Source organism: Cyprinodon tularosa, unplaced genomic scaffold (assembly GCF_016077235.1).
Source record: "Cyprinodon tularosa strain WSP-4 unplaced genomic scaffold, ASM1607723v1 ctg120, whole genome shotgun sequence".
NCBI lineage: Eukaryota > Metazoa > Chordata > Actinopteri > Cyprinodontiformes > Cyprinodontidae > Cyprinodon > Cyprinodon tularosa.
The window spans coordinates 1,416,213-1,560,391 of NW_024038004.1; the positions used below are offsets into that span (position 1 = coordinate 1,416,213).

A 144,179-nucleotide genomic window follows, 5' to 3' on the forward strand; every position below is an offset into this window, starting at 1 on the left:
ATATATGGAGATCAAGGGATAAAAAGTAGATAAAGTTGAGGGGTGCCCACTGAAGGCTTAGTTACCATATGCACCGCCCACCACTGATTAATTATAATCAGAACTATTTAAAGCTACAGTGTGTAATAATTACAGGGATATACAGTCAGAAATGTAATATATTATACATAACTATGTTATTTATCATCATCTACGAGCTCAGCCTCCTAACCTAAATATTTGCGTTGTCTTAGAATTCGTTATTTATAATTACATAGGAGCGGGTCTTGCAGCCATGGAGGCAGACATCTTTGCGCTACGGCAGCGCAGAGCCAACAAACTAGCGATTGCGAGATCGCCAAAACGTCACAACGATGTAGAAAAAATAAGGGGTATATTTATTATCTTAAGTCTACATGAAATCTATACCCTACACAGACTAATGAAATACTATCTGTAAAATTATCTATGTAAACAAACCTCATCACTTGAGAAGGTAGGTGATGCGGACGTCGTGGAAGACATTTTGTCCGGTAATGCTCGCCGTACTGTTGGGGGGGAGAAGCGGTGGGGGGGGGGGGGGGGGGGAGATGTTCATGTTGCTGCAGTCTGCAGTGTGACCGCTAGATGTCACTAAAAGTTACACACTGTCACTTTAAACCGTTTGGTTAATCCTCCAACTTCTACACACAAAAATAACTTCTCTTTAACAGAAATCATAGTAATTTGTTGGGTAGTATGCTTGTTAAAAGTGTTTGTCGTACCGTTAACAATTTTAAAGAGGATCTTTGGAAATATATATAATATGTATATTTGTAATCCAGTTTAATGCCCCTTTCTTCTACCATTGGCTCCTATTAAGAAATGTATTTCGATACTTTTTACACAACATCCTTTTTATTGCGAAACTAAATGTTATAAAAGGAAGACATTGGCAAACAATAGATATATACAAAATGCTGATTCATTAAAACTAAACTCCTCAAAATATACATGAAAAGAACTAAGTGTCTGATTAAATTAGCATCAAACCATCTGTTTTTCAATTATATGGTTTGTAACCCTCAGTATGTTTTTTTTTTTTTTCTTACACGACAGTTAAAGGAAGTGTGTAATTACTGAGCCTCATAAAACAAACCCTACCTGTTTAGAACAGTAAATAACAAATAACTATTTTTCCAAACCTGGATTTTTATTTACTTTTATTTACACTGGTTTTCTCATCGAGATCCAATATCTCATTTATAAAAGAGACCTGTTTTGACAAAAAATAACAAAATATCATATAGACAGTAATATAATAGCATATATAATATAGAATAGTGATATAAAGTCACTCTTTGTTATAAACATGCTGTTCAAATGTAAATAAGCTTTTTATTTGATAGAGCTGCTGCATGTGCTCCTTTAGAGCCACCCTGGCTGTTTGGTCCCAAACTGCTGCTGCTTAGGATGCAAGATCCCAAATTTCAAATGCAATCACATCGTGAAGTCTGTAGACGACACCACGGTGGTGGGCCTCATCAGAGATAACAACGACCAGGACTACAGAGAGGAGGTGGAGCAGCTGGTGGACTGGTGCAGCGGTAACAGCTTCATCCTGAATGTGGAGAAAATGAAGATCAACGTTGACTTCAGGAAGAACCGGCCTAACCATGCTCCACTGCTCATTAACATCTCAGCAGTAGAGATGGTCAGCAGCACCATATTCCTGGGGGGGCACATCAAGACAACCTCACCTGGACTGTAAACACCACCTCGCTGATCAAAAAGGGCACAAAAGTGCATATACTTCTTGTGGAGCATGAGCAGCACCCACCTGCCCCCACCCATCCACACCACCTTCTACAGAAGCACCATAGAGTGCATTCTGACCAGCTGTCTCACTGTGTGGAGGCTGCACCGCCTCAGACTGGAAGAAGGTTGAAAGATTAGTAAGAACAGCAGAGAAGATCATGGGGGCTCCTCTTCCCTCGATAAAAGACATTTCATCCCAGGGCTGCATGTCCCCTCACACCCCCACCATGGACTGTTCTCCCTGCTGCCCTCTGGGAAGAGGCTTCGAAGTATCCGATGCAGGTCCAGCAGATTCTGAAACAAATTCTTCCCCACAGCCATCAGACAGCTGAACTGTTGACAAAACTCTAAATCAAGTCACAGACTCTGTATCACACTGACAACACCAAACCAAAACACTGCATGATTGCACTATAAATACCATATAAATGCATTTTTTGCACCATTTTTTTTTCTCCCGCACTGTTTACATATGATGGAAATGTCATGAGAGCTGTACAAAACGAAAATTTCATTTTGTTTACACTCTGTGCATGCAAAATGACAATAAAAGTTGTCTAAGTCTAATATTTTGCCGTTTTTTTACACTGATCCATTTACTTTCTATCATAATCCTCTGTGTACGCTGGGCAATGATAATAATAATAATAATAATAATGGGTTCTGTAAGACCCAGTATGTAGATCAAAGCAGTTAGTGAGATATTCTGGAATCTATCACTTTGCCATCAAGTTGATTTATCTCAGGAAAACATGTCTAAAAATTATGTCACCCTAAAGAGTTGGTGAAAAAATATGGAAAAAAAAATAAATAAATCCTGAAAACTAATTTATTTGGAGAAGGTCAAATAGGTCAGGGGAGAAATTTGAACTTCATCAAGGAAATTTCCGCAATGACTTTAGAAGCCAATTCATCAGCACATCCTCTGTGGCGGCTGACATTATCCACAGCTCTCTGTTCACCGCCGGGGAATGCCAGAACCACTTTCCTAGACAGGGCGCTCTGTGACATTAAAAGTGACGTTAATCTGCTGTGAACCATAGGATGGCAAAGCAGTCCTCAATTGTAACTAGACCGTGGACATTAGGCTCCCTTTGGAAGCTGCTGTTTTAATGGCAACAGGTGCAGCTACACTATTGTGGAACTTTAGTGTCTTTTACTTCCTGAGGTACACAGGAACTGTCCACCCCTCAAATTCCTTATTTCTTGTCCCACATCAAAGTCAAAACCCACCCAGCATCCTCCCCCGGGTTCCCAGGAACTCATGACAATGGATGAAGTCATTAGTGAGATGTCTTTAGCTCTCATTAAAACTAGGAGTACAATAGGCCAAACCCCTCTGGGAACTGGACTACATACAGGAAGCGTTTAGGATTTAGGAAAAGGCAGAAAGACAGAGCAGTTTTATTATGAAATGCTTTAAAATTAACTATTTTGATTCTGTGTCCATTTTATTTAAAAAAATTATACAATTCCAAATCATAGAAGAATAAATGGATTAATGTTTTAATTTACAGTTTCATATATAAGGACAGGATTTTTTCTGGAAAAGAAAGATCCTTTATTAAAAGGTTTATTCTTACACCATTTGAAGCTTTTTCGAATAATTTAAGAAATCTTTGCAATGGAATTAATTAAAGGTTGTGTGATGGTTGTTATATATTTATCACCGTCAAAAACAAAATGAACACAGTCATATGTTGAGTGATATCATTATGCATAAACTGCCAAACTGTGGCATTATGCACAAAACAACGGCCGGCCAAAAGTGAATTACTGGCACAATGTCTACTGCTAAAATTAGTTTTTAAAGGAAAAATTCATGAGATATTTTATCAAGAGGAATAAAACTTCAGGAGAGATATTATTCCCGAGCTGTGGTTTGAACACATAACTAGCACCTGGTTGAGGATTTTAAAAGTATTGTTTTTGCACGGCCAGTCTGCATGTCATGAGCCACCGATGGGGTTAGTGATTGCTCTGATTGGGCTCAGCATTACCTTATGTTTAAATGTATGCGTCAGTATGATGTTCCCAACATTTGTCGCCAGAATAGCCTATATTCCCAAGCCAGGGAGTCTGTTTTTTCTTTATTTGTTTTATTTGTAACTTGTAATGATTTAACATGCCACAAAACTAAAACTATTTGAATATATCGGTTTAGTTTCCCCCACAGATTTATGTTGGTTGCTTCTAAAAAAAGTTACATCTAACTAATCAAACACAGAATGGAGGGGAATTAAAATACTGATAAACTGTCAGATAAACACTTTAAATCATTCAGCTCACAAATCGGGGGAGAAAAACGAGTCAGAACTGGATCTAATTAACATGACTGAACATCAATGAGGAGAGCATGAAGAGAAGTTATTGATTTAATTAATCTGTTGACATCAGTAGATGTTTTGCTCTGAGAGAAGAAATATCTTTATTCTATATCTGCTTAATCCTTGGGGGGATACATGTCCTTATTAATCACAAAAAGAAAAAAAAACTATGGTTTAAAAAAAAGCATTTCACCTGAAAACTTTTATTCTTGCAAACAAGAACCATATTTTCCTTGTGGTTTGTTTGCTTGCTTAGATCTGTCTGTCTTGGATTTACCATAAATTTTGTTGCATCCTCATCACCTCAATGTTTGGGTTATTTCCTCCCTTAAAACCATATTTTCAATTGTTTTATGGACCTGTGGCAGACAAAGTTTAATCTGAGGGACTGTTTTTAGTGGATGAGGAGGAAGTACGCCTTTTTAGCCTCTTAATTCAACAGAGGTCTCTATTTGATTAAAAAGTGCTAACTCATCTTCTTTCCTGTTTGCAGCAAAAACTCTAGTCAACATATTGCTGTTCAAAAGGTCTCCATTTACATAAAGACATTAGTCAGTTTCTCATGTGTTTAAAACAGTGTCTGGACACTGAGGACCCAGCCATGACTCTGACCATATTTGGCATTTTCTTCAACCATCTCAAAGTGCTTTTTTATACAGGAATTGACTTAAAAAAAAACATAATAAAAAAAAAAAAAAAAAAAAAACAATGGGAAGACAAAATAAGATTTTTTTCTTTAAATACCTTTACTGGCTCTAAAATAAGATTTAGTCTTTAATTTTGTGAACCTTGAAAAGTTTTCATTAGTGTTGCATTTAAATGATTGCAATAAAATCCATTATTGTTGCTTATATTAAATCAACCTTATCCACTTTAGCAGATTTTCTGTATTTTACAGTTAAATGTTGCATTCACTGGCAGATCATTTGGTCTTTAGCTGGTTTTATGAGGTCCTTATTCACAATCTGCTCCAAAGTTAAGCTGCCCCATTAGTGATAGACGACTTTACTCTGTTTTGGTGGATGAAAGGGGTGGTGGGGTGGAGTCCTTTGAAGCAGTTGAGGCTGATGGTGAAGAGGTGTAGAGTTTAGTGAAGAAAAGCAGACAATCAAGATAAAGATAAGATCAAGATGAAGATAAGAAAACATGCAACATCGTAGTCATGTCTGGGGAGGGGTGAATGTCTGATCAAACCCGTTAACCAGGTTCAGATCATGACAGTTACACCGGAAATCTCCTACAGACTGTTTTCAGGCTTATCTAAACCCCACCAAGGTTTTCTGCTGCAGGTGTTGGGTTTTTTTTGTAAATGTTTTCTCCTCCCTTTTCTGAACTAAAATCCATTTTCTTCTCCTCCAGGAGAGCCTTTACTTTAGGGTTGGCCTAGAGTAGGAGATCAGTGTTTTCCAAACACAAAATAAAGTAGAATGTGATCCAGATGATGCTAAAAGTTGATGGAATGCTACCATCTAGTGGAAAGTTAATACTGGTGCAAACAAGGACAGAAAATGACTTCCTATAAATTATCCTAAAGCAAAGAAAATGAAAACATGTGGTCCCCAATGTATAGAATGAAAATCTGGAGTAGATCATAATTGAAAACAAAATCTCAAAGCAGCATACTACATGAAGTGACAAAGCAAAAAACTTTACCCAACATCCGGTGCTCATTTTCTCTCCCCTCCAACCCCAGGACTCTGCTCTACCAGCCTAATCATCAGTCCACAGGCGAACTGTTCACAGAGAAAAAGCCAACTTATGATGAGCCATCATTCTCTACACATCCAGCTGATGACCTAAGAAAAATAACATTTTGGTACATTTAAAGGCTTAACTCTGAATATAATAAAAGTCATAGCAGATTTGAAGACTTTGCAGGACTTTAGCAGGAATATTTTTTTCCATTTGTCTTTTAGTTCTTCACATGATTCACACATTTTTATAACGTTCCATGATCCAAACCTTTTTTTTCAAAACCTGCTGGTACATTTGGGGCCTTGAAAAAAAGTGGATAAATAACACAAGCAACTAATTTTTCCATGGTTCTGTTGCTTCAAAACAGGCATAAATCTTCACCCAAACCTTTCCACATTAAGCAATTGGTATTAGTGTGTTTGTGCCAAAATGCAGATAGTTGTATATGCTCCTTCTATGGGCAGTTACAATGTATATGGCTCTATAGCCAAAACTCCCTTCAGGCTTTCGTCGTGGCCATGAATTAATGCACAACTGTGCACTACTGTAGCTACCTTAGAGCATTTTGTTAGCAGAGACTGGCTGACACCTTCCAATATGATTCTATAACAGGTAGGGTTTGGTAAGTGTGGTTTCTTCCATGACTGAATGCAGCATTTTATTTTCATCTTTCAGTTTTTTTTTTTTGGTTCTTTTTTACAGTCCAATAGTTCAGCCCATTACTGTAAGGTGTGACGCCAGGAAATGAGATCTAAGAAATGTTGTCCGTTCAAAAAATAGAGCCAAATAAAGAATTTAAATAAAAATTACTTTATAATTTTTTTTTTAAATAAATGCATGTTTTTTTACAGTCAGAAAACAGAACAGCAGGACATGCACAGCTGCTCTGGACACTGGAGGCAAACAAAACAAATAAAAAAACTCAAGAAAAGAAGCATTATATATGCTTGGTTCTTTCTCACCTCTTTAATATTACTTTTATGTGAAACGGTCACAAACTTCAAGGTCATTTCACCATATTATATGGTGCAGTTCAGTTGTGACAACAACAAAAAAAAGTTGTCTAAAAATTGTGAACAAGCTAGAATATAAGGCAGAAATGCTTCTAAATAATTGCTGTCAGTTGAAACAAATAAATATGGCTATAACTGGACTTTTTTTTGCAAATAGGACAAGACACAAAAATAAATGACCAAAATAAAGAAGAACAAAGACACTTATAAGGTTTGGATGCACATAAGAAAAAAAAAAGGCTAGACCAAACCTGAAGTTTCTGAGTAGGGTTATCTTCATCTGAATTTATATGCATCTTCATGTGAAAACTCGATATACCCAGACACTCTTCTGAAGGCTACACACGTCGACTGATGGCTTCTGAATGGAAAACAATAAAACAAAAACCTCCAAAATCCCAAAGCAAAAAAAGAAAAACACTGTACAATTCTATAAAACGTTTGTGTTTTTACATTAGTTACAAAAAATAACAATAATACTTCATTTATCAATCCTTCATACTGAGAAGAGAACAAAAATTGCATATATTCATTCTTTAAATTCTGTGATGTTTTGCTGGTGTGTATTGCTAAGGATATAATACTATACGGCGAGAAACTAGACTTCATTGACGTAGGACGTGCTTCCAGGGATTGTGATAGTGTTCCTCCTGTTGCGTAGTATCTGCATGCACTTTAACTGTAACTTCAAGTTTCCAGTTGGTTCAAACTTGTAAAGCAGCTACAGACGGCCATATCTTTTTCTATTACAGCTAAAAAATTATAGGCAAAGTGGTGTTTTAGCGCATACTGGAACTGAAAAAGACATGTTGACCTAACCTGGAACATCCAGGAGGGTGAAACCCACAGGATGCTTATCACAGTGCACTGAACTGTATTGTTTTTGGAAATGCTTCCTATTAGCAGTATTTTAAATGCAAAGGAAGGCTCACAAGGTGTTTCTGTGTCAGGTTAATACATAACCAACAGGGTGGCTCAGCAAGAGAGACAGATTTCGTGAAATATGAAGCAGAATATAACAGCTTATCAATAAAGATCAATGTATAGAGGAGAAGAGCTTAGATCCGGTTGTTAAAAGATATTTATAGAAAAAAAAAAGTGAACACAAAAAGCAAAGAGAAGCTGGTGCTGCTGATCAGATTTAATGGACTCCTTCCTTTATTATAAATAAATACACATTAGTTTATATGGAAAGGTTTTAGCTTCTACCATCTGACCACTATTCTACTTTTTTGGGCAAGGAAATCTTTTAAATTACAGTTCATTACTGATTTAACCAAATCCAACAATTTTTTTCATTTTGATAGTTTGGCATTAAAACTTAACTAAATTAAATCATAAGGCTTTAATGGTTAGATATGCTCTGATTCCTTTTTTTATATTTTTGGTAATTAAAGAAATAAGTGTGTGAAAACCTTTCCCTCCAAAATTTTCCACACTTTAATATCAGTAATAACTCTTATTTAAGTTATTCTTTGGGATTAAATCTAAACAAAACTGTGGCCGTAATTCTGAGAGAAGGAGAGATGAGAGCAAAAGCAGAAGAAGGTTCTCAGACTAAGACTCCGCCTTCATCTGGATGGTACCAGCCAGAACATTAATAAGGCAAGAAATGACTGTGAGCATTAATGCAAATATATATATAAAAACAAATTAGAACAATAATTGTGTCAGTCTTGGCAAAAATATGTGCTAATTCAGCACAGTTTTTAACAGTTGAAAAGACAAAAAAAAAAAAATAATAAAATAAAATAACCTCATAAGCCTGCTCGACTTCCTACCCTCACCCATTTCCCCCGATCTAAAATCATCGACCCCCTTTGAACTGGGACACCTCAGACCCAGCCGCTGGTCAGTTTATAGAACATTTCCTCATCTAGCGACTCATTCTGGTCCTTGGCGCGTGTCGACAGAAAGATGTAGCCACCGATGAACTCGTGAACCACCTTGCAGTCCACTTCTGCACAGATGAAGGACAGGCTGGGTTCATCTGCAAACTCAACGGTCACCTGAATGAACAGGACAGGACACAACAATCATAGTAAATTCATTTGGTATAGGACTGAGCATCTGTTTGGGAAACTGGAATGTGTTAACATGAGTAAATTATCCCAGAACCTGTTCTATGTGGGGTCTCTCAAGGAAAACAGGCTCTGGGTGACAGGTTAGACAAAGAAGGTTTTAAAAAAGCCCTTATGATAAAAATAGAAAAAAAAAAAATAAGAGTCAAGTGATGTCACCAGGTACAGTGAAGTCCACACTTCATGTGGAGCTAGGACTGGGGTTTGGCAGCGAGGCACCAGGTAGTTGGTGTTTTGAGGATCAGGAGTATAGAGTCAGGGGTCCTTCACTAGGAGCCATACGAGCAGCATACAAGCAGAGCTGGAGTGTGGTCCGCATAGTGAGCATCAACTCTGACCTGTTACCAGGTAAGGTCCCAGGACTTTTAGGCGTAGTCAAGGGGAGGGGGGTGGTTTGGGGACCAGTGAAGAAGGCCCAGGGGACGTCTTTGGACATGCTGCAGGGACTAGGACTGGCCCAGAGCAGCTGGAGGAGGTTTCTGGGGAGAAGGAAGTTTGGGAGTCTGCTGCCCTAGCAACCCAGTCCCAGATAAGCATAACAGGATAAGTACCTCCAGTGTGAAAGTAAGCTGGTACGGTCCAATACAACGTACCAATAAAATATTCTGTCCTGGTAATCAGTACCAGGAAGAGGGGGGCAGCTGTCTGCTATGCAGCCGTCCTTTAGAACCAGTCACGGCTGCACTTTGAGTCTGAATAGCACCGCTCAAAAACACCATTTGTGACCACAAATTTCACCAACGCTGGGCTACAAGTGTACGCATTCCACAACACAGTGGTTGCTGGGACGGATGGTTGCGTGGATCAGGGTGTGATCAATTCAATAGACTGGAAGATTTTACACAGGTGGTGCACAGATATAGAAAATGCCTGCTTGTATCAGCACAGGAAGAATATTAAATCACAGATTTTATATATGTGGTCTTCCTACCATCTTGATCTCCCAGTTAACATTCCACTGCTTCATGTTGCTAAAGCGCCAGGTCTTGATGGCATCTCCAGTGTGGGCATCCATCCGGATCAGACGATTATAGGTGATTCCAATCAGCTCTTCTTTCTTTCCTCCCTGAAACCTGCAGAGCAGAAACAGACTAAGACCTTTACCTCGTCTCAACTGACCTAATGATATACCACAAAGGATTCAAACATGGGATATGGTGACTGATTTATGTACTTTGCAAGGAAGTGAGTGATTCCAAACTCTGGCAAGGATTGCCATGCCTGAATGAAGCGCATCTTGGCCTCGATTAGACTCATCTGGGCAACGTTCTGGTGGGCTTCAAGAATCCGGGCTGAAATCTGCCAAAGAAAAAAAACACAAATGTAAAACAAGAGTCCTTGTCATGGTTCTTCCGGTTAGACCATTGGGGACAAAATTATAATATCTTCAAATACCAGACCATTTACTAAGATCAACACTCGATTCATGTTAAAACAATTTCTAAATAGGTCTAAAACACCTCCAGAACACAATGTGTTGGTAAATAAGCAGAAGCAGTGAAAACATAACCCTGTACGAAGCATCTGTCTGAAGTTAGAGAAGCTAAACTTTCAAAGTGATTTTGTAAAGAAGTCATCTAGATGCAAGTCTGTGCTTCAGTTGTGACCTTATACCTCCCTTACTGTCCTGCTCACTGAACGTGTTGGCAAAATAAACGTGGGGCCTCATTTAAGTCACCAGCCACAGAAGAAAAGTGTGTCTGTTTATATTAATTCCACAGAGAAAAAAAAAAAGTCATGAATGACTAATTTAAAGTTTCTACAAACACTCTTTAAATTAACTTTCTCTTCAGGCCATTGAATATCTTATCTTTTTATCTATATTATTTTATGAGCTAAATTCCAATGACCAGTAATTTTTTTTTATTCATTCAAATGTGAATATAACAAAAAACAAAAGGTTAATTACTCGAACATGTAAAATTTTTACTAGAAGCCAATTTGATGGTGGTATACAAGAGTTCCAGTGCAGCTGAACTGCAGGGATATTAGACAATACATTCCATACAGGTTAATAAACAGAGGAACAAAACATATTTAATCAGGTCAGTCACTTATCGCTGGGATACCATTATCTAGGCATTTAAGACATACAACCTAAAACAGTAAAGCTAAAACCAAAATACACTGAGGCATTGTTTTTTTTATTATGAGTGTTAAATGGATGACAACATGCAGCGGACCTCCATTTTTATCCATTAAGTTTTCTAAATATGTTAAGACCACTGGTTTAACACAAAGCAAGGAGCCATATGAATCCTTTATTAATTCTTAAAAACATTGAAGACAAACTACCAACAGAAAGCATTAGGAATGATGCCATCTACACTCTATAGTTAGAGGACCACCCAGACAAAACATAAGGTTTCCACAAACATGCAGACTAACTAAAAGGTACCCAGTGGACACTTCACTTACCAAATCCCTGATATACCCTGGCTGAAGGGAGGAGGTGGGTAGGGGAAGATGCAGGAGTTTGACAGTGATGTGGAAAAAGGGGAACAGAAAAAAAATGTTTTGGACAAAGAACAGGCAAATAAGATTAGAGTCAGGAAGAAAGATATAAAAAAATAATAATAATAATGCTGGAAACTATGGCCTAACTGCAAAGAAAGAGCATGAAAGTGTTGAACTGAGATGTCATGCAGGACTGAGCAACAAAAGAGGGAAAGTAGACCGAAGAAAAAATGCTTCCATTAGTGATCTAAAAAAAGGAAAGCCTAAAAAAAGTTAAGTAAAACATCAAATAGAAACTGGGTGTGCATATTCAGGCTGACTGTGTCTTTTGCTGCGTCACAGCTTCCATTAATGCAAAAATCAGAGTTCCTTATTCCTTTCTTCCACAAGATGGCACCATGTTCCAGCTCCAGTGGAGCTGATTATTAGTCTTCAAGCTTTAGGAGCTCCTTCCAATGCTTCCTCTGTTTTCTTTCTGCTTAAACATATCCAATCAGGCCAGACACTGCTAAAATCCACGTAATCCAAAAATCCCTGCGAGTGCATCCGCTTGGAGCAACAGCACGGAAGTCAGCCTGGACAAATCTTACAACAGGATGGGGAGGGGCTGCACCCTGTTTACAGCTTCTTCCCCAGACAGTTTTCCCAAGAAGCATTCCCAAGTAAGGCTCATTTCCTGATCCCCCACGCCCACTACAAGAGGTTACACATGTATATGTGCGTGAGCATCATGGCACAGACACACTGTACATAGGGTACAGAAAAACCTCTGACAGACTAGGATGGAGTCAGGCTAATGATGCATCAAATAAATTAACCACAGTGACAACATGAATAACATTGCTAATACCACTTCCTGTCGGACATAGGTCTACCCCCTGACTCATCATTTTCTGGTTACTAATAGGGACCAGAGTTTTCCTTGCATCTCCATCTGATTAAGACGCCATTAAACACGATTCCCAGGGCCTTTGGAGAGAAGCAGGCGTTACAGAGAAACCATCAAACCAAACTGGAGGTTTCTAATGAAAATTCCCCTGAGAGTTTAGTTAACTCCACTTTATTTTTCTATGGTGGGATCAAAAGTGTTACCTTAAATTTAGAAAAATAATATGTGATCCCAAAATGGAGTTTGCAGGAGTTTAGGAAAGTTACTCTAACGCTCTTATAATCCTCCTTACTGTATGCAATATTAGTCCTTGTCCATATTTGCGGTCAGTGGCTAATAAGAATTTACATCTTCGTTGCATCTTATTTATATCGATGGGAAACAAAGTCACAAGTGGAAATAAATGAGAAGTCTCCAACAACCCTGATATGAAAGCATGGGGTAGAAATATAACAAAATGGAGACAGACTTTTCACTTTTGCTTGAAGACGTGAAAAAATGTCATCATTCAAAAAATGTAATCATAAACTAAAATGCTTTTTTTTCCTTGTCTGAGCTTCCTGTAGAGAACCGGGATATTAGGAACAAGCAAAATGCCAGCTTGTACTTGCAGCTTTCATCTACCAATACCAACCCTAAAGATAAAATCAGACCAAACTAATTATATTGTGTTGTGAACATCTCCTTGTCTTAAAATTTTCATCTCATTTCTTTCCAGATAACCATGATATTCTCAGCTGTGGTTCAGACCAATTCTGTATCATAATTTACTGTACCGGCCACCTCCTGACATCATCTCAGCCCACTGGCTCCAGGCCACATTCTTACCTCCTGCTCAGATCCAGACAGAGTGACTGAGGTACAGTGTGTGTGGGAGTGTGTGTGTGTGGGGGGGGTGTTGCCCTCCTCATCCTTCCTCTGCTAGCAGTGCCATGGCAGCCGTGTATTCAGCTGCTGCAGTGTATACACAGCAGCCTATTTGTTTGCATGCAAATCTGCTGAGCAAAGTTTAGAATCTTCTCAATGTTTGAAAGAGAATTAGAAGACTGGTAGAGATTAAACGTTTAAACCCTTTCACTGCCACCGACTCAAAGAGAACAAAAGATTAACCTTTTTAAATTAACTTCAATAAAATAAAATGGAACAAAGTTAGCTTTGAAAAATGTGTTAAAAATACTGATGTATTTTTGTGCAACAGATTTGGATCAAAGTGCTGTATGTGAGAAAAAACAAATTACAGTAGCATAGATGGAACGTGAATAATTACTAATAAATAAAATAAGTTTACTATATTAAAAGTCAAGTAAAATGATTGATAAAAAATGAAAGGAAAGTTGGATTCAAAACCTAACCAGTCATATCTAGATAGTTCAGGCAAAGGTCACTCTAAACAATGATATCTTAATTTGGATTTTGTTAAACAAGTAGAAGTTTTTTTAGGTCGATTTTCTGAAAGACTAGGAGGAGTTTGACTTCAGAACTGGGATGATGTGCTCCACTTTCTTGGTTTAGTGAGGACGCTGGCAGCAGCATAAGGCTTAGACCTGTGAAAAAACCATTTCAGTGAAGTATTCTACCAGATTAATTTATTGATTATTTTTTAAAGCTCCTGCTGAGATATTATTCCTTTAGTTTTTTAGCAGTTCTTCAGGTGATAGTCCATCACTAAACCCAGATTAAGAGCCTGATTGGTGGTTTCTAGCTGGATTTACTGAAGCTATGAGCTGACTTTTAAATACTCTTACTTTGGTGCAAAAATGAATATATATCTGCTTTGTTTTCATTCAGCTGAGGAAAGGTTTTGTCCCATCCATGGTTTGATTTCTTCTATGCATTTACCTAGAACCTGAACGGGTTCATAGTCACCTGGTGACATAATGTAGAGATGTGTGTCGCCTGCATATTTAAAGCTACAGTGTGTAACTTTTAGCGACATCTAGCGGTCAGACTGCAGACTGCAGCAACATGAACATCTCCACCCCACCGCTTCTCCTACCCAACAGTACGGCGAGCGTTACGGGACAAAATGTCTTCCACGTCGTCCGCATCACCTACCTTCTCAAGTGATGAGGTTTGTTTACATAGATAATTTTACAGATAGTATTTCATTAGTCTGAGTAGGGTATAGATTTCATGTAGACTTAAGATAATAAATAAACCCGTTATTTTTTCTACATCGTTGTGATGTTTTGGCGATCTCGCAATCGCTAGTTTGTTGGCTCTGCGCTGCCGTAGCGCAAAGATGTCTGCCTCCATGGCTGCGAGACCCGCTCCTATGTAACTATAAATAACGAATTCTAAGGCAACACAAATATTAAGGTTAATAGGCTGAGCTCGTAGATGATGATAAATAACATAGTTATGTATAATATATTACATTTCTGACTGTATATCCCTGTAATTATTACACACTGTAGCTTTAAGGTAACCGATGTTTCTTGAGATAGAGAATTGGGGGAGCATGTACATTTTGATTAGTAGGGGCCCAAAGATGGACCCTTGGGAAACACCACATGTTTTTTATATAAAGTTATCTATTGACATATAAGGTCTCTGTCCTTCAAAAGGGATAGAAACCAGTCCAGTGCTAGAAAGGTAAATCCAGTTTTCTAGGTGCTTTAATAAAATAGCGATCAATAGTGCTGAATGCTGTGCTAAGGTCCAGTAATTCCAGCACTGTGGTTCTTTTACAGTCTGCATTAACATGAATGTCACTGAACATCTTGACAAGGACAGTCTGTACTGTGGTGAGCGTGGAAGCCAGGGTAGAAGACGTAAAAGCAGCTGGTCAATGTTAGGAAAGTGCTTAGCGGTTGAATCACAGCTCTTTAAATAATCTTAATGATTAAGTGGAGGTTTGAGATGGGGCTATAGTTAAACAGTAGCAGAAGTTTAAAGCTTTAACAGTACTTATCCAGACTGTATTCAGCCTTCTTGTTATCTGCTGATGTAAAGAATTTCAGATAGTAGTTTTATTATTGTTTGTGCTTTCTATGCCATCAATTTAAACCCTTCCCTGACATTAGAAATATCAGATCAACATGTTACCTACTACAGCTTAGTATGCTGCATTCACTGATTAAAAAAAAAAAGACATGAGAAAAAAAAAAATCTGTTATTTACCCGTAATAGTTGAGAGCTGAGAATTAGCACATTAGCTAATTTATTGGTACATTTAAAAATGAATTCATTAAATCCATTATTTCAGCTTTTTTATTTCCATACAGAATAATTGGTAGAAAGGATGGAAATAAGCAGTAAGGTGTTGCAAGAACCACATTACAGCAGGTTTAAGTAGATGGAGGAAAGCAGGAAACAAAGGGAAAAGGGAGTAAAACTGTTTGGAGGGAAACACAGGTTTTTACCAAACACTGACTAAACAGTTTAACAAATAATAATTAAAAATATTCTAATTGTTTTTTGAAAAAATAGGTTAAAGCTGTCAGTAGATCCTTGGCAGCTTACCTGCTTGTTCTTGTATTTCTTAAGGTAACGCGGGGATACCAGACACTCTGGGTTAATATCGGTGGTGATCGGTTCAATGAACTGGGGGTCAGGGTTCATGTGCTGCATCTTGAGGAAGGAGAGAATATTTTGGACCTCTAAGTTGTATGAACTGTCAGCCATGGTCTTTCCTTTGGAGGCCAAGCGACAAGCAGCCATCCAGTGAGCGTACTGTTTCTCCTGGATACAAAACACCAATTAGGGGATTAAAAAACAGCAGCAGGGAGAGAAGAAATCCTGGAAAACCACTGCTCTGACTCCAGCCTTACCGTGTCACACCGAAGCCAGATCTCATTCATCCCATCCGCCACAGGGATTAATAATTTGATGTTGAATTTCTGACCAGAAATGTTCACATCTGGCGTTACCTCACAACCTGAGCAATCAAACGAAGACAGGAAAAGAGGGCCAAAGGTTGCAGTCATTCTTTAACAACCTTATATTATTTCATAGCTTGAAGCAGACAAATAAACTTCTACATTCCAAAGTTAGAATCATGCAACACATTTTGGTCTATCTGTATTTCTGCACCTCTTAGATTCATTTGATGAGCAGGCGTCCCATGTGCTTCCTCTTTGCTCTTGTAGCAGGAAATGGTGATGTCCTTGAACGTGCACCAGTACTGCTTATAGCCCTTCAGCGTCAGCTTCTTGGGTCTAGAAAATGAGAGTAGACAGGGACACTTTAGGGTTCAGCTGGAAAAATGCTCAGTCTTTAATGTCTGTTAACAGGAGGAATGGGGGAGGGGAGATTATAAGGGAGTACAAAGAGGGTAGAAAAAGAAAGCTTCTGGGGGAGTAAACTCAGCAAGGTGAGGAGTAAGGGAGACAGTGTGGTGGAAAGCCATTACAGAGGAAACACCCTTTGATATCACACCAATCCTATCAACTTCATACTGCATGTTTTATGAGACAAGCTCCCCAGGAGGTAACTGCCTTTCAGCAAAAAACAGTAGGATAAAAATATGCTTCCACCAACTGATCTCCCTGAAGAGAAACTAAAAGCTCCCTCCCCACTAAATGGTCTTTGGCACTGGAACACCATCAACCTCTTACAATGCTGGAAAGTGAGCAAGGGTACTGTCAAAAAAAAGAAAAGAAAAGAAAAACAATGTAGCCTAAACGCTTAGAGATGTTTCTGTACTTAAAGGTATGGTGGAGGATTTTGTGAATTTTTCAAAAGACCCGCCCTCTCCACTTTAAGAAAATGCACATGAACGACCCTGTACAAGCTCCAGAGAGGGAACCCCTATTAAAAGCGCTCGAAAGCATGCATTAGCCCATTTCTCCTTGTGCACACTCTGTTGAAAAGTTGCTCTTCTCATAGCTTATACAAGCTAACTGTGCCTGGACATCTGACCTAACCCCTAAATGCCTATAAAGAGCGGGGACTACATAGAGGACTTTATGATGAACTCAGTTAACTGACCGTTCGGACCGACGATCACTGCATTTTGCTAACCGTTATTAGTTTGTTATTAGTCCACGCTGTCGGTATGCAACAGTGGGCCGCTGTGACAGCAAATCCCATAATGCTTTGTGAAGAGAGCTCTCTGCGCAAAGCATTCCGGGATGTAGATCTGCCTCTTCTGAGGCCTTTCTTTTCTTCTCATACACTTTGTTGACACTATTTCTCTTATGACCCTCGGCTATTTTCAAACAACCGCGGTGAGAAAGGTGAGCTTCAATGATTTTCTGAAACCGTAGCTCACCACACATATACGCCTGAAAGTGCGGATGCGAAGACAAGGAGAAAAAATTAGGCCGGGCTTACGTAAACGTATTACCAAAATGATTTAAAATTAGGATGGCCACTTATTTATATGATACACCTGGAAATTAAAATAGTCCTCTATACCTTTAATAGAGGTATTCCAAAAAAAGAAAATCAAAAACAATCCACTGGACTTTGTTTCCAAGTTTAAAGACGTTTCACTTCCCATCCAAGAAGCTTTTTCAATTCAATTTAATAAAAGTTTTTACATCGTGTATGCAAGTAACGAAAACATGTTTTAGGTTGGACTCATGTCGTCATTAACATAGACTTACTTGAAAACTTTGACATAGTCTGCTAGCTCTGGAATAGATGTGATGTCGCCCTGAGAGAAAAGGGAAAAATGTTCCATTAGCATTTTTATCTAATAATATTTTAACCAAGGCATTAGGGTAAGGCCATCAAATGCTGTAAATATCTTTCAAATGTAACTGAAATGTAAGGGTTTGACCTCAAATTTCTCACCCCTTTAAATTAGTATCACTTCTAAAGCAAACAAAAAGACATATTTTTTTATCATTTATTTTTCTGTCTTATATCCAGACTTGGTGATTTTAATTCCATGCCAAAATCACAAGAACAAAACAAAACAACCTATACAGAAAGAAAAGCTGAAAGAAAAGCTGAAAAACAAATCCGACAAATAAGTCTCTGCGTCACTGAAGGTAATGTGCGCTAAAATGCCATCTAATCAAGAGATTTAAAAGTGCTTCGTGGCAAACTCTTCCTTCTCTTAACCCTATAATGCCAAATGTATCGTATTTGATACATACGGTTTCTGAAATGTTTTGCATCCGACACCTTTTGCATAATTTAATGGTAAAAACTTTGCTCAAAATCCTATTTTACACAATCAGATATACCTGATAACAGCCAGTAGAAGACTACATAAAAAAATACTCTTGACTTATTGCATAGTTATAAATTATTAATTTCAAAAATGTATTTTTTTTTTCTTTTTACATATTTTGTTAAAAGGGCAAATAAGGAGTTCAAACCAAAAAAAAAGTAATTTTCTGTTTTGTTTTATTCTTGGATCAGGCTTTAAAGGGTTAGTGATTCAATCAAAATAGAAAATGTCCCTTGTAAAAGAAATCTTAGAGGTTGGCAGCGATCAGGCAGATGCCATCTCTGCTCCAGTTTTTAGCATTCTTCTCTAATGCGCATGTTTCAACATTTCTCATTTTTCCATTGTAATTATGACAAAATGTTTATATTAGAAGATGTAAGTATGAAGGCTGTAGAGAGCAGTCTCAGTTTTGTATGTGTTGTTATCTATTGTTGCCATTTAACTGTTAATCTGAGAGTACTGCACCTTTAAACTATCAGTTTGTTTACAAGTTTTGCATCCATATTGACGGAAATTAATTATAAAACAGTAATATACAATTCAAATTACACCATTTCCCATGTATTTGGGGAGATATGTCCATTTCGGACATCGGTGATTCTGACTGAAAGGTTCAAACTGGATTATACCAATATCTGTGGAAATTAAAAAAAGAACTCTGATGTGCATCACTACAGCCAGCAACTTGACAATTTATGAAGACTAAATAAGGTAATGCTTACTGTATCCTGCACACTCTGCATCAGAGTGAAAGTTACTACACAACAGCAACCATTAGTGCATGATTCCAAATGCATCTTTTCTGTTTGTTTCCCTTTTTATGTTTTCTCCAACTTTATTAGACCCATGTTCAGTTTTGTTCAAATAAGGCTTGAAAAAAGGGTACAAAACTTTGAACAAAAAACATGATCCAAAGTCTCAGAATGAGAGGAAAAAAAATCTCTTATTGTTTTAGTTCATAAACACAACAGAAATAAAAAGAAAGCAGCCATGTTTTTCTCATACCAGAGTATTGGAGGTTTTCCCCCCTTCCAGAGTAATCTCCAAATCCGACAGCGCTGCATCCACCTCATCCACCTCCTTCTCGCTGTTATTCATGTGGTTGTCTGAAGACATGATTGACAGCTTGTTGATGTGGTACTGTGAAAAAAAAAAGAAAAAACTCCACTTCAGATGACTTTTAGAACTCATTTATCCCTTTATATAAATCTATCCAGGAATAAAGAAACATCTATGTGAAATTAAAGAAGCTGAAAAACAAATGGTTAAGACCAGAGGGCACAAAAAGATGAAAAATATTTTGTGTAAACCATATTTTGTATCTGCATTTGCTGCTATTGATGAAAAAATGCTCCAAAACAAGGGCCGGACTGAACAACTGATGCAATGGATAATAAGCAATGCGGTCAGGGAAATCAAACTGAATCATGCTCACTGTGGTATATATGTGGGAGAGGAGGAAACACGCCCGTAACAATGGAAATAGCCGTTCACTAGGATAGCCTCGTTACAGAGAACCCTGCAGTGAGTCACAGAAACTAAAAACAGCTTGTTGACAAATGGTATTTTTCCATGTCAACTCATCACCAACCCCCCCACACCGATACGTGAATGAACAGCTGCCCAGAGAGTGAAAGCCACTGAGCTGTTTGGGAGAAATATGTCAGGCAGAAGCTGGCAGGACAGGGAGAAAGAGTTCAATATTTTCTTTGTCAACTAGGTCAGTTTAAATTTCTGTGCAATATCAATATGTAATCCTGGATTAGGATGATCACTGGTTCTTATTTATATCCATCAACTGCGATATCTCAACCAAAACCATTGAGCTCATAATGCGCAAATGAAACCGCAGACCTGAATGGGAACGTAGGTGACAGAGCTTCCACCAGTCTCAACACAAAACTGATGGTAAAGCAACAAGACGCCATTCAGGTGCCATTCGTTACCCATCTGCTAAAACACATGTTCACACCTTAGACAGTTAGAGCTTCAAGAGGAATGCTCAGCAGGTCTATGGAAACGTATCTTGTTGGAGTGGGTGGTCTGGGCCAAGGCGTGGAGTACTGTGGCCCAAAACGCACTATAATTACCCTCAGAGTGAGGACAGAGTGGCGTCCTCAGGTCTTGGCACCCGGTTTATGATGGTCAGAAATAGCTGAGGGCACCATGTGGCAACATGAGGAAGCAAAGGGGGTTAACATCTGTATATCGTTTCCACTGCTCCCCTTTCAACGCTGACCGGTCTAGGGAGAACCCCATTACTTGGCCAGCAGCATTTTTAAAAAGCCTAAACTCACCAACTGTAATACAAAACTAAAAAAGAATAACTGATTGATGTTCAAACTTACTGAGAGGCTGCAGAAAAACGATGGCAAGCAAGCACAAAGAAACGTATTCTCAGAATAAAAAATTTAAACAGCCACATTTAAGTAGATTGTTTTGCAAAAGTCTCCATCTGCTTTTTTTTTTTCCCACAAATCAAAGACTGGATTTTATTTAGATTTTATGAGACAAACTTACAAAAAATGGAGAGGTTAATTTCTGCACATAAAATCTTAAAGTGTGGTGTGCATATGCTTTCCTCCACTTTTCATGCAATAAATAATCCAAGCCAATAATTTTTTTAAAAGAAGCTAATTAGTAAACTGAGAGCAGCTGTCTGTAAATTCAGCTTCTCTCTGAAGGCCTCAAAGGTTTGGTTAATGAACAAATTGCCACATAGAGACCAAGGAAAACAGGAGAGTGAACACACTCTCCTTAGACAGACACTGCAGGCATTATCCCTATGGCAGGATTGTAGTCCAGTCTAATGATTAGTCATCAGGTGAAAAACACCAAAAACTAAACAAAAGCACTGCAAAACCCTGCACATTTAAGTCCTTTACACCATAATAAAAAAAAAAAAAACAAACAAAAAAACAAAACAAGAAGAGGCTCTTCCACAAACTCGTACTGTTTTTACCTGCAGGGCAGCAAACATCATCATTTCCTCCTCTGTGCACTCAATTTCCTCCAGCAGGATGGCCCACTTGGCCTGTTCATAGAGCTGGTTGACTCGGATGGCATCATACTGTGGAGCAGTACAAACACATGCTGAACTGAAAATCCACTCAGACACCTGTTAGAACGTTGCATGCAAAGATTTGATGTAATAATCAAAGTATTTGATCATTCAACGGGATTAGATTTTAAACTCAATTAAAATCCAAAAGGAAACCGCAACCATTTTAATCATTATGATTTAATTTCCCTAAAAGATTGCATGGTGCTTTAGTAGAGCTTTTTAATTGTTATTCCTTGACTGTGGGACAAACCTTTGGGTTGAGGTCAAAGAAGCTGTGATATTTAAACCTCAGCAGGAGCACATCGTTCTCCTTTACATCCTGCTCCATGAGAGACCGGGATGAATCCAACCACCTGTGAAAAAAAGATTTTCATAGAGTAAAAATATGATTAAAAGCTCCACAGCTCTAAAAAGTGTTTACTCAGCAAAGCACCATTTTATAAAATCAGACTTTTAGATTCCTTAAACCAGTAAGTCATCGTCTCACCCTTGATTGATCTTCGCTTTGTCCAGCAGAGACTGGGGTTTGTAGAGTTTGACCAGGATGTCGGGTGAGGATATTGGCTGGCTGACAGCAAGGATGCTGGGGTTACCCTCCGACAGGGGGCTGTCCCCAAACCACGCCGAGGTTGGCGACAGGGGGCTGCCATCCCTGGAGTCGTAGGTTGGGGTCATGGTCTTGCTGTACAAGCCTGGACTAGAGTAGATGCTTCCTGCAAAACAACAAAAAGTCACAAGTTAGTGTGCAGTTATCAAACCATAAAGAAAACCAAAAGCCTATGAAGAGATACAATTATATTTCTTTTTAGTGGAATTTTATGTATGAGACAAAACAAGATGTAATGCATAATGGAAAATCAGAGGGAAAGTGGGTCATGGTTTCTAAACTTTATTTACAAGCACTAATCTAAGATGTGGCAAACATTTGTCTTCAGTCCCGCTGACCCTTTCACTCTTTAGAATTAGCCTTTGCTCAAAACTAAAAAGGTAAGGTTTGTTTTGACCAGCTGTACAAATTTTAAGACAGTTTTTTTGGCCATCTTATTTCACAGGACAAAAAGATACATACTGTACAAGTGGTGATCATCCATGAAGATCAAGACAATATGTTCACAAAGCTGCGACGGGTATAGTCTGTTGTTGGACTGAGTCAACCTACAAATGGGTTTCAAGTATTTTGGAGCTTCTAACAGGATTTATTCCTTGATTGTTCTGCATTAAGCCCAACCATCTTCCAGGTTGGATAAGCTTCACTTATCCTGCCACATCTGTGCCTCAATCCGCTCAGTTGATATATTTCCAATATATCCAGAGTATTAAACCTTTTACGACTTGAGAAGCTTCTTCTACCTTAAGGTGTTCCATCCAATTATTTGTGGCAAACAAAAATGAGACTTTTAATCAATTCTTAAAAGCAAAATATATATTTCCTCTTCACTCTGCCATTAATGCCAGATTTGTGGAGTGCTGACTAACCGTTTTCATGTTAACAGATTCTCCCATCTGAGCTGTGGATATCTGAGTGGGAAAAGTAGATTCATAATCCAACTTATTTTATCCCTGGCCCATCTACTCTGTCCATCAGTCTCAAATATATTTTATTTTTACAAACTACTATTCTCTGATAAACATCTGAGGTCTGCACAGAACAGCTGGATTAGATGACACACAGCTGAACTCTTTGCGAACTACAGGATACCTGAAGGGGATTGGGTATTTAATTGGCTGATTTGCAGGCGATTTTATTCAGTGGAGTCAGAGAGGTGACTGAATACAAAAGCCCTTTTCTTCTACTTCACAATCATGTGCCAATCATGTACTACTTTAAATGTATCAAAGTATTTAAAAAGGGGGGAAAAAATAAAAACAGATCTATTCTGTTCTCAGCAGGACCAGCTTGCATGTTTGTATTAAATATCATTATTCAGCTACCACCCTATTGTGTTTGAATGAGGCCCGTTCATTATCCCCTCCTGTTGATCATGGTAAAAGTAGAAGGCGTTGATCAGCATACAGGTGCTCCATTAGTAAAAGCACGATCACTGAAGTACAGCAAAGCCTCCACAGAGTTACACTGCACACAGCAAACTATGGCACAGGCAAGGGTGAGAATTTAGGTGCTACATCAACATTAAGAGATAAAGACAGACTAACAGAATGTTTCTAAATGGTCCTAACATTTATTTCTGTGTAAAGTTTTTTTCTTTCATGTTTTTAATTTTGGAATTTGAGACCAGGCATGAGTCTCTGGGGAAAAGCTGTTTGCATTTCCTGTTAGCTTGCCTTTTGGGAGTATTTTTGGTCAGCTTGCCCCCTTCGTTCCCTCTCTTCCACCTCAAGCCCTGGGTCAAGAAGTAACTGACTAAACCACTAAATCTCCTCTGAAACAAGGAAGTGGGCTTGGTTAGAGTTTGTGACTGTATGTTTGTGTTGGTAAGCCGGGGTCATGAGAAAGGGGTGTAGGCTTTGACCACCCACTCCATGTGGGGGAGGGTGTTTTCTAATGGTTTCTCCAAGGACTTCCTCCTTAATGCCGAGTTCACCAGGGCAGGGAGAGTACTCCCATCTCCCATAGGGTCTCAGGAGGAATGTCAACTATCTAGTGCAAGTATGTAAAGAGCTAAAGCTGATGGTTTATTGAGAAACAGAACTTCCTCCATCCTGTTTACAGTTTAGCTCTTGCAAAACAGAATTCCCTAAATTTCCCACACTTGGGGTTTCATGCATAGCTGAGAAGGACTTCCAAGCAAACAAATCAATATATACACACAAGTGTTTAGTGGATTTATTTTCTGTTCAGGGCTGTTATGTTATATGAGCCATGAAGACATAATTATAATGTATGCTTAACATGTTTTCTGAGGCTCAAACCCTTTTAAAAGTAGCAGCATTAAACTGCTTAAAAGGAAACCAAGCTTTGACCTAATAGGATGCATAAGCATTTATCATGAGACTACCAACGTCAGGTGACTTTCTCTTGAAGACTGGTCATGTGACTCTGCCGCCAGCTCTCAGACTATACAGATAGTGTATGAACTTAGTGGCCCAACAGTGAAGAAGGAGAAGGAAGCAGTGCAGAAGGAGCAGGACAGAGGAAGCAGGAAGCTTACCTTTAACAGGTCCGATGTAAATTATCTCAGAGGCTGAGGTGAAAACGAAAGAGTAGGAAAGAGAGAGACAGAAAAAAAAGGTGAAGGAAAAGGAGTGGAATAGTAAACAAAATTATTAAAGTAGATTCAGGTTGTCTCAAACTGTCAAAGGAAAGAGGAAAACAGAAAAACAGGAGAAATGACAAAAGGTGAAGATATATAAAATGAGACTATGTGGCATTTCCACAGACGGAGCCAGGGCCAATGACTCAGCCTGTTACTTAGTGAAGGAGATGGGATGGCAATTACTCACTTTCAACTTTCAACAAGCGAGAGTAACTATAGAGGCAAGTAAGGTACTAGTCAGAATAATCATGTGACACAGCCATCAGATCTATGGTCCAATTTTAATATCCATGTTCAGAATGACTTTCTCCAACTATTGCAGCTCGACGGAACTTTTACACCATTGACTGTAGATGCCTTGGGTCAATTCTCTTCATCCAAAAAGATGAAGTGACTTCCTGTGGGACGTGTTTATACTAGGGGTCCAAATACAACTTTTACTTTTCCGAAACGATATCAACACGAATCATAAATACTTCTATTACTTATTTTATACTGCAGAATGTAAAAAAAAAAAAAAAAAAAGCTTGATCAAGAGATAATATTAAAACAGAGAACAATAGTCAACAACAACTGCTATGAGAACAACTGACCCATGTTATACTAACCAACAGGTTACAGAAGCTTTAAAGCTACAGTGTGTAATTTTCAGCGACATCTAGCGGTCAGACTGCAGACCGCAGCAACATGAACATCTCCCCCCCCCCCACCGCTTCTCCCCCCCAACAGTACGGCGAGCGTTACGGGACAAAATGTCTTCCACAATGTCCGCATCACCTACCTTCTCAAGTGATGAGGTTTGTTTACATAGATAATTTTACAGATAGTATTTCATTAGTCTGTGTGTTCAGTACCGTCTCAGTTCATTTCTCTCAACTTGCCGTAGTTACTTTCGAGCGTAATAACCGATCTCGCAATCGCTAGTTTGTTGGCTCTGCACTGCCGTAGCGCAAAGATGTCTGCCTCCATGGCTGCGAGACCCGCTCCTATGTAGTTATAAATAAAGAATTCTAAGGCAACGCAAATATTAAGGTTAAGAGGCTGAGCTCGTAGATGATGATAAATAACATAGTTATGTATAATATATTACATTTCTGACTGTATATCCCTGTATTTATTACACACTGTAGCTTTAAATAGAAGCAGAGTGTTTATATAAGAAAGACAATATCAGAGATTTTAAATGCAGGCCAATATAATTTTTTTGGCCGATATCGGACTGACATTAATATCGGATCGGGATATGTTTAGTTCGTACTGCAGGTCAAACAGAAAATCAGCCAGTTACAGTTTACCCTCTTAACATCCAAATCATTTTGGGAAATTCTCGCCTATTTTGCATAACTAAATGGAAAAGCAAATAACTTAGGAACTGTAAGCCCAAATTACATGTTCGGTACATTGAATATATACATGAAATACATGAAAATTGGGTGAGTAAAACACAGCCCAGGCTGCATCAGTTCAAACATGACTCAAAGTAGTTTTTTTATTCTAAAAAATGATATTGGTAATAATGGTATTTTTGAACAGCAGTAATAAAGACATGCTTGCTTGTTATGGCTGCTTTGTCATGTTTACATTTTGACATGCTGTAATATCTGTTAATTGTTCCTTGGTGTTCGCTGTGTCCATAAAATGTACTTGGTGGTGGAATTCTGGAGAATCTAAGCTTTCCAACGATGTCTAACATGTCTATATTGGTAAACATTTTACCGGTGTAATTTTCATGCATTCTGAGTTATTAGTTGTAAACGCATTATTGCTGGCGACCCGGTGGGTTTTGAGAGGTTAAATTTCTCTGTACCCGTTTGGCACAATGCTAGCTGTTAGAGATTTATATAAAAAAAAATAAAATAAAATAAAAAAATCAAACATCTGAGACCTCGGTTGGAACAATTAGTAAAACAATATTCTGAAATGGTAACTATAGTGTTTTTAATGCCGTTAAGAGGTTCTGCTATTAAGAATTCAAATTTTGACATTTTCTCCACATGACTCCATTTACATTTCATTTTAGAAATCTGTTGACAAATTCAGTCTAGCATGCCAACTCTCATTTCAATTAAACTTTTGCTTTGAAAAAAAAACAAAAAAACAAACCATTTTGTGTTTAGTGACTAATGAACAGCCCCGATGCATGTGACGAGTCACACTGATAGAGGGGTGTGGAAAGGAAGCGGCAGCATCCTGATCGCATCTCTGCCTTTCTGCAAAGCCCTTCGATTTTTATCAGGAGTCCCGAGCTAATAGGCCAAACTCTACTCCACTAAGATAAGAACATCCTAGCATTAGAGCACAGATTGCCCCTTATAATACTGCTTGCAATCTAAAAGGATGCACACATGCACTGGAACAAATGAGGAAAAAAAATGACAGGGAGGTGCTTTTTGTTTTTTGCACGTGTTTGTTAAAATTACTGTTTGCTTCATAGTGTGATCACAGTTACGCACTGGGAAATAAATGTGTGTTGAAAGTTACACACCCATGTTATGTAATGGTGAAATTCTGGGTGTGATCCTCTTTAGTTTTTTTGAAGTGGGTGCTTTTTTATTTTTAATTTGAAATGCATTAAAGTTTTTTTCTCTACACGAATAAAAGGCAAACAGAACAAAAGAAGCACAAGCAAAGTGGAATCATCATATAAGAGTCCCATTTAGTCTGTCTCATAAATCAGAGAAAGCGGCCCAGTTGGTTTTGTTCTGGCCCTCCTTTCTCTCATTTGGTTGCAACTCTCCATCACTCAGTGCCGAGGAGGAGGAGGGCCATAATAAATGCACTCGTCTTCCCGGGTTTGGGCTTAAAATGGCAGCGTGACCAGCTATGTGTGGAATCTAAACCATTCTTAGTCCTCCCTGCTGAAGAATTGGGAGCCATGGCTGTCAATCCCATGCAGGCCTCCAGCTCACACATTCCCATTTGGTCACTAGAAACAGCAGGCTGGAGTTATCTTGGCGGTTTCCCGACCACAGGTGTAAACAAACACAAACCAAACGGATAGAAGATCCTCCATGTGGACCAGCAGAACCTGCTGCTCCACCTGCTGGTTCTGTACAGTGTTGGTATAACTTTTGACACCAATGTGAATACTTTTAAAACTAAGATTACTTTAAAGTAGAGAGAAATCTTATCATCTGCAGCTCACCTGTTCCAGTAGTCAACAGGGGACCCTCCAGCTCCAGGTCGTCCTCTTCTGCCTCCTCCAACTTTTTCTTTTTCTTCTTGGGATCACGAGGTTTGCGCAGTAGAGACAGCTCCTCTGGGTGGCGGATATCTGAGAGTGGAGATGTATGAATGGAAAGAATAGGTTATTTGAGCCATATAAACACAAAAGAGCCCAAGAACTCTTGTCTCCCAGGAAGATAAGCCAACATTAACCTGACCTGGCTGCTGTGAGATTTTGACAGTATGACAACATAGACTAAAAATTTAAAATCAATTTAATCCCATCTGCTGTTTAGTGAGTCAGGCTGCCTAATCAGGCCAGCCTGAACTCTGCATCTTAACAGACAACTGAGAGAGTCCATCAACTACTGTGTCCACATGAAAGCTATTCTTTTAGAAACATGCATACCAATTACTATAATTTACACATTTTTTATTTGTCCATTTCCTTTTTTACTTTAAAATCTAAATAAACAATCATGGTCCAGTTTAGGTTTCACTTCTGCACCCCTTCATATCGTTTAACCTGATACTTTTACATCTTGTCTGTAATAAGGAGCCAATAGATCACATTAAGGGCTGGAGCTATCAATTATTAATTATTATATACTTGTAGTAAATCAAAATTTATCAGAAGTGTTTTCAAATTTACAAAAAACACAAAAGAACATTTAATACTCATACAAGATGAATTGTAAAAGGCAAAAACAGTTAAAAGATATTTTATAACTCTTTATCGTCCCTTTCATGTATCTAAATAGGTACACATGATTATTGTGGCCAATTGATTAGTCTGTTGACCAATTTATGATTATCTGCCGATCGGAAACCTAAAGAATTCTACAGGGTGAAGCAAGAACTGTTCCAACAGAGGAGTTCTAGACTGTGTGTATATATACAGACAAAGAAGGTTTTACACAGAAATCCAAACAATTTATAATTTTTATAGTTCTGGCTTAATTACTGCGATGAGCAGGGTATTCTTCTACTAAATGGCATGTTTTTGAGTCTGTATACTCCAGTTTATTATTCAATTAACAACACAGATAATTAGTTCAACAACCAAATAATAAGATTAGCCATTAAAATGTAAGTTTTGTGGAGGAAACCTGGTGAAGGAATGCTGGAATATTTTTATCATACGCATTCAAACCGAGCTGGATGATTCCCTCTGCTCTGAAAAGCTTTTGTGTATTTTAGTGCAACACTAAAGCTTGAAATATTTGATAAAATTTAACTGCAGTTTGTATTGACCAGTTACTGGAAGCAGGTTTTTAGTCCTTTCTCACCTATAGGCATTAAATTAACCACTGGTTTCTCCCAGTGACCTGAAACAATAAAAGAAACCACACAAGACAGAAAAACAGGGGTGCAAAGTCAACATAAAGTGTCAAAGATGGAAAGAAGGCAGAAAAAGAGGAGGTAGAAGGGGAGAACTGCAAACAGCTGTACACACATGGGGTGGAAAATTGAAAATCCTTTCTCTCAGCGCCCCCGAATATCTCGCTTTAGTGTAATCTCCAACTGAGCCATTGGAGCCACAGTCTCACTCCTCCTCACCTTACACACATCAAAGCTGAATTCAGTTGCTGTTGGTAGATTGAGGAAGTGACATCCTTTATGAAACCTTATTCCTTTCAATTGAAAGCATCTCTAAAAGTGCAACAGGCCGTCATAACGTAGTATGTAGACCAAAGCAGTGGCCTAGTCCCTGGCTTCCCCCTTCTTGGGCCAGATGGGCCATCCTTCAGCAGTAACCTCGATAGGACGGTTCTGATGAAGGAGGATCCAGAAAGTGTCAGAATTAAAACATAATGCAGAAGCAGCACATCTGGACTCTGCTGCGTTTGGTTTTTCCTCACACATTCCTTATAAATCAAAGAGAACGCCAATATTTGAAAGACACTTTTATTTATTTTAATTTCTCCTCACAAACAGCTGGTAATTTTCTCCTTCCCACAGACGTTAAATCAAATCATTCTGAAATCTCTACCGATGACAGATTTAACTGTGGCGGGCCGATTGAGGAGGTTGCTGGAGGTGTTGGGGAGAGCGCAGATAGGAGGCTCGGGGAGAAGCTGTTTGGCTTGTGTAACTAAAGCAAAAGCATTCCATGAGTTTTAAGAACTACCAGATGGGAGTTTGTCCTCTCTCGTCATCTCCCTCCTCCCTCATTCCCGTTCTGTTGCAGCACTGGAGCACAGTCCCTTTGCCCTTATACAGCCATGCGAGCTCCCAGCCTGCTGCTGAGCTTTAACCCGATTGAACTATGCAAGGAGGGCCAACACACAAACACACACCGAATACTTGGACAGGACGTATGTCTAGCTGAGGCATAGCAGAGGCGTGTGGCATTTTACTACACCGTCATTTTAATCATTTAGTCCCAGCGCACAAGCTGGAACATTTTCTGACTCACGCAAGCTACCAGGTTAGAGATTACATATCTGATGAAACCTAAAACGTTGACTTGGTTTAACATGGATTATTTTACACACTTGTTTGGCAAGCAGAGTCAAAAACAGAATCCTATATCCACCAGTCATGATCAAATAAAACGTGTTTTATATAAATCAGCTCAAAACATACAAATTCAAAACTTACAAATTCAAATTCATACAAATTTATTAAAGTAGGGAGTTACTTTTGAATAGAGACAAGTACTAGAAATGAACGATTTCCAAAGGGCAACATGGTGGTTGAACATAGGGCTGAAGAATAATTCAATATAAATATATATCAAGATGTCATTTTATTCAATAATGGTAAACACATTTCTGGTTTGATTAAAGCTGCAGTGTGCTTACAGTGGTTGTTACTGACTGACTTTTTATGCAGAAAGAGCCCTGACACATTGGTTACAAAATGAATACCCATGATGGCATGACCAAAAGTCCCCCTTTAATTCTAGAAAGCATGATGTCCTTAAAGAAACAGCTGATATTGCAGATTAAAGTTAAAGTCAGAGGAGAAACGTTGAGTGCAGCCTTCAGACAACAGGTGAATGCAGATCGACAGGAAGCCGTACAGTGACATTATAGGATGTGTGAATTGATTCACTTTGTTTTAACTGAGCTGATGTCAATGTTTGCTGTGTTCAGGTAATAAAAGAATTAGGGCCGGGATCAGTTTTTATTTTTTATAAAGATGAGCACTTTAAAATATATCAACATTTTATTAAACAAAAAAAAAATAATAATTGGAAGCCCATAGGTCAAGGCTAGAGCCGATCAGTATATTTGAGAGAGAGGAATAAAATCTTAGCAGGATTATTTCTGAGAATTAATTGGGGACAGTCAGTCTGTATTTTCAACGCTATTTATTAGTTGCCATGGAGTGAACAATATGAGCAGGGAGAGATGATCACAAGGTTAAAAGTGCATTTCATCTGTTGAGCCAAAAAAAAAAAAAAAAAAAAAGATTTTTATTTTTTCCTGTTTTAAACCACAATTTCTTGAATGTTATATTGGAGGAGTTATCATCAATGAACACACCAAAGTGCTATTAGTTTGGAGCTGTTACTGTGGGTAAATTTAGCTATTTTCGTTGTCAGGTTGGTGTTTCACATATGTTAGAAAAAGCATGAAAGCTATAAGAATATTAAAAAATATTTGTATTGTGGCATGTTGGTTCATTATGGACACTCCAAAATGGCAGATAGACTTGAAGGCCGTTTGATTTTTTGGACATTTTCAACTGCTCTCATTTTCCATTCCATTCAGGGCTTTACATCATACCAAATCAGACAAAAGTGCGCATTCAGCTCGGCAAAGAACTCATGCTCTTCCTCAACACTGAAGTCCTCAGACATTTTTCTTCCGTTGTTTCTTTCTTTGCACAGGTAAACAGCACATTTCTTCCTCTACGCTTGCATTATCGGCAGAGCAGACACTGAATGCGCACTTTATTCTGGTTTGGTCTGCCGCGGTTTCCGTAGACTCGTGAACGCGCTTTTAGGAAATCCTATACACTACTGTTTATGCTCTAAAAACATTCTAAATGACTTCGTTTCGAGTAAATTATGGACGCTACCCACTCAGGACACTTGGAATACATTGGACGAGCAGTATGGAGGAATATTGACACGTTTTTTGTGGACTTTTATGGACCTTTCTGTCTCGGGCACCATAGACCTCCATTATTTGAATGTCAGCAGACAGCAAGAAGCCTCCCAGATCTCCAGATGCATTTGAGATATCAAAAAAGTACTCCAGAGTGTTGTTCAGCATGGGGGTGAGTAGAAAATGAAGGCTAATCATGTTTTGGGTGTACTATTCCTTTAAAGCGAATTCAGTGCAGATAACAGAAAGGTTGAATGTATTGCATTAACATTGCTTGTGTGTTTTTCTCTTTATTATTTAGTGAAAGCATACAATCTCTTCCTCTGATGGAACTTTCTAAATTGTGTAATGAAAAAAAAAATTCTAATAAGATATTGACTTGTAAATCAAAAACATGCTTGTGGTCGGATTTGAAGGCAATCTTACAGAAACTGCTCTCCCATGTGTGGCGTTTCCTGTGTTTCTAATATACATAATGAGCGCTCGTGGCATCAGGTCTCCACAAAATCCAAAGATCATTTTAGTCGGTAGTAACTATATATAGAGTTGCATATTAAAATAATATTTTTTTTATTCACGTTTTTTTTTCTTTTCCACAGTACATCAGATCTTATGTTTTTAACCTATAAGCATCTTATTCTACAGGGATGCAGAGCTTTAGTGATTCCTCATAAATCTCAGTAATAAATCTGACAGACATACTTTCCAACAGTTTATCATCTGCTCCACCACAGAAAAAGGACCTTTTGAATCATTTCCAAGCAAACATTCGAGATGCATAAAGCTCGTGTTCGGATCCACCACGGTAAAAAGACAGGGGGCCTTTTGTGTTGCGAAATGGTTCTCTAAATTAAAATTTATTCCTTATTTGTTTTAGTTTCTTTTTTTATGATACAATTGAATTCTCCCTTTAAGACCATGCAAACTCAACTCAAGTCATTTCAATTAAAAAGGTGCACATAGAAACTCCATCATCTAATCAGATGATTAAACATAACGTAGTTTATGTGTCACATTTTCTAAATCCTAATGTTATAAAACAAGTATTACCATAAACTTTAGCAGGAACTGGTAAAAATTACAATATTCTTTTACTTAAAGTGACATACAAAATGCAGTGCTGGGATAGCTAAATTAGCTTTGGAGGATAAATCACTACTAATATTTTTAAAATCAGAAAACATGCAAGTGGATTTTCCTGACAAAGTTGTGGTAATTTAAGGCTGACCCCAATGTTAGGGAGTCTGCTATCTCCACTCAGGAGACACTTTGGGAGGGTCTTATGAGGAGATACAACTGATTAGGTTTCTTACAAAGGCTTAGCAGTCTTCTAACAGCAGAAATGAAGCCGGAACAATGAGACCCCTACAGTATCTTCTGACAGAAACCAGGCCTAAGGTCAGAGGAGCGAAGCTATGTGGGAGTCAAAAAGATCTGCTCTTTGGAACAGATGATTTAATGCAGTGAGTAATACCCACCACAAAGAATCACAAACATAGTCACAGTCTAATTTTAAAACCCCAAAATTTGCAATAGGAACAGATGGAAGCCTTACATGGATATCCGAGAGGAGAAAAAAGAAAGTTATACGACATTATGTCATTTGTTTCCTTGATTTTGTACACTTCTGAATAAAGTGTACGAACAAAAAGAAAAATTATTTATCCATCAGAAAACACAAAGTATATTAAATAAGGACCCCTTTTAATTCAAAATTCAGAGTCAAGTCTAACCACAGTTGTTTTATGTTACATCACTGGCCAGTAAACTGGAGCTCGGTTAAACGGCCCACAGCTTGTGATGCCATAAAACTCCTGAAATAATAGGAACACCCCCAACACAGTCCTGATCCTGATACAGAAAAGCTCCTGAATTGGATAAGCCATCCAGAAGGCATCGTGATCAGATCTCATATCATGTTAGCTCTCTCCTTTTAATGCAAATAATCAGCTGCTTATCCACATGGTTTATCCCCATGTTTTTCAATCTTTAGATCATAATGGATATCTCATGATCAAAGGTACTGTTTGGTATAGACCCATTCAGATTAATCCATCCTTAAATCACCTATGAACAAGACACAACGATACCTGAGCTTTAGGCAGGAGATCAGTCTACAGAGCAGGGCTGCTTTTTCTGGTTGACAACTCAATGTAATCTACTGTAAAAGGGTCATAAAAATATTGCTGCGTCTCTGCTTACTGTAATGAATGACTACAAGGACAAAATTAAGAGAAGAAACCCGACCCTCGCTTCCTTTAAGTAGAGCTCAGCTGAAGGAGCTTCATTTCTATACCACAGAGTCTACAGCCAAGGGCTGGTGAGATGCTGGAAAGTCGATGGATAAAAATAAATCCAGAGAGTGGTTGAAGGCAAACAAGCTGCTGACTTCAGCGGTTTGAAACGAAACTGAAAATGTTTGGAAATAATCATTAGCACAAAAGGCTTTCGTTTTTTAGAAACAGCTAAGCAGGAAATTGGTGAGCAATACTTTTTTTGGTGCAATTCCCATGAAGGCAAAGCCGAATTCATGGGATTCTATATTACTGTTGACTAATACAAAAACAGAAAACATCTTAGAGCTTAAAGCATCCTTTAATCGCCAACTTAGCAGTGAGGAGCAGGATGTGAGAGCTGCCAAATAGCACTAGAGGTCAAACATAGGGGTGGTTTCCAGTTATTTTCGTCTCAGCGTATTACAGTGTATCAACCTTTTCCTACATTTTTTTTCAAGCAGTCAGCCCAGATGGGCCATGTCTGTATCAAAATTGGCCAAATAAAATGTTCTTACGGACATTCTTGTTTTTAAACAAACTTGATTTGTTGTTTTACACTCTGCTTCTAAATTAAAATAGATCTATTACTAAATCATTGCATAACAAAGATAAAACGCCTGATTTCTTTCACAGACTTTACCTAAGCTTTATAGGATATGAGAAACATATGTTGACGGCTAAAAACAGGAGTTTGGAAAAGATGAAAGCTTCTTACATCGGAGCAGATTTCTTAAAATGAAAAACAAATAAATCAAGGAAACAAATCAGCGTTAGTGCTGTAACAACTGATAAACCTGTTCACTAGAAAACCACATCGCTGATCTCTCTAAACAACCGGGTCCCTCCCTCTCTGCTTTCTGGGACAAAGACAGGTTGTGCAGACCTCGTCTCTTCCTGTTCCTCCTGATGTTCAATGCTTCGCAGCTCAGCACATATTATTTCAGGAAACTGTCAAGCTAGGAGTTCCCTCTTTAAAAAAAAAGACCCTCCAGATCAGCTGCTGTAAATTAAGCCTAGCCAGCCATCATAAAAACTAAAGCACAAAATTGTCTCTTACTAATGAGCAATAAAAAAGTGATGCTAAAAGAATCATTTTGAGTCAGCAAACAACATCCTGACACGAAACAAGTCAGCTAAAAACAATAGGCCCTTGAAGCTAAAAAACGTATTTAAAGCCTGTGACTAAAACACCAGGTTTCTAAAATCCCCTTTAATTTAAACATCATAAAAACTCTAGATTTCGGTTTGTAAATCAACAAGCTGTCAAAATGTTTGAGAAGATTAGTATAAATAGATCAAAGCACTATCTGAACAGAATCTAAAGCCAGAAAACATGAATGAGATTGGTGCAAAACACAGATTGATAATCCTTGTATAGTAAACATTAATCTGAGGTAGATGCAGCCCTGGGTTCAAGGACATGACATCACAGAGTGGCGTGCAGAGCTGAGAGAGTGTTTGATAAACATAAGGAATGATTAAATAAAAAACAGAGCAAGAGGAAGGGCGTGATTTTCAAAGCTAAATGTAGAATATTTCCGAAAAAACCACCAAAGGAAGTACTGAGTTCAGAAGGGTGTGCTTTTAGTATATCCCCATATCCCAACAATCTAAAGTCTTAAAACTGCTCCACTCACTGAAAGTCTTGCAGATGTCCGACACCGCCTTGAAGACCCGGTCTGAGAAGTTCACCTTGACCTTCATGTGCTTCATGTTGGGCAGCTGGAGGCGCAGCAGTTTGTGCTGTGGTGTGAAGAGCAACCTGGCGTCGGCCTGGATGCCGTACTTGTCCAACGTCCAGTGGGTTTTTAGCAGCCATGTCTTCTTCTTTTCCCACCACAAGGCGTGGTCCGACCAGTCCTTCTTCACATCTAGGAAGCAAAGAGGGGAAAAGATTTAGAAAATTCACAGCACAAAAAATGCTAATCACAACTAAAATAAAGGATAAAAAGAGGAGAAAATGTGAACATTTGCTCCTTAGTTACCGGTACCTAAAATATGTTCCTTCCAGTAAAAAGATCCTTTTTAGAAAGAACATTGCCAGGGGGTTGCTCAAATAGCTTGTAAAGGGGGCGGCAAAGTCACGGTGTGAAGAGGGAACGGACCGTGTGAAAGCCATTGCTGTTTGAGTGACACTGTGGGAATATCAGGTTCTCACCCCTTTTATTCCAAAGTCACAAGGTCATCCCTTTTAAAACAAACGCAAGGCACCCGAACCCCACGTAGCTTCTAGGCTTTTGCTCAGTAGGAGCTCAGCAAAAAGGCAACAGGCCTGCGCTCTCTTAGTCTACGTGTCTGACTTCAAGGTGGAGGTGAAAGCCGCAGGGATTTGAAGGGAACGCGCAGCATCTGTTTTCAGGCTCACCTGGTTTCTATTTAAGCAGTGCGGCCATAAGCTGAGGTTCTGCTGGAATTCCACTGTCATTACAAAGCAAAGTATAAATAAAAAGTAATCTACCATTTTTATTAAATAAATACAAATTTCACCTTTTTTTGGAAATATTCACAAATATAGCTCCTACTTTTTGAATAAAAATTAATAACAAACATACTCCTACACTTAAACTTTTGAATTAATAGTTAAATTTGAAAGGTCAGGACTTTAATGACATTTTTACCTTCTTATCGTATACATATGAAGAGAGCTCCATATATTCCTCCAACTAAACTGGATGAGCACAGGCCTTAAACTCAAAAGCTCACTGTTGGAAAACAACAGCACAGAGGTAATTGCCCTGAGCCCTGAGCCTAAATATCAACTAGTTATTTAGAAATGACAACAGAAAGTTTTCTTTTATACTATAACAAATGGAAATGTGCTTTATGAAATCGTAATCACTCGTTTGATCAGATGAGACTTAGATCAGAGCTTTTGCAACAAACACTATGGATGTTTCTAGCTGGAAACAAAGGATTATATCTTGTCCATTGGTGCGGTGGAGAATGTGTCCTGCTGTTGCTCCTCTAAAAGCCCTGGGAACCTTATACTCTATATCACCACTAACTTAGAACTACCAGCAGCTCTTAAATGATAGGTGTCCTCAAACAGTAATCTAAGAATAAGTTTAAGTCTTTTAACAGGATAGATGCAAACTAACGTCTAGATAAACAGAAATCATTTTATAGATATGCTAAAGACATTTTTCTCTGGCCATCTCATTCCTCAGAGCTGTACAGTACTAATAGAGAACTAATGGTGACAGTATGGATTTGTTGAAACAATTTTTTTCAACCTAAATAAATGTTTGCCATATGAGTAATTTCTTTAAATACTTTAAACATATATTTTTAACAGCTATGCCAAAGATGGTCTTCAGACGTTGTTAAGACAAAAAGCCATCATGTAATGTGAGGCATTTAAAGGTTTCCTCCTTGGTCTGGACCTTTGGTACAGGTAAAAACAAAGTAATCCCCATCAGGAACAAACTTGGCTGGAATCATCTTTTTGAGGGTATTTTTAGGCCCCGTCCACACGAAGACGAACCCTGGCCTAAACGCACAAATTTTTCACCAAAACAGCCTCTCATCCACACGAAGCCGGCGTTTCGGGGGTCTGTAAACTATCTTTTTTTTATTCAGCCTTCAGAGTGGGAAGATTTCGAAATGCCGTTTTCGCGTTTCCATCTTTACGCTCTAACCGCATATTTTTTTTTTACACACATGCGTCATAGCGTCGCCTCTAAACACGCATGCGCGACACATCACAACAACAATGGCGCCGTTGCTGCTAATGCTACTCACCCTGCTGTCGGGCTTACAACAGAATCTTCTTCTTCTGGAATATCTCCAGGAAGAACAGAGCTATATCGACGACATAGTTCAGCACCTGAATTTGACTTAACCACGAAAATGGACCCGCAGGGCAACCATGTATAAATATTAGTGCCATGCCCAACATTTCGTCGCTTATTTTTGCTTTGGCACCACAGCGCCACTTACAGGCCTTGCATACATTTTGCAGCGTTTTCATGCATTCGTGTGGACGCTCACATTTATTTTACGTCTCCGTCCTTACGGCAAACGTTTTGGAAAATATCAGCGTTTCGTGTTCGTTTTGCCTTAGTCTGTTCCCAAACAGACTTCAGGGCCGTTGAATTCTGGTATGAATACAAATTAAAAACACCCTTTTAGACATATTTAGCCACCATAGCAGGGTCTGTAATGATAGTTTTTTTTTTTTTTATGTGGTTGCAGGCAGTGTTCCAAAATTAGAAAAACAGCATGCTAAAACTACATTAAAGGATACTCAAAATGATTTTTAAGCTGTAATAAGATCACAAATATACGAACAGTAATGCCCCACTCAGGACTTTGATGACCTAGTAATAAGAGCAGAAAGTACCAGGTTCAAACCCCATAGACTGCCACTCTATATCCCCAAAAGGCCAGTAGCCCTGGGTACAGCCCAATACTGGGCAAACACAGTACGGCGTAGCTGTGGGTTTGAGGCTGAGCAGCATTGTAGAAAATTCTGCAAGATCTTGATTTTTGCCGGCCGCTGACTTGGCTTGTGTAAACAAAACGGCGAAGAAGAAACTTGAAAAAAACAGAGTGGCTATTGGAGGTTGAAAAAGGATCATAATGCAAATGGAAAACAAGTTTAGCCCTAGAACTCCAGGAAAGGGCATGAACCAATGTTAACATTTCTCTTCAGTGGTGATTCTGCAACAGGATTCTTGGCTGGTGAAGCTGAGTGTGAGCAGCTTTTCGCTGAACACCAGAACCATAGCCACATCGTAGTCAGTGTGAGCCGGACGTGTGAGTGATGGATTAAATTCATAGTTCTCCATTTTTTGTCAATTACTCTGTCCAGCCCAACAATGTCAGGTGTGGCTTTGTTATAGCTCACTTCCAAAAACCTCACCAGCATAAGCTACAACAACGCAGAAACACCTTAAACACTTCTCCTTTATAATTATATAAAACAAACCCAGACATATAAACACAAAGTCGGACATTACTTGCTCCTGATCCCCATCCACCCGTCAGTTAAACAGCTTGTTGCAATGACATCTGAAACTTTAAGTGGGCTTGTCATTTCTAAATGCTGCTGTTGTTTTCCCTGACCTTTACTTTACATGGTGGCAAATATATGCATTACCAACCCGCCTCCTGATCTCGTCTGAGAGTTGAATCAATGGGATTAGTGGGTGTCTGAGAGAAACAGCAGAAAGTCTGTTTAGAACAAGGAAGGAAAACTGCTTTGTTGTGGGCAAGGCAAAATGAGCAGAGGAAGTGATTATGGTTAAAATGGGGAGCATGAGTAGAGGAGGGAACAATGAGCATCTTCAAGCTTAGAGAAGTCCCTTGAAGGCAGGGGGTGTTGGTTTCTTAGCTGTTTGTTAAGCTGCTGGGTTTTATAAGGTTTAGTCCAACAGACAAATACTGTGAAGCAGAGTGAAAACATTCCTCACTTTCTGACTCCCAGGGCTAGTTGCTCTATCAGCATGGGGTCAGACTGTCACCACTTCATTCTGACACCTCAGCTGTGCAGAACACAACTTCATTGGTATCATCAACATAACTTCCAAAAAGTTTGTTGGATGCGTCAAAATACAAAACTAGTTAGGAAGTATGGAGAGAAAGAAAATGAAAATTATCCTCCATGTATTTCCACAAGTCTGCTCGGTTTTTCCCCCTCAGACAACCGTGTAATTTCTGGTGTCTGGAATCAGCCAACCATTTGGCATCAAGGTTTGCGCCACACACATCCTACAGAAATGCACTTAAGAGTCATCATGCATTCCTGAATGCATCGACTTGGCCAATCTTAGACATCAAACTCCCAATAGAGACTGCTTCTCTGTTTCTTTATTACTGCCTGCTGCTGAACCCTCAATGAGCACTGCCTTCTCCCTTATCCTTACTAGTGCCGTTATGTAGTGGTTTGATGTGTTTGGATTGGACAAAAGCAGCTTGGGCAGGTCTCTATTGGTCACCTTCACCAATAACACAGTAACTCAATCCACACAGTGTGAGAGAAGGCCACTGGAGTCGAACCGCTAAAAATATATAGCCTGCCAAGCCTGACGTAATGCAGCAGCTAGAGGAATGGGGGGCCTAAGTAATTGGATGCATTAAATGTTGAACCACAGCTCCTGATACTTGCGCATTGACTAAAGGGAAGGGGGAAAGAGAAAACCATGTTTATGACCTCCACAAGACGTGACACATTATATAGTGAATGCATGTTTTGGGTGTGTGTGTGTCCCTTTTATTCATCCATTAACTATATTAGCTCTCAGTGTGTTGTGCATAAGTGTCTCTGGGCTTTAATGGGCTTAATTAATTCACAAATTCTAACTAAAGAAGTACTCTTCATTCACCACCATGACTTCTTAATCTGATTTAAGCGAAAGATGTCGCAAGAAAAAATGGCAACCCATCTAAGAAGGAAAGCAACACGCTCTAGAGCAGGTACTTTTGTAGTATAAAGGGTTTACGCTCTCTCTGTTGCAGCACTTCTACTCCCTCTGTTTCTTGTCTTCTGCACTGAATATCCTTTTTGGTTTACATTAAGAGGCTGTTTTGTTTATGAAAACCTGTCTGTACCATGAAAATGATAAACGAGTTGACAGAGAGTGGCCTCAGCAGCATGAGAGAGAAGGCGGTAAAGCAGAGGACATTTAGGATTATGGCCAGTAACAGCTTCAACATTTAGCTTTAAATAGGATAGAATAATTGATATCAACCCAAGGAGAATTAAATGTAAAATTATAGGGAATAGAGAGATAAATTGCTTTATGATATTAGCTGATACTTGCTAATACTGGAGAACGCAGATGTAGTTTGGCTATAGTCATCAGCTAGCTCCATCTGACCTACAGTCTAAAACCAACATAGTGCAAAAAAGCTTCAGGGTCAAATTAGCAACGTTTTCCACCTTATTCTTATATTGATGCAGCATTGACTTTTTGGTGCAGCTTGGTGTGCATTTTTTCATTTTAAAGACTACCAATTAGTCTCTGCACATATTGAGTATTGTTCATCCATTTGATAGATACAGACAAATTTTGCAATTTCAACATGTTTAACAGCTAACTGAATATTATATAAATGTGATATAATCCCTTAAACATGTTTCGGTTGGGCTTGGGCCACCAGATGAGAATCCTAACAAACAAAACACAATAGTATAATCCCAAAAAAGTAAAAAAAAAAAAACAACAACAAAAATAACAATCCACTGTACTTTGTTTCTAAGTTTTAAGACATTTTGCTTCCCATCCAATAGGCTTTTTCAATTCAAAATGTCACAAATAGCGTTGAGTTCGAAGCTTTATACAGTAGCCCAGCAAAGCCTTGTTTTTGCTTAGAGAACATGCAAATTGAAATTAAAGAATGAGATGATAGCAGGAAAGGGATTAAATCAATTGCTGCATTGTAGGTTTTTGACAGCAGAAATCTGAGTCCACCCCCTCTGTTTAAGGTTGTTTTTTTCTTTCTCAAGATAGATGGCTTCCTTCACGCCCCTCTCAAACCACCTGCCTTCATTGTCCAAAATGTGAACATTCTGGTCCTCAAAAGAATTTCCTTTTTCAGAAAGGTGTAGGTGGACAGCCAAGAATTGTCCCGACGAGGTCGCTCATCTGTGTTGGGCCATGAGTCTGTGGAGAGGTTGTTTGGTTTCTCCAATATAACAATCAGAGCATTCACCAACTGCATACACCACTCTGCTCATATTTTGTCTGGGAGGTTTGTGAGCGGAGTGGTATATGCAGTTCAATGCAAATTGGGGCATTGCAGGCAAACAAAGAAGTTGAACGACCCCCATTCCAAAGGGGCAGACCTGTTTGTCCGTTTCAATTTGCATGCTGCTTTGCTGGGCTACTGTATAAAGCCTGAAACTCAACTCTAATACCCCGTTTACACGACCCTTAAAAAACTGAGCCGAGACCGGTCCGAGCTCAGTAACTGAGATAACTTGTCGTGTGTGAACGGAAACAACCTGAACTGAACCGAGATAGACATAACCGGACCGCGCTAACTGCAGACCAGTTCCCGAGGTGGGTTCGGCTCGGTTTTTTCCTGGCTCGGTTCTCTGATAACAAGAGCGCATGAGCAGAACGCGTCATCGCCGACTGGCTGAACATGCCGATTCACACTCCATTCAAGTACATCCGCGCAAGGTTGCCGTCTTCGCCTGACCCACCGCAAACACGGAAGTACAGCAATAATAATCAAGCATAACTTTCTGAATGTGACGGGCGCCGCCATTTTGATTTGCTTGATTCCCTCCTCCTTCGTCTTCTTCTTCTTGGGTTTTACGGCGGTTGACAAACAGCGTTTGGTGCATTACCGCCACCAGCTGCTTGAGTCCCTCCTTCAATCCTAGCAGTAATACCGCACATCGTCACTAGGAGGCGAGGAGTCGAGGCGTCGAGATAACCGAGATAAGTGTGACGTGTAAACGGTCGTCAAAACTGAGCTTGGCCTGGTTACCGATCCAAGCTCGGACCGGTCTCGGCCTGGATCGGTTTTTCAAGGGTAGTGTAAATGGGGCTTATTCCTGACATTTTAGCCCCATTTACACTACCCTTGAAAAACCGATCCAGGCCCAGACACGACAAGTTATCTCAGTTACTGAGCTCGGACCGGTCTCGGCTCAGTTTTTTAAGGGTAGTGTAAACGGGGTATTTGAATTGAAAAAGCTTCCTTGATGCGAAGCAAAACATCTTCAAACTTTGAAACAAAGTCCAGAGGATTGTTTAACTTTTTTGGAATGACTATGACCTGGATGACTTACAAGCTTTACCAGCATATTACACAATATTAGAACCAAAGCCTGGATGTTGCACCTATCCATTTCATAGTACAAGTTGATGATTCCACATGATTTAAGCCACATTTACTCTGTAACAGATGTTTTTTTTCCAAAGTGAACATCTGGAAATAAAACTCAAATTCACACAAATCTTGTACTTGACCTATAGAAACAATATCGGTGAAAGTTTTCAGATTATCTACATCATTAATTAGCTTGAACTTGCACCGTGCATGATAAAGAAATGACGGGAAACCATCCAGAAGCTGCAAATGTTTGTTAGGGAGATGTAAAAGATGTTAAGCACAGAAGAAGCTGCATGTAGCCTTAAAGTGGTAATGGGGGGCACCCACATGGACTCAGTGACTCCCTCTTTTTTTTTCAGGGCTTTTAAAACAGTAGGCATCAGCTGGCAAACGCTCCAAGAATAACTGAATGTGTTTTGTGAGGCTTTCTAACCCCTATTAACTACTACAGCCAATCTGTATTTAAAAACATGTCCATGTCCTGAAAGGCCCTGTCATTTTCAGCCATCAGTTGATAACATTACGACCGGTCATGCCGTTTCCTAGGCAACTCCTCTCTGACGCCACAGGGGCTGCACTGAGAGGCCACCGCTTGTTTTCAAACACAACAATGATGATGAGCAGGGTTTGTTTGAAATAACATGGATGGCGGCTGGTATTCAATAATATACGATAAATTACATCTCAGAGAGTAAGCCAAGAGTTACTGAAACATGCACTATGCACAGCAGATTTGATAGAAAGGCTAAGTTATCTATATGGTTGACACCAGCGGGGTATGACAGAAGAAGAGGTTTTTAATCTTAATATGTCTTTACTGGTCAAATAAAAGGAAAAAAGAAAAATAAAGCAAGTAGGACCAGAATTAAGCCATTGCTCCTGCTCCTCAGCAATTGTTGAGCTGATTGGTGCTGCCATGGTTCAGGCTGATCCTGAGGGTTTGAGTCACAGAGACCCTCCTTCATTAGACTATTGTTTAAAAGATTTCACTAACTTGACCTGAAACCAACAGATCATTATCATGTAATATGAGCTGTTAAAAACAGCATTTCTGAAGCATGCTGTGTTGTACCTGTAAACACTAGAACTACCAGGTCCCCAGAATTAAAAGCCGCAGACATTTTTTTCTGTGTAAAAAGTTTATGCCAGTTTCCCCATTAGAACAGCATGGTTTTACCAATAGGACTCGATGCACAGCAATAGTTGCTGGGTTCACGTGTCTATATAGTGCTATAGTGGCTAACTTGGAGTGACGTATGCAGGAATATATCAATGACGTGACCAGGGAGTGGGAACATATTGAAGAGAAGGTAAGAATAGCTGAAAAGGCGTAGCCGGAAATGTTCGAACAAGTAAATTTAATCAAAAACCAAAAATACCTTCATTGGTCTCTCAGGGTCAGAATTGACAGTTACAGCAGCATTGTTACGGGATATAGTTAAGTACTGATATGCATTAACAGTGAATATGTTTTTATTAAATTATGCAATGCTCCTGCAACAAAAGGACAATATGTGCAAGCATTGTGTCCAAGAAAATGCAACAGACAGATGTTTGACTGTTTGAGTAGCCAAGAACATAAACATGCTTTAAGTAGAACTAATAAAGCCTGTTATCAGATATAACTAGAGCTGAAACTATTAACTGGATAAATTGTGACTAATCGATTATTGAAATAATCGTCAACTAATTTAGTAATAGATTAACTGAAGGGTTAACTGAAGTATAGAGACTCCGAAATGTGCCTTTAGCTTACAAAGCAACCCATTTAGAGTAGTAATTGTAGCAAAATTGTAAACAAAATATATATATATATATATATATAAAAATTTGGCATTTAAGATTTTTTTTTTTATCCATCTGTCAAACTGCTCTATCCACAACACCTCACATGGAAAAGTTTGAGTTTCACTTGGTTTAAAATCGTAAAAATAATTTTCTTTAAAGAATCTTTGGCTATCCAATTATTAACTCTATTAATTGAAAAAATGATGGACAGATGAATCGATTTGGAAAATAATCATTAGTTGCAGCCTTAGAACAAACCATTACAAAACAGAAATATCGTTAAAAAAAACAACAACAACATTGATCTCTCTCTAGTCTGTCCTTTGATGCGTCCCCCACCCTCAAATGTGATTATTGATGCTATGTGGGGGGCACCACATTGCATTAAAGGAGCCCAAATGGCTACCACCCCCCTCAGTGGGAGCCATTGACCAGGAGTTGTAAAATTCACTTGGAGTGGAGATTCACTCCTGAGTCCCCCTTTAGTCTTTTTCAGCATATATGGTATTAACAGGCTGTATGCTGGGATATTATAACCTGCTTTCTGTAGACGCCACTTGGAATTATTTGTGTGAATTCATTCAAAATCAGTGACCAACTTAAATAAGAAAAATAAAAGCTGAATTTTCTGATATTTCATATGGGTGGGACTAAAAGGGAAAAAAGCAACTAAACTTGTTAGTGAGATTGCATAAAAAAATAAAATAAACTAAATGTTTTAGACAAGTTAAATGTCTAAAAACTGTGACTATATATCATTATGTTTTTGTTTTTCTCTCCATGCAAGATTGGGAACAACTCATTTAAGAAACTGGTTAAAGACAGATATTCTGTATAACCTCCAGACATGATGAAGCCTAAGATTAGACCTAAAATTAGCCCATAAATGAACACCAATTTACAGGAAATGGATTGAATCAAGTAAAGAATACTTTAATGCTTTTTTTCCACTGATAAGGCTGAACTGAATGACGTAAGCTGAGCCTTTGATTATATAACAGCTCAATGCCCAGCCAACAGCCCATCAACCTAGCCATTTATCACAAAAATGTAATATGCAATAGACATAAAGCTTGAATATGAGCCAGTGAACATTCTCATGTGTTATTGATTGTGGTGCTATAATAGTCCTGCTACCACTACTAATACTGCCTCCGTGTCTCACAGAAAACCTCAAACCAGCCAAAGTCCAGGTATAGTCTTCCTTTCTCCATATGGTAAGGTCATTAGACAAGCACAGTCTCAATTCAATGAATTTAGTAATAAAACTTAGTTTTTATAAGGTTTTTGAACAACGTCTCATGTCAAATTGGGGTATACAGAACTATGATTAGTACAGTTTTATATACAGTTTTAGTATAGTTTTATATGGCTAAGACTAGAGTAAAACCAGAGTAAATAAAATACGTTCTACACGTCACACATGTTGCTTCTGTTTTGATGCATTGATAAGATTTTGATGCATTTTAGAGAAAAAGTTCAACTTCTATTTGGGGCTTCTTGAAAATGATGATGCAATGAAAGAAAATGGTGCGAAAGGAACATGGATGCATATGTCATAGCAGGTTGAATAAGTATAAACCACGTAAAATGGGGAAAACTTTTATTTACTTTGTGAGTTTGGTCAAATGTTATAATTACTTCTGCTTTAATAAAGATCTGTTAGGGCTAGCAACTATCTTAGAGATGGTTTATGTTGAGTGTTACTTTAACACAAATCAATCGTTTTTTGTTGTTTTTTTTGTTTTAAACCGTTTCTCATGTGTATCTAATGCTCACTGTTAGAAAATTAGGTGAGTGTGACATTAGGGGTGAAGATCAGACTACAGGTGGCTTTTAATTCAAATCAATTTATTTGATCAAATTGGAAATGTATAATATATATAGGGTTTTATATTTGCCCTCAGATGTCTTACTAAATAATACTTATTTTAGGGACATGAAGGCACTCAGTGTTTCCATCAGAAATGAGCAAATAGGAAAGGTGCAGCTTCAGAGGCAGAACAAACAACCTGTCAAAAACAAAAAGCACCCAACAGTCCTGGTTTTGATACATTAAGGCAGAAAGCCTGGGGGCTATAGGACGCCTCCTTAGATACAGACAATTCGTATCCATTTGTGTCGTAATCCCAACAGAGCGAACCAGCCTGGATAGCACTCCTCCGCCCTGGCCCAGCTTTATATGATTAAGTGTTCAGGGCCCTGATGGAATAATAAGATTACAAAGAATCTCTGGGAATAAGATCAATGGAGAAGGTATACAATATTCATCTGTTTCTCCTGCCACACATGAATCCAGGTAAGCAGTCCTCAAGGGTTTCCACTGAGCTCTTCCACTGAGCCATTTCTGAAAGTATATAATCACAACAGTCCAAGAAACCCAAAGGTTATCCTTGGAGGAAAAGGGAAACCTCGCCGCTCAGTAGACTGCTTTTAAATAAAATACTTTAATAAACTAGAAAAGCCAATAACAGGGTCCAGTTCCATTATCTCCAAGTACCTTGGCTGTGAAAACAAACTCCTAGGCATGTTGGAAAAGGAATGAACAAAACCCTCCAGATCATTTTACTCTATTGACACAAAGGTTTGTGGCATGACACCAACAATGAGGAGGTTTAAAGTTTCTTTGCTCTACATTTACCTCGCTAAATGCACTAAAGCAAGGTGAAAGGTGAAAAAAACAGTAGCCGCAGATTCCTTAAGGAACCAATGAGAGGTTGTTGCAGTGCATGTTTTAGATGCCAGGCATGATTAAATCATCCTTAGCAAACACAGCAAGGAAACCATTAGTGGAACAAAAAAACAGTAGCTCAAAGAAGGCTAATTTGGCCATATTATTATGAAACTGTTACATGAACAATACTTTTCCGGATAAAACAATACATTTCTCTTATACTGTAAAACCAAGCATTTAACAGCTATAACACTCTACATTGAAGCCAAAAAATATCAAAGAGTGATCAGTCATAACCGAAGCTTGTTTTAAAATGAATACCACATATGTAAACATGAAGCTGATTTTTATGTTTAGGAAAGATTCAAATAATCTATTCATCTGATTAAGTTTGCCGTCTTTCTCTTGGTTATGTGGGCCTGGGGATAACATTAATCTATCCTGCCTCTTAGAGCATGTTTATATAGAGCTATATTTCATCTGAAATGTCTTAAATAACTGAATTACTTGGAAAAACTGTTCAAAGAACTTGAAGGTCTGACTTCTGACTGTCGGTCCACTTTAGACATGGAAACCAACTACAGAGCACATACCAAACCAAACTCTAATGAAATATTTGGTCCTAAAAGTTCTGTAGGTTTGGATCAAAGAAGTTTAAAACAGCCATTATACTGTTTTAGCCTCGAGACATGTGCTATTTTCAAAGTTTTGAATTAAAATAATCTGCTTCAATCCAGCTACCTATAACAATTTCCAGGAGTTTGAGGGAGACGTTTGTCTACTTGGCAGACTTTATATTAGTAGCCTGCAAAAAACTAGACTTTACAGGCAGAGCGGAAGGATGGACAGGACAAAGAGAGTAGGGAAGGAGAGAATAAGAGAAAGAATAATGCAAAACAGGAAATATAAAGGAAGGAAGCAAGCCCAAGCAAGAGAGGAAATAAAAGGAAAGAAGAGTAGAGAAGAACAGAATAAAGCTGAAAATACAAAGAAGAAATGTGGAGGAAGAAAATGAAAGAAGGAGATGAGAAATGGTAGAAGCAGAACAAGACACAAGAATGAAGGACATGTGGAATGAAAAAAAAAAAAAAAGAGTATGGAGAGTGTGGAGGAAGAGGAGGACGGATCAAATGGGGATATAAAAAGAGATGAACATAGAAGGAAAGACAAGGAGGAAATGACAGAGAGAAGCAGAAAATCTGAAGGCAATCTGAGAGCTGGGATGAAAGAAGAAATTAAGGCAGAAAGAAAGGACAAGGCAAAAAAGAAACAGTAAAGACAAAAGGAATGACAAGGAAGTAAGCCAACCTTGAAGGAAAGAAGGACGGAAACATTTTCTTAAGTCTCTTTCCTTTTTAAACTTTAGCCAGAATGGAGAAATAATTCAATTTCCTTCCATAAATTACTGGAATGTATAACAAACATTTCCCTTTACAAGATATTTCATCCACAGTTTCAGTTTTAAACAAGCATTGTTGCATAAATATATATAAAAACAGATTATAAATAACTAAAAACAAAAAAGATTTCTGCCAACACCATCCTCATAGAAACACTAAGAGCAGATGTTTTCTGGGTCATGGTTTACGTTCAGCTGCAGATCCCCTTTGAATGCTGAGCAGCACAATCACTGTAGCATCTGAAACAGGAAAGCTCTGGCCTGGGCAGGACCACCACTTAGGCTAACTACTTCCTGTCAGAAAGATTGAACAGCAAGATGATTACATAGGCTGGCAAACCATTTCTCACTTCAAACCGACAGACCTTTAGCAAACGATCAATGAGACCAATTATAAGCAGGAGTATGTCTCAGCATCACGTCTTAGCTAAACATTAAATGGAGAAAGACGAATGTTACAGCCACATATCAACACTGTTCACATCTGGATAGAAGATGTGCCAAATCTTTACATCCTCAGGAAAGATATGACTATCAAAATCTCAGACTGGTCTTTCCCTATGGCCCCTGAAAAAATATCCAACATAGCAAGAGGGCAGGAAGGCGGGAAAGCAAACCAGACAGAAGGTAGAAGGCGGACTTTAAAAAAAAAAAAAAAAACAGGGGAAGTTTCGCATCCTGTGTTAAACAGTGACCATTTCCTAATGAAAAAAAAATTTGTAGCAGTTGGGCTGACATTACAAAAAGGACATTGCAATTGTACAGCTATTAAAGTGGAGTGGTTAAAACAACAACAATGTAGGGAAACACATTTGGTCTTTAATTTTACTTTATTAAAAGAAGTAAACTAGTTGAAATGGTGCGAACCATTAAGAGATAACTGGTCGTTGCTCAGATTTACCTAGATCTTATGCTGTGGATCCTTCATAGTCTTTGGTGCTTCATTCTAATTCAGCAAATCATGTATACTTTGGTCAAGTTATTGTTCAGTGTTTCACTGACACTGACGATAAGCATAATATGACAGACAATGAACCAAAGTAGGGGTGTCCCTATACAACTTTCTCATTTCCTATATGACAGAGATGCTGCAGCTTTAAGAACTTGCCGATACAGATATTGACCAGACATGATAATAGCACTAATCATACAGGCTTTTATTACCTATTTTTAAGGATACACCAAATTTCCGTCACCGAAAATATTTGGGAGAAAACTGCATTTTCGGTTTTCGGCTGAAAGACCTTTAACACTGAAAAAACCCGGCAAAAACTTGCGATGACGGAAAAAAACAGTACATCCAGCACTGGGGATCACAAGCCAACAGCACCGCCAGCTCATAGAAAGGTTGTCGAGCGCACGAAGTAAAGCACTAAAGCAAGTGAGCGCAGTTTCCATAGCAGAGTTTGTTAAGAGTTCAGCGTGCGGCAGACATGTTTTGAGTGAGGGGGGGTTGTGGGTTTAAACGCGGCACATCGGTCTCGATGTGCACAAATGCCGTAGAAATCCAAACATCTCCATCACTGTTCTGAATATCAGAATAATTCAACAGGGAAAAAGAAACTGACAGCGAACCACTCAGTCTGTGGCAGAAAACGCTTAAAAATGTCAGCGGCAGATAAACATTTTGATACTTCTGTAATTGATTTATAGAAATGCCTTGATTTTAGTAAGAGTTAGAACACATAGCCAAAAATACTATGGTTCTAATATTATGGTTCTATAATATTTCTTTTGGTTTTTCAGTTTTTGGACTTTTTGCAACTGAAATAAACACAGGATGGTGAGAGATTGCCCATTACTTGGTATCTGAATATCTAGGTCACAGCAAATGCAAAACACACTTTGGTTTCCATGAAAGAAAAGTTGGGCAGAGCAGCCAAAATCTGCAGGCCTCTCACTAGAAACAGCCACATGCACTAAACAGAGTCACACCAGACAAATTATTTGGCTCAAGCTCTATTTCTGGAACGCTGAACAGTGGACGTACACCAACCCAGGTCAGAAACAATGAAAGAATGCCTCACGCTTAGTTCGGAGCTCCCAGTTGATCATTTACTGACGTGTTGCTACATTGTGACAGAGCCAAGATATTTGAGAGCAATGTTTAAAAATAAAACAAATCTAAAATACTTCCATTAAAAATACAGTTGATTGTCATAATGAGGAAAACAAGGTGAAAATGGGGAGAAAGGAAAAGAGGGAGGGATCGCAGGGAGAGTGGGAGGCTGATGAAGACAGCAGCAGAGACTCCAGCGTCAACAGCAGCCACCAGAGAGAAACATGCCTATCCCTGGAGCTCATTTCCTGCTTCATGGAAGACTTTTATGGAATTGTAGTAGCGTGGCTCACGTCACGATGAGGGGAGATGGCAAGTAAGGAGAAAGATCAGGCCCAGTTCCCTCTTAGCACCCATCCATCTTTGTCATTCCCCCACCCACCCACCCCCACCCACCCCCCATCTATGTACTATGCTGTGAACCGCTTTGCTTTATGATCTTCTTCAAAGATTCAATTTAAATAAAATGTAGTATTGGAAAAAAAAAACACTGCTTATTCTAAATTTATTACTGAAAATGAAAAACAGGAATATAAGGAAATACAGCGGGGTTATTGGAGGATAGGAAGGAGGAAAAAAGAAATCTCCTGGAAAGAGTATGAACCCACATAAATTTTATCTCAAGGGCCATTTCGGCAGCTGGAGCATTCAGCGTGAGGGATGTTTTGCAGCATGTCTCCACCACAGTGGCACAGCAGCCGCATCGCATTCAGTGTGAGCGCACAGTAAGCGTTGAGATTAAGGTTACTAGCTGAAGGCCGGATATTATCTTATGGGATCTTCTGCTAGATGGTAAATGGTAGAATTCATGTCGATTGAGTAAATCATCCAGAGGTACCCCAGACCATCACACTACTATCACCATGTTTAACTGTTGGTATGATCTTTATCTGAAATGTCATTTCCATAAAAAGTTACACTTCTGTCTCATCGGTCCACAGAATTTTTGACCAAAAGCCCAGAAGATCAAGATATTTTTGGCAATTTTAAAACGGAACTAAAGAATTATTTTCAGTTAGAATTATAGTTTGGAACAATGGTGTTATTCACAGAATATTCAGGATTTAACAAAGAGACATTTATTTTCACACATAGAACAGGCTGGCTGCATTCAGATAATCTTCTATATTAAAACTTATTTTTATAATTATTTTTCCAAAAGCACCAGCATGCCCAGCTTTCAGTTTGTACAAGCTAGCTGAAACTCACACAACTACCGTATTTTCACGACTATAAGGCGCACTTAAACGTCTTTTTTTTCCCCTCAAAATGTGCGGTGCGCCCTATGGTGCGGTGCGCCCTATGTGTGTTGTAACTGCGACTTTTGAGACCACCTCATTGAGGAGATGATGAAAGAGTGGCTGAATGTAAGGAGACCAGGTGTTTTTTTTTTCCACCCCTCACAATCGCTGTTAATATGTAACTCCATGCGTGCCCATCTCACAGCTGATGTGAAAAACATGGGGAAACAAATTAACCCTGTGCTCGCTGTTCAACCGCTCGACATCGGAACCGGACCCAGCAAGTGCAGCAGAAGCAGCGAGTTTACATGCAAAGTCAATGGTTGACGCGCGTATAAGGCTGGGTGGCTCCGTATGGATGCGTGGCTGAGGCAGGTGTATCTGAGAAGACTAGGTGTTTTTTTCCACGCATCACCATTGCTGCGTGCCCATCTCACAGCCGATGTGAAAAAAAAGGTGAATCAAATGAACGCTGTGCTCGCCGTTATCCCGGGGGTCTGACAAAGGAGCTTCCACCGCTCGACATCGGTGTGACGCGGCCGTTCAAAGTAAGGCTGCGAGCGGCGTGGGAGCGATGGATGACAGACTGAGACCACAGTTTCAGGAAAAGTGGGAGGCAGCGCCGGGCAAGTTACGCCACCGTTTGCGGATGGATTGTAGATGGACTGTGTCTGCTGGCTCTGTTGTTCAAGCTATGCAAAAGCCGGCATTATTTCTGAGGAGCTGCGCTGCACGGAAAGTGACTGACAGCGCAGAAGGGGAAACTGGCATGTCTGATTTAGCGCAGCTGTTTAATTCAGAAACAGAGGATGAGGACTTTGAGGGGTTTGATTAATACTCTGTAATAAATATTTGAATAAAGCACAATCATACTCAGTTTTGCTCCCGCTGTATTTTTCTACCTGAAAACTTAATTCAACAGCAGCCTATGGGCCGCGGGGCATACGGGCTCACCTCCGCAGGTGTTTTTTCATCTAAATAATCTAAATCTTTTTAAGTGATAAAGCCCACCTGAAAATTTAATCATTGCAGTCAGTTCATCCAGATTATTATCCTGCCTATGTTTTAAGTTAATTTATGTGTCAATAAACGAAGAAGAAGGGGAAACTGGCATGTCGGATTTAGCGCAGCTGTTTAATTCAGAAACAGAGGATGAGGACTTTGAGGGGTTTGATTAATACTCTGTAATAAATACATGAATAAAGCACAATCATACTCAGTTTTGCTCCCGCTCTATTTTTCTACCTGAAAACTTAATTCAACAGCAGGCTCTGGGCCGCGGGGCATACGGGCTCACCTCCGCAGGTGTTTTTTCTAAATAATCTAAATCTTTTTAAGTGAGAAAGTCCACCTGAAAATTTAATCATTGCAGTCAGTTCATCCAGATTATTATCCTGCCTATGTTTTAAGTTAATTTATGCCTCAATAAACTGTATCAGAGGAGTAATCACAGCCCTGTGTCATCAGCATGCCGGTTCCCAGGTTTGAATAATACTTTGTAATAAATACATCTTGCAGCTTTATTTGCTGTGATCAGTGGGAATAAAGTAGTTTTAATATGTTTTTAAGTGGGAAAATCCACCTGAGAGGACATGTACCTGTATATAAAAAACGCGCCCTATAGTCCGGTGCGCCTTATGTGTGTGTTAAATACAGAAATGGCACACATAACTGAGACTGCGCCTTTTAGTCCGGTGCGCCTTATGGTCGTGAAAATACGGTAGTCAGATTATCTTAGCTAAATACACATGCAATTCCTTCTCTACACAGTCCGTTCAAACTGAATAGATCTCATGCAGCTTGCTGCTGTATGTACATTATTTTCCCTATTTAATGGAAGGGCTTTTAGAAAAAAAAGAAAAACTGTTGTGTTTTAGAAAAACATGGCCAAAACAGAAGAAAGTCTAGATGATTGAAAGCAACGAAGGGATGAAAAGATAAAGTAGCCGAGGGTGGTTAATCAGCTGCCTTTTAAATACTGCTCTCCTGCAGGTTTGAAGGGGAAAGCGGAGGGAGGGTCCGTTATGGAGATCAATACCTAAGTGGCTTCCTGGCATTTGTCTATTTAATCCATTATCAAAGGCCATTTGAGCCTGCAGAACCCAAGAAGGGTCGAATGATAGAAGAAGAATGCACGTGAAGGAGACGCACCCACCGACCCACTGCAAGACTCACGCGTGGGAGCACATGCATGTGTACTAATGACAATTCAAAACAAAAAAAACAAACATAAGCATTTGAAATCAACAGATATAAAACAGGCTAAGAAGGTTTGAGTGTGAAGGAAAGATGCACTTACCAGTGAGCACTATTTTAAATAATGTAAAATAGAATACAAGATCCTATAGACCCAAACCTACTAAGTTCAGCTGTTCTAGAACACGATAAATAATGTGATTGTGAAGGACAGGATTTACTTTATTATGAGTCATCTTTAAATGTGGATTATAAAGTCATGTACTTCATAGTCTTGTGATTTAGCCACAACATCTTCCAGCTTCTTCTCTTCAATAGAATCGCACAGGAAATCTAAACTTGTTGTCAATTATAATAAAAAAACAGTTTTCCTCAAATTAACACATTTCTAAAATCAACCTACTGCTTGTTTTTAAGAAGAAAAAAGATCCATATAAACCAACCAACCACACGTTAAGTCCACACTGCAGCTTAGTTAATGAATATAATACATAACAACCTTTTGCCTTAAGGTAGTAGAGATGCTCCCACTCTCAGCTGTCAGTTGCACAAACGCACTAGAACACTAGTAGAAAATAAACAGTCCAAATGTTCTGCTACTCAATATGAGAGTGACTGTTAAAGTAAAGCTCACTTCAGAAGGCTGCAAATGAATCACACCTAGTGAGGAAGAGCTAAACGGCTGCAGAAATATAAAGACATTTCTGCAACATTACCTTAAATTTATAAACCGTTCTGTAAAACAAGACTTGTGTTTGTAACTCGGCTGGCCTGAAAATAATCATCTCAATTACACAACAACAATGGATAAGGGCTGGTCCCAGGAGCAGTCCCTGTCAGCCTACAAATGGAACCAACGCTGCCCTTTACTGAGCATGGATGTATCCCAACATAGACGACCGCAGAGAACAAAGACCTCAATTATGTGGAGCTCCAACAGGAGAGCTAAAACGGGACCCAAAGACGCGGGATAAAAACCTCGGAGCTCTGCAGGAATTCTGAGCATCTGAGCACCATCGGCACACAACAAGCTGTCGCTGCTAAATGGAACTGCCACCACCGCTGACCTTTTCTCCAGGCGTCATGAAACGAGGCAGTGTTCAAGTGAGTGGAACAGAGGGCTCTTATGCTCACTGGCACCCAAACTTCTCCATAACATTTCAGTGCATACAGAACAGTACAAGTATGGAGGGTAGCAGTATGGTTTCCTCATGCAACCGGCTGTATTTATATATCCTGCAATACAAGGCAGGTCTATGAAGAAAACTCTGTTGGCCAATCAAATGATGATGCAAAAAAACATATGGTAAGCAAAGGGGGTCAATTAAACTGAGCTACTACAGGTTTAGGCATCACATGTAAAAGTGATCATTTAATGCACATTTAAAGATAAATAAAAAAATGCATGAATAACATTTGACCTTTGCCTGAAAATCAGTTGCAAAGATTAAAAGTTTGCAGTACAGCGTCTTTAAATTTTAAGTTCAAAGGCAGCTGGTTTCAGAGCTCCCTCCTTTTCTTTTTTTCCCTCATTCTAGTCCAATGACAGAAAACATTAAAAGACCGTCTGATGACCTGAGGGTTACAGGTTTTGCACCTGACATCCAACTCTGATATGTGCTGTAAAAAAGAACATGATTGTTAAAAAAAAACTTTTCTTTACAAAAACAAAAAAACGTTTTTCTTAGCCTAATCAATGTTTTCCATCTGATCTCAAACTTGGGATTTGAACCAAATAGAATGGCATTTTTTTTTTTTTTAAAGGTAGAAATCCTGACTAAGGATGCACTGATGTGAAAATGTCAACCAATTGCTATATCTGAGGTTACTCTGGTTGCTATAGCAGATAAACAGTATTTTACCTCTATTATATACACTTGATGATTCCAAGCAATCACAACTTTATTCTGTAAACATCGTTGAGGTTTAGGGGCAATTGGAACATCTAAATTTCACTGAATTGATGGAGTGACCTCATTCTTTTGCCAGTATAGTATACACCCTACCCTCTTTACTCAGTGAAAAAAAATATAAAAAAATGTCCCATATAACATTTCTTCTCGGTCTCAGTTAAGCATCCCACACTCCTGTTCTGCATCACCATCCCTCTTTAATTTCCAAACAAACACGACATGATCAAGCCCTCCCGCTACTGAAACAGATAAAAAAACACAGCAACAAGGTGGAGATAAAAATCTGTTAATATCAGCCCCGCTTAACTAGTAGGAATGATACAGATATGTTGGCAAATTATCAACTTTGGCAGATACTGTGCTTCCAAAAACTGAATCCATCCGCTCATTAACTAAAAGACTGTGACAAACTATAGTGGTAGAGAAGAACAAGGCTGTTTGTCATCAGCATAAATGTGGTTATAGATGCTGCAGCACACTATAATCTGAACAATGGCTGCTAAATAAAAGAATCCCAAGAATAGAGCCTTGTGGAGCCCCAAAATTACAGACAGCTTTCTAGTCTGGCAAAAAAAAAGAAAAAAAGAGCCGAATTAAACAAGGCACCCAAAAACTTGCCCTACATCTCCAGTTAATTAACCAGTATGTTATCATATGCTAGACATAATATGAGATCCAATGGATCCAACCTAGACTGAACGAATAAAGTCCCATTACTTTAGCAAGGTATAAAACATGGCTGAAAGGCACTAAATTGTTATTTTTTATCCAAAATTAGGGACATTTGCTGAAAGTACCAAACTGTAAAAGGAATTGTTCCTCTCTAGACCGTGATAAACAGAATTCTTTTGGGCTCCCGGCCAAAAGAATGAGGCAAAATGTCAGCTGCTGACTCAAGCTTTCAGTAACATTTTGTTCTTTTGCAATGCTTGTGGAATCCTCAGAGTGGTGCCTACTTTGAAAGAATGAGGTATTTACTGCCCAACAAATGTGACCAGATAACAGAAGTCAGCCTCAAAAACATACACAACACTCTCACACAGCATGCAGAAGGCAGAAAAGTTATCCAATGGCTACAAATGGAACAAAACGGCTATTTGAGACTCTAAATCAATGCATTTATATGAATCAAGTCAAAAATCAGTCAGTACACAATACCCATGCAAGACAAAACCAAATGCCCCTGTACCTAGTTTCTCCACAAGTTTGAGCATTACACCACCAATGTGGATTTCTCCGGTGACCCTCAGAGACACATCCCTGTGGAGGTCGGTAACGTGCATCTTCAGCTCCCACGTCCCATCGGCGTAGCAGCCATCGGGCATCCGGATCCCATCCAGAGCCATCCTGTAAAAAAAAAAAATGTTAAGTGGAGAAACAACATAGACAAAACATGTGCAAAGCCCATTTAAAGTCTTTAAAGAAATTTTAATTGTTGTTTGACATCCACATTTTGCCTCTGATCCTTCACCAAGGATTCACACAACTACGATTCTGCTGTTATTCTAAACTTTCTCTATTCCCTTTCTCATGCCTGCAGAAGTTAACAGATAGCGTTGGATACAGACAGAACCATTTTTTAAAGCTTTTTTGGTTCCATTAATTCAAAAATCTTAATTACTTTTAAAAAAAAATTCACATCGACTTATGATTAGCTGACAGTTAATAAGATTAAACGTTTTTCCATCTGTTAATTGATAATGAGGCTCTAAGAATTCATTTTAAAGCTAACACCATCCACTAGAGGGGGCCACTGTTCATAAGCAAAGCCTCACTGGTATTTGTAAGAGAATACCAGACGAAATGAGCTAACAATGTTTCCTTGGGTAATTAAAGCTCTTTAAAGGAGAAGTTCGGTTTTTTACACTTTAAGCCCATTTTCTGTAGTGTCCAGGATGAAATCGAATGATCGACACCAAAAGTTTGACAATTGCTCCTGTCTCTGCTTTTTGGCTCATTTAGAATCCCCCCCTGGCTGCTTTAGAATGGCTTGCATAGAGCATGTCCGATAATGTCCTTAAAACAACCTTAAACGTTCTTTTTTTTAACACCGGGTCGTCAGCGCTGTTCAATGACGTTCCAAAAAAAGTTTCGTAAAGAAAAAACGTTCCTGTAGTGTTTTATTTAGCATTTTGTAAATCCCATTGAGTTCTGTAGGAATAGTCAATATTCCGCTGCCACCGGAAACGGAAATGGGGCCTGTTTACACAGTTGTAGTCTTTTCGCTTCACTCTGTGTACTCCGACGTCGAGAATCAAGAATCCACCTTTCGTATTCCATTTTCAGAGTTTTTTAAAGTGTTTAACAGAGACGTTAGCACCTCGACGTCGGAGTACACAGAGTGAAGCGAAAAGACTACAACTGTGTAAACAGGCCCCATTTCCGTTTCCGGTGGCAGCGGAATATTGACTATTCCTACAGAACTCAATGGGATTTACAAAATGCTAAATAAAACACTACAGGAACGTTTTTTCTTCACGAAACTTTTTTTGGAACGTCATTGAACAGCGCTGACGACACGGTGAGTAGCATATTTTAAAAAAAGAACGTTTAAGGTTGTTTTAAGGACATTATCGGACATGCTCTATGAAAGCCATTCTAAAGCAGCCAGGGGGTGATTCTAAATGAGCCAAAAAGCAGAGACAGGAGCAATTGTCAAACTTTTGGTGTCGATCATTCGATTTCATCCTGGACACTACAGAAAATGGGCTTAAAGTGTAAAAAACCGAACTTCTCCTTTAATGGTGACAAGGATGCTGAATGAATTTTATACAAGTCTGTTGGTAATTATATACATTGTATAAACCCAAATAGTGTCAATTTAGCCATGCTGCATGGTGGAGCAGCATACTTTTCTCTTATGTGCTCAGGAGGCAAGGGTGTGATGAAAAATGGAGGGCATAATGCAAATGTTTTCAGCATGACAGAAAAAGAAATGCTGGCAATAAGCAGGGTAGATGGGTGTGGGATTTTTTGTATATATATTAGTGCTGTCAATCGATTAAATTTTTTAATCGCGATTAATCGCATCAATGCCTGAGTTAACTCGCGATTAATCGCATTTTAAACGCACATTTTTTTCCTGATTGAAAATCATTTAAATACTCTCGATGACATACAAAAAATACATACAGGCTAGGTTTGTGCCAATGTTCTTTTTTTAAAATAAAAACAGGTCACAGACACTGATTTATGCCATAGAAACATATGGCAAGAAGATGGGGAGGCATGTAGCAAAAAATAACAAATATGTAGGCAAAAAAAAAGGCCCTGAAAACAGGCTGATGTAAAAGACAGTCTTTACAGTTAATACAGTCTTTTGAACAAAGACAAGCATTTTACCCTACCGCTATAAAATGCAGTAGAGTTAACATTAGATGTTAATTAACCAAGGTAATAATGAACAATTTTCAATCAATACATCAAAATCAATAGACCGACATTACTAGATGAAGGTAGTCTATGCTCTAGAAAGTTACTTTTCAGCCTCTTAACAAAAATGAGAACACACACACACCCACTCACCCACACACAGACACACCCACCCACACACACACACACGCGATACCGACCTGTTGCGTACACAGACGGCAAGAGTGCTGCTACGAGATTCCATTTCACCTCAGTAATCAGTTTTCTCAGCGTATTTCAGGTTGCTACTAGTTACCAGACACTCAACTTGTTTGTTGGTGGTGGGGCTTAAAGAAAAGGCACTAGCGTCACCCAGTGTATGAGCGTCTTTTTCCCTTGAGGAGCTCCGCTCTAGAAGCCTATGAGAAATGCGTAGACTGGGGGAAAATAGCCCCGCCTTCCCGCAGGCTGCAGCGGGATGTACTTGGAAAAATTGTACCATAAAACCACATAGCGTTAATCTCACGTTAAAAAAATTATCGCCGTTAAAATGGCCTCGCGTTAACGCGTTAATAACGCGATAATTTTGACAGCACTAATATATATATAAATGTGTTTTATCTTATAAATGTGTCTACTTTAATAATGTGATAAGAAAATCTTGTTGTTTATAAAGTCAGTTTTAATACAGCTGATCTAATATTTCTTTTACTCAGTAAACCTGATCAATTTGGTCATGAGTTAAAAGCTCCTTAACTTTTCTGTCAAATTTAAGTTTAGATCACTCCATTAGTATGACTTCTAGTCAGAAAATAAAACCTGTACATAAAATTAAACGTAACTTAAAACCAGGATGGGGTGATTAATCAATAACATCAATTAATAAAATATGCAGTTCATAAAGATTTCATTTTTGGAGTTAATTAACAATGCATTCCTTGAGCTTCCATAGCTGAGGGCGACTTCAGTTCATAAGTATTTGCTCTTAGATCTGTACTTAATACTGCAAAACTAGCTGACCTTGGCTGTAATCATTATTTTATTTTAATTTCCTTGGTTGTTGTCAAAGATTGTTTTAAAAGCATTTTTCATAGCTAAAATTTCGTTGTTCTTTAAATAAAGGTTGATTCCCAGAGGGGATCAGCGAAATTAAACCTAGTTTTTGAAAGTAATGTGTCTCATTTGTCATTTTTAACCATGAAACTTAAGAAAAAACAATCAATTGAAATTTGGAGAAAAAAAAATCTGATTAGATTTAGATTTCTAAGCCATACTTCAAACATAAAATCTATAAAAAAATAAATAAATTAAAAAAAAAAAAATTTTATATATATATATATATATATATATATAATGCAAGGATGTAAAGTTTCATCAAATCAGATAAACTCTTCATAGAATCTTACTTTGGGAAAAAAAAAAATACAGATTCCCCTACATTTATATGAAAAAAAAATAAATTTGGTTAATTTTTTTGTCAATTACCAAGCATAGATTTCAAGCTAAACAGGTGTTCTGTCAGATCAGCATACCCATAGTCAATGCAAGACATCATATTTGCATACATGTATGCTAGTCCCATTTCTCACTTTATTTTTGTACAAAAAATACACTTCAAACTAAAAACAAATATTAAAAAAATATATTTAAGGTCAGGTCGCCACGCTTCAAAATACACCAAAAAGGAAGTAATTAAATTGCTTTTTTTTAGTACAAAACTAAAGGGATAAACATGGATTGACTATGGGTATGGTGGTCTGACAGAACTCCTGGTTCCTCTTTATAAAACCTCCCCTGTTGAACACAGAACCCGCCAAAAAGTTACCACCGTCCGTGTATCTGTCACTCGGTGGCCTGGCTTTTCAACGCAATAAAAACACGGCGGAACAAAGCCTCGTTTCCCGCGAGCAGCAGAGACCTTTGGCAGCTTTTATCTACGTCATTGTGCCGCCGCCGCCGCCTCCTCACCTGTTGTTAAAACTAACGGTAACGGCTGCCTCCCAAATAGGGCTTAATTATGTAAGCAGCAGCAGCAGCAGCAATTCCCCGGCTGCTCCATGCAACCATATACTCACTCAGTCGGTCCCTGAAGAAAGAAGTTCAACTAAAAGTAGGGGAGGAGGAAAAAAAATAACCCTCCCAAACAAAAGTCAACTTTTAATTAAACGGATGAAAGTCTCGCGATAATCATCATTAAAAAAAGAGGTTTGCTTATTTCCGAGCGGCGAACGAGCTGATCTTAGAGGACGAGCATTTAAATGTGGACACTCACCTTCACAAAGACGGAAAAAAAATACCTAAAGAGTAGATTAAACGGCGCAGAATGAGTCCCACTTCTTTAAATCATGTATATGTTCTGGACTTGGTGCTAAAAACAGAAAGAAATCCCCGAAGAAGTCGCTGAAGAAGTGAAGTATCCCAAACAGTTTTCCAGGCAGCAGCAGGCTTCGGATTAATGGAGTCCAGCCCTCCCTCTCTCCTCTCCCCCCTCCCTCTCTCTTTCCAGCAGGGATAACGTCACCGCTTCAATCCCACTTTTTCCTTTCTCACTGGAAAGAGTCCACTGCTGAACCCCATCCCCTTCACACAAACGTCCCAGATAAAGCCTTCAAAAGACTACCAAGCATTCATTTTCCCATTTCTTTTACATTTATTTTTTAATTTCCCTTACAAGAGGGCGGTTCTAAACAGGGGCCAACAGAGGGGGGGAGCCAGTTGGGGCCAACTAACATAAAAGCCCAAGCAGAACATTAGGCAAGGCAAGGTAGATTTATTTGTATAGCACAATTCAGTTCAAAGACAATACAAAGTGCTTTACATGATTAAAATAGAGGAAGATAAAACAGAATCAAAGCAAGTAGGAAAAAATAATAATAAAAAAAAATTAGGACAATGATAATCCCTGTGAATACAAAATTAAATGCTAATATTTTAACTTAACCCTTTATAAGGCACCCAGTGAAATACTTAAAAAAAAAAAAAAAATTAAGCCAATAGTGTTATTGAAATCCAGGACAAGACCTTATTACCTTTGGAACATTAAAAAAAATATGGATATTTTGTTGGCTAAAATGAATGTCAATGTAATAACAAAAAAACACCAACTTTCCTGAATATATTACGAAAAATAACAAAAGTGCTTCTATAAGAAATTAATGAAAAACACTCACACAGTGAAAAACATTTTTTTTGGTCCAACATAACCTTAGAGGCATTAATGCTGATACTGACACTTACATTTTTTAGTTTGTAAACCTAAATATAATTGTTAACGAGGCTTATTAACTTTATAACTTTACTTTTTAACTTTTCAATTAGCTTTTTAATGTTTTTTTCTTGACTTATATAGGGCTCATATAATTGGTCAAATACCAAAATCAGATGTACAGCCATGAAGCAGTATCTTTGCTGAATGGCTCCATTTGTAAGGCAAGTAATCAAAAACGGTAACTTGCCCTATAAAGGGTTAAGTTTCAAATTTCCCGTCAAAAACTTTCTTGGCCTCCACAAAATTTTGTAATCATGATTTAAATTTTTGGTGATTTGTTGATTCTTGTCAGGGCTGAGATGTTTTTCCATGAATTGAAATTTCCAGTCATTTATTTTAAGAAATTATGCTGTTTTAATTGGAAATGTGTATTTTTTGGCTTGAAAATCCCATCCAACCCAATTTTATTTATTAAGCACTTATAGAACAACCACAGCTGACCGAAGTGCCGTACAGAAAAAATATATAAAACATAAGATAAATAAAAAATAAAACAGCTAAAATATGGATAAAAAAAACATTCACACAATCAAATCAAGATAAAAGGAATAAAAGGATATATTTTTTTAAAAATCCCTTAAGATAGGAAAAGAAAGCGATGAATATAAACAAAAAGCTAAAATAAACATAATTTTTGGAATATCAGGGTCGACCTACATTTATAATTCCAGAATATTGCATATTTCTCACCCGTTTTATATAAAAAATACCATTTTTAATCAAGTCATCTTAGAACATATGTAAAACTGACACTTTTTTCTTTATTGGGTTCAGAATAACATTTAGCAGATGAAAACTGTGATCCTATCTCAAATGACTAAAGCCATCACCTTAATTTTGAGATAATTAAACCAGAAGTGTAAAGAAAGAAATTAAATGTGTTCAAGGGTCCTATCACTAACTATGTCTGTTTTAGACATTATCATTCGTATTTTTTTTTTGTACTATGTCTTCAGTACAGGGGCCCCAACAGGGGCCAGGACCAGGGAATTAACCCCTGTAGGCTCCTGTCTAGAACCGCACGTCCATGTGTGTTCAGAAATATAGAGATAATTGAAAATGATAAACAGAACATCTGGTTAGATGTTATCCACCAGCTATGTCACTGACAGGAGGTAAATTAAAGGTGAAGAAGTTTGCTGAAACTTAAACAAACAGATAAAGAGAAATTATACCAAATATTTTGGATCAGATTTAACTTTGTGGAAAGCCTCCAGAATATTCAGCAGCTTGCAAGGTTACTGGAGACAGGGAAGATTTCCAGCAACCCTTATATGGCAACAGTGCTGCTGAGCCTTGCATCAGATGCCAGGGACTACTAGTTCTCCAGATTTAAACGACCTCAATGAATGACAGATGAGTTCATTTCAAAACCCCTTTATCTTTTAAATCGATCACTCCATTCTCTCCCATATCTCAGCATGATTCCTGACATCCTGAATTGAGCATAAAACTGCCATGGTGTAGTTACAAACAGGAACCTTTTTTGGGAGAATCAGCATAGACCATTCCTGCAGAGCATATCTCTGTGATATTATTGCCTAATTGTATATATTTTTTATTTAGAGTCTATAATCATACAAGTATAAATAAAAACTGGAAAAGTCTGGCACAGATTCTAAGTAAATTAAGATTTAGACTTTGACTTAGACCATTCTAATACATCCTAACCATTGGAGTGTAGCTCTGACTTTATGTTTTGTTTTTTGATTTACTTTTTTTTTGTTATTAAGGAGTGCATACATTTAGCTCCGGTCAGCTTGCTTCTAAAGAAGAACCCTCCCCACAGCATGACTTTGCCACCACTGTGTTTTTCAGATGTGATGGTGTTCCTCATTTTCCTTTTGATTTTGACTTAAAAAAAAAACAAATCCTGAAAATGTTTATCTCACAAACATAAAATACAAGGATGTTTGTGGTTCTTTCTAATTTCAATTGTTTTTATAGAAATTATATTTATATTGGTATACCTTGGATATAAGTAGTTTCTTGGGAATAATGACGTTAAGAGTTTGTCTGGACACAAGAAACAGGCGATAATATAGTCTAGCTGCTGCTGCTCCTGGTTTCACAGCTGTAGATGAAAGATAACAATTTATATAACAGTGAGTGATTACACAAATCACACGTCTGGGTTAAGACGCTAGAAAAAATGTAACCCTGCTCCCCAAAGCAGCAGCACAATACACATTCTTCCACATGCTCTCCAAGTGAGCAGCAGTCACATCCCATGAATCATCAGAGTTTCTGGCCCAGTTTCCTGGTGAACTCACTCCTCCAGTCCTCCAGCAAAGGAATCTGGGCCTTCAGACCCCAGGTTTGCATCAAAGCGATTTATAACCTCTCTCCCTGCTGCTCTGAATCTCCACCCGTTAGGATCTGGCAGCCAACCGGTTGCCTTTTATAGGCTGTGTTTTAATTGCAGAGTAAACAGTTGAGACCGACGCAAAGCAGAAGAGTCAGATAAGGAGTTGGCTCAGCTGTTGCTGATGTGGAGGATGACCGAGGAGGTGAGGCACATGAAGAAGAAGCAGAAAGTTGATGGAAAAAGGAATCTGATCTTTCACACTGTAGAAGAATGTATTCTTATGAACCTTTACTCTTTTAAATTCCCATTTTACATGTCCATACATCACTGATGAATAAAAATGACATTTAGGTTAATAGACATCTGTTAAAATGGCTCATTCAGCAGACATGATGAGGCAATGCAGACTGAACAGATGGTCAATGTGGCCCTTTGTTCCAGTGTGATGCTGTAGTAGACTGACCTCTGCTGGTGAGAAAGAGAAAAACATGCTATCATCCATAAGGAATGAGTCAGTTTTTATTTAAACTACTCCCATCTGTTAACTTGGATGTTGCAGATGTTCCTATGTTGCATAAAATAAATAAAAAACAAACAAACCCATGAGCTCATGTGGACTCCATCAGTGCTAATGGATAACAATGTCTCCTATTCATCAACTCTAAGTTAAAGTCTGTTACTTTAGGGGGGTGCCATGGAAAGAATCTGATCTGTGTTTCTGATGAACAAACAACCCTATTGTCCACTGAATTTAGTCTAAAAAATGTACAAGGAGGCAATCGCTACGCTCCTACACAGCAGAGGGATTAGTTCAATGGTTCCTTACTTCAATAATGTACAAAATAGCCGATTGTGAAAAGGAAATTATTTAATAAAAGGAAAAATAAATACAATGCTTTGGATGGCAGTTAGAATCCATTACAGGCTTGGGTTGTTGCACAGCTCTAAGTACATACATAATATTTCCAGACGTCTGCTCAAAGTTGAAACAAAAACTTGCATGTTCTCCGATTTTTTGTTTTTCATTTTTTTCTAATTTGTCCTTCTGCATATTGTAGGCTTGTAAATACGCAGCTTCTTTTATTACGCTGCTTGTGTTTTATTGAAAGAAAACAACATCTGAGCTGGATCATAGTCAAGGATGGCTTTAATCCTCTCATCCAACCCAAAGTGTAAATTCTAAAATACATTGGAGCAGAAAATTCATTGATGTCTTTTTTTACTTGTGAAAAAAACAAATTCATCAAAAATTCATTCAAAAAGATGCACATTAACTGGATTGGAAGTCAGATTTTTAATGAAAGTTCTGAAACCTTTTATCTTTAGCGTTTCTGCAGGATCACTAGTTTTTAACTGAAAGTTAGTGCCAGTTTCCTTTTTTTTCCTTAAAGGTCTCTTACCTTAAGTATACAATGAACATGGCAAAACAATAAAGCATGGTTTAATAATTATTTAATTGACTATATAATTATGCTGTCAAAGGCAAACCGTTAACAGTTCCAACTAGTGGTGTTTTGCTGATTTATTTTCTGACTTTTTAGCACAGATTGGTTTTGTCACTGCATGAATAAGAAATGAGACCAGAGTGCCAAACTGCATTCTCGTAAAATATTAGTTTTCTGCATATACCATATCCCTGCAATGTTAAATCATGCTTAAACAATAAATAAAAAATAAAAGGATATCTTAGTGATGTGTTTCTGAACAGATCCACAATACTTTGCCTTATATTCACTGGTACCACCCGTCTTATTTGTCTATCAAAACAATTGTTCAAGGCAGAATGGTTTTAGCAAATTGTTCTTTGCAAATGAAACAGTCATTATACATGCATAATACACCAACTCTACTCAGCAGTGAAGCACAAAGAGGCAGCCTTAAGGTGGGGCAATATGGCTGTTTTCACAAAATAAAAAAAAAGCTTTTATTACTACAAAGGCAACCCAAAACCCATTAAAAAGAGAAATTAATATACAGATAGTTACGATTCATCTGTGTTCATTTTGATTGAAATGGCTTACCACAATGACAGCAATAAAATCAAATAAATACACGTCTTAGAAAATTGACCAATCTGTACATTAAGTGATTTTTATGACCTACAAGACTCCCAATGAAGTCACTGAAACCTTCCTCAGAGGGTAGGCTACAAAAGGTTATTGCTAAAGAGGCTTTCTGAACAAAGTTCTGCATTCAAGTTATTCAATAGAAAATTAAGTGGAAGGAAAAACTGATTAAAAGAATTAAATAATTTACTGTAGCATTAGGAAAACTGGCAGCCCTTTGGATTGTGTGGCATTCAAGAGTTTCAGGAGCCATCACACAGATGGGCAAGGACATTTTAGAGTATGGTATGCTTCCTCTGCTGACAGGATTTGTAGAGATTAAACTTCCCAACCTAAAGCAGTTGTCAACAAGATTTTGATGTAGTAATTCTAGCAAAACTACTGAGTGGACGTATAGTATTTGCAATATAATTAACAAAAATCCAACTGATTTTTAACTGGCTTTGTTTGATAAACACATTTGACTAGAAATCTTTAATCATCTATAAACCACAAACAGAAAAATGTCACTTGGTGTTAATCTACATGCTCATTTATAAATCCAAAACTTTTTGATATTTTAATTTATTGAGGCATCTGAATGATATTACAAGAAAAAAAATGGATACAATAAACTTGACACTTTTTAATGTAACTCAGTGAGCATTGACAAGTTTGCTTCTTCAACCATTGCTAGAGTGTTTTAAATGAGCTCTTCTGCAGTATTGAAAATTCTTAGATGTGTGTTGGCACACAGCATGGTTTTTATTGTTCCAACATTCATGAACTATTTATCTGAGATCATGCAAAGTGCAAAAGCATTCTAGTTGCTGCAGAAATATTACTGAGTTCTAAATGTAAATAGGATATTTTACTTTTTAATGCATTTGCATCTATAAACCACCAATAAACTTTTAAAGAAAGATGATTATTTACCATCTTCTCTTTTTTTTCTTGATCTTTTTGGAATAAATCTAAGGAATCAGAGGCAATTACACTTTAAGTGACTTTACCTATTTGACTGCAGCTTGATATTTTCAGGAGGAAAGAAACAATATAAAAAGGAAAAAAAGTGCACATTGGTAACAAAAAGGTGGAGAAATAACACATATGCAACGTCCTTCAAACACCTAAACAAATGTATATTTCTTAACCTTCACACTATGTCAATTACATTTCTGGTTGACTAGAAACAGTAGCTTTACTACAGTAGCTAACAAACTGGACAAATAAATGTTATTTGGCCACAAATTTGAATCCCACTTTCCATGTGATGAGATTCAGGTTTATACCTGCAAGTGCCTGAAAATCATTATGAAAATATTTCTGTTCTCGAATAAAAATACATCTAGAACCATTCATTTCATTCGGACATCAACAAAAACATAAAGGCAAAGATAGGGACAATCAGAAGCATCTTCATAACTCAATACTAATAAAGAAGCATTGATTTCAGTTGAGCAATGATAATTGCTTTTTGTTACACTCATTATGAAGAGTTTTCCACAATGATTTAGATTACTAAATAGTAAGAAAATAAGTATATGCCCGTCATGATACAAGAGGTACACATCTGAAAGAAACATGGAATTTAAAAGGGAAATATTTAGCTGCAACTGACAACAAACTCAGTACATTTTCTAATTGTATCTAAACCAGTAAGCTCTGCTTAACGAAGTAAACAATATGCTAATCTGAGGTTGTATTTGGTTTCTGCCATAGGTGAAAGCAAACTGAATAAAACTCAGGTTTCTAATCATATTAAAGGGATTAGTACTCGTTTTTTTTATGACAACAGTACATCAGTAACATTTTTGGGCTTATTTAAAAGGTCATCGTGTTCCCATGTAAGCAATTGTTTTTTTCACATTTTGGACAGAATATTTAGTGAAAAACAGCTTTTTCTTACAATCACATTCAATTTATAAATCCAAAAATACATCAGAGGGCTCTACAGAGAGTGGGCTGATAAACATTAAACCTGCAGGCAACCAAATAACCTGATCCGCCTTAATGTTGAGATAAAGGTAAAGAGCTTTTCTGAGGGCTGATGAACCTCCATGTTTTAGAATAATGGCCTCTTCTTCCATGGAAATGTTTAATGAGTGGTAATACTGGCACAGAGCGTCCCTTGGTACGGGCTCCTGGTCCATGAAGGCTGCTTGTCGGAATGAGGTTTATGTATCAGTCTTCTCAAAAATGACTTGATCGTCGATCAACAAGAAAAAAAAAAAAGAAAGGATGGGTTGATTGCTTTTTATTTAGAAAGATTTGGAGAGGAAAAAAAACAAAGATGGGACACGCTTCTCAGGCGTGTGCTGCAACAAATGCTTCAGTCTGGTTCTGGAGTGTGTTCTGTCGGCGCAGAGGGCGTCGACTTATTATATATGAAGGTCAGTAAGAACAGTGCAATGTCATGTGAGCACCAGTAGCCAGTGTGTGAGGTCACAGCCGACCAGTAGCGGCTCTCTACCAAACCCTCCCGCAGCTCGAAGTCGATGCGCCTCTCCAGCTCCACTGCAACAGAGAAAGGCATAATCAGACAGGTTTTAAGCCCTGCTGGGTTCTTTTAGAAGTCCACATGCCTTTAGCTGCAGCTTTAAACCCAAAGCTGCTGTCTTTTCAATCACCTAATTTGCTTAGTTTACAAGTTTATAAGGTATAACTCTAGATCAGGAACTGTTGTAAATATGGGGTTCCTCAAGGTTGATAACAGGGATCCATCAATTAACTGACCGATTCATTATTGAGAAACATGAATAGAGGTTTGATTGTGTTCATTTGTTACCAGATTGATGTTTTCAGTAATTTTTCAAGCAACCAAAATAATGTAAAAGTTCAAATGGAAACATCAGAATTACATTTTTAATAATTATATATTCAAACCTTGGAGGCTACATATAAATATATAAAATAGAAATGTTTAGGCTGTACAAGAGATACAATTAAACTAATAATTTAATAAGATATATAAACTCTTAATTTACACACAATTGTGTGTATTCACAATCAAAACATTTAGCCAGTTTTTAACAATTTTCATTGTAATACATAATATCTCTGTGTAATTTAATAATTCATCTTTCAATTAGCTTTATTTGATCTGAACTAAAAAAAAAAGGCTGCTAAATGTTTTTTACCAAAAAACAAACAAAACGTACAAAAAGTTTCCGCAGTGGGAGAAGTCGGTCGAGTTATGGTGGAAAGCCCGTATGATGATTGGCTTTCACTGCGCTTCTCCTCCTCTTCTTCAGCGTTCGCCACGCCCTCAACTCCTAAAGACACTGATGGTTGGCTGTTTGAGCGGGAAAACCGCGAGAAAAGGATTCCTCCTAACCCCTTTCCTATACTTGCTGCACCTGCAGGTAGACATGAAGTAAGAATTTAAAATGTTAAGTTTACATGCAAGTGTTATGAAGCCTTAATCTTTGCTTTTTATATTATATTATCATTCATGCATACATAAATACATACATTTTTTAACTCAAAAATATAAATGCAGTGCTTTTGGTTTTGCTCCCATTTTTTATGAGATGAACACAAAGATCTAAAACTTTTTCTACATACACAATATAATCATTTCCCTCAAATATTGTTCACAAGCCAGCTTAAATCTGTGATAGTGAGCGCTTCTACTTTGCTGAGATAATCCATCCCACCTCACAGGTCTGCCATGAAAAGAAGCTGATTAGACACCATGATTAATGCACAGGTGTGCCGTAGACTGTTGTGTAAATGCAGGAGTCCTTCTTTGCCACCTGATGGCGCCACTAACAAGGGGAAATCCAAACTGTAGATTTATAGTGTCATTTTATAGAAGGTTTTAAAGCCCATAAAATGAAATCAGCCTTTATGAGCCCAACTAAATTAAGGTGAAAAACATATTAATCAGCAAAAAGATAATAAAATGAAAATTCTTCCTTTACCCAGTATGCTGGCCTTGCCCAGGCTGGTGATCGACTCCCCGTAGTGTTTACGGGCGAGGACCGGAGAGGTGCTCGGACTGGGAATGCTTTCCGTGTCTGAAGCTGGATCTTTGACTGGACTGAGGAAGGTAGGCCGGATCTCATCATAGGCCGAAGGGTTAGAGGCGCTACACCTGAGGAGAATAACAAACCCCATTTGATCGAAGCAAACAAACTCTGTTACCATTTTGTGTCTGTAAAGAGGAATTAAAAAGGAAAGGTCAAGTTGTTTACCAATGTATCTGCACAGGTGCAATGTTGCTATAATGTTTAAGGATGAGGGGCTCCAGTCTGTACGCCTTAACAGAACAGAGAACAGTCGTTTACTTCAAAGAGGATTATGCTTCACATTCCTATCAAAATAACTACAAAATGCAGGAAATTAGTCAAATTCAAAAGAGGGCGTATCTGACCACAGGATCTGTGGGATGGAAGACGTTAAAGAGTCGGCTGCAGATGGATGTGGGCAAAATGTGATCCTGGTGGCCGCTGGTGCCCGGACGAATCCCTCGCAGGGCCAAGAAAACTGCTAGAGGTGAACCCATGCAGAAAAAGTTTTCAACCTGTCAGAAAAAAAGCAGATCATTTAGAGTCAAAATTAGATATTTGTTTTACATTCACAGAAACTTTCCACTACAGTAAATAAGAATTTATTTGAACAAATAAACATTTTCTTAATAGCACTTTATTTCTTTGCTTGGGCAACTTATTTCATGCAACCTGTTTAAATTAAGCACCTCTTTATCACAACATAGTTGTCCTTTTAACTGTGTATTTAAAGAATCGAGTCCAAAGGCTTCAGCCAACAGTTGCTGTTAAACTAGAGGATAATTCCTGTTTTTCAAGAAAAAAAAAGGACAAGCACCACACCTAAAATGCTTTAAATGCTATAGCTGAGATTGTGTCTTGTGGCTTTTATCCTCCTGAGGGCTGGGACCAATCACAATGCTGTAATCTAGTCAGGGCATTAATTGTCAGACACCTGCATACAATCTGCCAATGAATGACTACATAACAGTTACATTTAATGAATATAAATCAGTAGTTCATTCGCTTATTGTGAATTTTCTTCAAAAACTAGTCAATATTTTACATGCAGGCTAAACTGTGCAACATTGGCAACAGTATTCACCTACCTGACCTGACCTAAAGCGACATACCATTCTTTAACGCTTGGCTGTCTACTAAATTTGGAAGGATGTTTATGGGAACTTTTGACCATTCTTGCAAAGCTGACTCATTAGAATATAGAAAAACATTGGTCATGGTCTGCATGGACCTTCCAAGGTGAAAGGAGAAGGGGCCTTCTCCAAATCGTTTCCTTGGAGTTGGGAGCATTCAGTTGTCCAAAGTCTCTTGGTACATTGAAGCATCAATTCATTGCCTGGAACTATGGAACAGAGCTCAGTTCCGATTCACAATCCCACAACAAAATAAGAAAAGATTAGTAGGTTAACATAAATAAGAGAACCCAGTGGATCACCAAAGATCATGACTATATTGAACAGAAACTGCTAGAATGCCAGAGTCACTGTTCACATTTTTACAATCCCATGGGTAGGAAGGTGTCCAAGAAAGGGGCTTCATATCTACAAGCTGGACAACAATTTGCAGCGGTCCACAAGACCAAGCCAAGTTCAGATTTGGGGAAACTTTTTATGGTCAAACAAGACAAAATATGCTACATTTGGCCTCAGAGAAAACAAATATGTTTGAAAAAGTCAACAGGAGGCATTACTTGCTCCAAAGTCAAGAGTTGGGTGACTAAAACCTCGACACAGTAAAGGCAGTTCAAACAAGATAATGAAAAATATGCTTATCAAAGTTTATACTGTAGCTTGCATGTGCAAGGACGCTATGCAAGATTAAATATTAGCTAACATTCCCCTGAAACATAAGATGACTGTGGCAAACGTGTGTGAATTTCTCACCAAGGCTGCATAATTCAACTACATACCAATAGCCTAGTAAACTAGCCCCCCACGCCAGCAGCCAAAATCATTTTTGCCTTCGAGTTTGGTCTAGCCTCGATCAATGCCCCAGGCCCTAAATCTGGCGGGCCAATCACAACGCAGAGATGTGTTTTGAATGTCTGGATGCAAAGTGGGCGGGGTTTTGAGGGCGTGACGACAAAGCTGCATGACCCAGAGAAAGTTAGCATGCACTGCGGGAGCAGCAGCTTTCAATGGAGCGCTCCATTGAAAGTTAAAATTTCTCTTTCTGTTGCTGTTATTTAATAAAAGTACATTTTAAGATAAATTGAGGAGAGAATATTATACTTTAAAGCATCACTATATGGTACATTTACTGATTTAATGCGTAATTAAAAAAACAATTTCCGAAGTTAAAAGGTTGAGAATCAGCGGAGCTCAGGGGCTAACGGCAGCTAGGGCTAACCGCAACCCGTCTGCAGCGGCCCTCTTTTGGCATAGTCGTGAGTTAAGGACCATTGGCTCTGATGGCGATTTTTGACTCAGCTTTGGTATCTGTTTTTGAAGGATTAGACTTGGGGTTTTCGTTGAAACGTGAGCAGGAAGAGGCTCTATGCTCATTCAGTTTTGAGAAGCGCGTATTTGCAGTATTGGCGACAAGCTGTTTGTTTACACTCCCCCACGAGCTCCCTGTCCCACTTACTACGTCACAGTCAGTTGCGCTCATTGGTGAGAGCGTTGGCCAATAGGCACAGACATGGTTTGAAAAACAACAAGTTGTTCTCATCAACAATCTTCCAATGTCTCATTCATTGGGGCCAGCCTAACTTTCACCTTTTATCTCCCATTTAGTCTGCTTTATCAGGCTAACATACCAAAGAACCTCACCTTGAATTTAAGAGCTGGAGGGGCTGAAGGATTAGAAGCCTCCAGTTTGACCAGTTGATTTTCCAGCTCTCTTAACCTGAGAAAAACAAATATCATAAGACCATTTTATTCTCCACCCACCTTCAGCGATATATATCCATTCTATGTGCTATATAATTCATATCCTACCTATTCTTTGTGAGCCTCAGCTCCTCTAAAAGCTTCCTCTCCTCATAGGACATCCAGCGGAAATCCTGCTCCTCCTCTACAGCGCAGTGCTCCTGCAGACAGAAGCGTACGGGATCCCATCCTGTCATGATGTCATAGGTAATGACACATCCAAGGGAGTGAGACACGATGGACACCTTTCCACCCCGTTCCTCAAAATCAGGATTACGGGAACAGAAGAGTGAGTATAGTCTGTTTAGCTCTTCAGTCAGTCCTTTAGTTATCTATAAAAAAAAAAAAGGGGGGGTGGATTTAAATGAAAATGGAGGCAACCAGAGATGTCAACAATAATGAGCTAAAGCTGACTCACTTCGTCACGATAAAGAGGACTGTTGTAGTACATGATGTCCATTGCACTGCTGTTCAGGAGGTCCCTCAGTCCTCTGACTTTGTCTGGCGTGATTGAATCCACCGTATCTAAGGAAATGTGCAATGTATGCATAAATCCCCATATGTTTTACAATGAACAATGATTTCTGCTCTGTCTAAGCAGTGCTCTCAAAGATCCTCACAAACCTCCGTCTAGCGCTAGTTTAGATCTCCACTCCACAGGGAGAAACTCTACGTGTTCATCGTTGTGCTCAGAAAAGTGCTTCTCCTCCATCTTCCTTACACCTTCTCTCAACCTAAATCAACACAATAAACAGACAGTAAACAATGGCGGTATTGAACAGTGAAATCATTTTAGATTTAAAGGCAATCTAAAATAAAGAAAAAAAGTGTATGTGCATGAGAACATTACTTAGGTGGATCGTTTTAAAAAGAATCTTCATCAGACGTAGCTAAAGTCTGTGTTAAAATGATTATTACAGTTTCTACACAAGCTTTGATGTTGTTATTTTTAACCTGCTGTGGTATGTTCAAACACAGTAAACAGCTAAAGGTGCTCGATCAACTGCAAGAATTTAAGGCTTTGTTGAAGAAAACTGGTATGAAAGTGTTTGTTGTGTTTAGATTTGTCATTTTAATAATTTGTATTATCTGAAAAAAATGTCTTTAAAACACCAGAACCAAATTGTATTTTTTTCCAGACACAAAACCTTTAAATATTAGATCAAATGTTATCATTGGTTACTTGGTACCAAATGACAACTATAAAAAAAACCAAAAAACTATAAACTTTAAATAACAGGTGCTCATACGACACAAGAGAAACATCCTTTAACATTCTAGAAAATGTTGATTGGTTATAATTCTGGCAGGATTGGACATTCTCTCAGTGGAATATTTTAGGCATTTCTTTAAGTACCAGTTCATGTCAGTGTCAGAGAATAGGGTATTAGAGGAATGCCTATGAAGTTTGTTGGAACTTTGTCTCGTAAATTGTTAAAGATTTTGTCGGTGAAGATTCTGGTCCATTTTTTAAATAGATCTAACTCACAGACAAAGATAAATGTAGTTTCTTAAATGCAGGCTGTAGCTGTTAAAGGAAAGGGACCTACATGTTACCCAACTGTCTATAGGGGAATGTACATGCTCTGGGTTTAATTTAACCCATCCCCTTGGGTAGCACTGGGCTGCCATTCTGCGGGGAGCAGTGTGGAGTTAAGGGTCTTGCTCAGGAACCCAGAGTGGAGGCTGTGGGGATCGAAACGGGTACTTGCAACTTTTTCAGAGCACAAGCTCCATTCTCTAAACACTAAGCCAACACTCTCCCAAGGGAGTGAGGAACTAGATTACAGATTTAATGCGCTGTGTCTGCAACACTTTGTGTTGTTGCAGCAAGATTTAAACTCTCTTTAACTTAGAATAAACAAAAACAAATCAATACTGTCTAAGACTTCAACTGTTTCTCTTCTCGCTGATGATAAAAAATTCAAGACAGTCACATTGCTTAAAAGACTCACAAAGTGAAAAACAAAGTAAAAGTGGAATGTTGGCTTGGCTGATCTTTCGTTTTGGCAGTGGAAGGTGTGCGTAACATAATCCACAGGAAGATATGCGGCAGGCTTAACATGTCCAGCAGCCTGACTTGGTCTACTTTGGTTGCTCAGAGAGTGTAAACAGGTTCAAGGATCAAGTTCAGACTTAGTGACACATGGAAAAGGTGGCCTAGTGGTTAGGGCATAGAGCTTGGAATCCTGAGGTTGTGAGTTCAAACCCCACACTTAAAAAGACAAGTGTAACAGGTTCAAATTAACTGTACTGATTAAATCAAAGAGAGGTGTCCCTGTTGGGTAAACCTTTCTTCACCTTAAGGGGAATTTTTAACCCAACTTAAATTATTACAGAAATAGACTAAATAGATCTGCTGTTATGGATCAAGCCCATTTTCACAAATTCCCACATTTTTTCCAAAATCGGGACCGATACAGATTTTTATTGGATCAGTGGATCTATAATAAAGTATTAACTCTGCAGCTGGAAGCAGTTAAACCATTTTAAACTCTCTGCTAATCACAAATGTCCATATCTACATGTATGCACCACTACTCTTTGGTCTGTCACATATGACTGATACTTTGGGTAATGTTTTGCTGTTTCTTAACAACTATGGCTTGCATGTTCCCAAAATAAAAAAACAAAGCCTGTATTACAGGTATAGACCAGATAGAATGTGAAAAAGAGGGAAGCATGAGGGAAAGACACAGACTTCAGGTGCAACATTAACAAAGAGAGAGTAGAAAGAGGAATGATAATAAAGCTATTCCTTGATGCTAACAACGATACTAAACAAAAATGTCTTATCGCCTGAAAATCCTTCTAAGCCAGCTGATTTAATTCAGTTGTATATAACTTTAAAGAATTTAATGATTACAAACCAAAGATAAATGTCTTTAGGAACCATAGATTATCGTTTTGCACTCCATGATGCCAAAGGCATTATAAAAAAAGACGCTGCGGGGCATTAAAAGTTATATTAAAGCATAAGGAACATTTTCTAGGACACAGAACAAAAATCCTGCCCAGCAGGTTATCTCTGAAAACTTCAACAACATAAACCACATGTTTAACAGGTTAGATGAAAAGACAAGCCAATAAAGAAAGCTGTGCGCACCATTTAACACCCCTCAGGGTAAGCTGATATTGTTTCTGCATGAGGTAAAGAAGCAAAGAAATAAACAGAGAGCAGCACGAAGGTGAGAAAAAGTCCAAATCTTAGAACAGAAACAGAAAAGGTTCAAAATACTTTGAACCAAGACAAAGGCATCGCTCTTCTTCCTGCAAATCTAAACCTCAAACAGGCTCAAGTAGAGATTTCACAAATGAGAAGGAAGCTTTTAGAAGAAAAAAAAAGCCAGGAAATGTTCAAATACAGAGATCTAAATAAAAAAATCACATACAAACAACTCACATTCCAGTGTTTTTAATTATGCGGCCCTGGTCCATCTTCTGACCAATTCCGTGGACCACAAAGACGACGTGGGTAGTCTGAGGGGGTCGGTCCTCTGGAGAGGCCTCCTCTACATAACCTCGATGGAGCCGCGTGCCGCTGCTGGAGGCTGCAGCAACAAGAAGCACAAAAGATTGAATTATTTAATATTGAGTGAATCTTTAAATAAATTTGTTTCTTAAGTTTGGGTTTGTTTTGGGTGGACAACATTATGCAGGAAAAAAATAAGACTCAATAGTCCAACATGCTGTATTGATTCCAAGGAGGTTAGTGGGTGAGACGAGGAGTCCTGTTGTGGCCATGCGTCACATGGCACCATGTGTAATGTACTGGCAGGTCAGTGCGTCTCTTTACTTAAAACCTATAATCTGATCAAGTTGTGTGCTAAAAGGAAACGTGATAGCAGCTGCTGAACTGTCTGGCTAGCACTACAGACAGACTCTTCGCTAACTAGGGAATGTTCAAGTAACTCATAAGAGCTCCTTCAAAAAAAGGTAGAGAGAAAGATTAATGTAAAATCTTACTGTGTATAGCGGAGTAGAACAGATCCATTTACACAGATCAAGTGTCAGAAGTGACATCTAGATAGATTTCCTGCATTTTACTTTTAGAAACAACCTTCAATATATAGCCTTCAGGGTTTTTAGACCAAAACACCAAGTAGTGTATCACTGTGAAGTTAAGAGTATGGTGATAATCTTCTTTAAGCTCCTTTTAATCTCAAGCAGCATATTCTTCTAGCCTCATATTAAAGTGCGATGCGTTAGATACAGACCTTTAGAGAAGCCCAATTTCTGGGTAACAGTACGAGCGATTTTTGATGTGGTAGCGTCGCTGTAAAGGTAGACTTCTTCCACGCTGTGCCAATCCACATGTGTGCGGCTCAGCTTCAAATGGTGGATGGCTGTAGGGGCAGTGAGAGAGGGGTCAAGGATTGAACTTGTGGAGACAGAGGACAACAGGACAGAGGACATATAATTTGTGAAAGGGAAACAAAAAAAAAAAACAAAAGAGTATAACAGAAGCTACACATAAAATGATTATTAGTTTAAGGTTTAGCAGTAATAGGCTTGTGAGGAAAATAATCCAAAAAAAAGTTGAGGCTAGATTGTTTTGCAAAGTAGCACAAAGTCCACAAACTGTTTTTCAAACGGCTCAATCAAAGGCAGTATGTAGCTTTGATCTGCTTAAAAAAAGAAAATCCCACAGCATGACAGCATACTTCAGCTCTTGCTTGTCGTCCTGCTATGAATCTCCAAATAGATATTTCATAAACGTAAATAAGCATTCTTTTTTTTCAGTTTCCCATTCAGTGGTTTATGCAGCGACTAAAGCAAGTAAGAGCAAAATTATGGCTTGAGAGAAACCAGTTCAGACCTACAAAGGTGCAATAGATGAAGGTGGAGGAGTAAAAAGAGGTAAAGCTGAGCTGCATGTCCCTGTTCAGTCAAGATCATTCAGGTAAAATGGCTAAATATGTTGGAATTTGTCCAAAAAAAGGTAATGGACTCTTTGTACTGTTCGGAAACAAAGGAGGAATTAAAATCCTTAAGAAGAAGGTAAAGTTCCTGGGAAAATGCAGTTTACCGGATTAGTCTTACTTGCTTAAAATTCCAAGCGATACTTTCCTACAAAGGAGGTTTAGGGGAAAACTGTACCTACTGAAACTTCTGTTTTTTCTCCTTATGTCAAAAACAAGCCAAACTTTTATTTGCCCCACCCACATTAATCAATTTAGCATCCTATAGAAGCATGATTTGTTTTTGTTTTGTTTTTTACTTCCTAGCTAGGAAATGTAATTTTAGGCACCAACCGAAGGAAAATGAATTCCTACCACAGATGAGAACAAGCAAAAAAATACATAAAATACAAATAATATAAGCTGACCATCACTTTCCAACACTGAAGGTTATGAACCTACAAGAGAAAGTTTTTTTTTTTTTTTTAAACATAAGTCTTGTTCTGTCACACGTTTAGCTTTCTCTTTGTAGACAATCAAATAAAATCACTCCAAGGCAAAAAAACACAATTGTTATTTATCACAACATGGCTCAGCACTCAGCTACTTCTGAGCAGTTTCAGTAATGGATAGCTATTAGCTTTTAAGGAAGAGGCAGGTCTTTTAGTAATGTCAAACAGCTTTTATAATCCCCTTTGGTAGTGTTCCTGCTGAAGAACTGAGACAATCATCAGTCTAAAAGGAAGAAAAGATCTCTTCATAGTCATTTTTTTAGTGGATACCAAACAGGAAAGATGCAGGAAATTAAAAGACAGACTTTACTGACTGGTTGCTGACCCTTATGTTTAGCAGAAAGGTTAAAGGTTACACTGGGTTAGTTCAGAAACAATATGGATGCATCTCAATAAATTGATATCAAAGGTCATTCAACATCAAAATAAAAAGAGTACCGGTAGGTCAAATATATTTTCCTTTATGGAATGAATCTATATCTTTCTGTTTTTTAGGACTTATTAAATTACAGAAAAAAATTAATAGTTCAACAAGTTTCTTATTTAATGAGATATGGCTGTAAAAATAAAATAGCGACCCAGCAGGAATGTGAGAAAGATGATAGGGACCTCGACCTATGCTTGAAATAAAAAATAAAAAAAGACAACAGACAGAAAAGATGAAGATGAGAAAGGATAGCGGTGAAAGGGAGAAGGCTCTTAATTTCTCTTTAGATGGCTTCAAAGTTCTACAATGTTCTTTAAGAACCATGGGTCTATGCTGACGCTGAATTTCCCACTGAGTTTCAAGTTAACAACTGCTTTATACGAGGAAACAAACAGCAGAAATGGACACTTCAGAATGAGTCTTTTTTTCCACCTCATGGGTAGCGTTTAGCTCTCAATAGAAAGCGTTCTGTAAAATCTATGATCTAGTGAGGCTGGTTGGTTAAAGGTACAGTATTAATCCCAGAAGGAGAAAAAAAAAAAAGGGTTACAGCTTAGAAACTGAATGAAAGCCAGTAAAGGAGTTTTTAAATGCAACTTTTAACTGTAGTTGAGTGAACCATGTTGTGTACTCACTATTCCAGCAGAGGAAATGCACAGGATTCCCCAAAAAGCAGCAATAGTAGTAGAACCAAACTATAGATCACAGCACTAATGGTGAATTCTAGCAACTAGGCTCAGTTAAAGCTGCAATAAAAACGGAGAATCTGCTTTTAAAACAACCACATCTAACTGAGCCTAGGTCTAGTTCTAAATGGAACACTTCAATACAGTCTAACCCATAAAAGAAAGGAGGAACTAGCCCAACAGAGTCCTAGAATCTAAAGGATAAGGGGTAGAAGCTGAAGGAGCCGACACAACAGAAAACGTAGGATTTCACAGTACCTTGGCAGCGTTTGCGCTTGTGACCTGCAGTTTTAGCACCAGTCTGATATCCACTCCATTTGAACAGAAACGGGAGATAGAAAGGGGGCAGGTGGGAGAGAACTAACAACCAACAAACAGTGAGTAATCTTTATTACCTGCTTCAGGTTACAGAAGACTAAACTATTTTACCCTAAATATAGAAAACTTATCAAAAATAACTAAGGCTACATTTATAATCCATTGAGGACAAAAAGGATTTCCTGTTTTTTGTAAGAAAATATTGGAAATAACATCCCCTGTTAAAGTATTCATACATTACATCACAGCTTGACACATCATAAAAAAACATGAATGGATTTTATGTAAAAGATCAACACAATGATGAAAACTGTTGAATGAAAGAACAAATATATGTACTGCTTTTTTTTTTTTTTTTTTAAACAAACGAAAATCTGAAAAGTGTGGCAAGCATTTGTAATCACACCTATATTAAATCTTAAGGTGAATATAACTTTGATAAATGTTTGATGGAACAAAATCTGAAAAGACAGCATAGTGGAGACCAGGAATAAATGCAGAGAGGTCAGGGGAGAATTGTGTGGTGTTAACACCAGTGTTGGGTAATAAAACATCGCAAGCTTTAAAAATCACAAAACAACAGGTTAAACAGAAAGTAGCATTGAGCAGAAATGCAGCTAAGAGGTCTATGGCAATCCTGGAGGAGATGAAGAGGTCCAAAGCTCAGCCGGATGAAACTCCCAGCAGGAAAATAAGTAGTTGTGAACTCCACAAATCTGGCTCTCACAGAAGAGTGACAAGAAGAAAAGAACTGCTGAATGAAAGCTGTAAGAATTCCTGTTTAGAAGGATAAAAGTAACAAACAAATGTCGAGAAGAAAGTGCCCTGCTAAGATCAGACCTAAAAAGATGTCTCTGGAGTATATATATATGCATGAAAAACAAAGAGTGGTGGAAAACTACATCTGCACTTTTCAAGAAAAAACTTGATCCCCAATGAGCATCATGCATTTGGGCCTGGGAAGCTGGGCAGAGTTAACAGGAATGATGGATGAAGCTAAATGAAGCGCTATTCTGGAAGAGAAACTGAAAAATGGAGGCAGCAAAGACCCTAAACAGGTGGTAGAACAGTCTAAACATAGAGCCACAGCTACAATGCATATTCTTCTGTAAGCATGATCCGGTCAAAGTCTAGATCCAATTTAGCTGTAGTCTGTGGCAAGAGTAAAAAAAAAAAAACTGATAATCAGACTTTTTTTCACCAATCAGTCTGACTGAGCTTCACCAGAGTGGACGAAAATGTCACTCTTGATGCTTGCAAAGCTATTAGACACTTATTCCCAGAGGCTTGCAGCTGTTAATGCTGTGAAAGGCAGCTCTGAGATGTTGAGTCGCGTGGGCTACAAAAAAAAAAAAAAAGAGCTTGACTTTTCAGATTTTTACTGGTAGAAAAAATAAACAAAACAATACAGAGCCACAGTGGAGTGTGTGAGTGTGTGTGTGAATGGGTGAATGAATGTAGTGTAAAGCGCTTTGGTCAAGTCTCCTAACTTGAATAAAGGCGCTATATAAGTACATGCCATTTACCATTTACCATTTACATTATTTTTCTTTCATATTACAATTTTGCATGACTTTATGTCATTTCAACAAATGAAATGCATTGACATCGGTGGGTGTAAGGTGACAAAATGTGGGGAAAAAATGAGTTTGTTTAAGGCACTGCAACTGGTCCTAAAAAGTGAAGGTAATGCGGTAGAATGTAATGTGAGCTGATGCTAACGGACTCCGTGAACCCATAACCATTTAAGACGTTCTTTATCAGACCATTTGTCTTCTGAAACATATTTGTAAACTTAGACACTTCTCAATTATAACTGTAGAAATATCAAAATTATAGTAGAAAACTGACACATTGTATTTAAAATCTTTTAACTAACGTGGAATTTACTTGATTGATTTAAAAAAATTGAATATATTATTCCAGAAAATAAGACACCGCTTTTTTCCCACGCTTTGAATCATGTGGCTTATAAGAAGGTGCTGCTTTTCTGTGGATTTTTCCCTAAAGAGAGAGGGGGGAGGTCAAAGTTGGAAATTAAAGAATAAGGGGCTCATTTTCATTTAGCAAAAGAATTTGCTAGCAGCAAGCACAACGGAGAACAAATGTCCTGAATTCACACATTTTGTCATTAAATCTGCCGAATCTGAAGCAACTGGGCTCAACTCCTGCAGAGCTGAAATAAAGAGCTGACGAAGCCCCATCTTTCATTAGGTCTTGCTGCTGCCAGCCAACAAGCTAACGGCAGCTAGCATTCTTCTCTACCCCTACTCCATGGGCTACATGTAGAGCTCCCCCTACAGGTTTGGTGGGAGACCGTTCAGTAGATATTAGCATGTTATTGCCTGGCATGGCTTTTATATTTATGTTCCAGTTTTTCCAAAAGATTTTGCAAGCGCGGCTTATGGTGAGGTGCTCTCTATAGTCCAGAAAATATGGTATGTATACTGAAACTATCTGACAAATAAAAAAAAAAGGTTGTAAGTGGTTATAAACTCCTCTTCAACCTCTGATTTGAGATTTCCTTTCCACTTTACAGCCTTTAATCTGTTAAGAAGCACTCAGTGCAATATCAGTAGTATATTTTCATCTTTAGTTAAACAGCATAAAAATGAACAAAATCAGAACAGGACAGGGAATGTGCTCATATTAAATCATAAAAGATGATATTTTGAATGTAAACTATAAATTCCACAAGCCTGTGATTTGACTAAATCAGTCGACGCTCGATAATCCAGCAATCAGACTTGCAAATGTTGGTAGTAGTTGGCTGAGCTGAGGGGAAAGGCTGATGAGAAGTGCTGAGGCGCACAGTAAGTGTGTGTGCTGTAAGAGCCATCTGTACAGCACTGATGGAGCTACTGAAAATAAGTGCTCTGTAATGTCTGGGATATCTATTAAGCACTGAACAGGTATGTGGAGGTCAAAATGAACGTACAAGCTTATGCTTTGTGCAGCATATAATAATATAGAACTGGCCTTGGGTCCTTTGATTTAGATAGATGGCTAATAAAGAATTTAGATGTTCTGCATTTAGGAGTTCTTTTAATAAAAGGCTGCTTTCCCTGCATTTTTTTTTTTTTTCTCCATTCTTTAAAGCACGTTTATGACGGCAATTACGCATAATCACAGGCTCACAAAGTTTTGAAATAAGAAGGTAAGATACATGAAAATAACTACTTTGCCCTCATCAAAAAAAGAAAGAAAACAAAGCTGATGCCATTGGCTGCATGCTTGACGTAATTTTCCCTGACGTCTTCAAGCCTGAAAGATGAGTCCACACCCTATTGTTTCTACAACCAGCTTAGCACGCTGTTCACCCAGCGGGGGAAAAAACAAACAGTGAAACATTATCAAACCCGTCAGAAAATGACCATCAAAGCATCTCTTCAATCCTTATCTCAAGGTATTAGTTATATTTTCAATGTTGGTTTATTATCAGTTTATCATTCTATCTTTACCATGTCTTCTGCTTCAGTGGGAAAGTACAAGAGGATAACCTGCAAATCTCTAAAAGTGCACTTATTTTAAAATCCTTATTTTAGACGTAATGTGGTTTAAAATAGTCTCCATGTGGCTCTGAGTGGAGCTGATTATTGGTACCAAGAAAAAGGTATCTTCTGTAAGAGGCAGAACGCAACATCAGCTCAAAGATATTGAATTAAAAACCTCTATCGTTTACTTTGCTTTCAGGCTAAGCTAAAAATAAACGTTGAAAACGGGAGGTATGCTCTGTAGCCACTAATATTTGTATTCAATTAGGGAAGATCATGAAAAATGAGAGCAGATATTCTGTTACAAATGGGATAGAACTAGATTTCCCCCTTTCCATGCATTGAGTTCGTCTCATTCACATCACAGTTGGAGTAAAAATCCTTCAGATCTAATATCCACACAGCTCAGGTATAATCCTATTGTATGTGGTCTAGTGTCTAAATATCCATAAACGTACCATATTTTAATTTTTAAGAAGATAGCAATAGTTTACGCTCATACTTAAACCCTTTATGATGCAAATGACTTATTTTCTGTCATCCTAAATACCTGTTTTATATGAGACAGTTTACAGGCTCTAAATAAGTGCCAACCAGTTAGAGTTGCCATGTTTGCTACGCTGAATCTAGATAAAAACATGTCAGAAGAAGATAGCAGCCACCTAACAGGACATTTGAACACGTGTTTCTTTATTGCTTAGAGACGTTATTGTAGGCGTCCTTCTAATATTTGGGTCTTTATTAGCTGTAGCATATCATTTCCAAAATAACTGATACTAACACAAAACTCTGGTTATACCTGATCTATAAGATATTAGTTAACTGAACACCTTAGTAGGATTCAGTATTCAATTATATGATTTATTTTGGTTATTTCTCTGTGTTAGAGTTTGTGACATTTATGTTGTAAAGTTAGCTGGAGACACTTTTTTTCTAATAAAACCAAAACCTTTGTTCCTCTTTCCACTCAATCCAAATTCCTTTCTCACTCATTTGCTTTAATATTACATCATTTTCACTCGCTCTACACTTTACTGATGTAACAGCCCTTAAATAAAGTCTAAGACAAGTGATATTTAGCTAGGGCCAATTTATCGTGGGGGGAACCATGATAGACCATACATGACAAGATAAGTGGAAACAATGGAGGCTCCTGTCTGATTCAGATCTGTTGACAAGGCCTCAATACCACAATAGGCCATATGTTTCATTATTAATCAGTCTGCTTCGACCCTAAACTTTAGTTTCACCCAGTAACAAAACAGTTACTCCCCTTTTTGTCATGATAAAGTTATTATCTGGGTTTATGAGTGCAGCTTGAAGTATTACAATAAAAAAATCCCCTTTCCCAGTACTCACCATCTTTGCTATCAACAGTCTTGACCACCAGATCTGTCTCAAAGGTGTCCTGCAAATGTTGGCCTCGGAAATGGTTCAGATGCTCCTGCTCGATCAGGTCGCTCTCCTCTTCCTCGAGCGGGAGCCACGTACCATCAATAAACCACTGGCCTCTCATCACAGGAATATGGTCTTGTTCTGAAGCAGACATAAAAATTTTTTTGTTATTTTTACTGAAAGATCTCTATGCTTAGACCTCAGAGGTGTTTGGATATTTTTTGTTTATCTTCTAAAAGAGTTATTGCCATTTGTTATTAAAATTATCGACTTTAATTCCCTACATCAGAATAGATTTTAAATGGCACTGTATTCAACAGATAAGAGTTTGACTAAACGATTTCAATGACTTATAATCCATTTATAACAATTAAATCCTGATCGGACCCAATTAGTCCAGGCGTTTGTTTTGCCTTGAAACACCGTTTTTAGTAAATGTGTCGTTTATGAATAAAATAAAGTGAACAGAACTCACATCTTTCTCTAGGAAATGACCCACTGTCCCGTGGCATCTTAGACGAGGCTTGGCAAACTGGATTTCCATTTAATTAAATAAGTCAGTCAAATCCAGGAGGAGTGAGCCTCTGTGTTTAACAGAGCGGGTCGGGTTTCATTACAGTCTAGAGCGAAATTATGAACACTATTCTGACTTAATTCCCAGGAGAATTAGAGGATAATAGCTGATACTTAATTAGGCACACTCTGAAAAAGAAAAAAAGATCCTTTCTGTGCAAGATTATATGTATATTAACACATATTTTGTTTCAATAATAACAACCTAAATTTAAAGTAAACAAAAAAACACGAAGAACTGAGATAAGGGCTCAGTAGATAATACTGGCTCATCATCTGAGGCAGCTTGTCACTTGTTTAAAGGAGATAAGCTGGAACTGCACTAGAATCTAATAATTAAAGCACAACATTATGGGATAAAGCTGAACTCCTCTCTATAGTGACCAATAAATCTTCTGTTATTCAAATATCTTAAAAAAATATATAGCATCAGAAAAAATAACTGCCAATTGTGTGTGGATGAATTTCTAACAATGTTTTGAAGGCATATTTTCCTACAGATTTAGTTCTTGTCAATTAGATACTAAAAAAACAACTAAATATTTTAATATTTCACAAGTGGATCAAGCAAAATAATCTATTTAGAATAAGTTGCATATTAACAGAGGGAATGGATTGTCATGAATAGCAGCTGCCCAGTGATCTGCATGTTGTCAGCTTAATATTGCAGATTATTAAATATATATGACGTGAATGTCCTTGATGATGTATTTCAGTGAAGCACTACAGAACCAAGGCAGATCTGAGTGATTGAGGAAACTCACGCTTCCAGTAGACAGGGTAGCATTTCCTCTCTTTAATGTCCACCTCATAGAGGCCTCCCCGAACACACACAGGCTCCACGTTGATCTCAATGCCGTCCGGGTCGCTAACATCGCAGGACACCGTAGATGTGTCCAGAGACCCGCGGCCTTCGTCCACGCTGCTGGTCCCAGTGTCCGCGGCCTCTGCGCCGTTCTGCCCCGGGCTTTCCGCACATTTAGCCCCGGTCTCCTCCTCCCCGCCGCCAACCCGGGGTCGAACAGCACCGGGGTTCAGCTCACAGTATTTCCGAAACATCAGCTCGATTTTAAGAGAGTCGTGTCCGATAAACGGCTTCCACGATTTCTTATCCTCTTTGTAGAACCAGCGGACCTCCTCCGGAACTAGCTCCGTGACCACCTCGTTGAACCTGTGTCTGGAGCTGTTGGACCGAGACCTCTTCCTCCTCTCGAACAGCGGACCGATGCCGTTCCCATCGGGCTCCCGGTATTCTATCGGGCTGCTGTCCAGATAGTCGTCCGGGGAGCCCAATTCGAAAAAGATCCCGTCCTGGGAGCCGTGGTTCTGTGCACGTATCAGCGGCAGGTGTCCGTCCAGTCCCGGCTGGACCGACGACATCCCCGCCTGCACCGAGTCGTCCATCAGGTTCATCTCTTGACAGCAGGAAAACACATCGCCTCCGAGAACCCAGTCCTTGTTCCCGGGGTCAGTGCCGACCGCTGGACCGTCTGCGCCGAAAGAGGAGCTTAAGCGGAGGTTCTGGTTAAAACTGCTCATAACTATCTGAGCAGAGACTTTACCTCAGACAAGCTGAAACTACTTGAATTCATGTTACTAAGTCGTCTAAACGACCCTAAAAGAAAACCTCAACACCTTCCAGCGCATCCCCCCTTAGCTCAGCACAGCTGTTGGCTGCTATGCTAGCTCGCTAAGCTAATGAAGCCGGTTGGAGACTAAACCTAAAGAACCTACAGGAACACCGTTTCTCTTGTTACGCCATGCGATGTAAACTTGATTTAAACCTCCTAAATTATATCAAATCGCTTCAGTCCAGTTTAACGGTGCAATTACCGTACTTTGAGTATCCCTGGTCCCAACAGAATATCAGAGACTCCTCCATTTAAAAACAAATCTCGCCACTGCTTCAGTTAAAGCGCGTGCGCAAGATAGCAGCTGACGCAAAAATTACGCGAACGCGCACGTCGAATTTCAGCGAATGTTACGGAGGTGATTGTAGTTTTTTTCCTCTTCGGTGAAAATGCACAAATCGACTTTGTACACTAGAGGGCGCCAAGTACTGACATTTTAAACTGGTAATCTGAAGAGACCAAAATATGAAACTAATCATTGTATAAAATGTGAAATGTTTGGTATTTTTACATATTTTATAACCTAACGTTATTGTAAACCTTCTAAATTTTGTTATCTGTACTGTTAACCGTTGATTTATTCTAGGACTTTTATTTGCCAGGAATTTCTTCATTAGGACAAAACTGCACATTTATTTGTCAGTTGTTTCAAGTATTTTGACATGAGGTATGTTTAATTCTTAATTTAAAAAATATAAGAGTTCATAATCAAAACAAACATTTAGGCCTAATGTAAATGTATTTCATTATGCACTGTAGGATATATCACATTTTTATTTATTGAGAAATAGTTATTAAAGTTCTACAAAAGATTTAGAATTAATGGATTTTATTACAGTAACCTAATCATTAAAACTATACTGACAATTACATAACTTTAGTATTTTTGGAAACATACCTTACTATTTGCCTGTTTTAAGGCTTATTGTAATGGAAATGCAATAATCAATAGATCATTTTATCATAAACAGAATGGAACTGTTAAGTCCCTCTTTTTTACACATACATCACAATCAGTTGGAATATTATTTAACAAAAAAAACTTTGAAAGGATGTAGTTTTAAAATAATCCCATGTAATCATTTCACTGACTAATAATCCCAGCATTGTTTTAATTTTTTTTTCAATTCACATAAACATTTTCAAAACAACTGACCCAGTAACAAATGCTTTGATAAATGTCTATCTCAGCATGCATTATTACCTTTAAGCCCTCTGTGCTACTTGTCCCTTTTCACTATCTAGTGCCATTTTCTTCCATTTGGTTCCTCTGCAGTCTTATTATATGTCTTAATTTTTCCAGCATGCAGATTTCAACAATCTAGTTAGGAGTTGGTGAATCTGCCTGACTGTCTCTCCTTTTTATTTCTTTATTAAATAAAGCAAATAGAGTTCAATCAGTCTGCAAAATCATCAGAGACATTCAAAGCTGAATTATATCCAAGTGTTTTCCCAATTCTTTATCTATGTCCTTAAAAAAAGGTTTCATCTTTAGACATGTTATAAATATAATTTAGTTTAGCTTATTTTCATTTAAAAAAAGCTTATGAAAACCCAATATGCATATGGCCAAGTATGTCCATCTGCCAAACATTTGAGTCAGGGCTCATTTTGCATAAATAGTTGCGCCATTTAAACATGGCACGGAGGCAATCAGTCTTTTTTTCTGCTGAGATGCCAAACAGAATAAGACTGCTTAACCTCAGCATCGTTGAGCCTAGGGTCTCTTATCTTCCTCAAAACAATATTTATAGAGCTCTGTTAGTTCTAGGTCAGACAACATTGTTCACCAATGGGGAACTGTTATATAATGGTTATTGAAGCAGATATTTTTTCTTTTGGTCATGGCGGGCCAAGATAAAGAGTACCAAATGAAATTAGGATCTCCATATTTTATACTTTTTTCATTAAGGAACCATGGAGAGCTTTAAGATTTCATTGAAGATAGTTGCACCAACTGTGGGCTTGTTAAAAAACAGAACAACAAAAGCTGACAAAAGCTTTCCAGATGATCACTATGTTGAGATGTCAGACTTGACACCAGAAAGGACAGTAATGAACCAAAAAGCAACATTCCAGTGGTTTTATTCTCCATCTTAGGTAACCTGCACATTGACATTATGCTCTTCCACCTAAAGTTTCTGTTTGGTAAACAGTCAGTCTTTTTAACCTAGACCTATTGTCATCATCATTGTGCCTGACAATTGTCAATTTATTTTATTCATAGTTTTTCAAATAAGTACTTTCTTGAAATATATTTGCTTTATGAAATACATCTAATAATATCACAGATACTGTTTATGAAAACCGAAAAAAAGTAATATACCTTTTTAATATAGTTAGGATATACTTGGTGAATCTCATAGAGCAACAGTTTAGAAAGTGCAATAATTAGATTTTCCACTAGAGGTCAGCAAATACCTGTTTTAAATATACTTCAAATGATTTAACAAAGTAAGTTTGCTTTCCAAACTAATTTTATTCACCGACACAAACAACTTAAATTAAGATGTTCAAATGGATACCACACAGGGTTTTTTTTAGCAGTCGCAAACTGTTCAATCACACTGTAACATATAAATAGGAATAAGATAAATAGAACTTTGAAAAGAAGAAAATTCAATTGACATGTAACAAGTCTTCTTAAGGGCCCAATCTCTTGTGAAATACCTTTTATCCATGCATATGTCAAAGCTAAAGTGAGTGAGGGAGAAGTATTTCCTCATTTAATTCTTGTCAGCAAGACATTAGTGTCCATGAGCTAAAAAAAATGTGTATATGTTATTGTAAATGACTGAGTTGGTGTTTGTTTCTCTGAGCATGTGCATTTTTCCTTGTTGTTTATTTATGCACAGGGCTTGTATTTACACTATATGCATTTTGTGTAAGCTGGTCCAGGTGATTCTGAGGCCGTAGTGTGACCTGTGGGGAGAGATGGAGAGAGATAGAAGGAGATAGATAGAGAGAGAGAGAGAGAGAGAGAGAGAGAGAGAGAGAGAGAGAGAGAGAGAGAGAGAGAGAGAGAGAGAGAGGCCCAGGCAGCTGTATTTGGAATAAACAGACATTACCCCGCTGTGCTCTAATTTACTGCAGAGTGGGAATTAAACTTTGAGCTCGTCCCACCCCTCCGTGGGCCAGTGCTCTGCGCTTATGGCCATCAACAACTACTTGCACAATGTACGTTATTAAAGTCCTACTCCACCCAAACTCTGTCTTTTTAGTGTCAAATTTGAACCCCACTCCCAATACCACCACCCGTGGCTGTGAAAAAAGAGCCTGGCTTCCGGAGAAGTAACGTTTTTAAAAGACAGAGGCACTTGTATTTGCATCTAGTTGATATTGTGACTGTTAATGTAACTCAACAACCAATCCAACATAACCTTGGTGGTATTTCGCACATACCTCCAAGGGTTTATTAGCTGTTTATGCTTTCATGTATTTTGCAAACTGAAGTTTTTAATTACAGATTTTATTCTTACAGTAGATTGCAAAACATTATGTTAAATGGGCAAACTAATTGTCTGGTTAAATATGGATCCAATGTGCCAAGAACTTTCTCCCACTCCCCTTGTACACCAAAGGATGACATGTGGCTTTTATATATGAACTTTTATCTGGGGGTCGACTCAAACAGGTTGGCCCCATTGCTCTCATGTGCTCTGTGATGTTTTGCAACCACCAGGCCCACCACCTGGATGAGTGGATGACAAACAAACTGCAAATTTTCCTTCCAGTAACCGACCAAATAGATATTTATAACCAGCTGGTTGCCTCCCACATGTGCACCGGGCCCCCCTCCCTCCTTGCCTTATTTTGTTGAACCACGGCTGGGAGAGCTTCCTTTAAAGATCAGTTGTGTCACTTCTGGCTTTGTTCTTCAACAAAGAAAACTGCCCCTCATCTGCCCGTAATTGGGTTGGCCCTTGGAATGCGCTTGATGTCTCCATGCAGGCAGGCAAGGTTAGCTGGAATATGTCAGACAAATGAGTGGAAATTCAAACGGCCAGAAAGGAAAAAGAATAACAGACAACTTTGCTCCTATTAGTGTCCATTAAACAATACGGCGACAGCAAGAATGCTTCCAAGGCTCACGGCCAAGCATTCCTTTTCGATCAGAAGTGTCAACATGCTGACTCGCGGCCATTGATTTTTTTTTGCTTCTCTGTTTGCTGTGGTGTTATCTCCTGTTAGACCACATCTCAAAGGTGCTCTGTTGAATCTGTGTCTGGGGAGGGTGGAGTTCAGTGAACATTTAGACATGTTGAAGAAAGTAGTTTGAGACTATTTAGGAATTGTCACATTTTGCATTATTCTTTTGGTTATCAGATCTTCAATGATCCACATGCAAGATGAAGCTTTTAAAACACACCAAATTGGTATTTAACAACCCAAAGCAAGGACAAGAACTGTAGACTCAGTGCAGGATAGATCCATGCTTCTACGTTGTTCATGACAAATTCCAACTTTACTTCCTCAGCATCTTTATATTTTCTGATTCAGTGTTTTGCAATGTTTGGTAAGTCTGTTTAAACAGTAGCCTAATTTTTCAGTTGTGAGCTGACAGGACACAGTTTTCTTCCTCTACTGTTGTAAATCTGCCTGAGGTTCATGTGCTCAATTTTGTTTGCTGTTAATTGCATACCTCAATTGTAAAATGTGCCCATTTGACCAACAGTACAATATCCACATTTATCTGTTCTCTGGCTTTTGACATCAATTAGTCTTTTTTATTGACACAATCGTTACTCTTGGAATGTTTTCCCTAGAACCCCAGTAATGGTTCAGAAACCGATGGTCTTAGTAGACCATCGGTTTCTGAAGTATTCAGACCAACCCATCTGTCCTTTGCAGTGTTCTGAAAACCTTTTCTCCACCCCCCTTCTAATGCCCATTTTGATAATCAGGGTGTTACCTGAACCTACACAAGTCTAGAAACCTAAATGCATGGAGATGCCATGCAATTAGATGATTCACCGTTTGTGTTGGCAACAAATCACACCAATATCCCTCAAACTTTGTGTTTAAATAAATTGTGATTGGGAAAGTCTCTATGCTAGGAAAAACTTTTTTTAAAGGTTTTTCAAGCTTAAGGTAGCTCAGAAGCTCTGTATTGTTGTTTTTTAGTTTTAGGAAAAAATCTTATATACTCCTGTGTTAACATAAATTCAATACATTAGTAATATTTGTTTATACTATTCACTGCAATTATAGATCAAAGACTACCATAAGAGTAGTGAGAACTGCAGAGAAGATCATCAGGGCTCTTCTTCCCTCCAAAAAAGATGCTGCGTGTCCTGAGCACGTAACGTTATCATTGACCGACCACCTGCATCAATGCAGGTTCAGCAGATTCCCAAACAGCTTCTTCCCCACTGCCATCAGACAGCTGAATGTTGAAAAAACTCTAAATCATGTCACAGACTCTGCATCAAACTGACCATATCAATGCGGTCTTTTTTTGCACCACGTTTTTGTCTCCCACAATGTTTACATTTGATCACTGCTGCACTTTAGGAAGCTGTACAAAACATTTTTTTTTTTTGTATACACTCTGTGTCTGAGTCTAGATCGTCTAGATTCAAAAACATGCTATTTTCCTAATGCTAAACTGTTTTTTTTCCAGATGTGTGGTATGCTGTCATTGCCAAGTGTTTGGATTCTGATAAGATTTTGTATTAATATTTTGATTAGTTCTTGCTGTTTACTATTTAGATATTTCTTTAAGTTATTCCCTTATGTTTATTGTTAGTTGTTTCTCTTACTCATTCTTTTGTGATTTATTGTTCCTTATAAAGTTTTTTTCCTAGAGTTTCTAATGTTTCTGTCTGCTTTGTTCCTCTTGGTTAATCAGTTCTCCTTCCTTCAGCCGCTCTCTGCCTCAGCTGCAACTCATTCCCTCTGATTAGCTCTTCTACTCAGTTCTCTTCTCCTGCCTCAGAATATTGATGCTCACTCGTTCTTTTGTTCTTAAATGGATCTTTCATTTGACGTGTCCCTTGGCCCTGAACAGAAACGAACTATGCTACTCTAGACTTATTGCGCCCTCTTCTGATTAAACATTGTATTACACCTACAATGATCACGTGACTTTGGGATCACCTGACTGACGGTTCGCCCGGTGGATGGTCGTTTGGTGCATGGCGCGTGTTTTGAAGCTGCTTATGGAGAAATGTCTTGGGCCGTGAGTAGTGAGGAAACAGGAAGCGATTCTTGTGGGATGGAAGAGGGAAATAGTGACAATGAAGGTTGGAAGATAGCAACATCAAAAAATGAGAAAAAGCGGAAAAAACAGAGATCAGTTCAAGGGGAATCTAGTTCAGAACAATCCAGTGATGATCATTCCATACATTCCACAGCACAACAAAATGAATTCAAAGTCATATTCAAAGTCGTTAATCAGGCAGACTCTTTTACAAATTGGAATCCGGTTCACTTAACAAAAACCATCAATAAACTTGTCGGAGAAGTCAGAGGTGCCAGAATTCTGTACAGTGGAGACCTGCTAATTATCTGCAGAGACAGCGCCCAGCAAGGCAAAGCAATACGGATCAACAAAATTGACGGGATAAGAGTTCAGTGCAGCTTAATGGAGAACAAAAAGTTCAGCAGGGGAGTCATTGGAGGAGTTCCTCTAAAAATTTCTGAAAAAGAGATTCTGGAAAACATAAGAGGTGCAAAAGTAAAAGAAGTAAAACGGTTAAAAACAACAAGAAACGGAGAAAGATCTGACAGTTTATCTGTGCTAATTAAATTCGAAGAAGAGCAATTACCAAGCAAAGTATTCATCGGTTACATAAGCTATAATGTCAAAATCTACAATCCTCCACCATTGAGATGTTTCAAATGCCAAAAATTCGGTCACATTGCAGCAGTTTGTAAAGGGAAACAGAGGTGTGGAAGGTGTGCAGGAGAACATGAGTACGGAAAATGTGGAAAAGAAGCTAAAATAAAATGCTGTAATTGTGGTGGAGAACATACTGCTGCCTATCGCGGCTGTGAAGCAAGCAAAAGGTCTGAGGAAATTAAAAAAATGAAATTTGAGCTCGGAATAACCTACGCTGAAGCTGCAAAAAGGATCCCATCTCAGTCAGAAAAACCCAAACCTACAGTTCAACACACAGCAAATTCCAAACCTCTAGAGAAATCTCTAAAAATTGATGAAGACTCACTTATTGTTAAAAAGACAAATTTTGTTCTTTTCATGGTAGAAGTTATTAATTGTACTGCACAGACAACAAAAAAAACGGAAAAAATCAAAATAATAGTGAAGGCTGCAGAAAAATATCTGGACATTAAAGATTTGAACTGGGAGATGGTTGGAAGTATGATGGGAGGACCGATGGGACCATCAGAAACTGGCAGAGTTAAGATGACCTAGAGTAAATTAAAATTATATGGGCAAATGTGATTTAGTATTATGTTGGTTTAAGTTACACAGGTTTTTTTTTTTTTTTTTTTTTTTTTTTTTTTTTTGGGGGGGTGAATCGTTTCCTGTTTTCTTGCTTTACTCCATATCAGTTGGTGGCGGTAATGCACAATTCACAAGTCTGCCAACCGCCATAAAATCCCATAAGAAGAAGAAGAAGAAGACGTGTCCCTTGACTTCATGCTCTCTGTCATGCTCTCTTCATGCTCTTCTTTATACCTTCAATGTTACCAAAATCATGTCTTTATGGACATTTTTTTTTCTAAATTTGCTCTTTTTTTTTCTATTTTTAATTAATTAAACATTCTACTTGATTTCTATTCCTCTCTGCATTTGTGTTTTTTATATTAAATCATGAATTGAATTTAATACAAATTTGCAGTGGCATTTCATATGATTTCTTTAAAATTATCATAATTATCAATATTTAATCATGTCTTGATATTAATTTATATTTCATATAAGCCCTGTTTGATTAAGAGTGTATATTAAAATTGTTTAATCTATTTATGAAAAACCTAATTTGTTTTCTAATCAGAAAGGTCATTTCACCCCTTTCTCAAAAAAACATGCCAATTGTCAAATATTTTTGGTACATTTTAACCAATTTGTGTCATTAATTTGACTCCACTTTTATATATTTGCTATTTCTGCAAACCCTCAAGTGCAATACAGAAATCCCACGCTCACCATAAATGGAACAATCTGCAGATTTCCCTGTCAGGGTCTGTTTGGTCTGTGACTTACACCACCTCACTAAGGTGGGGTAGTTGGACCCACAACAAGGCCAATCAGTGGCACATGTCACCGGCAGTTACAGGAGTGATGCTGACCATGCACAGATAGTTGAGATAGGATTGGAGGGTGTTTATGGCATTGTTACTAAAAGGAAGCAATTTACAGAGCTTAAATTCCACTTCCGTGGAGGGAAAATGTTGAAACAGTAGTTGGCAGGCTACCAAAAGTCTGATCCCCTAATTGTCGTCATTAATAGCAAATAATCTCAAAGTACTTACTCTGTATTTTGGGTAACAGTATGGTGCTCTGTTCTAAACATCTGGCAAGGCTCTTGGGATTAGCTTAGAAATTTGTCTGCAGCAATCAAAAATAGTTTTCAGATTTCTTTGGTCCAACCACAAATGTGTTTAGTTTGTTCTCAGAGGTGCTGCGTAGCTTTTGGTCTTTAGGCAACCTTGTCACCAGATTCCAATCCTTTGGTTTTGGTCATGACTCATTTACTCCTGAATCCTTCACCTTTCGCCCCCAGCCCCACTCTCCATGTCACTCTCCAGCTAGCCTGGATAAGTAAATACATGATGTAATGTGTGGTTTTTGCCTCCACCTCCCACCTTCCTCCATTGTACTAGAGTTGATTCAACTGGAGGCCAAGTGAAAGAGACCCTGGAATGGTCAACAAGATCCTAAAAAAGGAGAACGTGATTCTTGAAAAGCTGTACAAGGAATGCTTTTGAGAAGGCACGACTGAAAAAGGAATACAAGTCACCCATCCTCACATCTGTCTGGTTGACTGTCTGGGAAAGGGAACCTAAATCCCACCAGCGACTCCACCTCCCCTCCGGCTGTCTAGACTTCAGGTTTGAGGTTGGAGATTGGGGCCGTTGACTCCGGCACACGGCAGCTCTATGGTCCTACTGTTCTAACGATCTCCTTCAGGGCTTGCTAACCCATTGTCATTCAGTTCGCTGCTACAATTCACAAGTCTGAGATCCTTCCACGCTGGTGCCTGGACTGTGAATGGCTTGCCTAACAGCTATCATCATGTTTGTTTGTGTGAGTGTGTGTAAGCTTGTCAAGAATAATAAATCTTTACATGCCTTGGTATGTTAATTACATTGTGCTCAAACAGTAGTGAGGTTTTAATAATCAATCCTTTTGTTTGGTCTTGTGCCTCTTGTTATCTGCCTTAAAAAACAACAAGAAAGATCTAATCTCTCAACAAAAACAGGTAAGACTAGAGGAATAGCAGCAGTGAGAGACAACACAAGACTACTATGGATAAAGGTATTTTCTTTTACAGAAATGCTCCTCTTTAAGGATTATTGCAATAATATAACATGGACCAAAATCTGTGAGATAGGTTTCCTTGCTATATTACAAGGAAAACATGTTTCGCAATGTGTTTAACATTATTTACAGTCCCCCAAGATTTTTTACTTAAACTTAATGGGATCAATTGAAAAATCAATTAGTTTTAATTTAGCATGGTTTTATGCATAGATAACTCTGCAACTCTGCTTGTTTCAGATGATCTTTCCTCCCGCCATAATCTACTCCTGTCTCATATTCTCTTTATCTACATTATATAGATATTTTCTCAAGATTTGATGGCCAAGGTGTCAGTTTTCCATGCTTGCTAATTAATTGGCTGTTTGTTTTACTGTTGTTGTTTTTGATTAGTACACTTTCTTAATTTTGCGAAATTAAGAAAGTGTGTACAAAAAAATATCTCTTTTCATGCTTACAAATATACAATGAGTTGAGCTGATGGAAAGTGTATCAAGAAAGATGTCCATTAGCACTTGAGTAGATATTATAAATTAATAAATGAGCAAGTCTTTAATTTACAGCAAATGCAGGTTAGATTTAATTAAATAATATCTTCGATTTATATCGAATGTCTTGATAGTCATATATCGATATCTCTCTCTCTCTTATATATACATAGATGTTTGCTATAGAAGTTGCAGTCCAGTTATCGTAACAACTTTCTCGTATTGTCATTAGGCTGATGTTTATAAATTTCCCCAAGCCTTTCAGAGCAATGGAAAAATGGAGGCCAACATTTCCCTGGGTTTCCTTTCACTCAGTTTAAATAAATCCTGGGGCTTTAAATCCAAATAAATTATTCAAGTGTAGTTCTAATTGTATTTTTAAGGCTTATGTTACGCTGGCAGGCAACCTATGCCCTCTTTTCCATCAGTATCACCTCTTGGTGATTTATCTTGGTACATGTCACTGCTAAAGACATTTCGAAGCATCTAACAGCTTATATGTCCAAGCTCATGAAAGGCATCCACAGGATTATGCTGTCATTTCCATGTATAACCATTGGGATAGTGTGTTATGGGTCATAAGTAGATGTGTTTATCACAAAACATTCCTAAAATGCAACAGTGAAATTGTGGTTGTAACATGGGAAAAATGTGAAAAAACTAGAAAAGTTATAAATAATTTTGCATAGCATTGTAAATGACAGTAGTCATCAGCTGATGCTTAAAACAGAAATCAGCTGTATGTTTAGACTCTCTTTATCTTCCAGGCTGCTCTGTTATGACATCCTGATGAAAAGGTATCAAAACTTGTCCTGATAAATCTCACTATATAAATATGGCCCGGCAAGAAAATCTATTTCCAAAGTGTTTGATGAGAGAAGTTGATATATGGGTGTTTTCCCCCAGCCTTTATAAAGACTGCACCTTCATGTGAGACAAAAGCCAAACATGGAGCATGCAGTAATCACAAAAAGTAAACCCAAGTAAAATACAAGTGTGTAAATTATCACTTGTGGGTAACGTTAAACATTTTGCATTGCATTTTAAAGGCATCCATTTGAGCATCTGTCACTTTCACCTCTGTTTGAAAGTAAACTTGGTGGTGAAACAGACAGCTATGGAGATGATTAATGAGGTGTGCCTTTTTCCTCTCTTACACTATCCTTCTCCTTATCCCTCAGCTTAACTCTGCAGGCTAGGGTCAGAGAATACAGAAACCATTTTGGTAGGTTGTACAGGGTAATGTGCAGAAGTAAACATGGAGAGACAGCAGGTTAATATTCCATTCTTTCAGATTTATACTTATTAAACAAGGACCCATCCACACATTGTTAAACTTCTTATTTTATTATTTCCCTCTACCTTGTAGTAGGGTAATCTACACATTAGGGGTCATGTAGGGGAGGAGCAGTGCTGAGAGTAACACTGTTAGATGCAGTGCATATTCACAGCGTTGCACTTTTTCCATTTACTTATCTTAAAACAATCTCTTTAAAATGTAAACAGAGTCAATTTGAAAACTGTGAAAAAATAGTTGTTTGTTGATTTTTTGTTAATTTTACTACAGATTTTATCCCTTAGTTACATTACTTTGCTGTGTGCTTTGAACCACCCCTCAAGCCGGAGGTCCAGAGCGCTCTGGAGCAGGTTTTAATTCATGGTGTCTGTGTAAATTGCTGCGTCGATTCTTTCCTCCATTCTGACTATTCTGCCAGTTCCTGTTGCTAAAAAAATCCCCATAGCATGACACTGCCACTACCGTGCTTAATTGTAGAAATGGTCCTTCTGAGATGATGTCTGGCAATCATACCAAAGAGGTCAATATTTGTCACATCAAAACAGAGCATTTTGTTTGTTATGGTCTGAGAGTCCTTCAGGTACCTTTTGGCAAACTCCTGTAAATAAATAAAATTAATAATTATTATCAAACTTTTGCCATTCAAAATGATAATAGTAATAATTAAATATTGAGCTGCATTGTTTGTTTCTTCTGTTTCTAATGTTTTAGGGATATCTCATTTTACTACTTAATAACTTGAAATTCAAGTCACAGGACTTGAACTTGACTTAAGATTTGAGTGTAAAGACCCAAGTCTTACATAGGGAATGTGTTCTCACCTTTGTCTATTAGATTACACAGCAAACTGAAGAAAGTTGTGTTGCTTAACAATTTAAAACCAACGAATTACAGGAAATGTTGATGTCTGTCTTTTCAACTCATTTTAATACTGAGCATTTAGGATTACAAATCATACAAACATTTTTGCAAATCTATTGCACTGGTGAAAGCTAAGCACAGTGAAAACAGTTATAGTGAATAAATTATGGGTTAAAAGAAACATCATAACTTATGATTGCACATGGGTTTTTTCTCTTCCAAGATAATTAATTTTGTAACTGTTGTTCATCACCACTCTTGTTTTATTCCTTTTTATTTTAATGTGTCTTTGATTTATGTCAACTTTCTTCCTTATGTTGTATAATTTTTGAACATTCCTTATTTTCATAAACTTAAGATTTTTGTATTTTTGTTTGCAAAAAAACAAGTTTCTGAGTAAGATGCAGTGCAGTGCAGACAGGTTTAGTTCAGGCGTGGAGGAGCAAGCCGACTGCCAGCTGAGAAATTCAGGAATGGTTTATGATTAATCTACAGAGATTAAGAAGGGTTTAGGGCACCCAGTGGGTAAATATTCACAAGGAAGGACAATCCAGAAGTCTGGTTGGACCTTCACAGGCAAACTTCCAAGGCGTCATGATGAAGCTAACTCAGAGGGCTCAGACAACCATTACTGGCAAACACTCAGGCGATGAGGCGCTGGCAGTCTTGCTTGTAGTTTGCACAAACTAGTGCATTAAGAAATTTAAATCTTACAGTGACACCCCCACCCCCTCCCAAAAAAAAAAAAAAATTTTTTTTAAATATATATATATATATATATATATGTATAAAAAACTTTGGCAACCTTTATTCCCTAAGGTGCTATGTGGCTCAATTTCTTCTTCACTGCAGTAAAAAAACAAAACAAAAAAAACAGGTGTTTTGTATTGGCCTGTAGAAAAATGCACATACCAAATGGCTCACAAGAAATGACTGTGGATGAGATTACTGCGCGTACGCATCCCCGCAGCATTGGCATGTTGCTCCACAGACGCAGAGGGGAGGTCGGGGTTCTCCGTTAGGGCTTCAGGGTGACATGGCATTTAGAACGTCGGACTGCACTTCTGAAAAACGAGATTGGGAGATCCCAGATCCCAGATGCAAAAAAGTGCAATGCTGCAAGGAGTTTTGTGATATCTGGTATTGCGTGGGTCCTCCTTGTGGCTGGCTCCAAATCCATTCGGAGTTCCCCCAACAGCTCCAAAATGGCAATGCTGGATAAACGATATGTTTTGATGATTGTTTCCTCGTTCATTCCAAAAATATTCACACGGAGTGAAAAAATGCGTTCTCTGCGTCTCCTTGCTTCATTTCGATGTCTCCTTCTTGCGACAATAACCGCTGCCATGTGTGCGCAATTACACATACAGACCATTTGCACCTTCTTTTGAAACGTGTTAAATATAGAGTCAGATACCGTTAGCAAAATTGCTTTCAGGTTTAATAAATCAGTTTGCGAGTGCTAAATTAATATATTTACATGTTCTCCTCCCACAAGACGCACTTTTGCGTTTAAACGCCCCATATTGCATATTCATTGCAGAAAAAGTACTAAATGGATAAGAGGCGCTATTTAGCACGTTTTAAAGACCAAATCCTTTTAGCACACTGTTGATAGATCAGTTTGTACATTTTTTAGCGTGCGCAGTGAAATAGCTCACGTTTTTATACACGCAAACCTTTGATAGATCCGGCCCTAAGTTGTTTCATATGATTAATCTAATCCAATTATGGCATGTAGTAGTTAACCATTGTGTGTTTGACTTTTTTTTTAAACAAACCATCCTTCACAAATACTGTTTGGTTACTTTTTTAGCATTTAAAATAATAAATCACATTGCTACTGACAAGTATGCATTACTTTGAGTTCATTTCTTATGTCAGTTCCAAAAAAAAATAAATTTGGTTGTTCCTAGTCATTAGCTGCGTATCTAAATGTACGAAAGGTTATGTTTATACTCAGCTAAATAAAAAAATGCAGCACTTTGCAATTGCGGTATTTCCATTAAATAACAAATACAATAAATTTGCACGTAAATACGTTTTTTTCCTGTTATTACTGTCTCAACTACAGCTTTGTGTAATGATCTTGGTTCTGTTGTTTTTCTTTAAGTTTTCTGTTTCAAGTTTAGCCAGGTTTTTCATTGATTTCTAGCTTTTTTGGTGTGTCTGGATTCATTTAAGTTGCTAAGGTTTTTCTGTCTGTCCCCTGCTGCCTCCTTGTGTTCTTTTCCCTTGGCTTCCTCGTCAGCTCTAATCACACCTGTTCCCTATCAGCTCGTTAGCTCTACCTTTGTTCAGTCAGCCATAAATACACTCCCTCTGCAGTCCCTCTTTGCTGGTTCCTCGTCTTACCTTTCCTCACCCTGGCTCCTTGTTGGTTTTTCCCTGATGTCTCCATGGTTCTGGTCAGTGTTTGATTTTTATTTTGGATTTTTGGATTCCTGTTTTTGTTTAACTTTTTTAAGTTGGATTTTTGGATTCCTGTTTTTGTTTAACATTTTTTAAGTTGGATTTTTGGATGCCTGTTTTTGTTGCCTGATCTTGCAATAAACCGTCCAAGAATTCACCTCTGCCTCCCAGCTTCTGCTTTTGGGTCCAATTAAGAAACATTAAACCAAATCCTGACACTTTGGATGTAAACAAATCAGATCAATTATTCATCATCCTACTATTTTAAGTCTTCATTGTCATCTTTTTACAAGGCAGTAAGGTCCATCATGTGACTTAATGGGCGCGAAAAAAGTGTTTCTATTGTAATTTTATTAAAAGATAATTTTGATTTATTGACTTGTTTTGCCTTACAGAAACCTGGCTGCAGCAAGAGGATTATGTGAGCATAAATGAGGCAACTCCTTCAAGCTATTTAAATTTTCACATCCCCAGAAGTTCTGGGCGAGGAGGAGGAGTAGCAACAATCTTCCAGTCTGACTTACTGATTACTCCCAAAACAGTTAATACCTACAACTCTTTTGAACATTTAACCCTTAATTTCCCTGATCCAAATTTCAAGGCAAGAAAACCTCTTCTTTTTGTAACTTTGTATCGTCCACCAGGTCCTTACTCTGAATTTTTAGATGAGTTTTCAGAGTTCCTTTCTGATTTGGTATTAAATACTGACAGGGTCATCATAGTGGGAGATTTTAACATCCATGCTGACATTGAAGGCGATAGCTTAAGAGCAGCCTTTAATGCTATCTTAGACACTATTGGCTTTGTTCAAAATGTGAATAGTCCCACGCATTCTCATCTTCATACTTTGGATCTTGTGCTGACATACGGCATAGAATGTGAAGAAATAACAGTATTTCCTCACAACCCTGTCCTCTCTGACCACTTTCTAATAACCTTCAGGATTACTTTAACAGAGTTCTCCTCCCCCAAAAGAAGGTTCAATTTTAGTAGATCTTTATCAGATAGTGCAGTTATAAATTTTAAAGAATCTGCTTCACTTTCTCTCTCCTCTGTGTCACTGAGCAGTGCTGCAGAGTGCAAAAGTTTAGCTTATTCCCCTTCACAGGTTGATGATTTTGTTGATGGGGTTGCTAGTTCTCTGCGTATTGCCTTAGACAACGCAGCTCCTTTGAAAATGAAAACCGTTAAAAATAGAAAGCTTGCTCCTTGGTTTAATGCAGAGCTGCGTACTTTGAAGCAAAATGCTAGGAAACTGGAGAGAAAATATCGCTCCACAGGCCTGCGAGAGTCCTTCCTAGTCTGGAAAAATGGTTTACTGCTGTATAAGAGGACCCTTTGTAAAGCAAGAGCAGCATACTTCTCCTCATTAATAGAGGAGAATAAGAATAATCCTAGATTTCTTTTTAATACAGTTGCCAAACTCACCCAGAGCCATAGCTCTGTTGAACCGTCCATTCCACCTGCTCTTAGCAGCAATGACTTTATGGGATTCTTTATAAATAAGATTGATCTTATTAAAAATAAGATCATAAGCACTCCTCTATCCGCGATTGTACCTGAGGTAGTCATGGAATCTGAACTGGGTTTAGACTGCTTTGATCCAGTTGAACTCTCTGAATTAGCAAAATTATTGTCTTCATCTAAGCCTTCAACTTGTATGTTAGATCCAGTTCCAACCAGGTTATTTAAGGAGGTATTCCCTTTGATCTCCTCCTCCATTTTAGATGTGATTAATCTATCTCTGTTACAGGGATATGTACCTAAAGCTTTTAAGGTTGCTGTAATTAAACCTCTGCTTAAGAAACCGTCTCTTGACCCAGATGACTTGGTCAATTATAGACCTATATCCAATCTTCCTTTCTTATCCAAAATTCTTGAGAAAGTAGTTGCCAAACAAGTTTGCGATCACTTCCACCATAATGAACTTTTTGAAGAGTTTCAGTCTGGCTTTAGAGCTCATCATAGCACTGAAACAGCTCTGGTGAAAGTCACTAATGATATTCTCATGGCCTCAGATAATGGACTTGTATCTGTGCTCGTCCTGTTGGATCTTAGTGCTGCATTTGATACAGTTGACCATAATATTCTTTTAGAAAGACTTGAATATTTTGTTGGAATTAAAGGAACAGCACTAGACTGGTTTAAATCTTATCTATCTGATCGAATTCAGTTTGTTCATGTTAATGATAGATCTTCAACACGCTCAAAGGTTACCTGTGGAGTACCACAGGGATCAGTGCTAGGACCAATTCTCTTTACTTTATACATGCTCCCAATTGGTAGAATTATTAGACAGCATGGGATTAATTTCCACTGTTATGCTGATGATACCCAGCTATATCTGTCTATAAATCCAGATGAAGCTAACCCATTACATAGATTACAGGCATGTCTTGAAGACATAAAAACCTGGATGACTCTTAACTTTCTGCTTCTGAATGCAGACAAAACAGAAGTTATAGTCTTTGGACCAGAGTCTCTGAAAAAGAAACTGATTAGCCAGTCACTTCATTTGGATGGGATTAAACTGATTTCAGATAATAAAGTAAAAAATCTTGGTGTTGTTTTTGATCAGGACCTGTCATTTAAATCCCACATCAAAGAGGTTTCTAGAATTTCCTTCTTTCATCTGAGGAACATTGCAAAAATTAGAAATATCCTGTCCAGGGGTGATGCTGAGAAACTAGTCCATGCATTTGTTACTTCAAGGCTGGACTATTGTAATTCTTTACTATCAGGAAGTCCACAAACTGTAGTTAAAAGCCTTCAGCTGATCCAAAATGCTGCAGCCAGAGTTCTAATGAAAATTAAAAAGAGAGATCATATCTCGCCTGTCCTGGCTTCTCTTCATTGGCTTCCTGTTAAATCAAGAATAGAATTTAAAATCCTCCTTCTCACATATAAAGCCTTAAATGGCCAAGCTCCATCTTATATCAGAGATCTGATTGTTCCTTATGTTCCTAACAGAGCACTTCGCTCTCAATCTGCAGGTTTACTAGTGGTTCCTAGAATTTCTAAAAGTAGAATGGGAGGCAGATCTTTTAGTTATCAGGCTCCTCTCCTGTGGAACCAACTACCAGTTTTAGTCCGTGAGGCAGACACCCTGTCTACTTTTAAGGCTAGGCTTAAAACTTTCCTTTTTGATAAAGCTTATAGTTAGAGTGGCTCAGGTTATCCTGAGCTATCTCTATAGTTATGCTGCTATAGGCTTAGACTTTTGGAGGACATAGGGACCCCCATTTCATCATTCTGCTTCATTCTCTCTCTGTTCTCCTATTCTGCAGAATCTGTTAGTTCAATCTCTAACCTTCTGCTCTCTCTGCTTTTCCTCAGAGTAGCTTTGCCTCGTCTGTTCCTGTTTGGCTGTGACGTCATCCTGGAAAGAAACATCAGCTGTGCTGCTTCTATCAACACCCTTGTTTATAGATGTTGGAGATCGGCCTGTTTTCCAGTGTGGTCCTGTTTCTCTGACCGTGACTGAGTGGATGTGCTTTCTTCGTCCTCTGGCATGGGAGCTGCCTTGGAGCTCGTCTGCCTGGCTGTGTGTTTCCTGGACGGGGCCGCCTTTTACAGCTGCTTTTTGTATCTCTGCTTCTGTCTCCTTGAACCCCAGTCGGCCTCGGCAGATGGCCGCTCACACTGAGCCTGGTTCTGCTGGAGGTTTCTTCCTGTTAAAAGGGAGTTTTTCCTCTCCACTGTCGCTACAAGCATGCTTAGTGTGGGGGATTGTATTTGAGTCAATGAGTCAATGCAATCAACTGGTTTTCCTTAGATAGAAAACTTTGTATCAATTTGATCTGGTTGAACTGTAAAGTGCCTTGAGATGACATGTGTTGTGAATTTGGCGCTATATAAATAAACTGAATTGAAACTGAATTGAATTTAAAAAAAAAAAAAACATGAAAAAACCTTGATGAAATTTTTTTCCCAAACTGCAATGTTTCCATTTAGTGAATTGATTTTCGTAATTACAATTTGTGCAGTTTAATAGTTATGGAAACACACTTAATGATATGAATTGGAATATGTATATTTTTGTCAGATCTGTGAGTGTTTTTTTTTTTTCCTGAGATGTTCTGTTTAACTGCTAAAACAACATGCTTCATTACTTTCTGTATTTTCCCTCTTTTTCAAAAATGGAAATCTATCCCTTTAGACCGAAGGCAACTTCTTCCACATTTGTGTTGGTTTTCCTTTCCTGCCACTTGTTGGGTGGGTGCTCTGGCCTCAGGACTTCGTCAGATCTACATGGAGACCTACATGTGTTTTGCCAGTCTTGGCTGTTTTTCGATGATGTTTCACACTGTCAAGGTTGACTTATCTGAGTGGGAAACAGTGTCCAGGGAATAGACCTATCCCACAGACAACATTGGAATGTTTTTACAGTCTGGGTTTGAGGAGAGCCTTAAAATATGGTTATTCTCCACAGTGTAAAGACTTGCCACTGTTGTAACCAGGATGAGAGCTACTCATGCATTTATTTTTACTTATATTTGCTGTTTTAAGAAACAAAATGTAAAATGTACATCACACTTCATACCAAATGCGCAAAAAAAACAAAAACAAACACATGTTGTAGTGAGTTTGCTTAAAAAACGAGCATTTGTTTATACTCTTTTGAAGTTATACAAAAAACATTGATTAAAGTCCAAATTCAAACCATTTTTTTTTTATATAAAACTATGAAGAACCCCCACCTTTTAATCTCTCTCATCTTATGTTTTCCTTTCTTTTTTCATCTATAAGTAAAGAGCTGAGAGATGAGACTGAAAGTCTCCTCAGAGGCTTGCTCTTTCACTGGTATCCTTAATGGATGTCAGATGTATGTGAGAGGAGGCAATAGCGTGAGTGTGTTTCATGTTAGTTCTCAGCATGATGAGCAGTGTAGCAGCTGGGGATGAACAGAAACTGCCTCGGCCTCCTTACAATAACTCTATTTTTCATCCCCCAGTTCCGTCCTGGCTTCGCTGTTTTTCTCAGCGTAATATATTAGTATTAATAAAGGCAAACAAAGGCAAACATTCTTTAATGGTGGAGGAAGATATGTTGGGTTCCCTGAGAACCAGACAGCAGCCTTCTTGCTTCTTCTCACCATAAATCTTCAGGCTTTTTCAATGGCTTGAAAGGCAAGCTCTCTGTTCGTGTTGATTGCGAAGTTTAAAGCAGCAATATTGTTTTGTTTTTTTTCTTAAACAGGAAAACGTTTTTAAAATCAGTTCAAGGGTTTGCTCAGAAGCCATTTCTAAAATGAGGGGATTCTTTCCTATAAGTAACATCAGAGTGAACAGAACTAAAAGGCTTTCCCCCTTCTGGCAACAAGCATCCCATTGCTTAATAGGAATCTGAGTTTTACCACAAACTTCTTTGTTGGAATGACACTCTTTTACCGCAACCATTAAACACTTTGGCTACCATTTCCACAGAGCCCTCAGTAACATTCAATTTGGAGGACTGATGGTTTTAGTTTGCAGTATTGCTCCTTGGGGAAACGTTGGATGAGCACAGTGCGGGGCAGCCAAGCCTAATGAGTGAACAACATTGTATGAGAACACACAGTATGGTGTTGGTTGCGTTTCACTGGTTACTCAGGGCAGGTGTTTTTGCCAGGGGGAACCCATGTTAGTGGAAGTTTAAAGGGCAAACAAAGTGTTTTGATGCTAATATGAGTTAAAAGCAAAAAAATAAGACATAATCATTGTAAAATTTGTGAAATAATAGTAATATAATACTTTCATTTTAAGTTGAAAATCAATGGAGGTCCTTCCTGCATTTTTCAGGACCACTTTGATAGATAAGACTGTGCTGCAGCCGTTGACACATAGATGGTCAGCAGTGTCTTTACTGAATAATGACTGTAATGTGTCCTAAGCACAAGTGGGACAATATTTTACATACAGGTACCCTCATTTTTTCTTACTCTGCTTATTATTTAAATCCTATTGCTCAGTTTTTGGTAGAATAACACCAGAAAGGATAACAAGTGTTAAGCGAAAAGCAAGAAATTCTGCAAGCAATCTCGTGACTATTGATATTTTAAAGAGTATGTCAGATGGAATGGGGGCCATAACTCACACAGAATGAGATTAAAAAAAAAAAAATAAAATAAGAAACCTACCATAAGTGAGAGTGAGCCATGTTCATAATATTAATTCTATATCAATATCTTAATATTATTTAACAATCAAGCACACTGAGTTCATCAGATGATGATGTGACAGAGTGGAATCTGGTCTGCCAATAGTTTTGGTGAAGATTTCTTTCTCTGTCCAGTTTGATCAGCTTATCGTGTACAGTAAATTTACTAAATGGGGGAAAATTATAAATCCTATTTCCTACTTAAATGTTTATTCTGGAAATAAAGGTTTCAGGTTAGCATAGTGTACTAAACGTAATGAAATTTTCTCAAAATTATATGCATTAGATGAGCCTCATTACTTAAAAGTTTGCAGTTCTCAAACTTGTGTATCTCTGCATTATAATGCCATACATCCTGGTCCCTGGGCCTCTGCCCACTCCCAGATGAGCTCACCAACTACCGGTACCAGTTTTGTTTCAAAAATTATCCTGTTAGCCACTGATAGGTTCCCCAAATCTACAAACAAGTTTCCAGCCAGAGCTATGGGGGCCGCTATTTTTTTTGACTCCTGCCAAAAACCTCCGACAGCATCTTGCAGGGAGTCAGTGGATGTGAAAGAGAGATTTAAGGGGTGTTATGGTTTCCTAAAGACAGCAAGTCTGTGTTGGGTTAAATAAAGCGATGAGTCACATCGTCTACACCTGTATAAGCTGCCCGCTACCCCACACAAAACTCAGCAAAAATGGCTGCCAGCTTCATGAAGGTGCCATACCGGAGTTGTTTCTGTAGCAGAGGAATATTACAGAATGAGAAAAAAATATTAGATTCATCTGCCCACTACAATATTTAACATGTGCCTTCATTTACACAAAACGTTCCGTGTTTATGAGCACAGAGTCAACTTTTTCACCATGTAATTATGGATATGCTTCTGAGATTTTCAGGTAATCTGGCCTTCCCTTCTGAATCCATAGACTCAACAAAATCCCAAAATATTTAGCTGGTTGTTACATCAGGCAATTTCATCTTATTATCATTTCAGTTTGATTTCTTAACAGGGTGAGGAATTGATAAACCACATTATTCTAAATAAGAGAAATAAATGACAGTTTACCCATTTTGGAACCATCACTATCCAATGTAACTAATCGCCGACCCAAATAAACTAGCTTTGTGGAATAGGTAAACTTAAATGCCTCTGAAAGCTGTCTATAGTTATGTTTAAAAGAAATACATTTTAGATTAAATCTAGCTAATTAAATGTCCAAATAGAAGTATATAATGTGCTTTATTAAATCCTCCTCCTGTATTTCTTGTCTTTTTTGCTATTTTGGAGACCAGATTTGGTTCTGAAAATGCAGCAGTAATAAAAAAGTAAGAGAGAATATTTTCTTTGCCCAGGACAGGTCTTTAAACAACACACATTTAAAAATGTGATAATTCTACAAATAGCATTCTATGCAGATACTGTAACCAAACCCAACCCAAAAATATATAAAACCAAACCCAATGCATATATTATTTACTTATCCTTTTGTGCCAAATTCTGTATGTGTTCTATTAACGACATGCATGTTATTTTGTGAAATATTGTTTGTTTTTGAACAACAAACTGATATGTTATCATTATTTGAGCATTATTTTCTTATAACAATATATCTGTTTTGCACAACCTACCATAATCAATGTCAAATAGAGGTTGATTTCAAATGTCCAAACAGAAAGTCAAAGCTAAAACGTCATCCTTTTGAATGAAAGACAGCAAGCTCTGTTCAGTCCCTCCTCCATCTAAAAATAAAACGAGTAAATCTCAGCCTACTAAAAATAGAAATAAAGGAGTATCTCATTGGTAAAAATGTGTTGCAAACAGTTTCTGAACAAACGTTATGTGGCAACTTGGGAGAAGAATGTTGGGCTTGTGCAGCATGTAACAATTTCTTTCATGCCTTTTTGTTTCAGTATGAGAATGAATATTATGGTGTTACAGGAAGACCACGGAATGCTGCAGACTGGTAAAAGATAAGGTTGTGGATAAGCTGAAAGAATATCCCAAACTTTTAATAACAAATAGAGTAAAGAGTAAGGTGTGAAAACAAAAGTGGTATGACAACTTACACACATAACAGAGGGCCATTTGACAGACAAGGAAAAGAGCAACCAAATGCACATTACAAAAGAGGGAAGGAATGGTTTTCCTATTAAAAGGTTTACCTGGATGTTTTAATTTTGAGTTTTTGTTTTATGCATGATTAACAAAACATGGCCAATACATCTGCAAATGCTAAGTGCAAACTGTGATATCCAGTAGTGATATCCAAACTCCAAGAGTAAGAGAAGCAAGCAGCCACCCACTCATCCATCTTCTCTCGCTTCATCTAAGAGGTCACGGTGGGGCTGGTGCCTTTCTCTAGCAGTCTATGACAGGGTACATCCTGGACAGGTTGCCAGTCAAGCAGCCACCTGACATTCTGAAATAAAAGGTTTATCCCACAGGCTAACAGAGTCTACAGTCTTCTACAGAGAAGATTTCCGCAAAGGCCTAAGGATGGATAAGACAACAATCAATAATTATAGAAAAGAAATATAGTATCTCTATAAATCTCTTTGCACATGCTTTTCGACCCCCTAATTGTTACATTGACTCCTGAAAACAGTAAAATACCTTACCATCTTCCAGGAAGTGATGTGCTGGAAATGTCATAGTAATGAGAGAAACCCAAAGAGACATAAAGAACTGTGTGTAACTGGGGTTTAAAAAGGCTCGGTTTTTGGGGGGTGAGGGCAACTGAGGTTTGAGCAGGTTGACTGATCATTGGGGAATTTGAGTTGGCAGCCAGTTGGTAGCCTTTCTTTTGCTCTGCGGGATGGGGGCGGAGAGCCTCATTATATCTCTCTCCATGTCGGGCCTTTAAGTCCATCTCCTCAGCGCCTGTTCTGTTTGTTTAGAGAGCTAGAGCCTTTTAAAGCTACGTTTGGCCTAATGAGCCCATTATCTGCAAATGATCCACAAAGAGGCCCTCCTCTCACTCGCTCCCTTCTCTTGCTCTCACCCTATATCTCTGCCACCTATCCCCCTACCACCTATCCCTCTTTTTTCCCCCTTCTTCTGCACAGCTTGCAGTCTTTCTCATTTTACCCTGTTTAGCTCATTTTCTCCTCCCCGCTGGTCGGCTCTTTTCCCAAACCTGTCACCCACTGAGCTCATTTCATTTCCTCAGGACAGCAGAGGTACCTCCTTCCTTTAAAAACACCCGCCTCCCCCTCCTTTGAGGCTGCATGTTTTATGCTGTTATTGGAAGTGCTTTGGTCTGGTTTTAACTGCCTCACACCTGCAGACATTGTTGACTCTGTGCATCACAGCTGACAGTATGAATTCATGGAGGAACAGAGGTGAGTTGTCCTCAGGAGTGCAGCATACGATTTGTGGATGAACATAGGATGCTGACCTTCCCCTTAGGAATAATAACGGTCACACCCCACCGCTTTTTCAGAGTTCAGCTACGTTGTCCCATTCTTGCAGAAGCAAGCATGGATCAGAGCTCTGTTTGAGCCCGGCTGCCCCTGTAACACTGAGGACTTAATTATGGTGATCTGGCAGCGGTGAAGAAAATGGAAGGAATGCTGTCCTCATGGCCGTGCTCGCAGCAGGATTAGCTGCACGGGCTGCACTCTTCAACCTCCAGAGGCTGGATGGCTCCCCCCTTTTGCAGCTGCTTTTGTTTTGCTCTCCAAAGGAAGGAGGGCATAAGAAGGAGGGAGGGGAGGAAAAAAGAGAAGGAAAAAAAAGACAAAGAAAATTAATCTGCCCAGTGCAGGATCTTAATTCGCTTTAATGAAGGGAGCCGGTAGCCTGAGAGGCCTTAAACTCCCACACCTTCTCGGGACAAGTACACATTCACCCCCCCACATACACACACAGACACACACGGCTCTCTCTCATGTAGGTCCTATTGATCTGTTGGAACAAACGCTATTAAAGGCAATTATGTTATTCACAAGCCATGGCAAATCCAATTCTTTGCTTTATTTTCTTGCTAATACATAAAAGGGAAGTCTATTAAGCTTAAACGTGATGCTTCCTGCTAAGTTTCGGTGTGAGATCGGAAATCTTAGTTTCAGGCTTGTTATAATACTTTTGTCACACATCTCTTTGAACTAAATAATTCAGACAAAAAAAACAAAAAAAAAACATGCCGAGAAATTTTTCCTTCAATGTTTCACAACCCAGCCAACTGTTCCATGAATTATAGTTTGTAATATTTGAAAAAACCTGGTGGGTTTTTGTTTAATTTTTTTAGAAACATTAATTAAATCCCTACTTACTTGAAGCACAGGACCAAATGTAACCAGAAACAGGCTTAAATTGAAAGGCAACTGGGCTTCCACTCAGTTTTTTGATGATGTTTAGGAGTATTTGTCAGTTCTATTGGCTAATACCAGAGCAAACTCTAGTTTGGAGCACTGAGGTATTTAAGGAACATGGGGGTCCATCCTCCTGCTCACATTCCATATCAGATGCAAATTAAATAGCAGCCTATTTGATTTGGATTTGAACTACAGATTGCTCTAGTGCAAGCAAAGAGAATTCTCCTGGATAGGTGTCGAAACGTCTTCAGAAAAATGAACAAAGATCTGGTTGCCTTTCAATTTAAGCCTGTTTGTGGTTGCCATTACCTGAAAGAATAAGAATTTACACAGGCAAGGCCAAATGTAGTTAGGGTGATACAATAAGTGGCACACTGCTAATAAAAAATCATTCGTTTAGATATTTACAGTATTATTGTTATTATTATTTTCAGTCAATTATGCTCCAATGAGACCCGTTTGCTACATTAAAAGCATCTTTTGAACATAATCAGGTTTTAAGCAGGTATGATAAAATGTTTTTTCTCTAACCCAATATTTTAAAATATCAAATAGATTTTTCTATTTGTACGATCTAATATTCTGATCATATTTGTTGTGTTTCTATTAGATAGAAGCAGAAAATCATGACTTACTGACAAAAAGGCCCTTTAAACATCAGTCTGAGTAATTCATCTATACATGGCTTTTTTAACGTAGTGAATGATTTTACTGAAGGAAGATTACTTTTTAAATCATAATCCAATATACTGAATAATATTTAATGTAGCCTCTGTGTAGAAACTTGTCTTGGTGGGAAACTTATGCCGGACACCCAACCTTTCATTTAACAAAAACAATCACAGAAGAAGTCCTCGCTTTCCGACCCCTTTATAGTTACCATTTTTTTTCTTTTTTCTTTTTTTTTTGTAAGCAAAAGCAGCCATTCCATCCACACTACCAATGCAGGAGAAGCCCATTACTATGTTCATCTTCTCAACATTTGACAGGTGGAAGTAGAACTTTGGGGTTTATGTTTTAATTATAAAGAATTCCAGATGTTTAGGGGGCTCATAAATTAGAAGCAGAGCTACTCAAATGTCTTTTTTCAAAGGGACAAAGCTGGTCAGCATCTGCTTCTCATTGTAAGCAATGTTATTAAGGGCCCTGACTACAGAAAGGCCCAAGTCCCTTGTCTGGCCCTGCAATAATTGACACTATTAAATGTGCCTAAACAGATTTAGAGCATCCAGAAATGTTTCATTTGTCTTCCAGAGTGACTCTAATCATCAATTTTAAATTGGTAGGACCAGAGGTAAGCAACCATTCCACTGCATGCTAGAAAAGTAGTTAGAAAACAACAAGAACTAAAAATAAAAGAGAACAAACCTAAACAAATACTCCACTATAAATAAATAAATAGTGTATAAACTGTACAAAAAAAGCACACTAGAAATTAGAATGGAAGTGTGTTGGTATGTTGGTAGCATGGTTTGAGTAGGTGTATGTAGGAGGTGTGTGTATGTATATACATATATATATATATATATATATATATATATATATATATATATATATATATATATATATATATATTAGCGATGTATTAGCTACTGTTCACTACAAAATCATGTTGCACAGGCTACAGCTGAGAGGACTGCATGAGGACCACAAGAAAAGCAATTGGTTTATTTAATTGGTCTATTTATGTTGTGTTGAAGTATATCTAGAGCTTGTTAAAGGATCCCGTTCACTGAATGTGTATAACTGGCACTAGGGAATAGACATACTATCCTGGTAATACAAAGTGTTTGTTGTATATTTGAAATGATAGGTGTTGAGGGGTTAATGTCACCACTTTCACATTTTAAATGAAGAAACCACCAATACTATACAAATATGAAATGTCCCAAGTGCAGGTATAATTGAGATGAAGATTAGCATGAGGGTAAATACAGAGATCAATTCAGCAAGGAGCCCTGTAAAGACAACCTAAATTATCTACTCTATAACCACAGCTCTGCCGCATTTACATCATCAGGAGCTGTTCAGATTCAATATGCATCTCATTACCAGCTAAAATATTAATTAAATGAAATAACGCATGGAAATGAAATATATCACACTCACTAGAGATGCTGATTATTTATAAACAAAATTGTTTCTTTTGTCATCGTGCAGGAAGTCTTCACATCTCTATTTAGTATCAACATTCTGCTCTGACTGACCAATCAGAGGACAGAAAAGGCTGACGTTATTGTAATGATCTTGGTTCTGTCGGTTTTCTCTAACTTTACAGTTTCATGTTTATCCATGTTTTCTTTTCTAGCTTTATTGATGTGTTCTGGATTTATTTTAGTTTCTTAAGTTTTTCATTGCTTGTCCTCTGTTGCCCCCTTGTGTTTTCTTTTCCCTGGGCTTCCTCATCAGCCCAACTCACACCTGCTCCTTATCAGCTTGTTAGTCCCGCCTTTGTTCAGTCAGCCATAAATACACTCCCTGTTCAGTCCCTCAGTGCTGGTTCTTCGTCTTACTTTGTCTCACCCTGGCTCCTTGTGATGGTTTTCCCCTGATGTCTCCATGGTTCTGGTTTGTGTTTTATTTAACTCTAGAGTTACTATGGAGTCCAGAGCATTCCCTAGAGTCAGAGAGATTCTCCTCAGGGCGTCCGTGCTGAGTTCTGCTGGGTCCATAATGGCTGGTTCCTTCTGTCACGATTTGTTTGGAGGTTTTTGTGAGGACCCAAATGCAGAGGCTGACAGGCAGGGGCGAGTTCTTTAAATGTTTAATGAAAGATCAGGCAGCAAAAACAGGAGTCCAAAAAAATCCAACTTAAAAATGTTAAACAAAAACAGGTATCCAAAAATCCAACATAAAAATAAACCCAAACCAGAACCATGGAGACATCAGGGCAAAACCATCACAAGGAGCCAGGAAGAGACAAAGTAAAACGAGGAACCAGCACCGAGGGATTGAACAGGGAGTGTATTTATGGCTGACTGAACAAAGACAGGACTAACGAGCTGATAAGGAGCAGGTGTGAGTTGGGCTGACGAGGAAGCCAAGGGAAAAGAAAAAGCGATGAAAAACCTAAGAAACTAAAAGAAATCCAGACACATCAATAAAGCTAGAAAAGAAAACATGGATAAACATGAAACTGTAAACTTAGAGAAAACCAACAGAACCAAGATCATTACAGTTATGGTGAGCCCGCTTCCTGGCCCTGTGAAGCAATTCCTAAATCCGATTGGTTGAAAAAACCTTTCCTCACTGATATTATTAAGGTAAGATCAGCCATCACCTCTGAAGGCCCTGGGCAGATTTGATTGACTTAGCAACACACAGGCTGAAATCTGATTGGACAAAAAAATATAGCAACTACATAAATGTAATGGAAGCAGCGCAGCCAAGAGAAATGCTACAAAATTAAGAGAATGGATTATTTGTCATAAATTATAACAGCTGGAAAGAAGAAAATTAAAGTTTATCTTATGAATGTAGGTTAGTGATTCAGATTCATTTTAGGGCCAGCAGTAAAGGCCTTGTACGCCCAGTTCACCCTGACTGCCCAACTTTAAAGAGTATATCATACCCTTTAAAGTTTTTCACATGTACCCTATTCACACTAAAAACACCTACTTTATGTAATTCATGTGGCAATTTATGTAATAGACTGTAGGATCATTCATATATTTGAGAGGTGGAGGTTTAATTCTCCTTTGATAGATAGCTTAGTCAGATATGACTGTGAGCATCTTAAATTTCCTTGAAACTCCCTGTCAATGTCTTGCTTTATTGGTATTGTCTCTTTGATTTGGTAACTTACATGAAATTCTAATTTGTCATTGGTTTCAGTTCAGTTCAGTTTATTCGAACAACAATATAAGATGTGTAAATACAACACAACACAATGAATACATAAACCATAATAAATAGTTCGAAAAGGAATGGGACGAAGTATAAACTTTTAAGTTTCCCATCCCTAATGAATCAAGAGACCTAAGTTGCTCATTTAACTAGTTACATTCACTCTTCCATATCAATCAACCTGTTTTTTATCTTTCCTCTTCTACATATTTATCCAAAAGTAATTTTTTGTACCTTCTCTTAAACAAATTTATGTTCACACTCTGCTTTAAACACGGCTGTAGACTATTCCATAACTTCACTCCACTACTTGATATAGTCATTCTTTTCATCGCTGTTCGTACCGTCTTCGTTCTGAATACTGCATCTCCTCTAAAATTATATTTTTCATCTCGTTCTTGAAACAATTCATTTATATTTTTAGCCACTAGTTTGTTTTTTTACTTTATACATTACTTGCGCTGTCTTGAATTTTACCAGGTCTGTGAATTTTAATGCATATAGCTGTATAAATAATCGATTGGTGTGCTCTCTAAATCCTACTTTGCATATTATTCTTATTGCTCTTTTTTGTAGTGTGCATATGGATTGTAATGTGCTCTTATAGATGTTGCCCCAAACTTCAACACAGTAAATCAAATATGGCAAAAACAATGAAAAATAAAGCATTTTTAGTGATTTTGGGTTCAATATATGACCCGCCATACTAAGAATAGCACAGCATTTGGCAAGCTTATTTTTCACATAGCTTACATGTGGTTTCCAGCAGATCTTGTGGTCTAAAATCACACCAAGAAACTTTATTTCATTCACTTTTTTGATTTCTTTATTATCAATTGAAATGTTTCCATTAATCTCAGAATTCTTTCTTCCAAATATGATAAACTTTGTTTTGTCCAAATTAAGAGATAATTTATTTTTATCAAACCAAATTTTAAATGTATTCATTTCTGTTGTAATTAGCTCCAAGATCTGCGGTAAACTATCGCCCGAACAAAATACATTTGTGTCATCTGCAAATAAAATCAATGACAGTGCCCTTGAAACTTTACAGATGTCATTTATATAAATGATAAATAATTTGGGGCCCAGCACTGAACCCTGTGGTACTCCATATGTAATTTCCAAGAGCTCTGATTTATGTTCCCCTATTTGAACAAATTGCTGTCTATTTCCTAAGTAGCTTCTTATCCAATCCAACCCAACTCCCCTTATCCCATACCTTTCTAGTTTGGTCAGCAATATGTTGTGGTCAATGGTATCAAAAGCCTTTTTTAAATCAATAAAAACCCCAACTGCCACTTTTTTTTATCATCAATGCAATCTGTAATTTCCTCCATGAGTTGTAGTAGTGCCTGGGATGTTGATCTGTTTGACCTGAATCCATATTGATTGTCAGTGTATATGTTGTGTTTTTCCATAAAGATGTCTAGTTTAATTGTAAATATTTTTTCAATTATTTTGGAAAATTGAGGAAGTAAAGAAACTGGCCTATAGTTTGTAAAATGGTGTCTGTTTCCGTTTTTGAACAGTGGAATAACTTTGGCTATTTTCATTTTGTCTGGAAATGTACCTGTTTGAAAGGACAGGTTACAAATATAAGTTAGTGGTTTAATAATTTCTTCCATAACAATCTTAACAGTTTTCATATCTATTTCCATCCAGTCAGCAGAGGTTTTATTTTTGCAGTTTTGTATTATTTCTCTAACATCAGTCTCAGTCACTGCACCCAGAAAGATTGTGTATGGGTTCCTTTCCCCCACGTCTTCGCAGACAGATGTATTTGTCTCTGATATTTTTGACGCAAGCTCAGGTCCAACATTGACAAAGAACCTATTAAAACCATTTGCAACGTCAGTCATATCCTTTATAATTTTGTCCTTTTCAGTAAAATATTCCGGTAATTTTGTTCCCTTTGACTCCTTTCTCACAACACTGTTTAAGATAGTCCATATACCTTTAATATTGTTTTTATTTCCTACCAGCAATTTATTGTAGTACTCCCTCTTACAAGACCTCAATATATTAGTTAATTTATTTTTGTACCTCTTGTATTTTGCTTCTGCTTCCACTGTCCTTTTTTTAAGAAAATGTCTATACAATAAGTTCTTCTTCATACACGCCCTCCTCAACCCCTCAGTCACCCATGGGCTATTTATCTGTTTAATGCTTTCTTTAAATTTCTTTACTGGGCAGTGCTTATTGTACGACATATTAAACATATCCATAAATTTCTCATAGGCTGTACACAGGCTCCCAGTTTTGATGTAATAAATCCTGTTTTAAAGCCATCATGGCTCCCTCTGTTTTAATTCTTTTATATCTAAACCCATTAATTGCAAGCTTCTTTCTTCTATAATTGCAATTAAATAATGTAAAAATTGGTAAATGGTCAGATATGTCTGTAATTAATATACCACTTTCTGTGCTATTTTCCATGTAGTTTGTAAGTATGTTGTCAATCAACTTGGCACTGTGAGAAGTTATTCTTGTTGGTCTGGTAATGGTTGGATATAGACCCATACTGTAGACTGTATTCATGAACTGTTCCGTCTTTCTATGTCCTGTATTCATGAGATTAATATTGAAATCTCCACAGATGAATAGAAGCGTCTGTGTCTTATTAAAGAAGTGCTCAAACCATTCAGTAAATAATTCAACATTTCCTCCCGGTGCTCTGTAAACACAACTGATAACAGCATTCTTAATTTTTTCTAAACCAATTTCAATTGTGACGCATTCCAGTAAGTCATCCACACATACCGTCATTTTGTCAACAATCTTAGCATTCAACTAATTTTTCACAAAAAATCCCACACCTCCACCAGTCTTATTGTTTCGATTCAGATGCACAAACTCATATCCTTCCATCCTAAAATCCGCCCCCCTTTCGCTGTTTATCCACGTTTCTGTTATTGCTATGACATCAAAGGGATGTACAACTTGACACACATAGTCCTTTATGTTTACAAAGTTTGCATACAGGCTTCTGCTGTTAATGTGTAGTACTGATAATTTCCCGTCCTGCTTTATTTGATTGTATTGTTTGTCGGTGTAGTAACGACAGTCACTGTTGATGTGAGTGTAGAAGTTGTTGTCGGGATCTATATCCTGTTCCATATCTAGTTGGGTATGCTCAGTGTATTGAAATTGGTGTAAGCCTAACTCCGTAATGTCCTGTAAATTGTGAAGGTGTGACATACTGGCCTCCGCCAAATCTTCTTTTATGCTTGTCATGTAGGTGTAGTCTTTGCGTTACCTTACGGTAGCTCCCTTGACGTTCCTCATTCAAACTTTCTCAACTCCTCCATACTCCTTACTTGAACAACTTTAGCCTCTTCCGGAGCCCCATTTAACTTGATGAATATCTTGCCGTTTACAGTCCACGTTTGTTGTATTTTCTTCAGTTTTTTAATGAGTCTCGCTTGTTTGGCTATTTCCGCATTTTCCTTGGTCAGATGTTCATTTACATAAACATCGGTTCCTTTCAATTTCCTCCCCTCTTTCAACAGTGCCGTATTGTGTTTTCTGTTGCAAAAACGTATCAGGATGGCTTGCCTATCACCGGCATTTCTCTTCGTGATTGGAAAACAAGCCTCGATACTCCCATTGTCCAGCTCAATTCCTTTAGATTGGAAAAAGGAAGTAACTTGTTGCTCCGTGGACGCTTGCATCTCCAAATTCGTTTCTCCTTCGTCTGCAGTGACAGCGCGAGCATACGAACGTGGTTTCACCCTGAGGCCTGTGATAATAACCTCGTTTAAACTCGCGTGTTGCTCCAGCTCTGCAACCCGACTTTGTAGTCGCTCGATTTTCTTGTCCTTTTCTGCATTTTGAATACAAAGTGCCTTGATCTCCTCCACTAAGCTCAATATTCCCTTTTGCTGCGTTTTGACCGAGGAAACCTCCTCGGTTAGGAATTCAATCGCTCTTCTTAGTTCCTCCATATCCTCAGACGCGTTCTTCCTTGGAGCCATATTGTCTCAATACTTAACCAGACAAATGTTGTTAAATTGGTGTAAAATTTGATTCCTCGCTTTTGTCAGGGTTTGTAATGAATCCAGTAAAAAGGACTAGGGGAGAGCAATTTATAGCTTTGCAGTATAACCATGTTTAACAAAATTTTGATTTCAATCCACAGAGGACCCAGTTTTCATCACATCACATTTAACAAGATTAAGTCATTGAGTTACTTACCCCAGCCATTTAGGTTGCGGTAATACACCTAAATGGGGTTTTCCGCCACACAGAAAGGACTAGGGAGTTGCAACATGCAAAGAGTTTTAGTACCGTAATAAGCGCTTTTTCATGAAAGAGTAACAGTAATGTTCTTTGACAGTCGACTCTGGATGATCAAGCTTTTGAGGTAATAAAAACCAGTAGTAAATGTACATGCTTTAGGTTGATGTAAAAAAAAAAAATAGAATGAAATCACAATATTGATTAAAAAAACATGTTCATCCCTGAACAGGAGTACAAAAATAAGTGTTAAATAGGCACAAGTAAATTGGGATAGGAACTCTCAGGGGTGTGATTGAAAGGGCGAGAAGTTAATTTGGCAGCTTTTCCTCCACACGTTGCTAATGTTTCCTCTCAGGACAAAAGTCCCTCACCACCTAAGCTCCTTCTTTTAATTTTTCCAATTTCTCCAAACTCCTGCCATCATTGCAGCCTCATCATCTAGTTTGCATTTCTGACCTGTCTTTGGTGACATTGCTTACACTCACATGATTAAGTTCTGCATTTTTTTTAATTTCTCAATTTTTGTCCTTTTATCGATATTAAGAGTTGCGGCCCCCACTCACAGACACCCATACACACACACACATCCTTGTGACAAAACACCCTCCATCACTGCAGTGCACACTGACCCGAGACGAAACCTTTTTCAAAGGGAAACATCCTGCTCTGCAACACTTTGGCTCAAGTGTGTTTTCTCCAGGGGCATTAAGGGTGCACGGGTGGGCGGCTGAGTGAGGTGGGGGTCTGAAGTGATGGTGGTGTGGTACTTGAGCTAAATGGAGACCATGTTGGTGTATCTTCAAGGACTGTCAATCAAAAGGCTGCTGATGTGTGTGGGACGTGGGGCTCTGCAACAGCTCAGGAGAAGATGAAGGGTCATAAACGACAGTTGTGGAGGTGGCGTTGGTGGGTAATGGGCTTGGTGTGAACATAAATGTGTGTACGTGCATATGGTGTGTTTCTTACTTGGTAAAGAACCACATGAGATCCTTGCTCTGCTCACTCACCACGTGTAGAGTCGGTCCCATAAAGAGGGGAAAGCTGTGGATTTTGTAGCGGAAGAGAAAATGGGGGCTGAGAGAGAAACGCTGCCTTTGCAGCAAAATTTAATTTTTTCTTCTATTCCTTATATGTACAAATACATCTTATGTCTAGTGATGTCTAATGTGGATATGCTTAGTGACAGAGGAAAATCTTTGCATAGTTTTATAATTGTTTGCGTAAAATTGCAAAATAGGAAAAAAAAACATCATTGTAAAAACAAAAAAGAAATGCCAAAAATGTCATAAAAAAAAGAGATAAATTATTAATGAGCTTGCTGTAAAAAGTAAAAAATAGTTTTTACAGCAAGCTCAAAATCTCTAATTATAATGAACAGCAGTACTTAATGTTGTGGGAGAGATAGATATGAAATAATAATTTGAGTCCATTATTATTTAAAAAAAAGTTAATAAAAAATATTCAGGGTCACAGGGGAATAATTGTTGGAATGTGACACTACATCTAAAAGGTCCCAGAGTACTTCAAGCAGAAACATTTAAGATGAAACCTGATAAGATAAAATTAACAGTCAATGCAGAAATACATATACATGAATATATGAATAAAAAAGTTTCAAAATGGTAGTGATTTAAATTTCAACAAGGTGTTGAAACACAGTGTTGGCTCTGGTGCGAACCAAGAGTATTGACAAAGACTCTTGGATAGTTGACGAAATGTCTTCAAAAACTGAGTGGAAGTCCAGTTACCTTCCAATTTAAGCCTGTTTGTGGTTGCCATGACCTGGATGACTCAGAATTCAGTCATCCAGGTCATTGTCCCCTTCCTAAAGCATAGAGCTTCATATGATGTTGTCCGATCCTTTGATCTTAATTTTCTGGGTAGACTTTCGACATTTTTTTAGGATGCACTTATGGTAATTTTTCATTCTTTCAAAATGCATTTGATATTAGACAAGAAAGCCTGTAAAGATTCTTGAATTAAATGGCTGAATATTAAAGGAATAGTACACCCAAAACATGATTAGCCTTCATTTTCTACTCACCTCCATGCTGAACAACACTCTGGAGTACTTTTTTGATATCTCAAATGCATCTGGAGATCTGGGAGGCTTCTTGCTGTCTGCTGACATTCAAATAATGGAGGTCCATGGCGCCCGAGACAGAAAGGTCCATAAAAGTCCACAAAAACGTGTCAATATTCCTCCATACTGCTCGTCCAATGTAATCCAAGTGTCCTGAGTGGGTAGCATCCAGAATTTACTCGAAACGAAGTCATTTAGAATGTTTTTAGAGCATAAACAGTAGTGTATAGGATTTCCTAATAGCGCCCCCATGCGCGCTCGCGATTCTACGGAAGCCGGCAGACCAAACCAGCGCATTCAGCTCGGCAAAGAACTCATGCTCTTCCTCAACACTGAAGTCCTCAGACATTTTTCTTTCGTTGTTTATTTCTTTGCACAGGTAAACAGCACATTTCTTCTTCTACGCTTGCATTATCGGCAGACCAGACGCTGAATGCGCACTTTCTTCCGGTTTGGTCTGCCGGCTTCCGTAGCGTCGTGAGCGCGCATGGGGGCGCTATTAGGAAATCCTATACACTACTGTTTATGCTCTAAAAACATTCTAAATGACTTCGTTTCGAGTAAATTCTGGATGCTACCCACTCAGGACACTTGGATTACATTGGACGAGCAGTATGGAGGAATATTGACACGTTTTTGTGGACTTTTATGGACCTTTCTGTCTCGGGCGCCATGGACCTCCATTATTTGAATGTCAGCAGACAGCAAGAAGCCTCCCAGATCTCCAGATGCATTTGAGATATCAAAAAAGTACTCCAGAGTGTTGTTCAGCATGGGGGTGAGTAGAAAATGAAGGCTAATCATGTTTTGGGTGTACTATTCCTTTAAGGGACCTAAGACTGAAAGAAACAAAGCCGCACACTGTTACACAATTGAGTAGGGCAAGAGTCATTCTCTTTTGTCTATTTGACTGCCTAACAGGTGCATGATTTGTCCTTTTAAATTGCACTTGGCCTTGAAAGTCTTTTTTATACAGTTTCTATGCCAGGAAAATCCATTCCACAAAGCTCTATATACAGTAACCCTCAGATTATTTCTTGAACTATAACATGAACTTTTGAAATATCTTCAGGCTAAACAACCAAATAAGGTCGCGCAAAACAGCATGAGAAACATTTAAGGTATTGGAGGATTTCCGTGATTTTTTAAAAAGACCTGCCCTCTTCACATGCGCCACCCTGTACCCACTCCCGAGAGGAAACGCGTGCGAGAGCGTGCATGAGCCCATTCCTCATCGTGCATGTTCTGTTTAAAAGTTGCTGTTCTCATAGATCATACAAGCTTACTGTACCCGAAGTCTGCCCTAACCCCTAAATCCCTCAATCACTATATAGAAATACTGTAGCTAACCACAGATATACGCCTGAAAGTGCGCATGGGCAGAAAAAGATAGCTAACGGAACGAGCATGTAGGACGGCCTTATGTAAACATATTACCAGAATTATTGAAAACTAGGAGGACCACTTATTTAGATGATCCACCGGGTTATAAAAGATTGTCCTCTATACATTTAAGGTCCACAACTCTGCAGTATCTATGACTTATCAAGTAAAACAACTATTTAGTTTTACAGCTACATTTTTCAAGATTTAGAACACATTCTTGTTTAAAAGATGAGCTGATACAGTTGAAAGCATGTAACTTACAAGCTTAAAGCATGGTTTGAGAATCAAACCAAAGGTAATAACATACATACCCTTTTTAAATTGCACACTAATGTGGGTCTATGCAAGTACAGCAAACTCATGTGCAGACACTAGGGAACATCATTTTAACCTTTTACTTTTATGACATATCGGTTGGTTGCTATAGACATTCCAAATCTTTTTTTTTTGCAGGGTGGGGTTTTAAAAAAGGTTCCAGTAGGATTGACATCACTTTCTAGCTGTAACATTTATTACAGCAGAGTTTCTTGCATGTAGTCGAACACTATCCTGACATTCTTGCTGGCTGAGACTAGTAGCTCACTAGAACCATGATCTCAAACATCTATCTATATTCACACCATAGCACTGAACAGAGACCACGTACATGCACATACTATAAGCAATGCTTTCATGAATTTGTAGCCAAACCCCTTCCCCATAAGTTCCACTCGGGTCCCCATTGCGTGAGCAGTCCACTCAGCTGTATTTTTTCTTGTCATACCAAGACAATGTTATGAAGAGATTACTAGAAACTGACAATGATGTAATCAGTGGTGACACGCTAACTGCAAGTGCAAAGAGTCTCGTATTTAGACTCTCATGATAAAGTCAAGCTCATACTGAAAAGGGGGAATAGGTTTGTTCACAAGAAAGGCCTAAAACATAACAGTCTAAGTTTAAAGTATGCATGTTCAAGGCAATGACATGCCTGCCTACAATGAGTATGATTTTTGTGTGTACATGTCAAATCGTGTTTGTGTGTAGCTGCTAATGGATTCATTCCCCAAAGCCAGCTGTGTCTGCTGGATAAAGAAGCCCATGCTGGCTAAAACACTACAGGTTACTGTGTGAGACAGACCAGGTTCGGCTGGTGACAGTGTGCAGCCCCTTGCTTGCCTCATTTATCTGCCATGGCAGAGGACAGAATGCAATTTCCTGTGAGGGGGGGAGGCCAGGGGAACAGAGCTGTTAGGGGGCCAGGGGATGCAAAGAACATCAAAGGCCCCTGAAAGCTATCAGGAACTTGAGTACTGCCATCGCTGTTTGCCAACTCGCCAGTTCTCGCTCTCCCTGTGGTGCACCCGGACATCAGCCATGACTATACCTCCTATTCACAGTGTTTGTTAATATATGTGTGGATGTGGGTCTGTGGGAGGAGGGTAAAAATACCCTCCATTTAGAGGCTTAGACACCTTTAGCTGGAGCACTCAGATCAGCCATTAGGCATTCTATAGAATGAGAAGAAGGTCACAAGTTATCACTCCTGCCACCCTTCCTCTGCAGCACAGACACCCTCTTGCTTTCCTCTCCATCTCTCCCTGACGTTTGAGCTTTCTAGCTGAGCATCCCCTTATTGCTGTCCACAATCAAGAGGACAGAGTGGAGAAGGGATGTTTAACGAGGAATGTGAGGTGGAAGGCATGTGTTAGTGCTGTTAGATGAGCCCTCTAAATTAGAATCAGATTGATATTGTTTGCTGTGCCTGTGTGCTTGAGAATGTATTTTTGGCTTTTAGGGACATGGACCTTCTCATCTCATTTCTGTTTGAATGTCAAAACACTGCCTCTTTGTATCAGATTAATGAATGCATTAATAACAAGCTCCAAGCTGATATAAATAACTCATATTTGTTTGTGTATCGGAATCTATATCGCTTTTGACTTATTTTGGAAGGAATAAACTTACAGGAACTAATACCCAGTTGTCCTTTTATGTCATTCCTTACCTACATCCTATTTTCTATATAAAATTAAAATGCATCCTTTCAGAAAGTGGGGATATGGTCAAGCGTCTTGGCAAATGACATACCACCGTAACAGAACCTATATTGCACAGAATATTGAATATTTATGTTCTTATCTCTAATGCTTTAGATGATCATACAGTAGAGTAGCGTACAACTTCATTTCGATTGGATCTCACACTATGTCAAAGGAACAATCGAAAAAAACAGTTTCTGCAACTCTTTGTGAATGGAGGAGAGCATAAGTCTTAGGTTGTTTGTTTAAATCTGTAAGCACTGACCAATCTGACCATTTAGCACACAACAACTTACCAGAACCAACTGAAGTTTTCATGGGTCCCTAAGCAGAAGCCTAGATACAGCTAAGCCCTTAACCTACTAACACAAACAAAATACAGGATTTGTATTTGACTGTCTGTGTATGTTTAAGTGGTTTATAGGTCAACATCAGTGCATTCAAAATGTCTACATGCATGTCTTGGAACACGATGCTCTTTTAGCTCTATCTAGAGCCTATCACTAATGGGGTGGCTGGTGTTGCCTATGGAATGCTTTTTTGTTGGTATGTACTTTACTGTGTGTGGGAGGTCATAGTAGTGAGCAACACTTATTGCCTTCCGCTTCCAGTCTGTTTCATTTCTGCCTTTCAGCACCAGGACACCTTACTTCATCTTTCATTACAAGCTCTTGAAGAGACATAGAAGTGACCTATACTCGATGCCTTCCGCTTTTACCAAGTCTGCAGCATTTGTGTATTTCAGCACAAGGGCAACTTACTTTGTCTTTCATTACAAGCTCTTGGAGAGACAGCTAACCTTGTTAGTTGAAAGCATGGAACTGGAGGTCTGGTCAGGGCTGTAGGGTAGAGCACCAGGGGTGGGATATCTTATCATGGGCATCAGAAATGGCTTGTCGGCAGTCATTCATTGGGCTTGGGGAAATAAACCAAACCTCCTCCCCTCAAAATGACTGAGTCAGACAGATAACAACAGACCAAGGGGGTCCCCTCTCCCCTTTCCTCAAAACTCTATCACTCTTGCTCCACATCTTTTCCTCACTATGGCTGGTTTTATTGGAAAGGAAACAAAACAGAAAGCCTCAGTGTGGGAAGCCACTTGTTATCTGAGAGTCTTGGGAATAGAGGCCTTAGCAGAGGCTTCACTCAGCACACTAATGAAAGCAGAACAATTTGGCTGCTTTCGTTCCCAACATAGTTAGACCCTTCTATTCCCATTTCATTACAGGTACTCCAACTTCCATGTGCCTCTCATCTTCATTTTCATTCTTCCTTTTCAGCCACTCCACACCTTGAACTCTGTTTCCATCATCAGTTTGGGTAATTCATTGAACTCTAACCCTACCTCTGCTCTGGATCAGATGTGGCAATGCTTGTCTGTCATTCTGATAAAAAAAATACTTTTAAAACTTTTAAACTTTATAACTTAAACCTATGAGGTCAGACTTAATTTAGAATCATATAATAAGTTGAAAGTTGAGAGATAATTTTTTAGATCTTTGTCTACAAAGAGGATGATGGACGGATTTTCAAAAGTTAGGTACAGTCCTTTTAACCGCAGAAAATATTTCTATTCAGAGGTTTATTAAGGGATGAAGATTTAGGTTTCCACAGCTTAACAATGCATCAGAAAATCACTAAATTGACCTTTGTTAGCCACACAGCTGAGGTTTACCGTTCCCAAGTGAACAAATGATAGCTCCTATGTTCATGCTGATACTCCCAGCGGAGCAAAGGGAGGCAGCAGGACTATGTGAATGCCATATAGTAAGGTAAAACTTTGCCGCCGGGCATCCGGAGAGAAGTCTCAGCTCCCTTTGTCGTTCATCCCTGACAGGTTGAGGCGATGCACAGACCAACTCCTCCCATCCACTTTCACCTGCAGTATTGTCCCAGGTGGAGGGTTTGTAGGGGTAGCACTGAGATGTCCCCATAGGGCATGGCTGCTATGTAGCTCGATATCCATGTGGGCTTTGCCGACCTCCAGAGAGAGGTTAAATGAAGCCAGGGCTGTCTTATGGACAAAGGCCGCAGGTCAGCTCCCAATCCTTTGATCCATTTCTGCCCTCTTCAGACCAGAGACCCAGACCTTTTTGTTCCACCGTGCTTTTCTATCCCTTGGGCTAGTCCCCTTTTTTCCTCTCAATCTGCCCCCGACAATGGAGTCACTTACAAAGCTCTATGCGTTGTATGGTCTGCCAGTCACCAGAGGGAAAAGGTTTCAACAGGAAGGTAGCGGGGCTCAGTATCTCCAAAGTCCCCTGTGAGGGGAAAGATAATCAGTCTTTGAGTCCACTGCACTGGGCCACAGCTGCACCAAGTTCTTCAGGGGCCTTATCGAATAAGACAAAATAAGATAAGCTTATTAGTGGGGGCAAACAGTATAATAGTAAGGAGCTTATAAATGTGTTAATACCATTTTAATTTAACCATAGTTTCTTTCTCAAGAGAAACAATAATCTTTTAGTTTCAAAAACCCTTGATTGATTCCAGCAATACGAAAATCACCTCAGAAATGACATCACAAGAGTCATCAATTAACGTCAATATACTTTCTCACTTCTGTGTCATAACTATAAGGATCCCTCCAAGGCTGGTTAAAGTCAACCTGCTACTGCTATGTCTCTGTGCTTCCAGGTAAGGTAATGATAATTTCAAGTGAAGAAAGTTATGCTTGATTATTATTGCTGTACTTCGGTGTTTGTGGAGGGTCAGGCGAAGACGATAACCTTTCATGGATGTTTATAGTTGTTCTTCTTCTTCTGTTTTGTGTTGGTTGGCAAGCAAATTCCGGAGGGGCATTACCGCCAACTTGCTGGAATGGAGTGTGAATCAGGATGTGCAGCCAGACGGAGATGACGCGTTCTGCTCATGCGCTCTTGTTATCAGAGAACTGAGCCAGGAAAAAACTGAGCAGAGTCCACCTCTGGAACTGGTCTGCAGTTAGCTTGGTTCGGTTGTGTCTAGCTCGGTTTAGTTCAGTTTGCTTTCCATTTACACACAATAAGTTATCAGAGTTACTGAGCTCGGACCGGTCTCTGCACGGTTTTTCAAGGGTAGTGTCTATGGGATAAATGTATTGCCATTAACACAAACTAAAGCCCAGAACTCACAGAATCGGAGTTTGTGTCAAATACGACAGAAAATCGTTTAGCGCTCATTGAGAGTCAATGGGGAAGATCACACCTGACATGATTTTCTGCAGGGAATCTGCAAAGCTCTGACCGAGATAGAACCCAGGTCTGCATTAGTTGGACTACACAACAATTCAGCTGCAATTTCAGAGGCTGACAGGAAAAGATGGCATAGTTACAAAGTAAAATACATCCGCTTTGGGGGAAAATACAAAATAAAATTTGTCATTTGCACACTTTTAGCTCGCAAAAAGGGACGGTAAAAAAAACAGCTTCCCACTTTCCAAGAAATAAAAGAAAAATCTTCACAAACTTCAGGAGGACAGAAACATATATAGTAAAATAGTGATCGTTTTTTGAGCCACATATGAAACAAAGCAATGAGGGGCAGACAGTGCGAGAAAACACAGCCCATCACTCTCCCTGCTTTATGAAAAAAGAAAACAAAACTTGTAGCTGAGCCGGCAGTTTTTTTTTTATTTGTATTTATTTATTTTTAATAACTTTTCATAATCTGACCCACTCAAATAGTTTCAACTTGTGAGGCACAGAGACAGAAGTGAAAGAAATTCTGCACAGATCTGCACACACTGCATAGTCAGACCCTCTCTATACACAGTCAACATGACATGGAAAAAAATCAGATCAGGATTAAAAAGTTGCATGCAACCAGTGTGACCTGGCCTAAAGGGGTCGGGGTTCAGGGCTTGAAATGAAAGTAAGTATGTTCATTCATAGAGTAGTGAGGATGATAAAAATCAAAACATGCTATTTCAGAACTTTTGATCAATTAAGTCCTTCAGCTAACCAAGAGACCTCAAAGGGGGCCCCTAGATCCTTCTTTGAGGCTGTTAACTTCAATCCAAAATAATTTGACCAAAACCATAAGGTAAAACAGAAGACCAAGAGTACAAGTAAAAAACTATCCCAACAGTGATGGCCTTTTATTTCTCAAACCTGAAAGCTATATATTATTTCCAAAGCAAAATGAGCCCTGCGCATAAAAAAACTTGTTTTTCTAATACCTTGGCTCCATAAGAACATGTGAAGGGGTGTTTGAAGTCCACCACTATTGTTATCTGTAGTAGTCATATAATGGCTGCCAGTTTGTAGCTGGTTAAGTAGATAGGCTTTCATAAAAAGTGATTTGAGGGGTGTCTTTAAAGTATCCCACTCTGGAAGCAGGTTTCATATGTACATTCTCCTACCATGTCTTTTGGACAAACCAGCTATCTAACGGAGTGGTTTGTTGGATACACCAAACTAGAGCTGAAACAATTAATTGGATTAATCGTGATTAATCGACTATTGAAATACTTGTCAACTAATTTAGTAATTGATTAATCGTTAACTGGAGTATAGAGACTCCAAAACATGCCTATAGCTGATAGAGTAACCCACTTAGAGCAGCTATTATACTAAAATTGTAAAAAAAAAAAAACATAAAAACATTCTGAATTTAAGAAAAATAAAACGTTTATGTCAATATGATCTATCCAGAACTGACCAAGTAGAAAAGTTTGAGTTTCACCTGGTTTAATTTTTTAAAAAGTCTTCTTTAACGAATCTTTTTGCCATCCAATTATTAATCGAAAAAATTATCAAAAGATTCATCGATTTGCAAAATAATCGTTAGTTGTAGCCCTATACCAAACTCCGCCTTACTTGGATAGGGCCATTTATAACAGGCCCTGTTCTTGCTTATTAACTTTTCGTGACCCCTTTGAAGTGCGTGGGACTTTAAATGATAAGTCTCCAATTGGTTGTTGGAAATGTGTGGAGAATCTACGAGAATCCGTCTTAACAATGTTGATAGCTTTGTACACAATGATTTTTTACTGGTTAAGATGATGTTGAGTCTAATTGCCTCTTTAGTTAATAAATTTTACAGCATTTCATTATGATGGATAGGGTACTGTTCTCTTCACTTGTCTTAATGTTTAGAAGATATCTGAGAAAATCCGTGTGAATTAAAGTAGTTGTAAAATTTGGCTGATTCCCACCAGAAATTGCTAATCAGATTGAATTCCCTCAAACCCAATTTAAGTTTTAAATTTATTTACGCCTTCTGTATCTGTTGGTTGTAAATACATATTTGAACTTTGGAAAATATCTTTCTACACTATTTAAAGTTTTAAATGTTTTCTCATTTAAAATAATGGCTAAGTGTGTTCATTATCTCAGTGTCCCTAACAGAGGGCCATAGGGCCAGGAATGTAAAGACTGCACAGGGGTCCTCTGTGGTGCTAATGTATTAACAGACCAGCTTGGCATGCTAATGGAGATTGTCTGTGATGTAATGAGCTTCTAATTAGGTCACCTCTGAGCTTGACCTCCTTGTAATGAGAGCGGAGGGCAGAAGGGAGAGGAGGGGCCAGGGCCGGTGATAGCTCCCTGACCTGCAGGTGTGAACCGGCCCAAGCTGTAAACAGGGCTGGACATTCCTGGCATTCTCAGCTCAGCATCCCCTCCCAAAACTTCCCTCCTCCTGCCTGCCAATAACCTTTCTCCAGTTCTAAGGGTGGATTCACACACAGAGAAACAATTGGAGCCACATTTCATGCTCTATGGTGTTTCCCAGTTTGATTTGAAGAAAAATGGTTCCCTTGGCATAATATTTTAATTGATTACATGACACTGCTTAATATATTATCCTATGTACATTATGTCCTCCTTGATTTAAATGCCAAATGTAAGTGTTGGGAAACTGTCAAATAAAATGTTGATGCACATCTTTATTTGACTGGAACATGACACACAGCAGGCTTTCAAGCTCGGATTAAGGTAAAAAAAACATTCATCTGCCTAACTCTTAACAAACTTTATGAACAATAGATTATAATTTGTATTCCAGGCGTGGTCTAGTGGGGTTTACAGAAGTGCATAGAATGGTGCTGACTAAAGTGTTAAAGACGGAAACTTTGTTGGTTTCCTTTTTCTTGCACTCAACACATTGAATAAATTTTTTCTCAAAATGTCTTTCTAAGGAGCATTTGTTTCCAATTAACATCATATTAACATGTGGGCTGGGACTGTGTCTATGTTTGCATCCCAATTCTTCTGCATACTCACCACAGGTAGGTATACATGCATGTCTGCATGCATTTGTGTGTGTGTGCCTGAGTGTTTGTGTAGCCTTGGAATAGTTGGTGTGAATTTGTAGAGTTTGTTGTTCTCAAGGGGATAGATAGGATCAACGCAGGTTATCAGCCTTGGCGGTTACCAGGATGCAAGAAGCTTTGGGTGGGTGGAGTGGTATGATGAATGACCTATAGGTCCTTATCACTCTGTTTGTAATGTAGAACTTATCAGATGTCGAGGGCCAGTCAGTCACTTGGTCGGAGTTCAGTCTTTGCCTTTGAGGCAAAATAGCCGGTGTAGCTGTGCACTCTTGGAATGATTCATTTAAATTAATTTGAAATTATTTGAAACCCTTTGTAAGTTACAACAAAAATCTGTTGCATAATGGGACTTCTGTTTCCTGACTAATGTTAGCCATGTTTCCTGCTTCTAGTGCTTAATGCCTAGCTGCATCTGTATTGGAAAACTGAACAGTATGTTTTAATTGCCAAACATGAAAAGCTGAGTTTGAGTTAATAACAACATAAGCCATGCCAGCAGATAGCATAATGTGCAGGTTTAACACAAAATCTCCCAAAATATGGGAGATCTTTAAATTTAAATGAGCTATGCCATTAAGCGATTTCTTTTCAGTGTGTAGCTTGTTTTTTTCTTGATGAGAAGGTTTTAATAAGGCCCTATTTTGTCTTGAGGAGATCAGACTATATTAATTGCATTGATAGTGTACACCTCTTGTCCCAGGTGGTCCAGCCAGGCTCCACATTATTAGTGGAGTTCTAATCATTTTACCTCTACTTTACAATTTGTGACCATATTTCCATAAATTTATATCTACACTGCCTTTTCAACAGCAAAAAAAAAAAGTTATCAGGTGTTCATGTATTTACACCTGTATATAATTGCCTTCTTTTTCCCCAAAGTGAAATTGGGTTAACGAGCCGTGGTCACTGTGCCCATTGGTTCAGAACCTTCACTTCCAGGACTCCTCTCTTTTTTCTCCAAAACATTTAGGATAATACTGATATAGCTATAAATGCTAGTATTATAAGCATAAATTCAAGGTGAAGATGAAAGGATATAGTTAAAACTTTTCTAAATGGATCGTTTAGGAATTTTGCAGAGATGTATTGTTAAAACAAATTTTAAGAATGAATGTATTGCCTCTAATAATCAATTCTCTTGGAGCCCTCGTCAGTGTTAATCCTGACGTAGTTGATTCTGGAGGCTGAAGCTGAGTACTAGCACATGAAGGACCAATTCAAACAATAATGTCTTCTCCCAAAGTAAAAATAAATCAAATCTCAGGACTCCCATGCCGATTTGTGCTGAAACCATTTTATGAATCTTTTAGCCAAGATTTGCAGAGTGAGCAGTTAGTCACACAGAGGATAATGATTATTTAAAGAGGAAACTGAGGTTGGAGGCAGTGTTTTACTATAAATAATCCCCTGTATAACATATTGCTGAGAAAAACTATGAATTATTTTAAGCCAGGATACAACAATTCAAATCTGGAAAGCAGTATAAGACCAAAAAAAGACATTTTTAGTCTCAGGTATGTCTTGTTATTGATTTTTCCAAAGCTTTAACTTTCTATGAGATAGTTTCAAAAATGCATCTTCAGTTTTCACTAGTGTTTTAAAAGACAGGATTACTGTTTTTATGCACTGCCTCCAAATGTAAATAATAACTGGATTTTCTGTAAATAGCCCAATACAAATGTGTCAGAATCCTAAACGTTTACAAAATGCTGTCCATTTTAAACTCTATACAATTTATTTAGAAGGGAATTGGGGACAAATCTTTCTTTCATTTAAACTCTTTCATTTTGGATCTGCATTGCTGTGGTCTGAATTTCTTGCTTCACAAGTCACTAATTTTAACCTTCTTCTGAGGTGCGTCTGAAAATAATCGTTCTAGTAACGGTCTCTTTATTGCATATAAGGCATTTCACCCCCCCACCCAAGTACAAAACTAAATGCTTTAAACAGGAGCTTGAGTCTCCTAATCTAGCTAATCTGTTTTTATATGAAAATAAACAACCCAAAAACATAATCTACTGCTTTTATTTTATTGTAACAAAGTTAATAGTTCATTGATTAGCTTTAGCTTCACCATTTACCCTTACATTGTAAACGCCGTCTATGTGTACTGGTTAATGGGTGAGAGGTAGGGTACAGCCCGAACAGGTTGCCATGCAATCCCTGGGCAACATACAAAAAAAAAAGAAAAACAACAACACAGAGGACAGACAGCCATGCACAAATACACTTCCTTTCTAATGCCAATTTAAAGCAACCACATAACCTAGTATGCATAGTTTTGGACTGTGGGAGGAAGCTAGAGAAGCTTAAAAGAATCAAAGCATGTGGAGAACCAACTCCTTGCAAGGCACTGACTAGAATTCAAAACCACAACCTTCTTGATCCTGTGGCCAACAATTGCTCCCTCTTGCCTCATATGCCTTTTTAACAAGACATTACCTAAACATGTGTGGAACATCGCCTTTTAAGATGGATTTTGTTTGAGTTACCATGAGTGAAAATGTATAAATTTCTAAAGTCAGATACGTTCAAATTACCTTTAGTGGCCAATAGGTCCCTAACTTGCAGTAGACAAATGTCAAACTGAATTAAAGTGAACAATAAGAAAATGATATGTAATCCTGGAAGAGTCATTATCAGTTGGTGGTGGATTTAAACAGCAAAGTTTGGAAACATTAATTCATGTAACAAAGTTATTAACTGCACCTTTTGAAGGAATAGATGCTTTAAATCCATCAGTATAGGGTTCTATCCTACAGTTACAAACATTTTACATCTGAGTTGTTCAATTAGCTGAAATTGACTGAACAGTATCTGTTATCATTTTATGGCTTTTCTCCAAAGTGAGACCAAAATTCATTTTTTCCCCAAAATGCATGAAAACTTTGTCATTACAGCATCAAAAATTCAAATGAAACACTTAAATCCATTTTTTTCCCTGTTTTCCTTGAGGGTACTCACAAGGCAGATCGGGTGGCATGTTTTTACTTAAGCTAAGTTGGTAATGAAGATTCATTTTATGTGCTACCTCTAGTGTTTAAAGGTGTATTTGTCACTGTCATTCCAAGCAGTGCTTGAATGAGGGTGAAAGCCTATCCATGCGCAGATGTTTACCACTGAGGTCAAAGAGCATGCTGTGTTTACATCAGTGGGTTTAGGATGGCCATGTTTGGAAAAGGAAAAGCTGCTGTGGGTAAAGAATTTTATTGAATTACGTATTTTCCTATCCTTGTCTCTAACCTCTTTACTTTAGTGAAACTTTTAAGAGCTTTCTGTTTGCCTCACAAGATTCAAAACAACTGCTGCCTGAGCGTCATGTCTATGTCACTTCCTGCCTTAGGGTGCGTGTGGCCCTCCTACTTCCTCTCTTATTCATTCCAGAGATGGGCTCTGAAAATGCTGCTCCAAATGAGTGGGCAGAGTCCCCTTGGGGGCTCTCTAAAAGGCATGCAGTTTGTGATTTGGAATGAGATATGTAAATCTGGGATGGCCTTTAGTACATTTTTGTGAAGAAAGTTACTGAGCAGCTGCTTTTTGTAACTATGTCTCAAGTCTTGCCTTTTAACTCTTGGCAACAGTTACAAAGAGAGGCTGAGGAGAGAGAAGGGAGAGGTCTGGCTTATGGGAAATGGAATGATAGCTTAGACCAAGACAAATTGTTTCTGGTTTTACTTGAGCCTGACCCTATTATCAGCCTGTGTCCGATCAGACAATTGCTGGAGCGGAGACAATCCAGATGGGAATGGTATAAAACAAATTCAAAATAGTTTGAGCCTTTTTTAAGCTATTTTTTTCTTTAAACTTTTAAATGAGAATTTTCTGGCTCTTTATTGAAGAAGGTTGTGGCCTTGCATTTGATTCCTTTTTAGAAGCTTTTGTGGTATAATCACAGACATCCGGCAAAAGATTACGGTACATCAAATCGTTGATTATTACTTGTAAATTTTAAAATATAAATTGGATGGATATGGATTTAAAATACTTATTAATTATCTGTTGTGTGAGCAAAAAGAATGCATGGGGGAATTAAACTATTTAGTTTAAATATATGTGTTCTAAATATTGCATTTAGCTCTAAGGCAGCTTCATGGGAGCTGAGGCCCATTCCTAATGCAGTGGACCATATTTTTTAATAATACGGCCAAACTGTGAGATAAGGTTAGATTAGGCCCAGACATGTATCAGTAATGGTTCTAGTCAAATAATTATCAAAACAAGCAAATCAGTAAGTAGGGAAAAAAAGTAACCTGCTTGTGTGAGTATCTAAACATTTCAAGTAATCTTTTGCTAGAGCAGCTTTTAAATAATTTCTACTGTTCAGTTTGTTCTAGGTCATACCTTTGATTAACATTGAATCTTAATGAGCTGAAACATGTTCAGTTTACTTTTGTTGATTTTTTGACTTTTTCATATTTGCATGTTTTACAGTGACTATTTAGAGAGTGGTCACAAATGAACAGATAAATAAAATCTTTAAATCATAACAGGAAAAGGTTAAAAAGAAAGTTCCACTGTATTATTCAAATGCTATTTCACAATAACAACCATCATAATAAAAAGAGAAAATGTGGGAACCATAACAAAGACGGGATGTTTCTTCAGCATTATTAAACAGCCAACAAAGGAGCTTGCCAAGGGGGTTGTGAAGGAAGAGGCTCCCAACAAGACCGTAGAAGCTAAATTAATATTCAACAAAGACTGGTTATGATCTAAGTGTGACAAAAATCTCCCCAAAGGGTTCCAACTGTTTTTTTTTCTTTTCTTTTGAATTAATACATCCAGCCCTGGATCAAACCTTCCAAAGCCTGGTGGATGAATGTTGTTTGATAAAACTAAACTTTAGACCACAATTTTTAAAAAGTACGTTTGAGAAAAAGAAAACAACTGAACATCAGCAAAATAACACAATGCCATTGCTAAAGCATGATGGTGGCACAATTATGCTTTGGGGCTGGTTTTCTTCAGAGTGAACTTGGCTTATGAAATTATGAACAAATATCTTGGAATTTGTATAGAATAAAAAAAGAATTCAACTTTTTTGCCATTACACTGCTACAAGTACAGAGCAACAAAATTAACTTTCTGCTTATAACCCATCCCCTTGGGGAGCAGTGGGCTGCCATGGTGCGGCGCCTGGGGAGCAGTGTGGGGTTAAGGGTCTTGCTCAGGGAGCCAGAGTGGCAGTCCGTGGGAGTGGGGCTTGAACTCAGAACCTCTGCATTCCAAGCGTAATGCCCTAATCACTAGGCCGCCACTCCCCCTCTAGCTCCCCTGTAGCTTTATAGGAAAGTCGATTAAAAATTAGTAAATTATGTATTTTATTGGTGAGCAAAAGACTTATACATTTAGATCCACAGCGAAGGGAAGCCCTTCCACAATGAGAGAAAATTACATTTCAGATATCCACGGAATCTCTCATTGACAAGATGTCTTTACAATGCATCATATTTAAAGGTGGTTCGGGAGGTACAATGCAAAGGTTCTCAAATCCAAATTGAAAAGACTAAATGAGTTTAAGGTTAGACACATTAGACAATTAGTTTACTGCTTTTTTTTTTTTTTGTCAAATTAGCTTTGTTTCAGGAATGAACAGAACAGGATACGTGTCCCATAAAGTGTATGTCCCATTTCCACTTTACAAAAACCTGATATGTAAAAGGGGTTTGTACACTTTAGAGAGCCACTGAAAGGGTTTCCACAAACAAGGGCACTTAAAGAAATGGCAGACAATAGAATAGGGATAGACATACAAAGTCATGTGTGTGTGAACTGTGAAGGGTCAGTAGGTTGAAGGTCAGGTCTAATGCCATGGTCCTTGCAGGGGGATGGGGTCGTTGTTGGGTGGCCGTTACCACGAGGGAAAAGTGAAATACACTCCCACATCCTAATGATGTTTTCTTTTGCTGTAAAACATCCAAACATGTCCGCTGCTCAGTAATGCAACCCCGACATGGGGCCACGGTCACTAAAGGAAAGCCTTGTGCTTCAATTAGTAGAGCTGGAAAAAGCACATTTAGTGGGAGAAACACACTCCAGCATGTGCACATGCCACACAACGAGTATTTGAAAGCAGTTCACCGCTCATGTTTTGGCATCTGATGTTCAGTTTCTGGATATTTGGTGCAAGTTAAACGAGTAGCTGTGATTACTCAGAGGGGTGTGCCTTACACGCAGTAAGTCATGTCATGAAACAGCCAATGAGGTTGATTTATTGCTCTTCCATCTGGGGGCTCAGAGAGTGTGTGGGATCTTTCTCCTAAAAAAAGACTCCTGCAGTTGTAATTAAGTTATAGTTAAGTAAAAGATAGAACCACAGGGTGATTTTTAACCTTTTTTGTCTTACTCTGTTTTCTTTTCATCTCTTATCCCTCTCCTGTTACAGCATCATCGCCTCATGTCTTTGGCTTCCTTCCTTCCAACTTGATTCTCCTGTGACAGCTCAGCCTGGCTCCCGTGGCGTTATCGTGGCTACCGAGCTGAGTGTTTTGGGTGGGGCCCACTCTTTGTTGTTGACAGGATAACGGTGATTAACGTGCCTTCTCCTAACCCCAGCTGGTTGCCTGCTCTCTCAGTTGCTCCTGAAGCCTCAACCCACAGTCCCCTCTTACTCTTCATTCTATTCTTGTCCTGCCCTGTTCGTTTGGTAGGTCGCAATGACGTGTGAGAGCAGCAGGGGTTTATTCAGGTTGGATAATTATCGACTAATTGCTTCCTATAACTTTATAGTTTTTCCACAGCTTTATTGAGAATAGCTTCAGTGGTTTCTTCTCTCCGTTTTCACATGGAATTTGCCTAAATGACGTGATGTCATTCTTCCCCACCCCTCCATTCAATACGGCTCGGGGGCACCACAGACAAGGAAAATTAGAGGGGAACTTTCACATAAAAGAAAGAGGCTGGGCTGGCTTTTAAGTGAGTCAGGTGATCCAAAGGAAAACAGGTATTCAGAGTCTATTTTCCTTTTATGTTGCTTCGTAGCAACAAATTCATTTTAAGTGACAAAAAAGAAACGTCCTGGAAGTGATTTGATTTTCCAGGCAGGCTCTATAATTTATTTCTGTTTAGCTTGGCCTCGTGGAAGGGTACTTAACCATGGTCAAGCTGCTTGGAAGGGATTTTGGATAAAAGAATAGGGCCAAAGGGAGCTCCTCATAGTATTTCTTCTTGCTAGAATGTTTCCCATAACTTTTTCACATTCTGACCACAAATCTCCATGTTATTATATGATAAACCTTCTTGGTAGTGTAGTCTGTAGACTGTGAAGTGAAAGCAGAAAGCAGATCATTTTCAACATTTTTTGCAAATAAAATCTGAAAAGTGCAGCAAGCATGTGTACTCAGCCTCTCATTTCCAGGCCAATATTTTGTAGGAAAACCTTTCACTTTTTTTAAGGGGGGCATCTATGCTAACTTTCCATATTTAGACTTCCACTGTTCAATTCAGTACAATTAAAATAGTGCCATTTCACATTGCATGTAATCTCAAGGCACTTTACAGAGACAATTCAGTCAGATCAGATTGGTTCAAAGTTTTCTATCTACGAAAACCAGCTGATTACATAGACTAATTGACAGCAATCCCTCACACTGGAAATACATGCAGGGAGAGTGGAGAGGAAAAATTCCCTTTTAGCAGGAAGGAGTCTAGAGTAGGACCAGGCACAGTGTAAGTGGCCTTTTGCGAAGGTATACTAGGGGTTCAAGGAGAGAGAGGCAGACATATGATACAAACATAAAAGCATAGATCTGATTAAGCAGTGATCTATTTTCTCTGTTAGAAAAGGTAATAGTAAACTAGCTCCACAGGTGGTTCTGTATGTGAAAGAAACACCTTAACAGATGAGCTCTGGGCCATCTTCCATGTCAAAGGGATGAAAGAGAGCATAGAAAGTTAAGCTCCATTTACACTAGCCTTTATGTAGAAACTATGCCTAGAATGGTCCAAACACAGTAACATGGGTAACTGTTGAGTGTAAGTGGAACGCCACTGAACTGTACATAACTGAACCGTACTAAATCTAGTACTGTAGGGCTCAGCACGGTTCAGTTGTGGCTTGGTTCTCTGATAACAGAGAACGCATGAGCAGACCGCGTCATCTCCTATTTACAGTCGGCTGACTTATTTTGCAGATTTTCCAGGATGTCCGTCTATGCAATTCACAGATCACTTCAACTGTTCACAACACGAACTTCTTCTCAGGCTATAAACAATAAATAGCATCAAAAGAGTCTGGTGTGACCTGGGATGAAGCTGAGACTCAGGCTCTCACTGAAATTAGCGTGATATTTAAATGGTCGTAAGAACCAAACTCGGCACGGATCGGTTTCAGAGTGGTAGTGTAAATGGAGCGTATGTCACATTAAAAGCTCAGCCCATGGGAGAAAAAAGGAACAAAACAGTGGAAAACAGGCCCAACACTACCAGCTGATTGGCCAATCTAACTCACAGTAAAACAGGATCAAACCAACTGAAGCTACTATGATGAGAGAAAGCAAAGAGAACATAGGGTTAAGCCCTGAGCACGCTGAATCCAATTGGTCCAATCTGAAAGAAAGTCGTGTCGTACAAGGTTGTGGTGTTCAGTGTTCATTGAGTCAGTGGTGATGAACACAATTGACAAATAACCTTTATATTGAGCAGTATAGATTTGTTTATTAGTTTTCGCAGAGCATCAGAGCAATCAAATAAAATGCCTTGAAATCCATAGTTGTAGTGACATAAAACAAAAAAAAGGGGTGGGAAAACCTTTACAAGCCCCTTTTTTTGCATAAAATGTGCACTTAAATGTGCATGTAGTGGGTGTATGAATTCAGCTAACCGACGGAGCAAATCTCCAATTACTTCGAACCGCCTTGAACTCACTTCGTCCGGTTGTGACTCTACTTGCTTTTTCTTCCTTCTGGTTGCCTGAAAACAACCTGTGCTTCAATTCTCAGCAGAAAACAAATATTAGGAGCAAAGCTTTCTGCTCTCTGCTACTGTGTATCTGCTTGTGTCTTTTGCTCGCTTCTGTTCCTTCATGTCCCAGATATAATTATAGCTGTCCAAGGGATGATTATATGTTTACTCTGGAAGCTGGCCGACTGTCTGTCCCCAGTCACAGCAGAGCTGCCTCTTGAAAGGGTTTCTCTTGAAAAGCACCACAAAAAGGGACTTTAGCAGGACTGAAACACATGATGGAGCAGATAGAACCTCTGAAAACAGGGAGGAAGCTAAAGTAGTCTAAGATGGGAAAATGTCAACATCATGTTAGTTTATAGAGGTCCATGTGCCACACTGGTAGCTCTGAGTTTCCTCTTAGGATGTCTGGTTTTCAAAGTCTGGCCATCAAGTAGCAGACAAGCAGACAAGGGGGGAAGAGAGGCTAGGGTGTGACAAAAGGATTGTCTCTGAAAGGTGACAATTCTTTGATGTAATAACTGTTTAGCATGTAGCTTGCTAAACAGCACACCAGCAAAGGTGTTTTTTTGATATGGGCGATATGGCACTTTGTTCAGGGAAGCACTGTGTTATGACATACAAGTACTTGGGAAGTTGCTATCTAGATTGAGATTTCTATTTGTGGGTAAATTGAAGGGCCATTTAACTGTTATGTTTCTGGAGTCTGGACAGTGTTTGATTTGCTAGATGTTTTATGTAATAAAAACAGGCCTTAGACTATTTTCAAGTGAATAAAGGTAATCGAAATATTTCTCCCCCTATATATAAGCCATCCGGATTGTACATATTTTTATTTCTTATTTTTATTTTGTTTTTCATTGTGTGCGATACATGTACACTTGCACCTTAATCCTATTTATCTTGATATACTGTATATACCTGGATATACTGTATATATATTGCTTATTCTTAATGCACCTTTTTCCTCCCTGTTTGCACCTTCTGTAACTTCTATGCCAATACACTATATTGCCAAAAGTATTTGCTCACCTGCCTTGACTCACATATGAGCTTAAGTGACATCCCGTTCCTAATCCATAGGGTTCAATATGACGTCGGTCCACCCTTTGCAGCTAGAACAGCTTCAACTCTTCTGGGAAGGCTGTCCACAAGGTTTAGGAGTAGGTTTATGGGAATTTTTGACCATTCTTCCAGAAGCGCATTTGTGAGGTCGCACACTGATGTTGGACGAGAAGGCCTGGCTCTCAGTCTCCGCTCTAATTCATCCCAAAGGTGTTCTATCGGGTTGAGGTCAGGACTCTGTGCAGGCCAGTCAAGTTCATCCACACCAGACTCTGTCATCCATGTCTTTATGGACCTTGCTTTGTGCACTGGTGCACAGTCATGTTGGAAGAGGAAGGGGCCAGCTCCAAACTGTTCCCACAAAGTTGGGAGCATGGAATTGTCCAAAATGTCTTGGTATGCTGAAGCATTCAGAGTTCCTTTCACTGGAACTAAGGGGCCAAGCCCAGCTCCTGAAAAACAACCCCACACCATAATCCCCCCTCCACCAAACTTTACACTTGGCACAATGCAGTCAGACAAGTACCGTTCTCCTGGCAACCGCCAAACCCAGACCCGTCCATCAGATTGCCAGATGGAGAAGCGCGATTCGTCACTCCAGAGAACGCGTCTCCACTGCTCTAGAGTCCAGTGGCGGCGTGCTTTACACCACCGCATCCGACGCTTTGCATTGCACTTGGTGATGTATGGCTTGGATGCAGCTGCTCGACCATGGAAACCCATTCCATGAAGCTCTCTGCGCACTGTTCTTGAGCTAATCTGAAGGCCACATGAAGTTTGGAGGTCTGTAGTGATTGACTCTGCAGAAAGTTGGCGACCTCTTCGCACTATGCGCGTCAGCATCCGCTGACCCCGCTCCGTCAGTTTACGTGGCCTACCACTTCGTGGCTGAGTTGCTGTCGTTCCCAAACACTTCCATTTTCTTATAATACAGCTGACAGTTGACTGTGGAATATTTAGGAGCGAGGAAATTTCACGACTGGATTTGTTGCACAGGTGGCATCCTATCACAGTTCCACGCTGGAATTCACTGAGCTCCTGAGAGCGACCCATTCTTTCACAAATGTTTGTAAAAACAGTCTGCATGCCTAGGTGCTTGAATTTATACACCTGTGGCCATGGAAGTGATTGGAACACCTGATTCCAATAATTTGGATGGGTGAGCAAATACTTTTGGCAATATAGTGTATGTGACGAGTGAATTTCTCCGCTGTGAGATCAATAAAGCTAATCTAATCTAATCTAAGCAACAGAGTATAACCGTTATAATTAAGAAATTAAAGATTTCATTTTATTTTTGGCTATAGGACAACCTCAGACTGAGAGTGGAGCACAAACGACAACATGGACAAACCTGGAGCATCTTTCTCATAAAACCAATGTTGTTACTTTTACAGAGGTCTTCTTCTGTTTTAATATGTTATGGCT

At 38.5% G+C, this 144,179-nt stretch overlaps 2 protein-coding genes across 6 annotated transcripts; both read right to left on the bottom strand.

Moving 5' to 3' along the window:
- Nucleotides 1-6,740: 6,740 nt before the first annotated feature.
- Nucleotides 6,741-62,027, bottom strand: fermt2 (fermitin family member 2). 4 transcript variants are annotated; one of them, XM_038272851.1, is made up of 17 exons: nt 61,830-62,027; nt 57,396-57,553; nt 35,784-36,017; nt 27,790-27,918; nt 24,540-24,572; nt 21,917-22,142; nt 21,680-21,782; nt 21,328-21,435; nt 19,371-19,505; nt 17,791-17,840; nt 16,274-16,398; nt 16,012-16,118; nt 15,704-15,922; nt 11,311-11,331; nt 10,067-10,191; nt 9,824-9,965; nt 6,741-8,820 (listed from the first exon to the last, which is right to left on the bottom strand). In XM_038272851.1, exons 2-17 carry the CDS (start codon nt 57,550-57,552, stop codon nt 8,647-8,649), a joined length of 2,088 nt encoding a protein of 695 aa, XP_038128779.1. In that variant the 5' UTR covers nt 57,553; nt 61,830-62,027; the 3' UTR covers nt 6,741-8,646. The 4 variants fall into 4 exon arrangements, with proteins under 4 accessions (XP_038128779.1, XP_038128794.1, XP_038128788.1 ...); XM_038272866.1 differs by lacking the exon at nt 24,540-24,572 and having other exon boundaries at nt 61,830-62,026; XM_038272860.1 differs by lacking the exon at nt 11,311-11,331 and having other exon boundaries at nt 61,830-62,026.
- Nucleotides 62,028-66,925: 4,898 nt separating this feature from the next.
- Nucleotides 66,926-88,286, bottom strand: ddhd1a (DDHD domain containing 1a). Of its 2 annotated transcripts, XM_038272887.1 has the most exons (14): nt 87,132-88,286; nt 85,759-85,935; nt 80,846-80,947; nt 78,279-78,407; nt 77,465-77,612; nt 74,686-74,795; nt 74,480-74,586; nt 74,131-74,393; nt 73,963-74,038; nt 71,557-71,706; nt 71,378-71,442; nt 71,105-71,277; nt 70,340-70,537; nt 66,926-69,695 (listed from the first exon to the last, which is right to left on the bottom strand). In XM_038272887.1, exons 1-14 carry the CDS (start codon nt 87,904-87,906, stop codon nt 69,511-69,513), a joined length of 2,658 nt encoding a protein of 885 aa, XP_038128815.1. In that variant the 5' UTR covers nt 87,907-88,286; the 3' UTR covers nt 66,926-69,510. The 2 variants fall into 2 exon arrangements, with proteins under 2 accessions (XP_038128815.1, XP_038128823.1); XM_038272895.1 differs by lacking the exon at nt 80,846-80,947.
- Between the last annotated feature and the right edge of the window lie 55,893 nt (nt 88,287-144,179).

Coding starts and splice junctions, on each gene's coding strand:
- fermt2 (XM_038272851.1), bottom strand. CDS start 57,552: ATGGCTCTGGATGGGATCCGGATGCCCGATGGCTGCTACGCCGATGGG. Junction 17,841..19,370: donor GGAAAACCTCCAATACTCTG/GTATGAGAAAAA, acceptor CTTTTCTCTCAG/GGCGACATCACATCTATTCC. Junction 10,192..11,310: donor CAGGGTATATCAGGGATTTG/GTAAGTGAAGTG, acceptor TTTCTTTGGCAG/ATTTCAGCCCGGATTCTTGA.
- ddhd1a (XM_038272887.1), bottom strand. CDS start 87,906: ATGAGCAGTTTTAACCAGAACCTCCGCTTAAGCTCCTCTTTCGGCGCA. Junction 74,587..74,685: donor TAAACTAGCGCTAGACGGAG/GTTTGTGAGGAT, acceptor ACATTTCCTTAG/ATACGGTGGATTCAATCACG. Junction 70,538..71,104: donor GGGCAAGGCCAGCATACTGG/GTAAAGGAAGAA, acceptor GTCTACCTGCAG/GTGCAGCAAGTATAGGAAAG.